This window comes from Ciconia boyciana, chromosome 17 (genome assembly GCF_034638445.1).
Source record: "Ciconia boyciana chromosome 17, ASM3463844v1, whole genome shotgun sequence".
NCBI lineage: Eukaryota > Metazoa > Chordata > Aves > Ciconiiformes > Ciconiidae > Ciconia > Ciconia boyciana.
In genome coordinates, this window is record NC_132950.1 from 2,707,973 (window position 1) to 2,852,151 (window position 144,179).

Below are 144,179 nucleotides of genomic sequence, written 5' to 3' on the forward strand. Positions count from 1 at the left end.
CTCTTGGAAGGAAAATGGGAAGCACAAACACTGGAATTTTTGTTTTTTAATGGAGATGTTGAAAGCCTTTTACATTCTGCATTGGAACAAAACCGAGGCTTTTTGAAATGTTGCATGGGAGTCAAGGGAGAAGGCCACCCACGCTGGCTATGGGAGAGGCGAGCAAGGGTCTGCTCGGCAGCAGCCCTGAGCACCTCTCCTTTGAATCAAGAGAGCACCCAAGGACTAACGTTAGGGACAGAAGGACTGTCCCCTATTGCGAGAAGCTACACAGGGCAAGGGAGAAAACCAACTGCCTGGTGCTTACAGTGCTCAGCTGGAAGTCAGGAGACACGACAGCTCGCACTGAGGTCCCAGGTGAGTGCCCAGATGGGAGCTGGTGGTGTGAGTCTCTGTTTTAGACCAGCAGTTCCACAACAGGCCAGGAATTTCTTGAGAAAAGGCTCACCAAAGCCCAAGAAACAGATCCCATGCAGACTTGAAAAGCGTTGCAGAACTGACTGTGCTATCTTGAGAACTGTTTCCCGTACAATTAGTATTACCTTGATTTGCAAGTGTTTTACACAACACAAGAGCCAAAACCCAAACCCCAGGTCTGCGATTCCTAATTCCCATTTCAACTGTTGTTCCCCCAGCAGAAAAGCAGAAGGTGGACATTTGAACCAGTGCATTCTGGTCAGACCATACCAGCTGGCAAGCTGAGGCTGACCTATGCTTCACTCTACAACAAAAAAGTGAAACATCACATTAAAATGTATATACAGGAGGAAATTCCTCTTGCTCTCCTAGCCTTTCCTTAAGCTATTGAAATGGCTTTAAAAAAAAAAAAAAGGCAAGACGTAATTGTTTCCTGTGCAAACGTTGTGCCAGACTTTATTTTTATGGGCTGTATTTATTGACTTTAGCTATTTTTCCAGTATGCTGCACAGCGTTAGACTTGGCAGGAAGTCCTACAAAGTGAAATAACATCTCTGAAAAAGTGGGAATTCTCATTGTTTGGCATGGTCCAAGAAAACTCCAGCCAAGCAAACTTATGACCTTCTCTCATGTCAGACTCAAACCCAGGCCAGGCCAGCCACTAGATTGGACTCTTCATTCCTCTGAAGTCATCAGAAGATCCAAATTTGGGGGTCTGATCCAACACCCAAGTGAAGCCATTTGCTCCCATCTGCTCTACTCCACACTTCCACTAAGAGCACCTATTTGCCAATGCAATTACAAGCAGAGATGTGTACTTTGTGTAGATACCGATTTGTTTTCAGGGGAGCAAAATAAGGCAGCCAGTCTCACCAGGAGCCATTAGTGAGTTAATTGCAGCTGTTTAAGAGTTAGGTCTTAATGTGCCCGTCAACTCCAGGCACTTGCTACACTTCCCAGGATTTTGTATGCATCTGAGACAGATGTCTCCAAGGCAATCAGAAAAGTCCCACAGTATACACTGAAGAAGACAGAAGACAACTGAAGAGATTTATGTTGGATGGAATGACAAGCTCAAGAGTTTAACTGCACATGGCATTTCTGGAAGCTTGCCAGCACCGAGTTTAGTGTGTTTTGTGTACTTCACTCATAACTGTTTATTGTGACAGGTAAACACTTGTTTTGAAAGCTTGCAGGCGTACTATTAAAACAGAAGTGTTCCTGACATAGTCAAGCTGTGCTGTCAAATGTTTATCTTTTGAATGATGAATGCTGGCTTTCCTTTTCGTTCTTCTCAGTCTGCGTGGAACAGATTTGAACAGTCTCTCCCAACTTGTTTGGGCTCATTTCACCTGGGGGACACAGCTGAAAGCTGAGGGGCCAGAGAGCAGCCCCCCGGTTATCAGCCCAAATGCCAATAGACGTAGGTGATGCAGAGAACAAAGGAGGAACAATAGACTAAGCAAGAGCAAGCTCAGTGCAGGTCTGTCTGCAAATGTAAATGCAGATGTTGAGCTTCAGAAACCGTAGTAGACGTAGAGTTCAACAGAGAGGGCTATTTCCAGTGCTTAGAGCATCTCAGAGACATATATTTCACAAGTCAAATTCTGGAGACTTAGGCTAACTAAAAAAGTTAGAAGCAACTGTAACAAATATTTCGCAATATTATTTTTTACTCCTTTTTTAAAGTAAGAAACTAGAAAATCTGGAAACAGTTAAGTCACAGTATTGGATGTATGCACGGCCTGTGAAACTGCAGACAATCATAAAAGTTATGGGCAAAAATGAACAGTCTTATGGGTGAGAATTAAAATTCTCCGCTTGGTGCAAATATGCCTTCTACAGAAGTAGAACAAAAGCCTGTGAAAAAAAGACAGAAATTTCTGTGTATCTTAGTGTAATTGCATATGTTACAAGGCTGTGGAATTCAGCAATGATCCCATGGGCTTTCAAGTGGATTTCAGATACTTCACAGTGTGTCAGTTATAGATTGAGACACAAGACTTTGGGGAAAAAAGTACAATCTTTGATTAGATGAAATAGCATCAGATCTCCATGAAAATGCAAATGCTTAATAACTTCATCGCTAATGCAGTTCTGCCGCTCCTTTGTTCTGTTGCAGTGGTACTTCAACCATGAGTTTGCTGACCTGCACTGGCTGTAGCACTGGGGCCAATTTAACCAGCACCACTGTAATGGCTACCTGCTGGGGGCACATGGACGAGAATGAGAATCGATAATTTCCGACTGATTTGAGGAAATGAGTCTTACACGATGCATAAGCCATGGAACTGCCCACCACAGGAGGCATCGGAAGCGTTCATCTTACACGAGAGTCAAAGAAGGACTGAGTATTCTTCATGATATTGAAAATACTACGGATCACAAGAATAAAAAAAATAAAAACTGCTTTCAAAAAGACATTAAACAGCGAAGTGCAAGTGCTTAGACAGTATCTAATTACAAGGGCAAAAGAAGAAGAGAGCCCCTCATCACCAAATCTGTAAATTCAGTAGGTCCACGTCCCAGTTTACTGTACAGAGGTTGGCCATACAGAAAAGCTTATACACTAAATTAGGCTGTTTCGGCAGAAGGTGGAATTAGGACTTTACTGCCTAGGGAGGCACATATATTATACCTCTGATCCATGCTTAACAGAGAATTTGTGCAAGGTTGTTACTCAGTGGAGGGATCACTCTGAACCCATTACGGAGCACACACATCGCATCCCTCTGGCAGGAACATCTGGTGACCCATAAACCAGCCAAAGCACCGGAGCTGTGGCAGAGCTGCTCGGGCAGGTTTATTTACGGCTCATCAAAACCCCAGCCGGCAGCTCAGGCAGGCACTCCTGTGGCGTGCCACCACCTGCCAAGTAAGGAGGGCTGAGCTCGCTTCGTCCCGCTTGGAGCCTTCTCCGACGGTTTGCGTTGCAGACGCCTCAGTCCGCCTTGTGCAGGAGAGAAGGGGCTGGGAGTCAGGGAGACAGCAGGGAGAAAAACCCAGGGAAGGGATATGGTGGGAGGTGGACTCTGACCAGTTCTTCGGCTCCTCACAGTTTTTGGATGAGCAGAGTGAGTCTGTGCTGCGTCAGTGCTACGTGCCACGTCACCACTACGGGACTGGGTATTTAAGGTCCTAAAGCCAGATTTACTTTTTCATCAAACCATGGCCCTAGTAAGGGGAGCAGTTTAGACAAGGGGTGAACAAGCACCAGTCCAGCATTTACCTCTTTGTTCGATTTGCTCTTTCAGCCTAAAATATTTCCTCTTTCTCTTCTCCCCCTTACAGCTGTTTCTTCAGGTGCAGATGTAGCATGACATCAAAATATAAATCATCACAAGCAGCTGCTAACTTCAGTACATGTCAGGATTTATCACACCAGCGCCGATTCCTTGGGTGCTGAGCATCCTCCCCACTCCGAACCCTGCTGAAGTTTGTACAGAAACAGGCTGGCTACAAAGCGGCTTCTGTCTTTCTTGCCCCCCCGATTTCGTGATCAGCAGAGCAAACTAATTCATAATTTTTCTCCTAAAGAAAAGCGTACTGTGACTTGTGCAAAACAAGAGGTGATCCCTGTGCCGGGAGTCTATGCTAAGTGTTGCTTTTGTCCTATCAAATAAAAAACATATGAAAAAGGCAGTAATAAAAAAGCATTAAGACTCACACAAGGCTTGTTAAATGATTTAAATCTTCATAATGTATAGCATTTTCCTGGTAATTAAGTTCAAACATGGAGTTGGGCTAAACGCTTACTACTGTTAGGTAACACTTTAAATGCTCTTCACACACTCAGATATTTTTTTCTCTACCACAGCCCTGACAATCGAAGTTAGTTACTTTGAAAAGCGCAGGAATTGCTTCCTATTGATGGGGCACAGCACAGCAGTGCAAAGTCCATTTCACGCTCACCTTACACCACTGCACAAGCTCAGTCAGACCCCAACTCTTGTAAAAAGAGATCTGGTTGGAATATGCAGCTTCTTTGTCAAAAAACCAGAAAACTTAGAAAGAGAGGGGGAGAGAGGAGAGGAGTTGCATTTGTATGTGAAGTGGGAGGAAGACAGGGTAGATGCTCTCTGCTCATGCTTCTATTTTATTTTTCTAAAGTCTGCACTGAAACACAATTTCAAGAGAAAGTCCTGACCTGCCCTGGTAACAAGCTGTTTGCCTGTAGGCAAAGATCAATGGTTGTTCCCATTTTTCTTTCCCACTTCTTCCTCCCTCTTCCTGCTGTTTTTGCCCTCCTATTTACCTGCTCTTGGTTTACACATCCCAGCTTTTGTTCTCAGCTCTTTCTTGCTTTCCTGCCCTCTCAGCGTCCAGCTACACCACCCAACACATTCTTTACAAAACAGTTCTTTTTATTAGAAAAGCCTGATGCCTTCTACTCAGAAGTACAATATTCAGATGGGAGGGTTTGATCCCATGCAGGAAAAGACAACCACGCTCATCACACCTACATACATAATCCCATCACTCCCAAGTCCATCTGAACTGCATGTTGTCCAATTTAGACTGCAATCACATTTAATATTTTGTTTTAAACACAGCCAGGTCAAGGCAGTACTCCAAAATAAGCTAGGTAAATAGATGTGATGCACACATAGGCTTTGCAGTTTGGTCGGCCAGCCTACAAAGCCCCAGTAGGTTACCTGACATTGCTAACTCTTGCTTGGCAAGGGAAAAAATATTTAGATATTCAGTAAACGCTTCAGGTGAAGCCTTCAACCACTCAAAGTTACACGAAAAAATTCTCGAAATTTAGGTCTATTTTCAAAATCCTCCCAGGCTGGCTTCATATATCATCCAAGTTGAAACTGTTCTCATGATATATTATACATGGAGACTGCACTACATCATCAGAGTTCTGACACTGCCATGTTCAGAGTATGCTGGGATACAACGTAATGAATTACAACAGTGGACATTGACAAATACACTTTAGGGGAAGTTTAAATTAATTTTTTTAGCTGCTTGCAGTTGGCTTAGAAAGTAATTTTTATTAAATAAACTACTGGGAGAGTGGGCAGATTCCGAGCCCTTGAGAAAGGGAATGGCAGAGCAGAGAGAACACAGGACAGAGAGCAAGGAAGCAATTTCAGCTCCGAGATTAACGTGCTCTGTGATTTTGCAAAAGTCACCTGGGCCAAATCCTGACTGTGCTCACCCACAAGCATGCAGCTCTGCTGAAGCACCCATGCATCTGGAGCAAACACGGATGCCAAGTTCATAGGTGCAATCCCACATCTGTGGATTGGACATCACACCATTCCCACCGACTTCAGTGGGGTAATGTATTGTTGTATACACTTGGTATACAAGGTGTATTGTGTATCAAAGGGATGCAGCAGATGGGCTCTCACCTGGAAAATTCATAATCATCCAATGTTGGTTTTTTTCCATAAAAATAAACTGGTAATAACAATAAGAAAAGGATAAGGTAGAGCTGATAAAGCCAAACAAAAAAACCTTTCACGAGAAGCAAAATCTAGTACCTTCGAGAAAGCCCAGAATACTAAACACCTTTTCCCTCTGAAGGAGTCTTTTGTCATTTCATGGGGAATCAATTAACCACAGTGTCTTATTCAGGTAGACTTTAGATTAGTACCATATCCCTTCACTATAGATAATTAACCTCAGTTTCTGAATTAGCAGCAAAATAAGCCAGTTATTAGTTTTTATAATGACTAGAACTCAATATTTTGGATAGTTAAACACCCAAGAGCTTAAATTAAAATAGACATCTGACAGAAATCCCTAAAGTGTTCTTCAGATCATTAATACTATAAATTCCACAGTAGATTGAACTGACAATGTTCCCTTTTCCTTCTGGAGCACTCCAAAGGGATGAGCTACTCCCTCGAATCAGCATTCAGTTTGATCTTTGAAATAATCTCTCCTTGATACCTAAAGCCTCAAGGCCAACAGCATAGTTAAACTCATATCCTCCTCTAACCAGAAGTGTTAAGTCTAGTGAAGTGAGGAAAAAAAAAAAAGAAAAAGAAAAGCCTACTTTCCTGGTCTGCCTACAGACTGCTCCGTACATTACCAAGACAAACTGATGCTCACATCCTAGAGCAAAACCTTGGCTAGGGTCAGAGCCCAGGGCAGCAGTGCGGAGAGAGTGCCGGGAGAAGGGGAGACTGCGGAGCTGCCGCTGCCTCCTGGGCCCTGGGGAGAGAGTGGGCTGTGCACGGCTCCCGTGTCATCCTCAGTGAGCAGTTGGTCTCTCCCCACCTCAGGTCTCCTGCAGCGGAAGCGTGGGGCACAAGGGCAAGAAGCATGTCCACGAGGTAAGAGGGCTCAGGGATCTTGGGGAGATGCTGCTCCATCCCCCTGCCCCACAGCTCTGTCGTCTCCGTGTGTCTCATCCCTGGGAGATGCTCTTCCTCAGCATCCTCAACCCGTGCTGAACACTGCTCGCCATCAAAAAGCCTTTCTAATACCTAGCCTGCATCACTTTTGCTGTAAAAGGAGCCTGTTACTTGATGTCCTACCTATATTTGCCTTTTCTTCCCACTAACATGACACTGAGACTTGCTGAACTTCTGGTCCAGTCTTTACTTTCCTCTACTCATCAGTTCCCTTTTTACAGAACTGCTGCCTCTTCCTCATCCTCTGTGCACTGATTATTCCAGCCCAAGTTTCGTGCCTTGCACTTGTCTCTAATTTAATTACCTTTTTTTTTTCCCGCAAACCATTTCTGCAATTTGTTGAACTCATTTGAATTCTCATCCTGTTGTCCAATATATTTGCAGTCCCTCCTAGCCTGGTGCCATCTGTAAATTTAATAAGCGTACTATCTATTCCATCATCCAAGTTGTTACTAGAAATGGTGAACAGAACCGATTGCCTCCCTCCCCCCCAAGCCTCAGTCAGTCTGTCTGTCTGTCCCTTTTAAGGGCTTGCAGGGGATATTTCCCCTGCAGAGAGGTGAAAGTACCTCTAACACTGACTTCTGTGGAAACTGTTGCATCTCTCAGTGTGGTCAGTGAGTCTCAAAGGCAGCAACACAAATCCTGAATATGCTGCTCAGTGCAGTGCAGACCTTACCAGAGGTGTGCTTTATTCCATTTTAGCTCCAACCAGCTATGCATAACACCACAAAGGAATGAAAGAAAGAAAGAACAAAAAGCTCTAGGGATTGTCCCGCTGCAAGTAAAATGTGTATTCTAAGAGAAATGAATGTTTACCTTCCCATTTATGTGAATCAATTAGCGATAAACATCCCCAGGGCATAGAAAAGACTAACACAGATAACAAAGGATATGCCCCAAATAATGGAGGATTAGAAAAAAGCATACACAAGTAATAAAATAGCAGCTACAGATGCCACTTGAGAAGACTGCAAAACAGAGAAGAGTAAGTAGCTGAAGAAGGAAAGAAAGCAGAAGTGACGAGAAGATTGCAGTAGCAGTAAAGATAAATGATGAGCATGCTTTTTGAGTATATATGCTAGAGTTAAAAGAGTTCAGTGTAGAGACAGGAAGGTCTCCAGGAGACTAGAAGGGTAATTTATAAACAAAAGAGCCAGACAGGGCTTCTATGCCCCAAAATAAGTCCCTTTTTTTCCCAGTTCTATCAGTTGCTCTAGGAAAAGATATTACCTTTCCCTACAAACCTTACTTCTTGACAGTACCAAAATAGAAAGATATATTTGCCCTGGCACTCTGAAAGGACAATGGGAAATAGATGCCGAGAGCCTAGAGAGAAAGAAACATTTTAAGAATGAAAAAGGACCAGAGTTAGAGCTTCTCAGGAATTACATTTTATCTCATGAAAAATGTCACCAAAAAGGAATAAAAATTGGTTCCCCTTTCTCAATAGCTTCATTTTTGCCAGAATGTTTTTATCAAAAAATGAAATCTTTTCATCAAAAACCTCTAGGCCCCCAAACAAAACATATGTAGCTTTAAAGCAAACTGAAGTTTCCTATTCAGGCCTTTTAGGGCTTTGCAGCATTATCGCAATACAAATCATGAAGAACAAGCATCTCAAGGCAATTTAATTTTTTTTGTAAACCCCCTCACTAGGCTTTTAATATTGATTTTTGCTGGCTTTTAAGCAAAACCGGTAATAAAAAGTGGAGAAAGGACGGCAGGTGATCTGACTCCACGCAGGGTGGATGGCAATGCTGGAGCAGCGTGGGCGCAGGCAGCCATCCATTGCGGGGCTCAGGCTGGGCTGCTACAGGGGACATGGGCGTCTAAGACTTGCCCTGGCAGCCCTTGCGGAGAGGGCAAGAGGACACAGACCCTAGGTGTGGGCAGCAGTCTAAAAGCAGGGATCGGTGCTTTTTGGTGCCAGGTTCACTCCTCCATCAGCATCATCCTCTCTGGGATCTGGTCCTCCTTTGATATCCCCCTTCCTCCCAGCTCTTCTTCTCCTCCTTGTCACTATTGCTCTGGACCAGCAACATCTCATCCTGGGCTGATCCGCCCCGCCTGGCACCTCTCTTACCCAGGTCTTGCTGAAAGGAAAGAGCAAAAGGAGTTAACATGAGTAAGCAGGGAGGCGAGGGAAGAGCTGTTTTCATTTGGGGAAATTTTGTTGCTGTTTTTGGTTCTCAGCATGTCAGCAGAAACTCAAGGCTTGTCAGGAGGCTGCTCCCAATCCAGTAATTACTGGAGGTGCCTCTAACTCGGCCCTGTCTTGATCTTACACTGTGTGATCACTTTATTATTCAGTCTTATTTTATTATTCAGTTTGATTTGGCAGCTGCCTGAGAAACCTAAGGCTACTCAAGCTGTATATTTTAAGTTCTTTAAAATCTGTTGATATAAATTCTTTTAAAGTCTTCAGGCCTGAGTCAACATTGTTAATTCTGAAGCTCCAGCCCATCAACTTGGCAGGACACTTCACACACACATGCACACACGTACATGCACAGCTCAGCAGCAGCTAAAATAGGATCTCACTGCAGAAGCCGTGATTTTTCCTCTGGCTCACAGCCAGCCCGACTCAGGGGCATCGTCTGAGGGCTTCAGCGGAGACAGAAAAAGTTCAGCCACTTGGACAGAACTGGGCACTTAGAGGAGAAAAAAACATTATTCCCATGAGGAAATTAAAAGAAAAACAAAAAAGCCCCATTTACTGCACAACTCCCCTTTGCTCTGGTGGGGATATGGGTGCTAACCTGCTGGTCCTTCCTCCAAGGCATGCAGTGAGTGAAAGTTTTGTGGCCACGGCAAGCATTCTCTCTCCCCCTGCCTCTGTCAGACCAGGGGAAATTTTGGACCCTTCTCTGGGTGGAGGCTGTCCCTCTGCAAGGATCTAAGAAAACCCCTCAGCTCGCTTTACCGGGTCCTTGGATCTCACCTCTTCAAGGGAGAGATTTGCAGGTTGTTTAATGTTCAGGTTTGATTTCCTTCCATACTTTGATTTCAGATTACTCACCCTCCTCTCGGCCTTTTCATGATCAAAACTAAGATCCAGCTTCCCCCCTCTGACTTCAAACAGTTTTAATCTTGCCTCCCTAACATCTATTTTCCTTCTCATTCCCTGAAGAATTTCTCTTCTGGGATCGCCCTTGTTCACATTCTCTTACATGTTCAAAGTCCTTCACATTCTTCTTTCATCCATGCCACGCTCCCCTATCGCAGACTCCTCTGATTCCACTTCTTCAAGGGGAGCGACGTGTATTTTCATCCACAACTTTAACAGGCTAGAAGAGCTGGATCGTCACTGCTGCTCTATGTTCACCCATCAGAGGGCCAAAGAGAGCCCAGGAGACAATTCAGCTGCTCGTGCGGAGGCTTAGCCAGGGCTCTCCTGCTCAGAAACCCTGCAGCGGTGCAAAAGGCCTTGCCATACACAGAATCACTCCTGAAGTGTAGCAGGGGTTGGCATCCAGCTTGCATCTGGCAACCACAGCACAGTAATCTCATCTGCTGCCCAGCGGTAGATGCTAGAGTACTCAGGGTGGCGGTCACTCTTTCATAAAGACAGGAGAGAGACTCAACCACTCAAAATACATTTATTTTATCTGTAGGACTTGGTATTTCCTTTAATATAGTCCTGCAATGTTGTCACCTCATAGTCAGCAGGTTGAGAAGGTACATGTCAGTACTAAATTACTACATACTGTTATGTGTCTTCGTTTAACTGTTGTCATTAACTTCACTTTTCAGTACTGTAATTAGTCCTTTAAGTAGTCCTCACTTTGCTGCCAGCAGTGCTCCCCACCTCTTCAAGGCTTTCCAATGACAAAATTCCACCTGTGATACCTCCTGGTAGGTGTCTTCTTTCATAACTGAAGGACTAGTGGCCCTTGAGCCCCATGTTACCTGAGGTCTGTGCTCTGCTACAGCTCACACCAGATTTGGCTGTAGCTTTCTCATAGCTTTGCCACTGATCTTCTTCAGCCTTGCTGGCTTGCAGCGGCTGCAGGTGGCTCACCGGACTGTCCTGCAGCGGTGGTAGCCCTGCGCTCCGCCCTTGTCCCTGCGCTGAGCAGTGGAGACTGTCCACACCAAGGTTTGCTCAGAGCTCTCACTTCCCTGTGTCTGCACTGTACTGCCCAGACCCTCCTGTTTCTTCCATTATAAAATCACTGTATAGGACAGTGCGTGTTCCCTTTAAAAGGTCATTACACTTTTCTAGCAAACGGTTTCTAACTCCTATCCCAACAGTGATTACATCACCATTTTTGCTCCTGCTGGATGTTCTAGCAATGGCAAGCCATCTAGGTTAGGACCAGCCCTTACACAAACCGCACGATCAAATCCCCATTTCCTCTGATGTTCCCATAAGTTAATGCCCAGGGATGGCAGAAATCAATGACAGCCCAAACCAAACCCAAGAGCTCTCCCATAAGGAGTCATTCGACATTTGTTTACAAGAAACGAATCTGCATCATTTTGTGGTGCAGGGAAGCTGGAAGGGAGCACAGGGAGGCCAGAGAGCCGGGAAGGTTTGTGCCAGCGCTGCAGCTCCGCTCGCAGCCGGGCAGCTCACCTGCAGGAAAGGAAAGCAGCACATCCCAAGCCTCCCCGCTGTCCCCGGGGAGCGTCTTCCTCATAAAACCTGTTTTCAGACTAGTCCCCCTGCCCAGTGGATTCACATTATCTTATACCTTTGAAAATATTTATTAGGTGTGCTTTCAAGATATAGTGCTCACATTCCGTGTTAATATTATGTTTTACATCAGTTTTCATACATCTCCCTTCTCATCCTAGCGCTTGGGTACTTTCCAGTAGTGAATTAAGTACCATGCCTAATATCTGTCATGCATGGCTTGTTCTTCCTCTTTTATGACAAAAAGGACTCCAAATATCTAAGTATGAAATCTCCCTTTCTATCAGGATATTATTCTTTTTTTCCCAGGAGACATCCTCCTGGAAACTTCGCATATTAGCCGATCTGAATCAGAGCTACAGGATTATTCCTCTAGGCCATTTTTCTTCAGTGTAGAGGCATGTATATACACATTTGGAAAAACAAAAGACAACTCAACCTGCTGTTAGAAGAACTAACAACTTCTAGGGCTATGATCCCTCTTGGCAAATCTTTCCCTTTAGGAAGTGCAAGAAAGCTGCCAGCTCAGCATCCTCCATCATTAATAGTGCCAGGCTTTAAAGCAGTGCTTCTGAGCTTGCACCTGAGCCTTGCTTACAAATAAGATGGCTCTCTGTTCAATACGCACCTAATACAAAGTCACCGATTTTCTTTCGTCTTCCTGTTGACTTCATCATATCTTGGGTCAGGCCCCTATCTTGTCAGACAACTTTTGATGTGTTCAGGCACCTAAGACAACTGCAATCAATGAGGGTCAGATGTGCAAGTATTTTGGAACAATCCTGTCTGCATTTTGGGGGCCCAGATACCTTTCAAGATCTGGCCCCAAGTGATTTATCCACTGGAAGTCTGTAGCTCAGCCATGCAATTAATCCAATTCTGCTAAGTTTTGGTCTGGTGCTCTAACCTCCAAGACCATTCTTTCTCCCTGATAATACAGATGGCAGAGAAAAGCCATTTAAAGGACGAGGCATACTGGGTAAGGAAGAGACCAGCCTAGCAAGTGTAATGGAGACTGGGGTAGCATAAACTTTAAATAGCTTTGAAAATCATTAGACCGACAGTGTGTAAATGTATAAAACCAGTCAGTCTGCACATCACTCACAAATTCGCTATCGCTGGTCAATTGGAATCCTGGAGAAGACGGCGTTACAAGCCCTAATGCATTGTATTTAATGCTGCAGTGGGGCTCGGTGTACTAATTACATGTAAGTTTTCCAAGATTTCTGCCGGGAGTATTTCACAGAAAAGATAATTGTTCTTTGGGGGGTTTCAGCGCTGGTTTATTTAATTATGTTGGAGTTTTCATATATATTGTGAAAATGCTAGCAGAAGGAAAACTGTCTTAGCCAGATGTAGAGGATACTGGGGAAAAGTAAAGCAGAAAGAGATTTTGTGAGGAGGCTGAAGATGATCCTGGCTGCTGAAGGGATTCAGGCACTTGGAAGGGACCACATGAAGAACAGATGTAACCTGTAACAGGAGCCTATTACCTGGGGGGGGGAGAATACCAGCTGATAAACCTCTGCCAGCACCAAACAGGTATGGTGTAAGCACCTTCCTCAGCATCAGGCAGAAGAGATGGAAATGCTGCTAAAAATCTGACATTATTTACCCCAAGAAATGTCTTGAAAGCTTTGGGCACGTTCTGGTTTGATGCAGGTGTGCGCTCACCTTCCTCCCTACCTACCACGTGAGCCTGCACCAAAGGCGTGTCTCGTGTGTTTGTATTTCACCCAGTCTTGGGGGGTCTGTTTTCCTCCTTCCTTCTCACTGCAATTACTAACCTGGATTAAGACCATCCAGAGCAGAAAGAGAAAATGGCAAGTCACAACAGTTCACTGCTGAGAAACTAAATGGTACATAAGTCTCCAACCTTGACTCAGGGTTACCTATATTAAAAGTACTGCCACACGGCAGACATCAGAAGCTACTAATTTCAGCAGCAGCAGCAGCGCTCACAGAGGGGAACATCCCAAAATAGCACTGCTTTTGCATTGCTACCATTAAAAAAAAAGGTTTTAAATTAAATCTGCTTGTAGCCTGTCATTCATGCAAAACTAGCCCCAGAAAGGTCTAGTCTGATAAATATTTCGCTTAATATGTCTCAAAGAGTTCTGAAGTTGTGGAAGCATCTTAATTCCACATTCTCAACATGAAACTTTTAGACTTTTAACTTTCTGTTTTGAAATAACTTTTTAAAAATTTTGTCTTCATTTTGCACCAAAAAAGAAGCAGTTTAAAGGACATCAAAGGTAAGAAAAGCATTTTGGCTCACCTGAAGGAAAGGTTTCTGTTGGCCTGATCTGAAAGAGATTTCTTTTCTTCATTCATAAAATTCACAAATCAGACTTTTGGGAGGAATCCTGAAGCAGGCTGGGAAATCCTTTGAAATCACCTAACTTCTCATGAGCTGGGAAAAATATCCTAATCCTCACTACAAGAGGCTGAAGAAACATTTTGACAGGCAGCCTTTAGTCAAGGGTAACAGAAGTGATTGCTGCTGCCTCTTGCTGCTTCAGAAATAATCCACAAGAAACCGGTGGCTGCCAATGAGGAACAGCTGTTCATTAAGAGACCCAGTCAAACTGATAGCATAAAAAGCTGTTTCCTGCCAAATTCAAGGGGAATACACCACAGAAGCACCTTTCATACCATGTAGGCAGCTTCTACGTTTTCAAAAAGCAATATTGTGCCAATTTCACGGAGATCATAAAACCAGTCAATTCTTTTTTGACTCCCACCAGTGTAAACTGAAGTCAGTCGGATTCAGCGTAATTCACTTCTCCTCTCTTACAGCTCACAAGACAGTTCCTTAAACAAATGGTAGCACAGGCTAATAAAACAGAGCAGTAATAATAATGAATAAACTGCTCATTAAAATAATAATACTGCTCTCACTAAAAGAATAATGAAAACCTATTTTACATAACTCTGCTTGTCCTGATTGTTCTGTACAGAGCAATACAGGAGCTTGGACAAGGCACCTGAGGCTCTGGCGAGGCTGCAGCGGCAGCAAGCACCCCGTGCCCAGCTAACCTGCCATTCAAAGAGCACCCCCAGCTCGCACTCCTATATCCTACTGGCTTCACCTGCTTTTCCACTTTTTAATTAGTCCTTTCAGCTAAAGCCACCTGAACTCATTTGTTTTCTAGATACTGAAGTTTTGTCTCTGCTCAGCCTCCCCTTTTCCTATTCATACTCAGTGCTTTGGGTAAATTTTTCCTGAAAACACCATGTCTCAAATGAGTGTGATATTCTGTATTTAAGGGTTAATGAAATATTTAACCCCATTTTCAAAAATAAGTGCTACATTAGCATATGGAAAGTGAAGCAAGCATGAGTATTTGTAATCCTAGGTGTACTGACAATCCATTCAAGGCTGCGTACCTGCAAACTTAAATGAGTTTCAATTGACTTATCTCTCACGGTTTGACTGAGGAAAGATACAGGCTCAGCTGCAGCTGGAGACAGAGAGTCTTTGCCTGAGGAAGGGAGGATTTCAGGACTTTGCTCTGAACACAAAGCATTGTCGAAACACATTTACATTGACCGTAGGCTTTTCAATTCATCCTAAACCCCAAAATTCACAGAATCACAGAATTGTATAGGTTGGAAAAGACCTTTAAGATCATTGAGTCCAACCGTTAACCTAACACTGCCCAGCCCACCACTACACCACGTCCCCAAGCCCACCACTAAGCACCTCATCCAAACGGCTTTTAAATACCTCCAGGGATGGCGACTCAACCACTTCCCTGGGCAGCCTGTCCCAATGCCTGATAACCCTTTCAGTGAAGTAAAATTTCCCAATATCCAGTCTAAACCTCTCCTGACACAACTTGAGGCCATTTCCTCTCGTCCCATCACTTGTGACCTGGGAGAAGAGACCGACCCCCACCTCACTACAGCCTCCTTTCAGGGAGTTGTAGAGAGCGATGAGGTCTCCCCTCAGCCTCCTTTTCTCCAGGCTAAACAACCCCAGTTCCCTCAGCCGCTCCCCATCAGCCTTGTGCTCCAGACCCTTCCCCAGCTCCGTTGCCCTTCTCTGGACACGCTCCAGCCCCCCAATGTCTCTCTTGTAGTGAGGGGCCCAACACTGAACACAGGATTCGAGGTGCGGCCTCACCAGTGCCGAGTACAGGGGCACGAAATTGTACTCCATTTTCCTGACAGCCCTGCTTCCCTATAGCTGCATTAATGAGCATTCAGTTTTCAAGAGGCCCTTTGTAACTCTGGTCCTTTACGTACGTGGCTATCGTGGCACTTCCCAGTGGTATGACAGTAAGTCAGAGCAGCACTTCAGAACATCAGGTTTATATACTAGTACCTAAGTGAGTACATCTCCTTGTACACTACCAAGTATACTCGGTATACATCGAGTATACATCTCTGAGTATACTCGGTATACTCGGGGATACATCTCCTTGTATACTACCGACAAACAGGTTCCCCACTCAGATTTTGAGATTCCTATTTTGGCAAAAGCCTACATCTGCCTATGGGTTCACCACCCACCCACACAGGCTGGTCTCAAGCAGGGTGCAGCAAGTACTAAGAAGCCCAGAAAAGAGTAGAAAATCACCTAGGGCAGAAAGAGAGACCATCATGCCCAAAGGAAACAGCAAAGAGTGTCAAAAAGCAGAATATTTAACCTAAAAAAGCAGAATATTTAGCTTATTGAACTCATCAGGAGTTTTGCTTTTGAATTCAGACAAGATCTCAAACAGCCAGGTCACCAGTCCTGACACCAGAACCATGCAATAAATGATGTTTCAGTTTGCGGGCACATGTGAAAACGGGGATGGGTTTTCATTTGGTAATAAACTGAAATGATGGGGTTTTTTGTGTTGGACAATTTTTTTTAAAATCAATTTTTAAAAAAATCCATGTCATTTTGGATGTAAAATATTCCTTTTTAGTTGAAGTACTCACCCTCTTCTCAGCTTCCAAAAACTGCAGGAAATTTGAAACAAAAGCAGTTTTTAAGATAAGTGAATTATTAGAATAAATATTGAAATGGACTATGGTTTTAATTTATTCCTCCCCCTCACTGCCCCCCAGTACAGAAATTATTTTAGTAAATGTTCAGTTATTTCTTCTTCAGAAATGTTCTGGCTCTGATTAACACAAATTCACCAGAAGATAACAGATGTCCCAGAACTGGAGAAATCTTGACTTCCACAAACACACAGCCCTTTCCTAACACCTCGCTGTGCACAGGATGAATCCTGGCCCAGGTCTAGTGTTTACTAGCAGTGGTACGAGAAGGAGCATCAACTCATTAAACCAGAAACCTAAACTGCTTCCTACGTGGGTCAGTTTTACTGAAGCCCAGTGCACAGTTTTATCAATATCTGCTTATTTTTACCAGCCTCTGCTTAGCAGGAAGGGATGCACCGACTTCAGCTCGCCCAGCCCAGCCGTTCCCAGCACCTTGCCTGCAGGCCAGGAGCTACAGTAGGCAGAGATCCTTGGACACCATGCACAAGGTAAGAAATGCAATTTCCCAAGAGGAAGGTGGGCAGACTCTGTGTGCGGGACCTCGGCAGTGTCTGAGCAGTATTTCCTCATAGTTCAGGTCTGCAGGGGAGTCCAGAAGAGGAGGACTTTCTGCAGCGCCAGAAAAGATCGGGCTTGATTTTGCTTTCTTATCCAAGCTGACAACACACAGAGAAAACCACAGGAGACTCTCAGGTACTCATTTCTGCTTGTTTGTACCTTGGTTTGCTTGTGTCCTATTTGTAAAGAGCCCTGGCAGTATATCTCTGCATACACAATCTACTGAATATTTCCGAGACAAGTATAAAACATATTTTAACTGCTGTACCATAATTCTCTTCTTTTAATTAGAAAGTGTGCTAAATACTCGTGTCCTTGGGGATTCTCACTGAACTAGTCAAGTTTCTGATCATGGAAGTTTCGCGTTAATGAGACTTTTAGTTTGACTTACAAAAGCTCTTACATTTACACAGCAAGGCTTTTAACTTCAAAGTCCTTGAGAATTGTTGCTGTGCATCTGCCTTGTCTGGGGCCTTAATTCACAATTCTGGTCTCTGTTTATTATATAGGGAATGTTTTGTTTAGTGTTTATAGATATATATTTACAGCATTTAGGGATATTAGAGCTTATACCGAGCTCCATTACTATAAACACTGATCAAAGGGAGAGTTAAGTGAAGCTGAAGCACTAGAGGAAAATATCTCTGCAGTCACAATGGGAAAGGGCAACTGGGAGAAGAGGGGAAGCTGCCTGCCTGGTTACACCACTTCCAAACCTCCAGCTCTTCTCTCTGCCTTCCCATCCTGCCCACCTGCAAACACCGGCCCCAAACGCACATTGACAGAGCAGGGAAAAACACCCCAGTTCCTGCAAAGATTAGCAAGTGTCCATTTGCTTGGCACTGGCTGTATTCAGGTGCATCCAGTGTTTTTCAAGCTCCAGAAAGCCTGTAAACGCCAGGCAAGAGGAGTGCTGAAGTTTCTGTTTTCATTATGTTTCCTCGTTTCATTTTTTTCCTGTGGGAGACAGAAAAGGAAATTGTTTTGGTGACCGTTTCAGTCAGTGTAGATCCATAAATACTTTTCCACTGTGTTTATTTATCTTATGCTGCTATGAATGTTTTTCTAGAGTCACACTAATGCCCTTATAAGTCATATGTCACATCCATCTCCTCATCAATTTTCCTTTTAAACCCTGTCACTTAGGAAAAATCAGAGAAGTCGGTTGCAGCTTGAACATTATCCGGTTTTGTACAGTTCACTTTTCAGTTTTATAAGGGATTTGGAGTGCAGATGCTCAGTTACTGTAGTCCAAGGTTTTGATACCGAAGTACTGCAGCTCCACAGCACCTGCACACCTTTGCACACCTACTGTCTCCCTTCCTCTGCTGTTTTCTAGATGTCCACTACCCCCCTGATGTACTGAGGCCCCAGTTCAAACAGCTCCCCTGGCACACACACGCTAATTAATACTGGATACAAAGCTCCAAGCATGGACATGACCTATATTGAACAGCTCCAGACAAAACCCAGGAATTTTGGTAATTTAGGACCCTAAACTGAACTTGGACTCACTCTTTTAAAAAGCTGGCCTTAGATGTGGGTTATGAGCACTTGAAAATCCATCCTCAAGGCCCTTTAGAAGGACATCAAGCTCAAGGAGTAGCCACAGGGGCCAGCTGGGAAGCAGCACTTCCCCAGGTGTTTGCCGTGCACCCTGGAGCTCCCCAAAATGAGGATAAACAGGTACAAACCCAAAGCTGAGAGGAGATGAACAAAGGCTCATGGATACACTGAGCAAACTTGGCGCCAAGGAAAGCTGGGGTGATTTACGGAAGCACAACCCATCCTCCACCTTCACTGACTGACACTCACAGCAAAGATCTGCTTGCTCCTGGCGAAGCAGCCGCTGGGGCTTCGGCAGCTCTTCCCAATCTTTCCCTAGCTATGAACTGCAGAAAACAACATCTTCATCCTGGAAGCAAGAACCCTCCAGCGAGGAGGAATAAGCAATGTTTGGTGCATTCATAATATAGATATTATTTGGCAAACTAGTTAAACAAATTGTTTCCTTTCAGGATCCTAGTGATGTGTGTGGTTGGCAAGTCTTCCTCCCTGCTGCTCGGCCACCTGCTCTCCCTACTGCTAAGCTCGCTCCATCTCCAGCCCCAGCTGCCTGCTGCTCTGGCTGCAGCCCTGCAAGAGGCTGCCTTCGCTTCAGCCAGCAACACTGTGACCGCTGTATATCCATGGGGCAAGGGTGTATTTCATGTACATCATGGGCATCTTTCAACTAAGGCATTACAGACTGGGCAATGTTCACTGTCTCCCTCCGGGAACCTTGGTCATAATGGGCGGGCTGGTGTAGGCATCACCCCAGACTGGCCAGTGCTGGTGAGATTCAGCAGAGATGGATCAGCCACAGCACTGCTCCACCAACGTCCTGCCCGGCTTACGGTTAGGGGCAGCCGCAGCTCACACTGAGCTGGAAGCGGGGCGGCTCAGACAGACCATCTGATACGGGAGCCCTCCCTGCCTGCCGGTGCCAAGGGCAGGGCGAACATCTCCCGCCAGTAAAAACATCCCGTTCAAACCATTTCCCACCCTCTGTTGTATCTGTTGGATTATTATTCATCCTTGTGATGACAATATTACCTGAAGACCTTTGCAAACAGTCCCTACCCCGAGGATCTGCTGTGTAAGCACAGCAAGACTGAAACACACAGGACGGAAAAGCATGGACACTGATCCTCTGCCTACAGGAGAGAAGTCCCACTGCCTTGTAGTTGGAGGCTAAATTAAATCTCTTACATGATAAAACTTTCTCACCAAGTGCATCTTTGTCCCCCTCCTGTGGCTGGATCTGATCACACACATGTTGGTATGGCGGCCAGGGTTGGATGGACCCTCGACAATGAAAAAAGCAAATGTTTTTCATTGAAACTAATGATATTTGAAGGATGCTCCTGCCCTGTCTTGCCTATCCTCTTCTCCAGAGAGCACGGACCTGAAAAACTGGAATGGGTGATCTCTGCTGTGGAAAGAAATGTTGCTCTTCCCCAAGTACTAACCTCAGTCTCTGACTCTCTCAGCCCTTTGTTCCTCCTCAGGGATAACCAAGAAGAGTCCAGCCCACCCCGGCTGTGCTGCTTCTGCACTGGACTTGCAACAAATGCATTCATTTTGCCACCTGCATATGCCATTTTAAAATAACCCTTCTGCCGCCTCTGGAGAGGTGATCACCCTTGAAAATTAAGTTAGAGATGCTGCCTGTAGAAATGTTACAGCCATGTTAGGAAATTCTTTTAAAGTGTCTCTGGAATTTGGGGACATAAATAAATAAATGGATAGTCACGACGTAACTGCTTGGGGTTCCCACCATTCCCTGGATGCAGCCGTCCATCGTGTGAACTCTTCTGTAATGGGATGGCAGCAGAGACATCCCAGGAGGATTTATCCTGACCCCGCCACTGCCCTGCCTGACCCACCTTTGCCCTGTGAAAAGATTCTGGCAGCCAGTGCTTGAAAAACAGCCTTTTATGTTCTTACTTTCCCCCTCTTTTATTAATTTGCAGTCACAACCATTGCTATTTGATCCATGCAGCCAAAAACATCCAGTGTCATTATTCAGACTGTTTGCAGCTGAACAGACCAGAAGGCCAAGCGTACACACACACACACACACAAGCTCTGCAGACCTCTAGGCAAGGCACAACACTTGAAGTTTAACAACCAAGTGCCTTAGGATGTTTTGTACCTTTTGCAAATGCTTTTTTTGCAGTTTCTGTGTCATTCTTGCTGAACCTTACTTCCTGAAGGTTTTTATTATGCGAGATTTTGTCACAAGAAGTCTGCGTAAGGATAGGGAATTAAACCCGTGTCTCCCAAATCCAGATCAGTACCACAACCTTTGGCTTATCTTCTCACCTCACTTGTCTAGCAAAGGGTACTGTACAAAGGTACACAAGAATACATTATACCCCAAGGTCAAGAGCGCTGGATGAAAAGGATGAACATATACAAGCCCATGTCCTAGAAATCTGCTCTGTAGCCTCCATGGGTTTGCAAATAGCACTACTTAGCAGCAGAAATTAAATCCACAGCCTTTCAGCAAAGCAGGAACAGCACGTTGCTACTGCTGCTATTCTATGAACCTCAGAGGGTAACACATCCAACATCACCGCCCGCGCTAGGAGGGATGTGTTAGCTCTCTGAATATCCCTGATTAACACAGCTTTATCCCAGCGTTTTGTATCATCTACATATGCACTGCAACAAGGCTTGTATAGGCTAATAATATCCTGTACCGATACAGCAGCGGTTTCAGTAATAGCTAATTCAAGTGGGGCTGCTGCCAGGCAGCGCTGCCGAAGTGCATGGAGACCACCAGGAACCCCTGCGGTTTGTGCTACAGCCAGGCCAGGAAGGAGATCCTGCGCTGCACCTCGCAGCCCCTCTGGGGACGCATCAGGACCTCGCAGAGCCCAGCAGGTTTTCGGCAGCCTGGGGAACTGCTTTAACATACCGCAGATTCCCTTGAGCACTTCTGTAACCCCCCGGTGCAGAGGGGCTTTGTGAGGTTGAATCCAGGCCCCCCACCTTGCCTAAAAAATAAAGGGTGTGCTGGATAATCATTCCTCTTTCCCAAAGGCCGAAAAACTAGGTATTACACGGGTTGGTCGGCAGTGTTGTGGGTACCACTTGCTCTTTTTTACCTACACACCTTCCTTGCTTAACCTTTTCCTTCCGGGATGCCAACCTCCTTCTTAAACAAACACATCCTTGCCCTACAAGGCAGGCAATTCCGTGTAACGCAGAGAAAACCCAGGCTCCTTTTTCATGCAGTGGAAATCATCCAGCAGAGGTAAAGCCCTAGGGTGCTCATCTGAATCACCAACTCAGATTTTAAGAATAGTCACCCAGCAGGATAACAGACTCAGCCCTGCAGCTCGCTGCTGGCTTGGCTGCTGCCTCTCCTCCCTCAGCGGAGCCCAGCCCCTGCGGACTCCCCTGCCAGGAAGCCTCCCTCCACCTCTGCTGCAAGGGGTTGTTCCTCATCTCCACACTACGTTTATAAATGGATATCGCCATCGAAACATCCTTCTTTCAGGAGCTTTAGATGTCTCACATTGAGTAGGCACCATGAGCATTAATTAATCACTGTGTGGGGGAGATTTGCTGGGTCCGTGGCAGTGAGTCAGTGCAACGAGTGCTCAGCCTGAAGAGAGAACCTGGAACAGCACAGCCAGGTGATCCATCCCAGGACCCGGGGGCTTGAGGATCTTGCTCTTTTGGGTGGTGGTGGCTTTTGGGTTTTGTGGTTGTTTCTAACATCTTTCCTTTGTGTTTCTCATACAGAAATATCACCTCCCTTTCCTCAGATCAGAAACCGACTGTGCTGCTGAGGGGGTTGTCCCCGCGTGTGACCCTTGTACTTTCGAGACAGATGAGAACAGGGCGTTGTGCATTGCATGGATGTGTACCCATGTGCGTAAGGTCGATGTCCCTGCCATGACTTTGCCAGCTCATGGCTTCCTGCATTGTTGTGGGAGCAGGGCAAGCCCTGGGGAAGACGGGGAATGAAGGGCTGAGTGGAGAGCAGAGGAAGGTCAGGGGGTGAAGAAGGCTTGTGAGATGCCTACAGCCCACGGGCTCCTCCTGAAAAGCTGCAGCACAGACTGAAGGGTTTGTTGAAAGACCTGCCCCACCAGGACTGCTTTCGGTAGCACAAAGAGAAATGGGAAGCAAATAGAAACCTTTGACAAAGCAATGCTGGAAGAATCCTGAGAGAATTGATGAGGTTTTCAAAAGGCCTCAGCATCTGTCTGATTCTCTCCCACCTGCAATCGATGGGTATTTAACCGCTGACTCTGGCAGGAGCAGCGGTACAGAAAGTCTCTGAGCCATACTGGTCCTAACCCACTCTGCACAGCCTCACGTCTTCAGTGGCCTGCAGTGATTTCCCCTCTTGCTGCTAGCAGTGAAGTGCACTTTCTGAAATGCCATCCCTTCCCCACACTGTATCACGCTCCATTATATTGGGAAGCAACCTCCACATCGCTCTCTGTTACTAAATCAAGAAATTCTCCTGCATGCAGAATGAGAGCTCAAACGCCCTCCTTTATACCACTGCTACTCTTCCCACCCTGCCTGCTCTGGAAAGTCACTTCCATGCTGGGCACTGTGTGCTACAGAGGATCTTTTTTTTCTGCAAAATGTTATTAACCATCCTTTTGTGAGCATGCTACCTCCAGAATCCTTCCTTCAGCGTTAGCTGTTGGCTTCTCCCTGCAGCACTCCCTGCGCCTAGTGCTGGCAATTGGTATCAGCAGGAATGAAACAGAACAAAACAAACCAAAAACATATTTGCTTTCCAAGATGGCTGCAGTGGGAGTGTGGCAGAACATACAGCCCAAGGGAGGAGCATTTGGTTCACTTAGCCTCAGTCTGAGGGTTGTGAATGTGAACACAGTTTAACATAAAGGTCACCAGATAGCGGGCACAGTTCCTACCCACCTTCTTTTGCTCTAAAGTCTGCCCTGCAGTGTGAGAGACAAGGGTTTGCACTCCTGGGACATGCTATCAAGCTGCCTCTTGCTGACACTATTGCCCTGAGAAACGGTGATCTCCAAGCACAGGGCTGGGCAGAGATAGCAGAGGGTGTGCCTCCCTGGTTTCCAGGGGAGTCTGGGGATCCTCAGCCTGGAGCATAACTCTGCATGGCTCCTGACACTTGGCATACGGCATGATTTCTGCTGAGCTTTTTCAAAAAGTCTGGTTTGAGGAATACAGGGAAACCAGGTATATTTAGACCTGCAATTGTATCTGTGCTCTGTGTTTGGGAATGGTAGGGGTTGTCTCCCTTCTCTTCTTAAGGTGATCTGACCCATGATGGTCCCAACACTGCAGGGTTGAGGTTTCTCAACTCTTCCTGCTCCAGGGGATGGTCAGGATGTCCCCTCCCACGTCATGAGAAGATTTCCTACTGAATTCAGTGGGCCAAGGATTGGGAGAAGGAGCTCAGCCCACAGAAGACACATTTGAGTTCAACAGAGAGAGCACTTGTGTTTTCTGCCGTTGTGAGCAGTTCAGTCTGGCTTGCCTTGGAGGGCAGCAAGCAGCTGCTATGGATGTCTTTTTAAAAAGACATCAGTATCACTCAGAAAACTTAGGTTTCATTTAGCCTAGTTAAAACTACTCTCTGTTATGTTCTACTGCAATAATTTAAAACAAAGGAGTTCATCAACACTTTAATTCTCCAGGTCTCTACATCACAGTGTCTGGGAATGGGAATAAGCCAGTAGTTTTTTGTTTAAACACCAAAAGAGTGTCAGAAAAGATTAAGCAATTGCTTTGTGAATTTCTACAGAGGAAAGCGCTCACGGATGCAAGTGTCAGCTGGGCTGATGCTGTTTGCCACTATAACAAATGAACAATGGCACCTCTCCGTGCCCTGAACTTGCCGTAGTCAAAACCAAACCGCTACAGCAATGATGGGGTATTCTCATGTGCCTCCACACAGCAGACTGTAAAACAAGCAAGCAGAAAAGAGAGAAGATTTGAGGGTAAAAAGTGCACCAGTGCAGGTATAAGCATTACCCATGTTTTGGCTATTTTTCAACTGCTCCGCAAGAGGATTCTCTGAGGTTGCAATAATCAGGCGGTTAGTAGTAAGGATGGCAATGAGCCAAAAGCCTGGACTGAACAGTCAGTGGACCAGGGAAACTTTCTGCGATGTCCGTACCAGTGAAGTGCCAACACATAGCACACCAGACGCAGAGATGAGTTTCTTGCTGAGTTTCTTACATGAGTTTCTTTGCTGAACAGACAAACATACCTCTTTCCTTCAGCTACCACAAAATTCAGATACTGCCACTCACGTCTGTCTTGAATACCCTGCGCCACTATGACCTTCCCAATTCAAAAAAAGAGACAATGGAACTGGAAAGGACACCAAGAAAGGCTGCAAGGATGATGAAAGGTATGGATCAGCTTTACAAAAGCAGCACTATCAGGGACACAAATGCAAAGATGCAGAAACAACCTCCAGTTCAGGATGTCTCAAATCCCTCCTTCCTGCAAGCTGGGAGGGTGAAGCTGGGAAGGGTTGCTCTGTACACATGCTGTTTGTGCACTCTTCGTTTGAACAACTGGCCACTGCCGCAGACAGGTCCTGCCTGACTTTTAGCCTAAACCAAATGCACCCACTCATATGGCGTTACACCATTTGGGAATAACAAATATTTCTTTCTGTTACTGATACAAGTCACTTTTCTGATCTTCACGCAAAGAGTGGCTGTATTTCAGCCCAGTTCCCAGGATCTAGGGACCAGACGCTTAAAAGCACCTAACTGAAATGAGAGTTAGGCACCCAAACACCTTTGAGTATTTGGGTTGAGTTGTTTCCATGTGCTGCCACTGGGGCAGAGCCGAGGCATTTTTCAAAGCTTGTCATGTTATATTCCACTCAGAGAACAAAACAGGGAATTTCAGATTTTAATTTGTCACTTTACATGTAAATTAAATGTTGTATATTGTCACAAGTGAATTCAGCCAGTATTTATAATAACGGAAATCTGCCGCTTTGATTTCTAAACAAAAATTCCCCATGTCGCTTGTGCTTCCCTGCATGAGCTGTTTCATTTTAGCTTTTCTGTGTTTTCTCTTTGAGACTGCCTAAAAGAGTTTGTGGGGGGAAAGAAGGACTGAGAAAAAACAAGAACAAGAAATAATTGTTAGGATTACTCAGCAGGATGGCTGGATGACATTTTGTCCCTGTTTTTCGTGGGCAGAACTATTGCAGTGCTTAAAATTAAGCGCATGCTTAAGTGTTTTGTTGCTCTGAAGCCAGAATACTCAAAACTGTATCTGATTAGTCCCTCCCGACCTGGTCCAAAGCCCATTAAAATGGTTACAAAACTTTATAATGCCTAAAATGTGCTGAAGTGCCCCAAACGTCAGTTGAGATCGCTCAGTGCAACCAGAGCCCTTCCTCGACAAGGAGACTGATGACATTTAGTCCCTTGGAAACCAGGAGATGAAAAGTTAAGTATTTTGACATTTTCTTTCAAGAGCAAAGGAATTGGAAAAATAAAGCAACCATCGGGAAATGATGCCTTTCAGGAACCTAGAAAGACAATATTCCTCCCTCGCCTTTCCTCTGTGTCTCAGGGTTTCGTTATTATTATGTGGGCTATAAGCCACTTGGAAAGCTCAGCGTACAAAGCTGCATGAATTACAATACACGGAGATTGACTGGGTTGTAACCTGTAATGTATTACTTATTTTTTATTTTAATTGCAAGCAGTCTCTGAAACATTATAGAGCATATAGTGCCAGACACAGCAGAAGTAATTAAAATGAGAGGGCCACATGCAGTCGGCAGTAAAACACCAAATGTAGGCAGCTCAGGAAAAATGTCATTGATTCAGCATCAGAGAGGCCGGGAGGAGAAGAGGCGGGATTGAGATTGTCAACAACAGATCATACTCAAAATGCAGCAGCAAGTGCTATGAGCGTTTAAAGCAAAAGCAGCCGAGGGATGTATTGTCGTAGAGCTGTCTCAAACAGGGACGGTGACGTCAGCTCCTGAAGGTGGTTTCAAAGAAAAAAGCCGAGCCTGAACAAGCTGCTCTTCTCCCACCTCTGTGAGGAAGAATCTGGGTCACAATTTCTCCCGTAGGAAAAATGAACGCCACGTTAAAAATAGTAATAATTAACTAAAGGAGGTAGAAAAAGAATCCATGGCTGTTTGTTTGAGGTGGATGTAAAGCGATACAACTGCAATTCAATTCTAAGCAAGGCCAGAGAGCTCATTTGAGGTGAGCAAGGAGCCGTTGCTTTGTTCAGCTGGCTTGTCCAACGCCTGCTCCGAGACAGCCCCAGTGTGAAAATGACTTCAAAACATTACCATACCCACGTTCCTGCACACCCTAACTGGGTGTCACCCTGACTGGTGTTAAATGGCATTGACCATCTGAATGTAATTGGCTACAGCAAAGGTTAATGATCATTTCTACCTTTAAATAGTTTATGAAGATGCTTGATGCCTTCTAACAAGGCAGCTATTGGAACTTGCTGCTCTTTCCACAGGCTTGCATATCATTGATCTTTCTTCTTGAAATTATTATCCCCAGGCAACCTATAAATCTCACTTACTCTGGCTCAAAAATGCTGGACAATATAATGAACTGTTACGAGGGCAAAGACAGTGGACAGGGTCACCTCTTATGAGCTAGCAGCATATGTGCTTAGGCTGTGTGCTTGGACCTGCAGTTTTACGTACATCTCAGAGAACGAAACAGAAACCTTAAGGCAGATTTTGTAATTAAAGAGCATGCATTAGTTCCAAGTATATCACTATACGACAGCTTTACATGCTGCTAAATATAAATGGGCTTGGTAGCAACCTGGGGTATAACATCACACCCCACCATTTAATTCAAAAACTCTCCTGCTACAAAAGTATCTGCAAGGGCAATTCCTTCCCCATCTCTTCACTTGCAATGAGCGTCCTACAGGTCTTTATCAGAGACCAAGAACGGAGAAATGAAAAGCTGCAAATGTTCAGAGCAGTCAAAACTTTCATCAAAGCCCCAAGTCACAGTGCACAAGGGCTTGAGAATTTTACATTGAAGGGTTTTGATGGTTACAAGAGTCTGCAAGGTCCTGTGTGAAAACAAGCCAAAGATCCTCAGCTATGAACTCTTCCCCCCAGCTTCAGGTTGACTTCAAGTGTGCATGTGTGTGCATGTTTGGGACCAGGGACAGTCATCATTATCTTTGACAGGGAATCCACTGGCAAGCAGTTCCAGGGACTTGGATGTATTTAGCTTCTGCCTCCAACCACTGAATATCTCTTCATGTGGGGTTTTTTCAGCAGACAGAAAAGCTGTTTATCTCCACATATCTTGAGAATAGCTTGTTAGCAAGTCACGTTTTACTGCAGTAAACATTGCTTGTATTCCCTACATCTGGAGGACCTCTTACGAGAACTCCTGACCAGATCTGTTTCACAAATCCTTGAACACCAAACTTGAGCCAGGTTTGCCCTCGGAAGTTTGAACTGCTAGGTCCAAGACCTAAGCTACCTACATGCTTAACCCTTTTCTCTGAGGTTAGAAGGAAATCAAGAGTAATATTTTGCAGGTACCATTGGTCAGTAGAAATGATCCATGTTTTTATCCAGTTTTCTAGTTAGAATTGTCCACAATTACAGAAGGTGATTGAAACAGATAACTGCAGCTCCACTACTATCACCAGATAAAAAACAGACTGCAGCTTCAGCCTTTTTCCCTTAACTCCTTCAAAGAAGAAGAAAACAAGCAGGGAAAAGGCAAAAAATCTGCATAACATCAGTGAAGTCACTAAAGACAGAATCAAGGGAGGTGGAGGCAATGGGAAGATCCATGGATAAAGCTAGTATTTCTGCTGCCCACGCTCGCAGGAGTACAACAAGCAGTTCATTTTACTCTCAGGGCTTCCCAGGTGTTAAGTAGATCATCACCAAGTTCCCCGTGCTGTGCAGCAGCGTGGAGACAGTACTGCTGCAGAGCGTGCTCTGCAACGCTGCAACCAGCAGCAAGCCCTGTGCAGGGCTTCCCTTAACTGCACTGCATCCTTACCCTGGTGCTAAGGAAGGTGAGCTCTTCTTCCTCCTCCTGGCATGATCCAACAGTTAATCAGGAAAGATGTTTGTCCACACCATCATTTTTAATGGGTCCAAAAAGAAAAAAGACGGGCAGTTCTTAAACCCCAGACAGTGAACACAAATATAAATCTCCCTAGGCAAACCAGGGTAAAGTCCTGATGCACTTTACAAGCTGTAAACGCTGCTTTTATTAGCCATTTATGGGCCACTTTTCCCAACGCAGCTTTAATATTAAACAATAAAGCTCACAATACACTTACAAAGAAAAACAGACTCTCTCATTTAGTCCTGAATTGGAAGTGTGGCACCTCCTGATCACATGAAATCAGCAGAAATAAGGTTATTCAGTTTAGGCTGCATATTTTTCATGCTTGATGCCCCACGCAGTGCATACTGTGCAGTGAGACAGAGAAGAAAAAATTTGGAAGCCACTGGAAACCATTGTAATGAGCTTTTGGAAAGTGTTGAGCAGCCCTGTTACCCACATCAGTATGCACACAGACTTCAAGGAAATATGTCATTGTGGTTATGGGTATTTATCATTTATAATCTGATACATCAGATGTCTCGTATAAGATAAGGCCTGACTGTACCAGGGACTGCACGCAAAATGCATGCAGTTTATGTACAAAATAAGAGTAACTTCTTATTTTGAGCCTATTTTGAGTCAGAATAGGAAAGGAAAGTACTGCTAATCCCAACTATAAATAGAAAACAGGCTCAGGGGGTGAAGTGAATAGGCCAAGATTACACGGGAACCAGAAAGAGAATGAACATCAGCATCTCACCCACACAAAATCTGTGCAAAACACGTGCTGTCCCTCAGCGGAGCTGATGTGAAGGTCGCTCTGGGCCTCTAAAGGATTTCAACAGCTGGCCAGTATGGGGAATGGTGGACCTGGTCGTGTGCCGCCCAAATCACAACTGCCCACGCTTTCTGGTGCAAGCAAGAGGATTTGTAATCCCACTGCACCAGCACGTGTGTTGTGGTTTAGCCCCAGTCGGCAATTAAGCACCACCCAGCCACTCGCTCACCTCCCCCCCGGTGGGATGGGGGAGAGAATCAAAGAGCAAAAGTAAGAAAACTCCTGGGTTGAGATGAGAACAGTTTAATAATTGGAACAAAATTTAATAACAATAATAATAAATTGTAATGAGAAGGAAAACAACAAGAGAGCAAGAGAGGAAAAAAAACAGTGATACAACCGCTCACCACCCACCGACCAATGCGATCGCTGTCCCCGGCCAGTTTTCACCCAGTTTCTCTACTGCGCATGACGCCATCCGGTATGGAACAGCCCTTTGGGCAGTGTGGGTCAGCTGTCCCGGCTGTGCTCCCTGCCAGCTCCTTGTGCAGCTCCTCGCTGGCAGAGCATGGGGAGCTGAAAAGTCCTTGACCAGTGTAAACACCACTTAGCAACAGCCAAAACATCAGTGTGTTATCAATATTATTCTCATACTAAAATCCAAAACACAGCACTGTACCAGCTACCAGGAAGAAATTCAACTCTATCCCAGCGGAAACCAGGACAACATGCTGCTTTATCCCTTCACAGGCCCTGATCTGCTCAAGCTTGGCTTCAAGAAGGCCAAAGAAAATCCACCTGTTCCGTTCCTTTTTTTCAGCTGGCAGCCACACGGACATACATGCATTTGGCCAGTCTTCCAACCCAAACCACGCCAGGCTGGTGAGCTTGTAAAAAAAGCCCATCTCAGGGCTTGTAAAAAAATTTTAAACCAGATGGGCCAAGTCTCCCTGCTCTGGTGTTTGCTAGAGATGGCCCTCAAATTGCCCTCAAATTGCTGTCACCCCAGTCCCCCTGAACTGTTGTAGAGGGTTTCTTTGCCTCATTAAACAAGTCTGTTCCTCCTTAAGATGTTTAAGGAACATCTCTGTTTGGAAAACAGACTGCCCAGTGGTTTGTAAACTAATTATTTGAAGTCCTTTAACATAAAATGTTCTAACCAATTATAATAGATGCAAATTTAATGATTGATAGAAAACAGGTCTCAACAGAGCGCTGATCCAAGTCTTCTCAAACATAGCAGAGAGCGTGATGCTATACATGGACCACAGTCTGGGTCTGGTGAGGTCTGTGAGCAGAGCAGTGCCAAAGCTCAGTCAAGATGAGAGTTTTGCCTATTGACTCATTTAATATGATTATGAACTAAATCACATCAACACTAATTATTACGGAAAACTCCAATGATTTTGTAAGGAAACATTTCTGTGAAAAATTCTACTAAAATCCAGATAGCTCTGGAAGGGAGAACACAAGCTAGGCAAAGCCCCAGCTTCCCCGTGGTGACACTCACACGCTCAACAAGTGCTCATGTACCACTCTGCACAAGCTGTAGAATCACAGAATCACAGAATCGTATAGGTTGGAAAAGACCTTTAAGATCATCGAGTCCAACCGTAAACCTAACACTGCCCAGCCCACCACTATACCATGTCCATAAGCACCTCATCCAAACGGCTTTTAAATACCTCCAGGGATGGCGACTCAACCACTTCCCTGGGCAGCCTGTCCCAATGCTTGACAACCCTTTCTGTGAAGTAAAATTTCCCAATATCCAGTCTACACCTCTCCTGACACAACTTGAGGCCATTTCCTCTCGTCCCATCACTTGTGACCTGGGAGAAGAGACCGACCCCCACCTCTCTACAGCCTCCTTTCAGGCAGTTGTAGAGAGCGATGAGGTCTCCCCTCAGCCTCCTTTTCCCCAGGCTAAACAACCCCAGTTCCCTCAGCCGCTCCCCATCAGCCTTGTGCTCCAGACCCTTCCCCAGCTTCGTTGCCCTTCTCTGGACACGCTCCAGCCCCCCAATGTCTCTCTTGTAGTGAGGGGCCCAAAACTGAACACAGGATTCGAGGTGCGGCCTCACCAGTGCCGAGTACAGGGGACAATCACTTCCCTAATCCTGCTGGCCATACTATTTCTGACACAAGCCAGGATGCCATTGGCCTTCTTGGCCACCTGGGCACACTGCTGGCTCATATTCAGGCAGCTGTCAACCAACACCCCCAGGTCCTTCTCTGCCAGGCAGCTTTCCAGCCACTCTTCCCCACGCCTGTAGTGCTGCATGGGGTTGCTGTGGCCCAAGTGCAGGACCCAGCACTGAGCCTTGTTGAACCTCACGCAATTGGCCCCAGCCCATCGATCCAGCCTGTCTAGGTCCCTCTGTAGAGCCTTCCTACCCTCAAGCAGATGAAGTAGCAGTCAAGTCAGACTTAATTATAGTGCATATTCCTGAACCACTCTGCCATAAGAAGTGGCTTTTGCCCAGGATGCCTCTAAAACCCTCTTACTTTCCACTTAGCTGGCCGTGTCCAAGTGGGGTTACCCACCTCACAGGGAAAATTGTATTCAGTGGCTTAGTGCATGTTTACCTCCAACACTCTGTGGATGTGATACCTGATCCAAAGCCAGACAGCTGGCACAAGCCCATCCATCACTTGAACATCCTTCACCGTAAAAGGAGCAGCGGGATCTGCCAATCTGCTGCAAATATGCCCACCGTACTTACAGCAGTCATGTCTCCCCAGCCACCCAAAATAAACATTCCAGAATATTCAATACAACGTATTCATCTTAGTTTTTTCTGCTGGATTATTGGTTATGATCAAGCCCCAGTGTCCGCGTCAGCCACCGACAGCAGCGCAAGCCAATGGTATCCTGCATGGGTACGTCCTGTTTGCACGGTGCCACCGAACAGTCGCTGAGCTGCGGCCACGCAGCCGGGAGGTTTGTGTTGTCTTTAATGACCAGAGAACAGAGACTGCTGTTTTCTCAACGGAGTGAGTGTGGAAAGCAGCTTGTTTTACATGGATTAAACAATTATTGACACTGTCACAGAAAAGGGCTTTTGGAGTGTGTCTGCTACAAGAATAATAGAGTGAATGGATTTTTTTTTCCCTGAGCTCTCAGAATTTTTAGTAAATGCTGGTTATTAAAGGGGCCTAGAAAAACACCGGGAAAAAAAAGGATCACGCAATTAAAATTGTGCCATTCTTAAATGTAGCCACAAATCAGTGACTAGGGAAAGAGGAAACTTGCCATTTAAAGACAAACTGCTCCTATTTAGTTAAGCCTAGGAGCTTGAAGCAGGAATTGTCAACAAGAGAATAAGGAATATTACCCTTGAAAATATATACAAATTTTAGTTACAGTTGGCGTTTTTGAGATTGGTGCTGAGGATTGTCATCAGATGGAAAATTGCTGTCATCTTTCTACCCTTAGGGACACGAATGCTCGGTGGAAATGACTGTAATTGTAAACCAGGCTCTAACCTGCTTTGATATCGGCTTTGCAGTTTGAAAGGAAACCTTAAGCTGTCATATTTAGATAACAAGCCACTGTCGATTGAGCAAGACCTCTCCACGACATGGCAGAGGATGGTAAAACTCTTCCAGCTATTAGCAGACAGGTCAAGTCTGACCATGTGGGGTGAGAGACTCCCTTCAGCTCTGCTCCTCCACTCCCTCGTCCCACCCTGGCAGCAGCAACCTCTGCCCTTGCCCTCCAGAGGCCTTTGCCCTCCAGAGACGATGCTGCCGGGGGCTGGATGTGCCGCAGGCAGAAGGGCAGGGTCCTGCGGTGGGAGAGGAGAGGTGGAGCAGTGCCACAGCCAAGGGACGGGGAAATTATGGGGCAGCAGCCCAGCTCTGCCATTCCTGCCTTTGCAAAGCTGCAGGGTGACATCGCCAGGGTGACATGGCCCCTTCCCATCATATACGTGAAGCTCACACTCTGCAGCTCCAATCATTTGATCACAAGTTTTTAGTGAGGAAAAAGAAGCAGCTGTAATAGTAAACATCAGATCTGCTTTCTAGGGATCGTGCTTTCTGGGGCTCTCCCTTCCAGGGCAAACACTGACTCCTCCAAGGATTCACAGGCCAGTGGCCCACTTTTGCCTTCTGAGGATAAGTGCTCAGTCCAGATGTTCGGAGTTGGGCCCTACCGGGACCCTGAGCCAGCGCTTCCCACTCCTCAGAGCAAAAGCAAACCTCCCACCTAACACAGCCCTCATGGAAAATCAAAGCCTGATTTTTCTGAGTTTGAGCAACTGAAAACAGCAATCAAAGTTTTACTAATGAAGCCAAGGCTGTGCTGCAGCACTCTCCTTCAGAAACAGAGCGGGTAACAGCTCTCTTACACAGGGGTGTGATGGTAAATTCAGATCTCCAACACTCACAAGCTGCTATACGGACAGCAAAGACAGGCATCGTGGAGGAAGAGGCAGCTACATGACAGTGCAATTTGAAAATAGGCCCAAAATGCAGATTTCAGCTTCTGAAATAAGGACTCAGATTCCGGTCCTCTCCTTCCCTGCTTTCCAGCTCCCTGCAAGCTTGGAAGGGGGTAATGCTGGGGAAAAATGGGTCCCAATCCAGTGTTTTACAAAGACAAAGCTGGAATTTCTATGAGCTGACTTACAAAACTATCCATTGAGCCAGAGACTGGAAAATATCAAATTTTTTCTCCAAAGAGGAGATGGGTCTGGAGGAGAAATTTCTTATTTAAAGGTAGAAAGAAGTGAAACAAAGCAGCAGCATCTCCCTTCATTTTAAAACCAACACAAAAGAAGTAAGGGGCTTTGATATTGGTAATAGCGTAAAAGAAGCGTGTGCTGTCAGTGAGTTCATCCTTTTGACCCACAAGACAGCTTGCCTGCTTTTCGGCTCTGTCTCTGGGCAGTGTACCTGAGATCTAACACAAAGTAATTGTCAGTTTGTTGTGACTTTGACTGGAAATCCCAGTGCTGAGAGGGAAATCTGCTGGGCTTTGATGTAGAGATTTTGGTAGCGTCTATGCCTTCCCATCTCAGAACACACTCATTTGATGTATTGTTGAGTAAGATATTTGTTATCTTCTCAGAGAACATGCATGTAACTTTGTAAATCTATTTCCTGACTGCCTTCTCAGACGGATAGTACAAGGGTTGTTTCTGAGGCATCAGTTTATCTGATACAGGGAACAAGGCTGAAGACAAATGTAGAGACCTCCAAAGCGTTGGCATTACATGTCACTCCGAGGTCCTCCTCTGGTTTCTTCCAGGGACTATGCTAGAAAGCAGGCTCCCTTCATGTAAACTATACTGTAATTTCATTTTTATCTATCACATCAAGGGTTTAGGAGACAGTCCCTCCTGGATCAGGAATATGTACTGGCAGCAGCAGGAATGGCATGTTCCTCCAGAACCCATCAGTACAGGCTGACCCATTCCCATATTGGGATGGACTTGTTCCCACAGTCAGCATCCCAGCATGCTCCCGTCTAGCCATTACAGGACGAGGCTGGTTATTTTTCTGCCAACATTAAATTGTGATAGGTTTTTCTCAGCCTTTGCCAGGCTCCCCCCTTTGCTGTGCAAGGAGAGAGCCACACCTGACATTTTCTTCTGTAACCGCAGGACGCTGAGCCTCTCTAAAGCTGCTTTGGGACACTGCCATGAGCCTCTTATGAATATTAAGGCATCCTGGCTGAGCAGCATGCAGCACTGCAGCATGGCCATACCAGCATCGGTGGTAGGCGGCAGGTCCTTTCCACACTGCTACTGCGTTTCTCTACAAGCAAGAGAGACATCAGTAGCTTTTGCAATAACCTTATATTGCTCTGCACCAAATGCCTTGGGGAAAACAAAACTTAGGGTATTTCTGTGTGACAGGGAAGGGTACCAACGTACCTGCCCTGGTCCTGGCGTAACCAGCACACCTTCAGTGCTGGCACCTTCTCTGTTGCTGGGGCCCTAACCTAATCCTTTTACATAGGATTGCTGTGAGGCTGTAATTCCCTGGGTCATCCCTTTATCTCTTTTGAATTATCCTGGCAAGCCTCTAATCTTTTACAGTTTCTTTTTTTATTTTCCAGGATTTGATTTGCTAAGTTTCACCCCCAGAGCTCCCCATTAGCTGGCGTAATGTTTTGCTGGGGTTTTCTTGTTGTTGTTCCTATGAAGTTTTAGAAATGCCTTTCTCTGCTCCGTAGCACTTTTGACACTTGTATCACACAGGTATCTCTACCTTGCCTTACCATCTAAGAATGATATATAAATGAATCTCTGCCTTTTGACAAGCCCAAGTTATTTCACGAATGCTGATTAACAGTTTATCCACACAGGTGTGTTGATAATTACATCCATTACACAAAAGGAAACTGAGGCCCTGGGAAAAGTGTGACACCCCTTCTTGAAAGAGCAACTCACAGCCGTCACTCAGAAGCGATCAAAATGTCCTTCCCAGGAAATTATACAGTCACCAATGTCCACAATTTGAACAAATCCTGCTTGCAACGGACCTGGGCTGCCCTCCCTGGCATGCCAGCACACCCAGAAACGACCAGCCTGGCCTTGCCAGGAGATAAGCACCTCTTACAAATGTACAAAGAGAGCTGAGCATGTTTAACATCTTGCTGGATCAGCCTCATAATGTGTTTAAAACAATGGAAGAGGAAAGCATGTGTTCCTTTCAGCACAATCTGTGCCTTATAATCAAGTCTAAATGTTCACAACCCGCTCGGATCCTAATGAGGAGAATGACTTAAATGGCAGAATGTTCTGCTCTTTCTACAGGTTTACAAAAATGAAATTAAACATAGGCTTTCTATTACAAAACAATAGGCAAATTGAAGACCAATTATGCAAACCCATCAGAGAACCTGGTGAACTGTGGAGAATTTTGCATTTCTGAGGCGGAACGACTTTTTAGATGAAAAAAAACCTCCACTCCAAGAAATTGAGAACATCTGTGCCATCAAAGAAAGAATGCAGTGAATAATTGGACAATCATAGACAGGCAGCCATTTGAATATGAAGCTGTTTGTAATGTCGCAGTGGAAGGGAAATTACAGAATGCCAGCATTGCTTGGCTGTCAAACGCCTGTGCTTTTCCCTTTGTGCCTATTATGGCATGTTGTGTGCTCACTTTACAAGAGTCTGCGGGGTCGACAGCGGGGTCTCTAGGGTTATCTGCTTCCATTATTTTGCACATCAGACACATAATGAAAAAGGAGCAGGCAGAGAGGTCCTTGAGCGTTTACTTCCTCCAGCATCCAAGTTTAAGTACACCTTTAACCTCTCCCTGACAGACAGCCCAACCTGCAGCCATCCCCCAGACGGCTGACATGCAGCGCGGAGCAAATATTCTCTCTCTCTCAGCTGACAAAACTTCTGTGACCCCTTGCCTCGAGCAATGATTATCCTCGATTTCAGCAGGCAAATCCCACACGGACATTCCCGAGGGGGAGACACGCTGAGCCACCCCCCTTGCAGACTCCCAACCCCCCTGCAGAAGTGACCCACAAAAAAACCCCCATTGCACCACCTGATGGCACCTAACCACGGGCTGGACTGCTCTGAAACACAGGCACAGGGGCCCAAGAGATCTGAGCAACACTTGAAGCCATGGTTCATCTCTGTCTGCAGCATCCAAAATTATTTGTTCCCAGGAAGACGAGACTGAGCTGGGCATATATTGTTTCCAGGAACACATACCTCTGCACCAGCTCCGCACTGCTCCTCAGCACAGCCTCTCTTGCAACACAAATTGCGCTGCCACGTGTCGTGGAACTACAGTATTAGGGCAAATGTTTCAGGACATCTTCCAGGACAAAAAGGAGAAAATAAAAGTGATCAACTTAGTTGTGATTTCATGGCTAGTTGCACAGATACTCACATGTTACTTTGCACAGTCAGTCTAATAACCAGCTTTCAGAAGGACAGACAGCGTAATGAATGGGTTGTAAAACACGCTCATAAAAACATTATAGCATGTCTCAGAGCATTTGTTAGCTGTTTGTGATTTACTGGGCCCCCTGTTTTACATTTTCTTATAATTTGCACATTTCCTATGAAAAATAAGCATTCAATGTGCATGCAATTTATTTTAATTTCTCTCCCCCCTCACAAGATGATAAAACTTTTACAGCCATGCAAGAATGGTGATATTGTAGTCACGAGGTTCATTATACAGTAATTAATACATGTTAAGTATCCTGTAAATATTATGTTATAATGGCTTTAAGTAAATACATACTGTACATTAGCAGTACCTATTAAGTCAGCGCCACTTAAAATGAAATATGACTAATTAATATGTTTAAAAAGTCTAATGTCAACTTGGATATTCTTTAAAAATTACGGTACAATGTTGCAAGCATGAGCAGTGAGTCAGTCAGCATTTAATTATGGAACTTTGACACTAATGGTTACTTTCCTGGTTTATTTAAGTGGATTGGACACATGGGCCAGCATCGAAAGAACGAGAGGGGTAGAAGGAAGGTTCCATTGCTACAAGAAGCTAAAAAGCCCGAATAATATATCTCATTATCGCTACTGTGAACGGCTGCAAACTTGCACATGGATTATTACCACAGCATCTCGTTGCAGAAGGCCCAGCCTGTCAGCACCCGATAACCTGCTCCACACAGACAATGCAGCCACAGTAACGCTGCCTTAGGGAGGAACTGTTGGGACTGCACGGTGGTTTTGTCCACTTTAGGCATTATATCACTTTATTAAGGGATGGTGCCTGGCGCAGCCACGCAGTAACAGAAGCGGAGGCTTTGTTCTCTTCTCAGCTAGAGGCTTAGACACTGCCTTTGTCCTGCACAATGTTTTCCTTCCCTTCATGAAAGGCAGCCCCTCACAAGGCTATCAGCCTTTTAACAATTTCAGCCACTCTCCACTGTCCTAAATACACAAAGGAAAAAAAAAGATTCCCCCAATTCCTTCACTTTTTTTTTTCCCTGCCATGAAGCACAAATGCAAGAGAAGGTGAAACATGCTGAATGAGGGGCCCAGGAAAGGTCATCTTTTCTTTCACCTACGCACTCAGCAAGAACAGACAACAGAAGGCAAAATCTTTTCCAGTGCACCTTATATGTATTCATTTTCCATAGAAGCCTTCATCTTAGGATGCGAGTGTCTAATGAATGCCTACCAGATTAGATTTACTCATTTACTGCTGGGTATGTATAGGTGGCTCTCTCCAGTTTTACAGATGCCAAAAGGAAAATGCAGCTCTGTTGACTGCAGCCTCAGTCTTTACCAAGAGGTGGGGTGCAGACATTTCATAAACTCACACTAAGTCTCTTACAGAGCAAGTGATCAGTCCCAGCTCTCCCGAGTCCCTTATCAACATCTGTAGCCCCAAATAGATTATTCCTCTCTAAAGGCAAATTCACTAAAACTTAACTAAGTTAACAGAGTTCCATCACAAATGAAAGTAGTTTAAGAAGCTTGCCTTCCATTAATGGAAATTGTTAAAAAGTCCTTCTTCCAGATATTCAGACATACTGCCAGGACCACGGATGCAAGAGGTCTTGGACTCTTTCCACTTTTCCATGGTCAGTTCCTCCAGGTTTTGCCATCAAAGAAAACCTGAATAAGCTTTCCTTCGAAGATAAATATCTCTCTAAACATGTATGTAGTCTGTTGCTTAACAGTTTTGGTAATGCGTTTTATGGGGTAACTACATCCTTCAAGGTGATGGCTAGAACTGACATCCTCCTTGGGTGGTCAGGGAAGCATGGCCAAGGCAAAACTGTGAATGCTGGGAAGCATTTCAAGATGATGGGGGATAAATGACAGGAGCTCAAGAAAGGCCAAAAACATGTGTGTAAACAGAAAACTTTGGTCTAGAAGCTGTGGTCTGGCTAAGCTATGCTGAACTAGACCAAAGACAAGAAAGTGAGGTTTAAGATATATTTTCCTTCCCTTCTTCCTGAGGCCGGCAGCCACTGTCTGGTCTCTAGCAAATCAGGGCAGCATGAAACTATCCTAACTTATTTCCATCTGATACAGCCCAAAGTGCCATTTGGGCAGCTGGGTATCATCTGGCTGTACTACCTTCTGGGCAAACCCTTTCCCCAGGCAATTACTCATCAAAAGAGATCACTTCAGGTGTGAAGCAGAGCCTCCGGCTTTCTGGCTGCTCTGCTGTGAGAAAGTGGCTGGGACAGCTCTGAAACCTGGGTCCTCTGTATTACAGAAGTCCCTAAAATCTTGCATTTTATTTAATGTTTCAGCACTGGCTTTAGAAATAGGGAGAAGAACAGCATTCAGTGGCACGCTGGCGAATACAAGTGCATAGATAAACAGCACACCAAAGAGGCAGAGCTAGTGGCTGGAGGTGGGAGATTTGCATCCCATGATGGGATCTCCCATAGCTTTCTTCAAAGGTAAATCACTTAACAACCCTGTGCCTCAGTCTCCCTACTGCTAAATCACTATAATGTTTGGCTACCTCCGAAGATGTTGCTGTGCTTATCTAATTAATATTCACAAGGCATCCAGAGATAAAGCAGTTTTATAAGTGTATAGTATGGCTTGTAATCTTTTGATGTTGCTATGCAAAGGAGACATCACAGAGCACGGGAATACCCTGGGAGAGCTCCGAGTCTGCTTGTCACTTCCAAGAGCTCTTTTCTTGCAGTGACCCCTTCCTTTAGCAGCACATTCACCCTGGCCTCTTGTGAGTGGGAGTGATGTGCAGCATCCCTGCTATAAGCTTCTACATGCCATGAAAACCTGCTGTTATGACCAGAGAGAAGTAACCAGCACTATTATTTGTATCATTTGCTGAGGTTTGTAACCTAGAATTAATTTTCAAATTGAGTCCAAACGCTGCCTATTTCACACATATCTGGGTAGCAGACAAGAGCCCTTTTAGCAACAGAAGCAAACAGAGCTACAATCAAGCAGCTCAAGGCACAACCCTCTAATAGTTCAGTAATCAGTAATAATCAACCCTTCTCTTTATGTTCAGGGAGACCTAATAGAACCCAGCTACTCTACAGTGAATACATTTTCATTTATAAGACTAAATGCAAGCATACGTTATCTACTTAATTAAAATCTAAATTCTCTAACCAACCATTTGTTGTTTCTCCTGGGTGCACGTTACATACATTACTAGTGTTTTCCTGAAACCCATTGCTAATGGATTAAAATAACTCGATGAAATGTTTCATTTGCTGCACGTGGTTATGAAAGAGCACAAAATCCTCTGATGCTTGCATGTAGGGAACTCCTCTCCACCGTTATCCCAGGACAGCAGCTCCCACTTGTCTGTGCTAGGACCTTCCTTCCCCCAGGTTCCTCTTGTCTTTGGGGACAGGGACAACATGACTCTCCCAAACACCAGTGCAACTTCCCAGACTGGAAACTCGTCTTGGTCAGCGAAGGTTTCAGGAACACTTCCACAGTACAGACACGATGAGGTCACAAAGTCATAGGAGCTAAAGTGAGAGGGGAAATTATTAGCTATACAAGGGGAGAGATTTGAGATCCTAAATGTACAAGTCTACTGTCACTTTTGACACTGTAAGGGGTCCAAACCATCTGCACAGGTTTGACAGACATGACAGACCCTAGGGAGAGCAGCACCCTCTGAAGTAACAGCTGGGAGCCAGGCAGGACATGCCGGGGCATCTCTAATGGCTCTAGACACCCATCTTCAGGCAACAGAAACACTCTCAAGTGTTCAGTTCCCCCACAATAGGGAGACTTTCAGTATGGGAGTCCTGACTATAAACCTGCCAGACTTAGGGAAGAAAAGACAGTAGAAATTAATTACCTGCCTTTGTTTAAGTACAAAGGAGGATTTCTACTACATGTTGTCCGTGGTTGTTTCCCTTTCTCTGACACAATGCTGTTCCTAAAATTTTTCTGAGCAGGATTGCATGGCCATGCTGAGTTAGTTCAGTTTGTGTGTTCATGGCACTAGCAACCACTGACCAGTGCATTGCCCTGGGGATCCCAGGTACCTGTGTCTGCACTCCCATGGCCAGAAGAGGAATCCCTCAACACTTAAAGACTAAATTTTCCCCCAGAAAGCTCAAACATCTCCTGTAAGGATTTGAATGTCATTGCTTCACTGGTGGTGAAACATTCGTTTCCTTGCTCAGAAAATGGGGCATTTTCAGCATTTCCATGCCTCTTTTTCCCAGGTGAGCAGAGAACCTCCATCCATCCTCTGAGGGGGGACAGCTGCCCCCTTCTCCAATGAAAGGCTGTGCTTTACGTCCAAATTATGAACATCTTCAAAGGGTCACAATCTTTACCACTGGTGCTGAGCCTGGCTCATTCTCTGGCTCTCAGAGGTTACATTTCCTTGTTCCTGCATCTCCTTTGCATAGGTGTTAAATACCATTAGCTATTTTGAGTGTCATGAAGAATCTCTTCCATAGGAAAGCAGGGAAGGGGAGAAGAGGGGTACAGGTGAGGCAGTATCAAATTAAGACTGATGGCTACTGCTCTTGAATGGAAGGAACCTCCTGACAGCCTCACATCATTACTGCAGATCACAATATTTATAGAGATGCCACCAGGAATTCTGCTTTGCTTCCAGCAGACACGAAGTAAAAGGGCACCTCCTTCAAGCCATTCAGTCTACCTTCAAGCCATTCGGTCTATTCAGCATTACAATTAAAAACAATTTCTATCCTCAGTAGGGTTTTGATTCAGGTAACTCATTACCCCCAAGAGCCATTTGTGAGACTAAATTGCGAATGCAAATTAATGCCAGCTTTAACAATAATGCTTCTTTTTTCCTTCTTTCCACCTCTTTTGCCAACTTCCAATTTTGGAAATTTTCTTGCCTTCGATATCAAGTGGGTGTCCAGAGCAGATTTGCCAGGGGACAAAGAGGGTTTTGTGCTCCCTTGCTGCAATACTGGCATGTCAGGCAATCCCAGTGCAGTGCTATAGCTTCAGTCAGAAACACAGAGGGACCTGCCTCTCCCCAGCTGCAGCCCTGTGCCAGGGCTTTTCTCTGTCAGGTGAGAGAGTGGAGTTACTTGCTGTAGTTACAGGCAGGAATTCCCCCGGACGTCTCTGCACACTCCTAGCACAATGGGCAATTGTTCTGGATATTACTGTAATACAAGTAGGAAATTCCATGTATCCTCTTGCAGGGAAACCAAAACTCTCCAGCCACAAAGACTCTGCTCTGACTCCACCTGTACTTGACACGGTTTGCTCTCTAACTAGCCATCTTCATATTTTATCATATCATTATATTATAATTGTTTTGCATGCACTTCTTTGTAACTCCTGGCTGTATATCCAGTCTGATGCTGCCTCAAATCAGGCATAGCTGAAGGACGCCTGCTATTCTTCACAAAGAACAGAGCAGTAAATACAAGAACTGAAAAGCTTTGCTTCTGTTCCTTGCTTAGACAACATGTGACCACAGTAGCAGCATGGAATGACACAAGTTTTTGGATTTTAAAAGGGCAGAAGTGCGTGCACGGTGAAGCCGCATTGATCAAACACAGCTTACCCACATGCTCACATCAAAAGGAGAGTAAGAGTCCTCTGTGGTTCCCATCAAACACAGACAAAAGGCCAAACAGGTAAAACTGACCAAATAATTATTGTTAAAAAATGGAAGTAAGTCAGAAATCCTGACCCCGGGGGATGTCTGAAATGCACAGCCAGTTGCTGCTGCTGGTCCCTGCTGGTGTCATAACAAAAAGGCAAAGTTGTTATTTATCGCCCTTTATTCCTGTAGCATTTGATGTCTTTAATCCAGTCCGCACACAGGAGTGTGATGAAGTGCTCTTACTTCCATTTCACATATGAGGAAAGAGAGACATAGCCTCATATTCTCAAAAGGTACTTGAGCACCTAATGCCCTTGGAAATCGGTTGTAGTGGAGCTCTGAAATACCCAGGAAAAACACATACGCCTGAGGGGCTCGTCCAGACTTCCTAATATTGCAAGCTTCGTACTGACACCTCATCGAGAGCCCCGAGTTGTGACAAATGAATGCCCTCAGCACGCAGAGGCATGCTGCCAGCCTCGCCTGCCAAGAGGAGAGAGCAGCTCTTGAGGGCTGGTCCCAGCCCTCATGGTATCCACGGACACAGCTGGCCCTGTGAGGGAGCCGGCACTCCGGGCAAGGATGCCCTGCCAAAGGAAAGCTGCACCTGAAGCACCCAGGGCACCAGCCTGCTCAGAGTCAGAGCACCAAGGCTGGGGGACATGTTTTAGAGCACCCCTGCTCCATGGTGTAGGTTCAGCGGGGGTCCCAGGGATTATTCCTGGTTTACAGCACGTGGAAGTATTTGGGGGATCCTCTGACTCCTATGTGAGAATCCCAGCTCTGCTCCTGACTTTTCCATGGCCTTCAGAAAATTATTCTTAATCTTTCTGGGTCCCCATCTGGAAAAGTCAGCTACTGGTGCCAGCCTCAGATTTGATGGATTAACTTGTTACTAGTTCCACTGTGTTCGACAAGCACTGAGTGTCTCTTACTAATCAGCAGAAACTTATTAATTCTCATTATAAGTGCTTCTCATGTCCTTTCTGATAAAGCTCACTGGGAGATACAGTAGTTCTCCAGAATAGAGGCACAGTCCCTTGGAAAATCAACAGTAAAAAACAATCAGCCTATTTCTTTGCAAAAATAACTGCATATCATTATGGGATTTTGCCCCACATTAGATTTCCAGAGGAATTTTCCACTCACTCAACTTCTTAATATTAGAGCTTTTTCCCCACAGAGAAACTGCCTTTTTAACCCACATTTTCTGGCTAATTGGACTGGAAATGGGTTTTTCATGGCAGAGAATGAAGCTGGCTCCTCCACAGTTGCCAGCCCACACCCCAGAGGCAGTTCACCTTGTCCCCTGAACATGAAGCTGATGCCAGTCTTCCCAGTGGGTTGCCAGATGCAAACATCGGTGCTCCTCATCGCTCCATTCCCTCCCAGGACAACGTGCCAGAAAGGATCCCAGAAAGCAGAGCTCCTCAGGAAACTCTTTCCTGCAGAGCAGCGCAGCTGCTTGTATTTGGGATGAAGGGAAGCATCTCCCACTTGTGAAGGTTACTCATCACAGCTACAAAGCACCCCCTGTATAAGGCTAAATTAACAAGGTGATCTCATGATTGAAGTCAAACGTCCAAGTCCAAATGAATCCAGACATAGAATTAGAGACACTCCCCTTGTAATGTTATTTGCAGGGTGCAGGTTGGGATGCAGGTGGTGACATTGGCCATACAGGGAGCTCCCACCCCAGAGCAGGGCTGGTCTCTACTGAATAGAGACCTGGATGTATTGTCCTCTAATGAATGCAAGTTTCTGCTCCCTCTCTGTGCCCCCTTTGCCAAGAATGGGAGTGAGTGTGGGGGGGGTTGGTTGTTGGTTTTTTTTTTTTCAAACCTGGCTGACATTGTGACTTTGACTATGAGCTACTTGGAACAGATATCATCTCTTGCTATGCATATTCATGATAACCATCATCCTTGCTGACACATCAGTCACCTTTGGAGCTAAAACAATGAACCACAACAACTTGTGATAACATCAGGCTCCCACCCTCTACCTGCTGAGGCACCAGAACAAGCAATTTCAAAGCCAAGAGGGCACTTTTCCATACTAGAGCTGGAGTTTTCAGTTTGACTCTCAAAAATAAAAAAATAAGCAAGAAAACAACCCCACACATTTCTTTTTGATCTTCCGGTGGAAAAATAAACTGAAAATTGTATTTTTGGTAAAACAAAGTGTTCATTTGGAGGAATACTGTAATTCTTTATCTCCTTGGAAAAAAACCACAAGACCTCAAAAATTATTTATAGAAAAAGCCTATGTTTCACTTCTATTAATTACTTTCCCTTAAATTCCACATGCAAATTCACCTGCCAAATTCAGACATCATTCTGAGTCCATCTATAGGCAAAATTTTCTTTCTTTTGGCATGCAACTATTACTGAAAATGTGTTTTGATTTGGAGTCTAAGTTCTTGGGCAAAGCAGTAAGCCCATGTTCTCTCAGAGAGAGAACAACCAGAACCCCTAATGTCTTGAGAACAAAATTCAACGACAAGTCTCCAGACGATCCTACACATCAGGATGTGCCAGAAATGGCTTCCTGAAAGAAAAGATTACTTGGTTTACCAAAGAACTTGTAAATTCGTATGCTTGGCATGAGGAAGACTCAAGGTATTCTCCTGAATTATAACAAAGGTCTCTTGCTCCTCCCTGCCCAATTCACTTGAATGAAATAAAGGCCAAGAGAACGTGGTCTGAGACACCTTTTGGAACAAGACGTGACTCCCCACGACGTATGGAGGGGGACTGGCCAGATTTGGTCCCTCGAGTAGTTTGGCATGACAGCTGCAGCAGCTTTGGCCTGTGCAGCTGCTGCCTGGGGTAGTTCAGCCCCTTGCAGCCTTCCTTGCTCCCCCCTCTACCTATATACTCTCTCCTATATATTATATATGTAGTTGTCCCCCTTATTCTTCCCCGACCCTTTCTCTGTCACCTCCAAATCTGTACCATTCATGTTCCTAGTATGCCTCCCTCTTACCAAATTCCCTTCTTCAAATGCAAGGACCCAGCAGGTCATGGAAGAGGCTGGAGGGATGGGATCGAATCCCATGATTTTCTTTCCAGCAGGCAGATGCTCCCTCCTCAGAAAAGGAGGGAAAATTACACAAGAAAACTAAGAGAGAACTCCCTTCAGATGTTTTCCTATCAACTGCGCAACCTGCATACACACCCAATACCGTCAGTGAATGTTGAGAGTGCGAAGTGGGATGGCTGGATGGGACAGAAGGAGATCCCAGCATAGGGAGATGCCTGGTCTTGCTCCCTCCAGGCTGTGCAGAGCGCTGCTGTTCTAGGAGCTACCTGGAGGTGGAGTCTCCCCAAAATGCAGGCCATTTCTGAATCACCTTCCTGTGCCTGGGTGGGCTATTTTCAGTTGCAGGCTCACTGCGGCAGCAGTATTTTGCTTGCAACTGAATACATAGAAATGTTAATAGGGTGCCTGAAGAGACATTTTAGTTGTGAGCTGCATGTTGTCTTTCTTAGTTGAAAGCACACCAGCACACCCATAAAAGTAATATAATCTCAGGAGCAGAAGGAGCGCTGCTAGAAGGATTGGTTAGAGCCGGGCTGATTTCTGCTGTGTTTTCTCAGGAAAAATCCCCAGGATGACTGTGCAAGAATTACTGAGCCAGCTGCTGGGCTCAGTCCAGCTCTTACTGAGGGTCTCCTGGGTCCCCTTTGCTCTTGCAGGCGCTTCTCAGATTCTGCTCAGTGCCACCTAAGACCAGGGAGGCTGTGTCCTGCCGTATTACTAGATCCACCATCTTAACCATATGTCCATTCTGTTTAAAGCACAGCTTTGGGAATCCAAAGTCTACATTCAGTTCTGGTCCTGAGAGAATCTTTCTGTATAACCTTGGGCAGGAGATTAAGTATTGGTGAACTCCAATTCCCCTACTGCAAAATGGGGAGCACACTGCTTTATCTGTCCAGGCTGTCAGCTCAGTGACCCAGAGACTGGACACGGTTGGACACATTGGACACACTGGACAGATGTGCATACACGAGTAAAGAACAGTGTGACCCTCTAACTGTCACTGCCATACAACTGAACATTATTCTTTGGGGGCATTAAATGGATGTTATAGTCCATCCAGCCACTGCTTAGCCTAAACATTTTCTGTACTTGCCTGTAGACTCACAATTTCTGTGGTATCTTTTACAGTCTACATAAAAGCAAGCAGAAGGAACATCCTGCCTTGCTAATACATCCAAGCAAACCCATTAAGTTATCCCTAGCTGCAATCTAAAACCAAGGGAACAGGCTGACAGCCCAGTGCTGCTGTTTTCTCTGATGTCTAGACCTTCCATGCCATGCTTTCCCCTGTGAGACCTATTGCAAGAACAAGAGTATTAGTTATGGTCACCTAGCAATATAACTAGGTCTTTGGGGAGTCTGCAGCCTGCCTATCATGTGGAGCTCTAGCCTGGAGGATCTGCTAATCCACCCGTGCTGATCAGTGGAGTGTAAGAGAAGCTTGCACATGGGGAATGGAAGGCAGTTTAGCCCCAGAGGTTGCGTCCTTTGACCCTGGCTGAATCATTTCACTCGCTATTAAAGCAGCTACGTGCACAAAACCTAGATACTGGCCAGGGAAAGCTCAGAACTGTGCTGCAGGATGAATAAGGGAGGATAAAAATGAAAGTATTTGTCCATAGCAAAAGTGCCAGGCTCCATCAGGCAAGATTTAGTTCCATAAGAGTGTTAAATAACACACTTGCTTATGCCATCCATCATCATGCTGCCATAACCAGCAAACTTGATTTCTGTGAGAAACCATGAGGTGCCTCCAATGCCATTTTGAACTGGTAATACCCATTTCAGACTCGACAGATGGGACATGAGCACCCCTCAGAATGAGCTGGGGAAGCCATAGGACCTGCCCCTAGACAGACTCGCAGCTGCAGGAACTCACACTTCGCCACTGAATACAATGAGTTACTCCAGTTTACAGCAGCCAAGAACCTGAATCAGACCTGCATTTTTCTGCTCTCAGCTCATAACGTTTGGATGGGATCTTACAACAGGAACACAAACAGCTCAAGTCACTAAAACCTTGAAACAAACATCCCCTATCCCATGGTGGAGAAAGTATTTATGTTCTTCAGCATTTGGGGTGGCTCAGGAGCATCGGTGGGGAACCAAAGCCCACAAGTTTAGACAAGGTGAATAAATCTACAGCTTGTCAAGCTGGTAAGGAAAAAAGGCGCATTTGTTTTCTGAATGAATAAAGTTCAGTTTAACCTTTGTTCCACTAGGCTGCAATTCTGCAGAGTGTGGTGAATTCTTGCAATGGGAGCGGAGGGTATCCAGCAGGCCCCAAAGCTGTACTTGTGCATGAATTAACAAAAACTCAGTGTTCTGTGCAAACCTCATCTGACTGTAAGCTGAGCTTCCTAATTGAGAAGCCACTTTTTTCCTGAATTAGAGAACCTTTAGAATTCAGCTCTTGAGCCTTCATTCTGAATGACAATTTGCCCCATTTCCATCGTAAATCTAGTCCAGGTGCCATACTGTCTCTGCTCTGTGTTAAACCCGTGGGCTGTAGTGATAAAAGGCTCCCAGAGAGTGGGATGGCCATAGAAGATTCAGGTTTCAACACTACAACACTCAAGGTTTGTCCCAGCTTTCTGCCCACGTGCAGCTCTAAATCTTCCTGGTTCTTCTCTTTGATTAACCATGCACACCCAAGTCATGCAAATTCTCCCACGCCCAGCTTCTCCTTCTTCCATTTACTGTGCACTGGAAGCACAAATATTCATAACCTCAGATTAAGAACCTATTCACTGAGCTCACTTGAAGTTACTTATTTTGTCCTAATTGTGCCTTGCTCAGAGGCAGCATGATGTCATATCCCTGAAAACAGCTCCTGGACTAAGCCACACATCCTACAGAGCAGCAGCAGTGGCAACAATAACCAATAACAAAGACACAGTGATTTCAGTATTCTGCGGGATCTAAATACATTTTAGGTGCTCCTATTGCTAGCAAATGAAATTGTTAGTTTGATCACTCTTCTGGGTTTTGTGGGAAAAAGGCTGGTAAGGGAGACGCACCATCACCTGCAGAGCAACCTACATGGATTTGTTCCTTCTCTTCCTACTCATCCCAGCCCTGCACTAGAAAAGCAGCCTGGGGTGAAACCAGGAGAGCAGGATACTAGGAAGAGATATGCGGAGACGAGGAGTTACTGTCCTCCTCTCCCAAGGATGAAGGAAAGCTTTCTACTCTACCTGAGAGTAAGGGCTAGAGGGGAGGACTGGTCTCAGGCCATGTATGAGATGGGAGTACTGGAGGGAAATGGTTATGAAAGCATAAAGGTTTGTGTGCTTAAAAAGTTGGGAAACTCATTACTTTTGCTGAAGTGCTCTCTGAGTGGCATTACTGTGCATTATGCTCTATAAAGAGTCAGATGCTCTTCTGGTGTGCTTCACACTGGCTATTAAGAGATATATTTCAGGCTGCCAATTCGTTGTATGAAGCTATTTTAGTTTTCTTCAGAGGAAACCAATGCCTTTTCAACAAATAAAGAAAAAAAAAGGAAAAAGAGTTCTTTTCTTTCTGCCATTGTTGCTAGCAATGACAAGGACTTCTAGCTCTCCGACAAGGCTGCTCCAGGCTGGATCCTCAGGCACTGTACACAGGATCAGGTCATTGCCTTCAAAGCCTAACTAGCTTATGCCAGCTTGGGATTTGGCCCTGTATATTCAAGCCCACTCCAGCTCTCTCCACATTTTCACTTGCTATTAACTCTGCTGAGCTGTGGCCTATATCACTGTTTGCTCTGATTTTTCCTGATGTTTCATCTCCCTGACCTTCTTTGGAAGAGATGATAACAGCTTGCCTCCTTGAAAGTCAATAGTTTCCTTCACATCAAAGTAAGAACCAAGGTCAAGATCCAGCTGCTACTAACTGATAGCTTTAAAACAATAGCTTTTGGTGGAGACCAAACTAATCTGCTCTGAGCTCTTCTTTGGGGATAGGTGGGAGGAGCGGGTTGAGAGTGGGTCTTTACACCTTCTAGTCAAAGCAGGCAGACTGCTTTGGTGACAAACTGGGACAAACAGGAGAGTGCTGATAAAAGAGATCGTGGCGCTGATCACAGAGAGCACACAGGCATTCTGCTGTTTCCCACAGGAACCGATCCAATACAAACATTTATTCAGAGACTAAATGCTTCACTTTAGCAAGAAAAAAATCCTTACAAATCTACATGCGACACAACCATTGTCACAATGCTATATTTTGTTACTTTGATAAGGCTGCAAAAGGATGCAGCCTGAGAAAGTCTGGTAAGGCTGGGAGACTATAAGGTGGTCTGTACAGAGTCCTACAAATTGCCAGTTTCCAACACAATCAAGATATAGGTGGGCAATGTGGATTAAATCACATATAAGCATATGACGTGACCCAGTTACACTCTCGGGGATTTAGTCAGTTCATTGTGCTTTAAAGTAAGTATAAAAAAAACCCAGGAGAAATACCTGGACCCGGAGAAGAGCAGCAGGGCCCTGAACAGATCCCAGAAGCCATCACTTCTGCTGAGGGGCAGCCCAGCTTGCTTTCTCAAACCAGTTTATCCAGCAGGCAGCATGGCATGGTGTGACTGGTAAGGGTTCCTCAGAAAGCACTCACATGACCTTCGTAATACATAAGCCTGGGAAGCTGCTAGAATACACACAATATGTTGGGCTGTTGTTAGCACACCGCTGCTCCCCATTAAATCTGTTCCTCCGACACCCTCTCAGAAGCTGCAGCTCGTGTGAGTTGAGGCATCCTCCCCCTTCCCCACCAGTGCCTTTTGATATCTGCTCAGGTGCAGAGCTGGCTCCTGTTCCCTCCAACCTTGGAAATGAGCCTGAAGACTTCAATGGGGTGTCTACGGAGAATAAAGCAAAAGGGATTTTGGCCCTCAGCACAGAGAGGTGACCAGCATGTCTCTCACCAAGTCCCTATCTGAGGGTTTTTTCAGTGGTCCACAGTCTCAACTTGAAACGTTGCCTCCTGAGCTGCTGTTGAAAGCCAGCTGTCTACCGTTTATATTGTTTATTCATTAAAACCAGTTCTTTAGCCTCTCAGGAAATCACGGCAGTCCTGCTTACTGGCAGACAATAACATTTGAGGGCTTGCTGCTGCAATCGCTGACAATATCAATTATTTAGTTTTCTGCCAATTCCTATTAGACTTTTCAGGCTAGAGAATTTACACTGTGTTATTGAATTAAAAAACAGCTAAAAGCTTTAGGGAATCCAAACTAATTAGCCGGCATTTGTAAACCCCTTTGTTCACGGTAATTTGTTTACAAGAGTAGCTCAACCTTTTAATTATGGGCACACTCGTAGGCCACATACTGTACCATTACAGGCAGGATTTTTTGTTTGGTGCAAGAAGCGCAAATATGGGGAAGCTAATTTTGCTTTAATGAGCTGTGATGACCCCGCTTGGCACTGGATGACCTTAAAATATAAGTGTGTCTATAATTATAACTAAGAAAAAAAACCACTCCAGATGCTTTGAGTGGGCCAGAAATCATCAGCATCCAATTGTGTCAGCAATACAACTCCACAGCCCTGACTCTCACTCACTCTTCAGCCTCTTTTAAAGATCTCATCTCAAGATAGCTCTTCACCCTCTTGCCTATTCCCATCTATTTGTTTTCTCCTTCTGCTTTAGACTTGAAAGATGAATGGTTTAGTTATTATAGAACAGGAGACACCCACACTTGCGATGACGATCCTGTCGTGCCATTTTGCACTTACCTCTTTGCAGCAGGTTGTCCTCTCTGTCTGTGCTGTAATGCGTCATCGCAATCCATGACCCTGCTTTGCAAACCACTGCCGCAGCAGGAGTACCATCGACGTTTTACAGGTCCTTTCCCTTTAGCATGAGAGTAAGGTTTTAGTTTTGGAAGAAACACTACGGTTCTGATTGATAGAGGATTTTTAGTCCATTAAGTAGGAAGCCGTAGCGAACTGTTTGCTTTCTCTTTTGATCGCTTTACCAGGCTGAGCTACTGGGCAGAACTGTTCCATGGGAACTGGGCAGAAGTGTTTGGGCTGAGATCCCAGGAGGAGGAGGTTTCCTGCCTGCAGTCTGTGACCATCTCTCCTTATGCAGCAATGCATGGACATGTAAATAAAGGAAGTAGCCAAAGAATGTTTCCCTGCTGCGTCTGGTTTCTTCAGTGAAAAGCTGATGTGCAAGGCTCCTGCCCAGACCTACTCAAAATCAACAGTGAAAATCTTGACATTTGCCTTGAGATTGAATAGAAATTCTGAATATGTTCATTTCTGGGGTAGGGGGTGGCAAAGAAGGGAAGGAAAAGGAAGTGAGATGTCTCTCAATGAGGGAACGTGCAGCAGAGTACAGGGAAACTTGAAATGCGAAGACTGCAATAAAGTTCCTAGTTTATTTTGAATAGTTCCAAGAAACCTGTTCAGATAAAATCTATGTCTGCATTTTTTAAAAAGGTATCATACTTAATTTTAGGGGGAAACAATCCTAAGAAAATGCTTAAAACTGCTCCATCATTGATACATACACACTGTATTTGGCATCCATCAGTCTGATCTAACACCCTGAATACGACCGATACAGCCTTAGCCCATGGGCTCAGCATGAGTGCAAAGCAATCTTCCCACTCAGTCCCAGTGACGGATATGGCCCCCTGGCAACCTTCACCCCTTCATCAGACAATTAACACCAGTTCAGGTGAGTCAAAGAGACACACAGCGTGTAGTGCATGGGCATCCTGTGGACGGCATGGTCTAACCAGAGGACAGACAGACCACTGTTTTCTCCCAGTCTCTGGCACTGGTTTGCTGGGCCCTTGACTGGGTTACTTTTCCCCTCTGTTGTTCTGTTTTCCAACCTGGAAACTGTTCCCAGCTCATCTTTTATCCTATGTCTTTTAGGCACTTTGAGGTCTGCATGGATAGTATATAGCTGGCTAGGTCTCAGCATGTCATCTGGCAACATTACACTTAGCTCTGCTTTAAGGGCAGCTGAACATTATATTTCAGCAGAGCGGCTGATTTAATCTCTTTAGGAATTTTGTTATGAGGCTGAAGTACCATCCATAAAAACAGAGATGGACACAACTGTCCCTCAAACATCCAGGTCTTCCAGACCACATTTAGTTAAAATATCATTAACTGTGCAGCATGTTTGACAAGAATGTATGACAGCACTAGCCATATGGAAAGCATAAATATTAAATACTGTATATTGCAGCCATTTGCAAGAAACTGCATTAATCCCTTGAAGGTTAATGAGAATTATTCATGTGCATCTGAGGGAGAGAAGTACTTCACTTTAGAAATTGAACAGCTTGACACGCCTGATTTTTCACTTACCAATAAATATGAAAATGGAAAATGGATGGCCATCTCAGCATTGTGCCTGAATGAGAGGCCCATTGAACAACTCGGAGGTTTGTTTTTTCAAATCAATATTTTACATCATTAATATTTTCAGTTCCAGGAATCAGTGAAACAATAAATCTTGCCTGATCATAGATGGTTTGCCACTGTGTAGATATTCTTGCTAGAGAGGAAACAGATGTCAAGGAGTCAAGACAAACCTGGTTTATTTAGTTAAGTCCTGAGAGTAAAAAGGAGGAATCAATACCTGTGTAAGGCCTGCTTTGAGACGACATGTAAGAGGGAAAAGAGACGTGAGGCAGAATTATCCTTGATGGGCAAGATCTACAACTGACATCATGGAGACTACTCCATTCACACTATTGAAGCATCTCACCAGAAAACATGGACAGATTTCTGAAAAGAGTTTAAGTGACTAATAAATGTGATTTCTTGGAGTAATCACTATTAAAATTATTTCAAATGTTTTTGAAACAGCTTTGTTATGGCTTGTTTTTAAATGAACCACCTGCATCAGCAGAGCTATTAAAAACTTGGAATGATAACATTTCTCTGTGTCTTTGATGAAAATCATTTGTTGTCAGTGAAATCCTCCTGCTGCTTTGCAAGGAGCAATTTATAGAGATGGCTAAAATTTGTGGATAGTCTTCTTTTAATTAAGATGTGGGGTTTTTTTAAATAGCATCCTTCGTAATGAAAATACTTTCCCTTCCTTTTACTTCCCTTCCTTGTACTTTTTCATAATATAGTCACCACATTTATGCTGCACAGTTTGGCCAGTTCCAGCCATTATTACTGCACCGTTCATGGTATCTAGGAGAAATGAGCTCCATGCTCACACCAGAGCCTGCTGCTCAGTATCTCTCCTAGGCACGAACACCATCCTATGGAAAAGTGGAACATTTAGTTGTCTCAGCAAAGAGAAAAGTAAACTGTGAATAGAAACCACACCTTCAAGAGCCTTCAGGTTAGCTGCCGGAACAGATTTTCAGCTGATGTGAATGACGGGAGCTCCCACAGCTCAAGGAAGCAGTGGAGCTGGACTGATTTACACAAGCAGAAGATTTAGCTCTGCATATGCTCCCTTCAGTGTTAAATGGATGTGCTCCAAGCTTGCTCCGGCTGAGCCTGAATCAGGTAATAAAACAGATTATTGTAAAATACAGGGAACGGCCAAAGGCACCATCTCTGCAGAAGTGCCTGGGGAAGCGATGCTTGTCCATCTGAGGAGTGAGTATGTCCCATTACAGCTACAGTTTGCCTAAAATCAGTCTTTGTCTTCACCACTGGCACCGTGGTGTTGGTTTGGACATGGCAGCTCTCACTGAGGGCTGCAGCAAAGGCAGTGTTGGGGCAGGGAGAATGTATGAAGTGGAGGCAAATAAGGCTGAAGCCTGCTTGAGAGTCTGAGAAAAGGGGCTGATGGTCAGAGTGCACTGGGGACGCCCTAGAAATAGAATCAGGGAAATGAGAGGGAGACCGAGCTGACAGAGCAAGCACATTGCTACGTCTCCGCACAAAGAGAACTGGCAGATAGGTCAGTGCATGGCATCATTCGGGTTTTTCCTTCTCAGATGTCTTGATTTCCAGTCCTGGTGCTTCAGATGTGGCTTGCGTGAAACAAGCCCAGAGTGCCAGCAGACAGACATCCCCCTGCAGCGCAATGCAAGCGCTGGGAAGCTCCTGGGAGAAACACTGTGCTACTGGGAGCATCCTGCCCTATTTTCTACACCAGAGCGGCGTCGTGCTGGTATGCAGTGATGCGTGTGGGCCAGGAGCAATCGCACGTACAGCCAGCTGCTGGTCCCAGGGAAACCTTACTGAATCATGCACGGATCCACACGCAAATTCAATCCTACGGTTATCATTAGCTGGATTTCCGAGGAATTAATGCACTTGATTCCTCTTGCCTTGTGTCCAAGGTCAGGAAAACAGCTGAGTGAGAGTGTTTTATATTAGGAGTGTATTTATAAATAGCTTCTAAAGGGTTAGTTAAAGGATGTTTGGATAAGTAGTTAATCAATTTGTACAGATTATTATGAGACCAGCAGATGCATAGGTTGCTTATGAATGCCTTACATTATCAACTACTGATATGCATATAACCATCTGATATAACACATATTAATCACTTCTGTAACAGCTATTATTAAGCATTTATAAAAACATCACTAATGTGAATCTCCTTACAAAGTCAGTTAATGCATGAGACTGGGACTCACTGACCCCAAACGAGGCTGCTCAGAAGAAATCAGGCAGGAGGTCTCTCCCCTGTCCGAAGGGTGGTTTCTCTTTGAAGAGTGTCTCATTGCCCAGAAATCTGGCAGCCTGTGAACTCCAGCAGAGGAGTTTTACTCTGTTTTCATTGTCAGACACAGCACACAATCACTGTTAGACAGTATGAAGGAAAACACAGCTGGTGATTCTGGACTATGTTATATTTTTATTCTGAGTCATTTACCACCTCCTTTAAATAATCCCAGAAGCCTCCACAGGGATTTACTTTTACAGCATTGGATTGCTCAGGAGTGTGTCTGTCTCTGGCCTTTTCCTCTCACTTTTCAATTTCTGTTCTGACCTACCTCCACTGGAGGAGAAGATGTGCTCAGTCACTCAGAGGAACGTTTTAAGGCTCTGAGGATGATCCACAACTGATACAGAGCAGAGCAGATCCAGTGGCTTCAATGAAGCCACGCGCAGTCACACCAATGGTGGGTCTTCAGCTTGCAAAGTTGCACCGATACCGCTTTCCCAACAAATACAAAGCACAGCTTTGGCTGGGCAGGAGATGTCCCATTTCCAAGCCATGGCATGGCAAAGCTTAGTCCTGTTTTGGGCTTTAGCCACATACAGTTAAAATATAAATCAATATTATCAATTGATACCATGTGTTTGACAGCACTGACTAAAAATTTTAAATGCATGTCTTCTAAATGTTCACTTGCTCAAATTATACTATAGCTGAGTGCTGTTATCCTATGAGCAAAGGAAAATGGCACACTGAATACTGAAGACCATTTTTTTAAAAATGAGACTGTATATACAGTCACTGAAATTTTGTCAGAGTATGTCATTGCATCTGCCAGCTACCAGCACTGCTATGTGCAGTAGGCCCTCTTGTTTTATCTGGCTGCATTCAGCAGCCAGGTTCTCCCTGTACGTGATGGAAAAATATCATCCAGGCAGAGGGCTATTAGGTGATAAAGTTAGAAGGGGGAATATCCCACTTTTTTCCTTTGTGCAACTGTGGACAGTTTGGGATATCAATGCTCTTAACAACCAGACTTAAAGGACATCAGCACACAGGTGCTACTGTTCTGTGAAGGTATTTCATGTGAGACACACCAGATCTTACTGCATCCTGCTTTACCCTATGTTTTGGTGCTTCATGAAGCCAGAAGAAAATACTTGCTTTGCCTAAAGTTCCTCTGGAAACCCACAGATAGGGGGAAAACCAACAAGAAATGAAAGTAAACCCAATCCATCCCCTTCCTCTGCTTTGCTGCACAATATTCGCTTGACAAGTTTACAAGGTGAACCTACCATGACCCACAAGATCAGAGCCAACTCTGGGAGTAGGTGAATTTTCCACAGCTGTTTAATATCTACGGTGAGAATAACCCTCCCAGGAAAAGACATTCCTTGCCTCAGATCTGTTTTGTCCTCTTTGGCAGACAGGGAGCAAACAGAAAGTCATCGTATCGTTCATGCCCTCACTGGCTTTTGGATGGGCTGCCCAGCTGTGACTAACTGCAAGGCTCTGCTAAAATGCGGATGCATCCTTTACAGACTGAGGATTTTGTTGTCTCATAGTTGTTTAGCCTCAAAATTAACCATTAGAGATACCAATCAGTTGCAAGTTTTTAAGCAGGTTCAACCTGTAAGTCACGAGAGAAATATCCCTTTTAGTTAATCTGAAGGCTGGACCTTCCCTGGGAAGCTAGCAGTATCTCCCCTCAGTTTTTGTGTCTATTACCCCAAATGCCATCCTGTAATTTTCCAGCTGATTAAAGCTTTCATTTCACTTTGGGGAGAGCAGAACTCCAAGAACCTGTGCAGTTAAAATTCAAGAAAGCGCAGCTCTTCTCTTCTCCGGGAGACATTTTGCGTGCTGCCCACAATCAGAGCAATTGGTCCCTTTACATAAGTAAAGCAATTCTTTATGGCAAATTAGCTTCTTCTTAATGAAGACTTGTTATTTTCACTAAGTCAGCACTTTTGGTGGGGAGATTTAATAAACTTTATTCTTCTTCCCCTCATTGTGATAAGCAAATTTAATTTTACTCTTATTATTAATAATATTAAGCATCTCTTGAACATGTATAGTAGGCAATCTGAATCAGTTTGTTCAGTACAAAAATTCTCTTTTCTGAAATAATACTTGGGTAAATGGAAAACATTCAGTATCTCGTAAATGGGTGTTAAGAAGGAGCGAAGATAGACAGAGCAGGTGACACTGACCCTCTGGAGGGGGCCAGCAGCAGGCCCACTCATTTCTAAGAATATCGTGACATTCCTCTTGCCTCCAAAAAGGCAACCACTGAATAAAAAAGGCTGCTGTCCTGAATTCACAAAAGTTATTTGCAAGCACTTCTGTCCTGCCTCTGTCTAAGCTAGGGAGAGGTCACCACAAAGCCCAAATGCCCACCCTCCCGCAACCTGGATCCAGGCTTTTGTTGCAACATGCTCTTTTCCCAACAGACCACTGCAATATTAAACTTCACAAAATGATGCATTTGCTGATAAGCCACAATGTTTTGTGCTGTTGCACACTGCAAAGCATTCAATAAGGCACGGGACTAAGCAATACAGGTGCAGAACATCATATACCCATGCAGAAGCACTGTATTTCCACCTTTGCTCTGCCCAGATACCCACAAATGATACCTGCCACCTACCCACAGTCTCCAGCACATTTTTTTTTTCCTGGCAAGTGCTTTCTGGGCTATCGCACCTATGTATCATCAGTCACTGCATTCCCCAGGGTGGCAGCCAAAATGAGGCTTAAAGTATGTTAATGAAGGGAATATTCACCTTATGCAAAAGGTGAATCAGGGAGACAGATAAATTCAAAAGCTTTCTGTGCCATTACTATAGGAAAGTGCTATGGAGTTTAATCAGGTCTATAGAGAACTTAAAGAGATACAGAAACTACTCTAAAATAGGCTATCTCCTATAGAGAACAAGACCTTTTCTGTGGATGCCTTCCACCCTGGCCCTCCTGCCTGGCTATCTAAAAATTCTGCATGACTCTTACAAAGGAGCAATTTTATATCCATTTCTACAATGCATTAGTATAATGGCTTGATTGGCAGAAATTCTCCTTTTACAGAACAACAATATTTACAGAGCTTAAAAAAATAATTTTCTCCCTCCCTTGCTGACCTAACTATATCCTGGAGTTTCAGAAATAATCAAAGGCTTTTCAGTCACTTTGCACATATGAATGATGGAGACTCTGAATGTATCATTTCTTCCCTCTTCAGAGAGACTTTTCAACATAACACCCTTCATTTCTTTTGGACATACTCTTTTCTCTAAATGTTACTGACACAGAGACGTTGTTCTCCTTACCTCACTGTTACTATTCATGCCTTACTGGCTCATTTGGTCCAAACATGATAAATCAATTTCCATCCAATTAGGCTATGCCTGAAGAATTAATTTGCTACACTTTAGACTGTAGTATTTTGTATGTTCCTAAACGCAATTAGAAAACTTTAATTTAATCTTACATGCCCAATATGATCGGCTGGTACATAAGACAATCCAGTTGCGGCTTGTACAGCATGCAATTGTAGTTGTAATTGATTAAAATTGTTTTTGCAAGTGTGTCTTGATGTCATGCATAACTTGATTTGCTTTGGGTCTTACTCCTGCAAGCACATACGCACATCAGAAACTTTGTGTGAGCAGTTCCTCAAACCCTGCAGGATTTATGAGTAGAGATAGGCAGGTCCAGGGCTTGCTGGCCCAAAACATTAATTTTCTCCTGAAATAGTTTCTGTGATCAGAGATGTATAGGCTAGATGGCAAAGATGCTAGATGGATTTTCAAAACAATGAAGGTGCTTAGGCTGACATCCACAGAGGCAACAGCAGGGAGGATTCATCCTCCTTGCTGTCAAAATCCAACCAAAGTGCTGGGCTTAAGAGCCCAATTGTCTTAGGACAGCTCTGTTCACAGCGGAGGGTTTCAGTTTGGAATTTTCTCTGTTTAAGGTAACAGGAGTTTAGGGTGACTAGTCTTCAAAGCACAACCTGGGTGTTTTATGAAGTCTAAGGGGATCCCATCAGTCCATGCCCTTGACCCCACAGTGGTGCACAGGGAATATGATCTTGAAAGTGCTGCAAGTGATGGATACAGGAGAGGTTAATGCTTGCAGCTAGAGCATGTCACCGTCAGGAGTGAACAGCCTGCCCCAGGTGGGCTCTGGCAGAGGAGGAGACCCCAGCTGCAGCTCTGGCTCCAGGCAGGGCTGCTCCTGCTGGCTCTGGGGACACATCCAGACCCTCGCTGCAACCCTTGGCAGGGCCAGATATGGCCCTCAGCTCTCCCATCACCTCAGCCTTGCTAATTTCGGTGCCTAAAATTAAGTCATGGAAATCCCACTCCATCCCCCATCAATACATCTTGAGAAAACAGGCTCTAATTTCACCAGAGAACTGGCCACTTAAATGTGTCCAGAAATCCTGGACTGGGCACTTCCAGCTTCTGTCCTAAATGCTTAACCAAATCTGGCCCCAGGTACCCAGACGCTGTTGTAATTGGACCTAACTTAAGATCTAGCAGTTTCTTAAAAGATCTGGGAGGGTATTTCACTCCTGGAAAATACTTTGCAAAAAAGCTATTTCTTTGAAACATTTCAACAACAGCAAAACAGCTGCTTAGCTCAGCCAAAAATGACTGGAGCAAAAAACCACTGTTTCTTATTTTCAGAAGTAGGCTACAATTTGAAGGTTGACTGTAACTGGACACGACAGAATCCTAATGCCTTCAATTTTCTTACCCACTTCTGAGAAGTGTTTATATTTGAAATCATGGTGAGTTAACATGAGTTAAAGGCACGTGCTCTCACCTCTCGATATATAAGTAACGGATTGTTCCTTGGATAATACCAGGGCTTGTCAGAAATATATAACATAGACACTGTGATTTTTCACAGCATGTAGCTCTCACTATGTCAGTAGGTAAGAGAATCTCAGAGAGGTGGGAAAAAAGCAGAAGATACAACATGGAACTATTTTGTGCCATGCAAGAGAGGGTGCCTATAAGTTTGCTCCTGATTTATTTTCTCTGTTTCATTAAGAACAGAAGCTAGAAGGGAATTTCCGTTGCATATGTATGATATACTTTAAAAGACAGGAGGCTCAAAAGGTATTAGACAGCACAATGAGACATAAAATGACATAATGAATGCCTGTGCTGCGGAAGACAGGTTGGTACAGTCTGGGAAAGAGGGCAAAAACATCAACCAACCCTCAAAATGACCAAGAATCAGGGCCCTCTGCTAACTTAGCTGCTGATTTGGAAAATATACATGCCATGTTTCTATCAACTATTACACTGCATATTGAAAAAGGAAAAAGCAGATGTTAAAATGGCAATGATTTTCTGTCCAAAGCTTCCTATGTTCCTTCTTCAAATGAAAGTACCAGCAAGCATTTTAACCCTCATTCATTCTCTGCTGGACTGTCTCAATGGGCAGACTGGGAGGGTGAATAGCCAAAAAAGGAAGGTTCTTTCAAAGACATTAGTATTGACATTAAATTGGCAACACTTGCACCTAGTCCCTGGTGAGGACCGTGCTGACACCTTTAGATGTTTCTGACGACACTGAAGAACAACCTACAGCCATTAATATGGAGGTGCCAGCAGTTCTTTTCTCAGCACAGTGTATAATTGCTGCCCCACAATATCCAGAAACACTATACAAACCTCTTTTTTCTCCCCACTCCCAGCATAGTGCTTATCTCTGTAGAAAGCTCTCCCATCCTACAGTCTGTCGCGACTTAACACTCCAGCCACTTCTAGCAAACTAGTGCCCCAGGCAACGTGACTGACCTTCAGCTGGCCAGAGCTGGAGTGGACTGGACTTGTGATAATTAACTTCAGCATCATTGCTTTCAGCATCATGTGCCTGTGGGTCCAGTCTCCTGTGACTGCAGGAAGCAATCCTGTCTGACAAACCCTTCCAGAAACAGAGAAGTTTTGTTATAAAACTGGATAAGTTCACTTCCCACACTCCTGCTATACAGAGGCTGCTCCAGAACTTCCTTCCTGTGATAGCTTGAGGTTTCCAGTTTATTGATGGCCATTCTATACCTATTTGTTCTCTTCAACAGCTCTTCTCCATCGCAGCATAAACTCCCTTCCTCCCTGTGGGTTTAGAAAGAGCAACCATATCTCTGCTCAGCCATGCTACCAAACCTTTCTGTTTGACAGAAGCTGTTCATCTTCTTGATCACCCTTAACAGCCCATCTCTGAAGCTGTTCCAGCACGGGTTCATCCCTCTGCAGCTGCCTAACCAAAAAGTACTACTGAAAGCCAGCGTATCTACTACAGGTAGACACATGTCACATTTCTTTCTTTCTCTCCATATCATTAACCTTATTTCCTTCAAAATATGCTCGAAATTATTTTGCTTCCATTTTAGTTTCAAACTGACAAGATGGTGCAATTCATTGCAGTGAACCGTTGCAGGCTGCCCACAACCCACAGAGCAGAAGTCTAGTCACTGCTGCCCCAGTCATGCTCACAAGACCAAAGCCAGAGCACCCCTGGATATGTCTATCCACATAGCAACTGGATGCCCTGGGAGCAGAAGAAGTCAGTCCTGAATAGGTGTTTTATAATGGCTCTTTATTCAGTCACACAGTCCCTACGGCTCCTGCTCAACAAAACTTGTGCACCAGACTTCCTACCTCTGGGAAATCACACCACTTAAAAGAGACATTTCAGTTTCTTTTTAAACAGACATCATGGGGTAAAAAAAGACAATAGATTAGGCCAGTTCTCCCACATATAGGGTAATCGAACAGTGGGTACACTGGGAAAAATAAAGGGAAAAACCAAGCATAGTATTGTAGCAATTTTAAAGATCCAGCCCAGCAAAGCGTGTAAGCATATGCTTAATGTTAAGCCCTGCACATGAGTAATTACACTAAAGCATCTTGTTTGAATTTCCATAGGTGAGCCAACCCAGCAATGCTAGAGTAGCAGTCAGGCCAGTTTCCTGGTGCTAAAACATAGCGCATTATTGACATGTTTTGCAGGACTGGGACCACCTCTTTTCTGTTCCTTTTAAATATAGCTGGTGTTAATATATCAGGTGCTTCAAACTGTACCTCTAAAATATTAATTTTCCTGAATATTACATTTCTAGTCATATTATTTAAATGTATCAGGAAAGCTTCAACTAAATCTTTTAATCCCATTTGATCTACAAACAGACTTGCAACATGACAGGTTGGATTAATGCATTTGGCATTTGTGAAATTATAAACCTCACAAGCCCAACAGACAGCAACTGCTGCTGCTCTTTCCCTTCCGCTTTTGTAACATCAGGCTAAACTAAAATAAACCCTTTCCCTACTTCTACATTTGATTGAAAGATAGACATGCAGGAAAGGGTGAAGTATCCTAAGTGATGGGCTCAGTGGGATATTGAATTTATGTCTACGCTTTGATGCTTCTGGGTTTCTTTTTCTGCTCCTGAGTAGAATTAATTCTGTTCCCCACAGGAGTCGATTTGGTATTCTACATAAAACCCCCCATTTTATTGTTTTAAATCCAACTTTCAGGGAAAGGCAAGAGGTCAAGGGGAGACAGAAGGAATGAAAGGTGGAGAGGGGACCTTTTACAACCCAAATGCCGTTAAGACCCTTTTTAATATACTAAGCTCCATTTTGTCTGTCTTGGTTTCAAAAAAAGATGAGAGCTCTTTTAAAGGGGCCCCTGAATCCTCATTTCCAATTCCACATTCTCCCTGACAACCCTTTACCTTGTGTTCTTGACAGTTACACAACTGACAGCATTACTTTTCCCCTTGTGCTCCACAGCAAGAGCCAGAAATGAGACAGCCAGCTCCCCACAGAGCCTGAAGCCAACAGGGAAAAACCCCCTTGGCTCCAACCCCACGCTCCTGGGCTGGCCACGGTGAAGTGGGTGAGCTCTCCTGAAGGGCCCCAAACCAACAAAACGCTGCCCAGGCTCCCAGAGATGCTCATCAGCATTCAGAGCAGCCGCCTCCATGGCGTGGAGGACACTTCAAAGACCGTAAAAGCAAAAGTATATAGGGAAGAAAGCAATGAAAGGGAACAAAATAGGCGGTCGCAGGTAGGGAGGAAGAAAAGGGCAATGCTATAACCCGGAGGGCTTTGTCTGAAAGTTTGCTTCCTGACAGCCTGTGCCCAGCTCACAACATGACATTGCTCCAGATTTTTCAGTTGTCTGAATGCTAACTCAATGGTCAGCTATGTAAGATAAATATCCAGGTTTCCAGACACAGCAAAACCATTCCTCAGCCATTACACAAAACCTAAGCAGACCACTGACACATGGATACTCCAGAGGTGTATGCATGTGGTGTGAAGGGATGTTTCACACATCTGTCCATTTTCTTACCAACATCATTCCGACAGACGTGCCCCTGGACAACCTGAAGAACCCAGAGCTCGTGGCAGAAAGCTGCTGAACCCCTTGACAGTGTCCTTACCCAACTCCACGTCAATGGATCCACGGCAGAGATGTTCCCCACCCTTCAAAAGCCAGGGCAGCGGGATCCAAAGAGCAATGCCATGCCCAGGACCTCAAATCTGGGCCAAGCTCTCATCTGAGAAGACCAGCTGTCAGTTCAGAAGTATAGAAGTGAAGTTTGAAAACTAAGGACCTGAATATAACCAATATTTATCTTTGGCTGAGTTCACAGATAGCTTGACACAAAACCTATGACCTGTACCAAATTCAAACTGTGCCTTTCCTTTGAAATCTACTGTTTGGTTGAAATTTCATCAGCAAAGCCCTCCTTTGGAGGAGGATAAATCCTCCTTCAGAAGCAGGGCAGAAACCCTGTGGAGAGGCAGCAGGTCTACACGGGACCCAGCATCACGCAGGCATTGACTAATTGACCCTTCCTGCCCCATTGGGGATGCACCTATGGCCGTGGCAGTCAGGGATGCTCATTTTGGGCTCAAATTTGTTTAATCCTGGGGCCTTAGATAGCTTTAATGCAGTCCTACTTATAGCCTGCAATGTGCAAATGACTCTTTGCTATTCTGGCACTAATAGTGTCAAATGGCATTAATTAAAACAAATCGCTTATAAAACAGGCTGGATTCATCAACAATAAGTGAGGAGATATTTTTCTTTTTTTTTTTTTTTTTAGAATTTTAATGAATAAACAGCAATTCCTATTCATTATTTATCTACTTCTGAATTTTAATGAATAGTTCCCAGCGCTCATTAACAAATCTCTGTATTTATGGAAAACTGGCACTTCATAAATATCAAATTGTGCTATTTTATGTGCTGGTTTTATATAAATATAGAAATTCTGTAATTATCACTCGAACTGATCATTAAAATTCAAAAGCAGATAAATAAGCCCAAACTTTCTGCCTTATTATTCAGATAAAACATCTTTCTTTTATTTTCTAAATGGTTCCCTGTCCCCTCACGTGTCACCCCCTTTCCTTGGGGTGGCATGTAGCCACTGCTCGTGTTGCAGGTAGCGCCCTTCTGCTGCGTTATCTGGGGTTTCTGCTCTGTGCCAGCAGCAAGGGACTCTCTCGTCGGCATGCACTGGCTTTCTCCCAGCCTCGTCTCTCTAGGTCACGAGATTCCCAGTTGGCATTCTCATTCTACACTGATCCATCCTTTTTTCCCCTGACATTGTTATTGACTTTTGTATTATCACAGCATAAACCATTAGCCATTTTATGCAAATCCGTGTGTTGAATAAAATCCATGTTAAGTCCATAAAATCAAATTCCAACTTGCCATGCAATGTAAGCGTATAGAGCTGCCTTTGTTAGTAATAGCTGGGAGGAAAACCCATCTGATCCAATCCAAACCAAAGTAAACCAATGCAATCTGTTCTTCATCTGATCACACTCTTTGGAGCACAGAACAAGCCGTATCCTGATCTCAGTTGCATAAGCGGAAAGCTGAAGCAACACTACTGCTGTCCAGGAAGCTGTCCCGGGTTTATATCACTTCATTTCAGATTAGCGCTTGTTCCAGCATCAATTATCCACATGAAGAAAAAAAGGAGTACTAACATTAAAGTAACACTTGAATGACACTCTGGTAACCTGCAGTTTAGCTGGCTTCACTATAAGCCATTTGAAACCAAATCCATAGGGTAAGCCAAACACTTTCTAGATGTGTGGTGGTACTCCCATCCCACAGGACAAGGTGCTAAGGTGAAGAAGAAGGGAAGAGATGTGTCCAGGGTCACAGAGGGGTTCTGGCTCAGAGGCAGTACCATAGTGCCTACTTAAGGGGAAAAGCACACAGGTTTACAAGGCAGACAAAACCGCGACTCTTACAAAGCAAAATGTATTTGAGCCTAAAAACTCAGGAGATTCTGCAGGCAGATACAGTATCAGGGCATTGCAGCAGTTGTGTTGTGTTAAAGGTTATTCCCTTAAATATCAGACCAATGAAGGCCATTGCATTTAAGGACAGGAAAATTTGTATGTTCCCTGATTTCATCAAGCCACGAAACCAAATGCTGCCCAGGCTTCACCTCCCTCTTTAGAGAAATCTGTGTGCAATATTTTTCCCCGGTTTTTTTAAAGTTATGCAACATACTTGCCACAGTGGCTGGAGATACTTGTGAGAAGTGTTAAAAAAGTTAAACAAGATGTGATTAGCAAATGTAACAGCCATGTCTCCTAACATTTACTTTTAATTCTTTGGTTTTTCTTTTGTTCAAAAATCCTAATCTCCCTAGAGTTTTGCACATCAGTGCACCTGTAATGAAACAGGCTTTGGATCTCAAAGACTATGGCTCCATCTGAGCATCAGATCATTTATCAGGTTTGCCATAGGAAAATTCCTTTCCAGTTTCCTGACTAGGCTGAAGTGGTTCATAGTAGCTTAGTCCAAAACTTCCCTTGTGCGCTTACTGGTATTTATTTGTTCCTCAGGGCTAAATCAGACCAACACTGTTCCAAATTGTAGAGACAACTGAGTCAACACTCCTTACATCACCTCTGAGAAGAAACAATACTTTTCTCCTTTTTTAATCCATTTTAACTGTAGAAGAGTGGAGTTTAGAGAAAGCGTTGAGTTTGATGTGTTTTAAGTCTCGCTTTCCCATAGCTCTTGACATTAAGGAGGACAAGTGGTACACTAGCACTCCACCTCATTTCTTCCTCGTGCTTTCCTTTGCTTTACATAAGCTTTGCCTTTTCTCTTACACTGAAACTATAACCATCCTGGAGCAGGAGGAGTGTGTTTAGTCTGTGTTGGTATGGCACCTCTCATGATGAGGCTTCACTTCATCACTGTAGGCCCAGAAATAAAGATAAGACAAAAAGTAAGATGGATCAGCTATGGCACTTCCCCATAGCCATTAAAGGCAGGCTGCAGAACCGGCTGGCCAGTCCCTGAGAGAAATCACTGAAATCCCTGCACGCGAACCTCTCCTCCCAGAATGATGCCTTTCCGGACAAGGAATGCTGCAATCAGTTGTTACCAAAAGAAAAAAACCCAACTCTCTCTCACACGCTTATTTTCCCCTTATCTCTTTACTGCTTTTTAACTCCAGCTCCGCTTTTTCGGTCTGACCCTTTCTCTATTGTGCCGAGCTTCTCCACAGTGCTGGCAGCTGCTATTCAGAGAGTCTGCAAGGCAGCCGAAGGCTGAAGGTTTCATTATAGCAAAGCCCTCCTAATGTTGTGCATTGTGCATGGTTCAGCAGTGCAGTCATTAATCCTCTCCCACTGCTCTCTGCCACCCCGGGGGAGGTTCTCCTCCAGGAGGCATATCCCCTTGGCCTGTCATGTTGAGAGCCAGAAGCTCCTGAGATATTTTTGAATTTATTGTCACAGTTGCAGCAACAGAAACATTTGACTTTTCTGTCTAAATCAATACAGGGTTTCTTCCTCTTTTTTTTTCTTTTTTAAAGGATGTATGCCTACACAACTGCTTCACTGCCAAGCTCTTCAAAAGCGCAAGCAGAGGAAGAGATGTTGGATCATTCTGGTTGTAATTTCAGTATGTCTTTCAATTGCCCATCTACAAGCCGGTCAGTCTTGTACTTTTCAACCACATTTCCCCTCCATTCCAGGTTTGATGTTAACCTACTTTGCCATGCCATCACTCACTAATACTCCCCTCAGCATCCAGATAATAAAGTGAGAGGAAAAATCCAAATCTGACTTGCACCAAGCAATTATTTTCACGTCCATCTGTATTCACTGTGTTAGTGCCAGGGTTTTGTTAATGCACAATAGAGGATAACGAGATCACTTTTTAATTCTCCATCTTCTTCCATCTGAAGCTCTGAAAGCACTGGGGAAACATAAGAGCTGTCATGTTTTACCAGGGTAGTGCTTCAAACAGCAGTGTGCCTCATCGTGATTACAGCCATGTGTTTACAGGAAGGTGCAAAAAATAAGTGGATAAATAAATAAACAAATGAAAATCCTTATGTTAAACATTTGACATAGGTTCAATAACACCTCGGGCAATTTGTCTCCCTTTACAAATACTGATCCTTTAAACTAAGTCCTCAGGTAACTCCCAGACAAAACCAGAAGCAAAGGTGGGGAGATGAAGGAGGTTAGTTGTGTACGAAACAGAGGGCTTATTTCACAAATCGCCTGAGCTGTACATATGAAAACACAGCACTGAAGAACATGACACCACAGAAAATCTCTGCTTCAGGACTGTCCCTGGGTGAAGGAAGCGTAGGTCTAAACCCTGCCGTCACCTAGTGTGTGAGCTACACGGCACAATGTCCTCATCAGGGCAAGCTCACCCTTGTATTTACCGCTGAACTGGGGCTCTGGAAAGCTAGCTGTGCAAAAGTGCTAATTCAACTGCAAAGCCAGCCCTGGCCTCCCCTTTCCGCACCGAGCGCTGTGCCAAGGCACAGACCGGCTACCATGCCGTGAGTGGACAGGGATTGATAGGCCTGAGGGCCAGAAGAGACTGTGCTGATCATCTAGTCTGACTCCACACACACCATATGCTGTAAACATTTCACAGATGTATTATATACCACACAGGACTTCTGGAGACTTGAACCTAACAGCTCGCTGTATCCTGGGAGTCTGCTGCCTACGAGAGGGCGTATGAATGTTTATTACATGTTGGAGCAAAATAACGAAAACCTCAATATTAAACAATGATATCTGAAGTATACCACACACAGAGAATGTACTGTGCTAGTAGTTTTCTTATTTTTCTGCCTTTTAGGGTTGCTATATTCCACAGCTAGCTGTTGTTTGCTCTCCCCGGTGATACACAACGCAATGTCCTCACCATCTGCTGCATGGAAATCTCTCCCCACTCCCCTTTCCAGGAGAAGACGTACATGAGATTTTGCATGCCTCTGTGTGTGTGATTTGTCCTGTGCCTGCACCTGCGGCAGCCATTTCAAGGAAGCACATTTTGCTGCTGACAGAGGAAGCAGTGGAGTGCTGAGGTTTCATGATGAGACCCAGACTTAGGGGGGAAATGGGTTCAAGTTTCAAACTCCGCAAGTTTTTGTGGCAAAGACTGACTAGGACTCCAGTGCGACAAATACAAACAGGCTGAAGGACATACTGGCTACATTCAAATCAAAGGACTTAGGAGTGCCCATGACCTCCTCCGTGTCAAGTCACAAATGAGGATTTTCTAAACGGTCTCAGAGTATGGTCTGGCCAATACTAGAAGCCCTTGACATAGAAGCAGAAGTTTTCCAAGCTATACTTTGTTTAAAACATGATAGATTTCAGCTAATAAAACCACAGTGCATTCAGAGAATTCCAAAATATGCATAACATCAGCCAGAAATAACTACATGAACTTTCAGATCAGATGTTTTATCATATCCTTGAAATAATACTCTTGATCTACAAAAAAAATTACTAAAGAAATCTCTGAGTAAATATAAGTGAAGCAACTCTCTTGCCCTCAGTAGAACTGGGACATCTGTTTACATAAGAATTAAACTTGGTGCACACATTTTTACTGTTCTCAAAGTCCTGTTTTGATAGAACAACTTTTGCATTCCTGAACCTTTAGGAAATTCCCCAGAGTACAAATTCCAGGGGTAGGCAGAGAGACACTACTTCAGAAGGTTTCCTAAGTAACAAAAGAGTCAACAATACCATGCCTCATCAAAAAGAAATTCCGAAAAGCAAAATTTTAGACCAAAACACAGGGTTGCTTTTTTTAAAGCAGAAGGTATTTTTAAACTGCCATGTTACTATAAATGCAATATAGCCTGGGTTTTTAATAAAAGTTAAAGTTAATTTTTCACTGGTGAACTGATTATGATGTCTCCTGACATTTTTTTTATACATAAATATTAACTATGGGTTCATCGTATGCCATTGAATCCACTTGTAACTGTAGTCTCTATAAAGGTGAACTTATGGTGCATGATAGTTTCTGGTGTGTGTCTGCAAGCTCCACTCTTGGGACAATTTTGTTTGTTCTGGCCTCACAAATGCCTCTGTGAGTTTTAACTGACTGGACCATTGCTGGATAACACTACATTATACAGATATTTAAAGTTTTGGGAAAAATTTTGTTAGAGTGCATGAGTAGCTGGTGGCTAACAGCAAGGAAAGAAAAATTAGGAAATTTACTAGAGCACACAAGTGTGATATGCACATAGAAATCTTTTAAATAGAATAAGTAGCCTCCTCCAGACATATTTAATGACAAGAGAGTAAACTCAGCTCCCAAATTATGGCCCAAGTTCACAGCTAAAGCTGTTGTTTCTTAGCTTGGCAGTTGGTACCCTTTCAACCACATCTAAATACAGCAAAACATAACCTCCCAAATGCTGGAAACTGGCTGGGGGATGAGGAGACCCACCCTCAGCTGTGTCCACAACCACGGCTGGACTGAAGTCAACAGAGCTCTGTGGCTTTTACCAGCCTTGCTGTGTGGCCGTGTGAACCAACCTTTTCCTGGGGCCAGCAAATGACTTGGCTGCAGAAGCTGTGGGCAGCTGGAAGAAACAGCCTTGGCTTCTCTACAGCACTTACTTCTAACACAACCCCTTGGTCATAATTTGAAAGTAATATAGAGCGTGGACAGGCAGCCAGCCCAAACACAGGATGGCAAGAGGTGCCCCTTGACTAGCTGGAATATTTCAAGAGAGACATTAAGAAGTGACCATAGGAGCCAGAAACCCAAACCTCATTAACTGTGTCCACACTCTACTTGACCTGAATGGCTCTGGGGTCCTGGCACTTGACTCCTGTACCAGCCCCCGCCGGCAGCCCGTGCTCAGCTTGACTTTTTACTGCCTGTAAATCCCTTTTGCCCCACAGCAAAGACAGAGTCCTCCGGGAAAGTCATTTTTTCTGTCTGACATGATTGCCATGAGGGAGATCAAACAGCTGGAGACTGAGCAAGTGATGGGCCATGCCAGTGAAACCTGTTTTCAGGATACTGTAACCCGTGGATGCACCTTGGAATGAGGTTTTCCCTCAGGAATGTAAACTTGCAACCTTCCAGCCTAACAGGATACATATAGGAGGCCAATAAATAATGAGAGAAACAGGTATAAACTGGAGGCAGAGGTGATCCACCACCACCAGTATATGGTTGTGCCTCGGCAATAGAACATTCACACATCCAAAGGCACATGAACTGTAACGCAAAGCAAAGCAATATGGTTGCAGGATGAAGCTAATCTCAGGGAGAGTGTGAGCATCTCCCAGTGGCAGGACAGCCCCCACAATGTTTTGCACATCTATTTGGAAACAGAAACCTTTATGGAAAGAGCTCAGCTGTAGCTCGAGCCTTGTAACAGCCATCCCAGGCAGGTGCAGATCTTCACTGAATTTCTGAAGTTTCCACTAGGCTGGAAGTGGATTTAGCTCGATAAGCGCACAAACCTGCGCAGGCTGACTGAGATGGCAGGAGGTGGAATCAGGAGCTATCAGCTGCTGCTGAGTCACTTAGGCAGACAACCCTCCTCTCAAGTTTTATGTGTAGCTTCGTTGAGCTTACGGCTGCTTTCTCACCTTTCTTCTCAGGAGCAACTGAGTAGCTCAAGAATATTGTTAATCCTGTCCAAAGGAAAATACATCCTGCTTAATGTATGATTTTGCAGACCCAGGATGTTTCACCGTTTCTGTAAATTTGGCAATTTTGCTGTCTGGTCACATTTTTCGCCCTATCAACCTGGGCAGTGTGATTTGTTGCCCTGGAAGAAAATCACTATTATGTTAGCAGTACATAGCAGCAACAGTTCTAACATCTGACACAGCAGTAGTAAGTTCCTGACCTGACATTTAGAAGAGACTCTTTCTGACTCCAGTGTGCTTTGGAGTAAGCCCTAAAGACCTTGCCCATGCTTTACACCAGTAGTGTTGCTTGTGATCAGCACTTGACTCTTCATCTGCTGTGGCTCCTGGGGTCTTTTTATTCTTTCCGAACATTCAGCTTACAGCCAAATGTCAGCTCCTCAAAAATAAGTGGTTGGCTTGTGGTTAAGGAATGTGAAGAAGGCTCGGTTAATTCCCAGCTTGACCACAGACAACCCAAGTGAGATTGGCCAGATTGCTCAGGGTCTGGTTTATTCCAGAAGCACTAAGCTCCCCGGAACTGAGTTGCTACCTAGTGGAGTTTTTATGTGCTTGGCATACTTGTAAATCAGGCCCTTAACGTCTCTGCTAACATCAACAGCTGTAGGGTAGGGACAATCCTACCGCCCTTCTTTCACTTTTTGTAAGCTGGAAGCTCATTAACAGGCACTCTTCTCTGAAGCGCTTGTACAGCATCGAGCACACGGAGCTCCAGTGGGTTCAACTGAGAAGCAAAAAGTAAGAGTCAAGGAGCAGAGACCCTCCCTATGAGAGGGTCAGCACAAAGGGGTTCTCCCACAAGCCGGGAAGCTGATGAGAACATGCCACAGGAGAAAAAAGATTATAATTCTCTCAAATGCACTTGGAAGATTACACAGGCTGACTCATGGGCACATTTAATGGGTTTCTGGCGGAGTGATTGTACCTCCTCATTTGAACTGCTCAAAATGAAGGCAGAATTTTAGTCACACAGAAATTACATCAAAAGGAAAAGCCAGATGTTTTGTGAATCCCACCACTAATGAGCTACAAGTGCTGTTTTTTCCATTGTACAAGAAAATTATGAATTTTTAAACATATACAAAACAAATTGTTTGTGATTACATTAGACCTTCAAAAGAAAGTGGGAACATAAATTCAGAGATGAATAGCATAATATTGGATGCTTGCCTCACTGCTTGACTTCAATAACTTATCTCAATAAATCCCCCAGCAGAAAGCATCTTATGTGCTTCAAGCCTGGAGAAGATGAGACATGAATGCTGGAGGAATTACAAGACAGAGGGGCTTTCTTGCAACAGTGAACAAGCTGAAAATTACAAGGTAATGGAAACTCAGCAGGAGGCCCCCGTACCCTGCCATTAGCTAACTCCTACAATGATTGCTGCAGAAATCACTTAGGTTATGTAAGCACTGTACACTGTTTCTGCACTTTGCATCTCTCTCCACCTAAGCACACAGACAATTTAATTAGGCAAGAGGAGATACCTGAGCAACAGGGACTTTGGCTTGCAGATGAAACAGAGCTGCCTCCCCAACCAAACAGCAGCCCTTTGTCCCAACATGACTGTCTGCCTGCCTGTCTCTTCTTTGTTGCACTTCGACACCGGCTGTACAGACTGGTTTATTAAAGTGTTTACTGTTTTTAAGCCAATATAGCCCTGACCTCCCCAAACTGCACTACTACCGTGACTGTGGAGCTCAGGAAAATGAAGAACTAACAGCAGGAGAGTATTAGGCTTGAGTTGCTTAAAGGGCAATTAGTGCCTGTCCCTCATGCTTCTTACCATGGTCTCATCCCATAGAAACACTTGTTATTCCAGTCTTGGATAGTAAGTCAGCTTCATATAAACGTCCCTGTGCTGTGGCTCTTATTCTACCAACCAGGAGGTTAATGAGGGTAAGACACTTTTCCAGTATTAAAAGGGAAGAAGAAAGCCAACCCAGCAGGTGCCACATGGGAGAGCAGAGTGGGAAGTGCACTTACAAGAAGGCACAAGAAAGCAGGCAAGAAGTAAACACTTCCTCCAAGCAGATACGACACAGAAACAAAGGAAATCCTCTGCTGAGAAGTTGGGAACATAAAGGAGATACAGGGGAGATCATGTTAAGCTTTTCCCAGGAGCTGGGGAAGGAGACAGAAGTAGTAATGGCTAATGGAACGTCACTTCTTATTTAGAAAATGACACTGGTGCTGTGAGTGGACTTACAATGCCGGCATGCGGAGGCACAGTGCCAGGGTTGTGGAGCCTTGATCGCAGGCTCTGCACACTGCAAAAAGGCCCTCCAAGACAAGGGGCCACCAGCAGAACATCACTGTTCCCCAAATGTTACCCTCTAAGAACTGCTCTCTCCTACCTTCCTTTATGCTATCACATCACAAAGCCATCAGCAATCTGTCCTCAGCCCTGAGGGTTAAGGGTTGGCTTTTCTGAGACCAAACAAGTGAATGAGATGCCCATGCCAGCCTGAGTTTCCTACTTTTTATCCCTTGCTATAAAGTTTAACACCGCAAGACCTTGGCCTCTGTGCCGCTGGCCAGGTCTGGCCCTACCTCAACTGAGTTTTAGAGATGGAGAAAACAGCTTCTCCTCCAGGGACCACAGCGGCCACAGAGAGAGGTTTCACTCATCATAGCAGAGAGGAAACACAAGTCACAGGAGATCAAACCTACAGCCTGATTTTTGATCTTAGGTGCTTAAAAGATAGGCATCTAAATCCATATTTAGGTACTTACATGTCTCAGTGAAGTATTTTGGGGCATGACAGCAGAAAGCTTGACTGAGGAAATTCAAGCTAGATATGACTTGACACTTCTGATAGCTGCGATCTCGTACACCCACATGCGAGTCAGGCCCAACCTTGCCTGACGTCCATCACAGCATCCTCTGGAGAGAGGTCAGAATCAAGCCCAGACTGGGGCTGGTTTAAAGCATGCCTTAATGGAAACTCTTGCACCGCATGTGTAATTCTTTGGCTGTCTCAGCTCTCAAAGGGAGGGTCGGGAGTTATTTCCTCAGAGGTAGTGCCCTGCACGGAAGCCCCTTCCACGCTATCAGCATGCACTATAACCATCAGCAACTCCTTTGACATACACTGCTTGCCTTTAAATGGAACCCTCCTCCAGCATTTTCCAATCAATACTATGCCAGGATTTCTGAGATACCTTGGTATTTTCCAGCAACTACGACAGAAAATGTGAGATATATTGCAAATGCCACTGAAGCCACTAGATGACATTTATTCCTGTGCCGGGCTTCAAATTCAGTGGGACAGATTGTGTTCTGAGTTGGAGGAGGGATAGATTTCACCCTCTGTGTCTCAGAGATGCTTTCGTGGTGGTGACTGTTACATCCCTGGTATGAAATATGCAATTATAAAACCTTGTCTCTCACTCTATTCTAAAATAATTGTTTCTCTAAAATGAGTAAGATACTGGGTATTAACTGTTAATTATTCTTGTCTTTCTTCTGTATCCAGAGGACAAGAAGTTTAGAAACATTGGTACTCTATGTGTGAAAGTGAACCTCAGATCCCAGAACGTGCTTTAGTTTTTATGGGTTTCATTTCAGTAGTTGAATTTTTAGCTCAAATCAATAAAATGCATGGGTGCATTTACACACTCATCCAGCTTTCCTGGACATGTTAGAAGATTACTAAGCTTGCCTGATTCTAATTAAAAACAGACCAGTGGGCAATCAATTTAACTTGTACCAACTTGTAATTACAATGTTTGCTCTACAGCTCTACAAATAAAGGTGGCAAGGGAGGAGGGGCTTCTGTGGGATTTTTGTGGTGCTGCCCTGAAGAACCTCAGAGCAAATCACTTGTGATAAGTTTTAGTGTGAGAACTGCATTGTTTTAAAATCGTCTCAATACTACTTTATACAACAATAACATGGAAGATGTGGGAAAGTAAAAACTGTAATATTCTCTATGAATCGCCACTTATTCCACTCCTCCCACTGTCTGACCTGGTTACTTACATGATGAGCTGCCTTCTCTGTTTTTCAGTCTGGCTGCTCATTTACCTGTGCTAGGTGTTTCTAGGGGCAGATCTCTCATTACTGCTGCTGCTTGACCATTTGAAAGTGGAGTTTCCTCCTCTTCTGCCTTTCCTTTTTCTCCATCACTATTTGGGCTGTAATGAGGACAAGAAATACGATCAGGTTATTCAGTTCCGTAACCACCCTTCCCTTCTGAACTGATTTTTTATTAAAAGGGTTCCTGAAGAGTTGTCCTGCTGCTGTTCGACTAGTACCTTGACTTGCACAGTCGGTGCCTGACTTAACCCAACAGACAGACTGTTTTCTTCCCCATCTTGTACAGCCAAGGAGTACTTGCAGCCTCAGCATAACATTATGGCAAGACAATGTTTCCTGTGCAATGGAGACAAGCTAAAGTGCTTCCTTTTCCCTATCACCATATGTTAAATTCCATACCCCAACCCCAGCAGTAGAAATCCATTGACAATTTCTCCTAATTCAAACTCTGTCAATTAAATGACAGCAAATAAATAACAACTTTAATGGCACTCCATAACTAAAATGACTCTGCAACATTTTTTGCTTTATTGCTCACTTGTGTCATATCAAGTATCACACAATTCTGAAAAATATCCCCAGAAGAAGGAAAAAAATAAATAATGGAGGAAGGAAGCAAAACTAGTGAAAGAGGAGACCTGAATCGGCTTTCTGTTGTTGGGTTTACACGGTTCATCTCTTCTCTAAGACTGGGCACAGTTCAATGCAGCTGATGAGGTGAATAGTAGATGCTTAGAGTGAAGCTGGTCTTTCACAGCAATTCACATTTCCATCTTTTATTTGTAATGCCAAGACACTCAGCTATTGCCAGACATTGACCCAATGCCAACACTGGGTTTTCAGAGAAAAAAAAATACACAGTTCAAACCTGTGATTTAATAATCTGAAGTACTGCATTGCTTCTGCTCCCTTGGAGATATCTGATGCACAGGAAAACCAAGTTACTTACTATGGAGACTAACTTGTTTCACTGAGGATTTTTATTTGTTCTGAATGATCTTCAAGCACTGGAGAGCGTTAAATGCGCATCACCAACCAGGAAATGCTTATAATGAGAGTTATTGGTCATACATTCTCTCACCAGCGGATGTCTGCAGGATGGATGCGGGACCAAGCAAGAAACAGAATCACTGAATAATTTTGGTTGGAAGGGACCTTTGGAGGTCTTTAGGCCAACCTCCTGCTCAAAGCTGTCCCAACTAGATCAGATTGCCAAAGACCTTGTCTGTTTTAAATATCTCCACTGGTACAGATCCCATAACCTCTCTGGTCCTCTGCTCATGTCTGATCACTCTCATAATGAAATTGTTTTCTTTATATCGGGAAAGGTATATCCAAAAGGGTTATATATCTGGAAATGTTTCCTTATTCCTTTTCCCTTATATCACTGAACACTGTATTTGTCTCATCTTCTCCTAACAGAGGTAAAGCTAGAATCAAGCTGTGCGGAAGCCTTTGACAGCATCAGCATTTTGCAATATTCTGTAATAAGCAGGTCCTGTGCTCATATCCAGATAGACCTGGATCTAAGGTCTAACTCTGAAGTTACTAAAGTTAATGAGAGTTTTCGCATTAGCAATACCTAACATCCCTTGATGTCAGTGACAATTTGTGAATGCTCAATAACATTTTAAAATTATTAAATAAGGACTCAAGTGAAATCTCTGCTAGCTGGGATTTTGATGGGCTATTGTACATGCTGCAGTAACTTGCACTGTCAACCAAATTCATGTTTTCACAAAAGTAACAGGGTGAAGAAGGATCAGTGAATTTACTAGAACGCCTGAAGCATGTCAGCACAAGACACATGACAGTAAAAGAACGGCTTTGAGCTCAGTGGTCTGAAAGCAGCTCTGGCTGGTACTTTGCTTATCATTAAGTAGGAAGTCGTTCGGGTTCTCTCCCAATATTTGCTGCCGTAGACCTCAAATATAATTCTTTCTGAACAGGAAAGCACTCCACAGATGAATCAGTTCCATTCGCCACAAAGGCAAACTGGTCTGCTTCATAATTGATTTTCCACAGACAATTGATTTAAACTTTTCAAACCCCTCATGATGGTAGGATTAGATCTGAGTCTTTACAGTGCCCTACAGTTTGCAGGGCAAGCTCTGAGCTACATTTCTCTTCCACAGAGTTCTGCTTAATTGGACGAAGGGGACAGAGTTCAAGGGCAAGCCAACAGAAGGTGTTTTATTTAAACATAGCCCTAAAGTACCTGTAATGAGAAAGTGTCTCTCTCACTCCCATGTATAAATGACGGAAGCGATGTTTCAATTCCATTTACCTCTCTTGGCTAGGTGGTTAACACAGAAACCTGATGTATTTTATCCTATAGCATTAGTTCAGGGAAATGTGTTTATTATGAGCCCCATTATAATATTCTTAGTACAGTCCTTTCCAATGATGACTAGAGGTTTATTTAGGAACTAATTCAGCACCAACTACAGTTAAAAAGAAGCTTTCACATGTCAGTGGAAACTGCATTGGATCTTTACTGGCTGTTACAGCTAAAAATAATCGGTAATAGAGCTGAGGGAAAGCGATTAAACATTTTTACATGCAGCTTATTGGCATAAACAGTATTACTTCTCCCAGTGCATTATTGTTTCCAATAAGTTTTCTTATTAGGATAGGTGGGAAACACCAAACCTCCACAGCTGCTGAGTGAATATGTTTCCTTCTGACAAAAGTTTAGTTTGGCATTCCAGAACTAGGAGTTCCCAACAGCCATTAGAAATGTTTTCACCCCCATTAGGATGGTCAATCAGCAGCAGTAACGAGCGCTCTGCCTGTAGGGTCGCCTAGCATAGCCATCCTTATTTCGTGAGGGGATAAAAAGACTAAAGTTTACCTCAATTTACAGAATATTCTATTTTTCACAGTCCAGTTGAGCACTCATCAATTCTGCTGTCCTCCGGAGGAGAGGAGGTACCATCCCCACAGGCCTGGGTGCTTCCACTGGTGGTATTTACTGGCTGGACCAGAAAGGAGTAACAGTTCACAGCAAAGATGTTTTAGAACATGTTTTAGATCAGTTAGTAATGTCTGAGGTTCTTGGGCTAAGAAAAAAAAAAAAGATTGGGGATTTGGTGCCTGGCAAAGCTGAAAATCATGTATAGTAAACATAGACTGTATTTATAAGCTATTTATGTTCTGAACACGATGTACAATTTAAAATGACCAGTATTGGATGGAATTTTCTGCATATAATGAAAATTCCTTAAAAATTCTATTGTAAACTAGCTGAGAAACATTGCTATGACAGAAACCAAGGCAGTCAGATCTCTCAGGTAGATCTGCCCAGACCTACTCTACCAGGACACATGGAAGGGCTTTAACAACCCCATTGAGATTTTCTTTAAATAGGAAACAGAACTAACAGCTTTTCTTTCCACAATACTCGGGACTGTGTGGACAAGATAAAGGTTCCCACTGTGTTCCTGTGGGACGGATCCCTTTCCTAAGGCTTGCTCTCGGTGTGGTGCTCAGCAGGTTGCTGGCATGCAGACAACGTCGTGCAGGCAGTCTAGATATCTAGGAAGCCTTTTTGCGTGCCACTGCCAAGGCCTGGCATTGTTCCTGACCCCACGGTCACCAGCTCCCTCCTGCACTCTGGGCTCTCCCCAGGTCCTGGCCCAAAGGTCTCTCGCAAACACCCCCAGCACACTCTGGGAAGGAGCAGTCTCCCGTCCTTCCCAAGGCTTGGACGTGACCCAGTAGCTCCCTTTTTGAAGGCAGATTATTATGGTCAAGGACATATAAACACCACCTACCACAATCACACATTCCTCTTTTTGTACTATCCCCTCTCCTTTCTCTGAATAACTCAACCCCATTTCTCCCTAGGAGTTTGACCCAGAAATGGGGCTTGACATTCAGAGAGGAAAAAAGCAGCAGGGATTTCCACATAGTCTGTCTTGCTTTTCCATCTGCAAATGGAGCCAGAGCTTGGTTTGTGAATGCCATCCCAGGGGTACTGCAGTATCTGTCTCCAGATAAAGCTGTGATAAATTCACCAATGGTTTTACTTGACCTGTCAGCCCAATGCCAAGAATTCCACTGGCCCTGCCTGATGCGAAGGGTGTCCTGTGCAGGGCCACAGGAGGGGTCCCCGCTTTACAGGCCAGTGGAAGCCCCCAGCACCTCTGCCGGGTTTTCCACAACCATTTTTCATCTGAGCACCCTGCAGTGCTCTGCAAAGGGGGTGATCATCTGTGGCCTCACCACAGATGGGGAAAGCATCGTGGAAGGTTTGCCTGTGCTCACCCCAAGGGAAGCTGGGGGCATGGGCAGGGCGGGACGGTGGCTCCCCCGCCCCTGACATGGGGCCACCACGCGTGGCCTTGCATTTCCAGGCCCACCAGGGAACATCTGCCGTTGCACAGGCGGCATCACCAGCGCTGGGTGGACAGTTGCTCAGACGGTTTCACAAGTCCAGCGGTGACCCCAAGACATTAATTCCCACCTGCTGCAGTCACATTCCTCCTTCCTAAAACAGAAACTGCGGTAGCCAAACAGTCGGACAACAGTGTCTGAGCTTGAGACAATCAGCTCAGGACAAAGGCAAAGATAACAGCTATTGTCTTCCCTATTGTCATAACCGTGCTGGGAAGAAACAGGCTCCCACTGCCTCTCCTCACCACATAAAATTGGGCTGTTTGTTTTTCTTCACAGTGACACTATTAAGTTATTCTGAATTAATAGACAGAAAGGTATGCAGGACACCCAGCTGACAAGGTGTTTTTCACATTAGAACGGCAAGGTTTTTAATAGAGTGTAAATGTCTTTAATCACCCAGGCTAAACAGCACTAAGCACAAGTTCAAGGTGACTCCAACGGCTCCTATTGAAAATCTGCATTTTCATCTCCCTTAGATTAATTCATATTTTAATTGCTCATATCACTGATTGAAGTGCTAGCAAAGGGAGCACTTTCATTCCTTTGATCTCCTACTTTCACTACACACAGGCAATGTTGGACGTTAGGCAAACCTACAAAATTGCTGTGCTTCAGGGGAGAGCACATGGCACAAGTGTGGGATGGCTGAAATCACACAGCGTGAGCGGCAGCAAGGCCTGGGCACAGGCTGCCTCATGTTTCTCCTGCTATCCCATATGTTTAATTGCTTGCACTACTACCAAAACAAGAGAGACTTCATCAATTTTATCAAAATTTGAACCAGGAAGATACTCGGAGAATCCTTTTTTTGCAGTGAGCTTGCAAATTTCCACCCCAGGGTCAGAGCCTTGCACAGCGTCTGTAACGCAACCTGCCCCCCGCCCCTTGCAATGGGTGGCCGTGGCCCTGAGTCTCCCATTCTTCACATGGAGCTAAACCAACTAACAAAATACCTCTTCATATATAAAGACCAGTCAGTAAGCCACTGCTTCACAAAGGGGACAAACAAGAATGGCTGTGATAAATGTAGATAACATCGTAAGTAGGTTGGAGAAGGGACGATGAGACCTTTTGTTCTTGCCACAGCACACCAGTGAGGAGCTTTCAAAGAACAAAGGAGAAAAATTCAAAGCCAGCAAAAAGAAATACTTTTACACGGTGATTAGCCTACAGCACTCATTGCCATGGGATGTTCCTGAAGAAAAAGCAAAAAATATTTGAAAAGGCATTGTAAATACATATGCCTATCATGGCTGTCTAAAGTTGATGGCTATCAAAATGGGGGAAGGGATCTTAATATTTTCTTTCACTGTGGGCTCCTGTTCCCCGTCTGTCTGTTGGGGGTTTCAACACTTACAGTCTAAGGTATCCGCTTCTGACACCTGTCAGAGAGAAGACCCTGAGCTAGAGCTGCTGCTGGCGCACCCAGCCTGGACGGTCCTCCATTGCTGACGAGCGCTGACGTCAGCAGCAGCTCACGCTGCTTAGCACAAGCACCAGCTGAACCATCAACATATTAAAAAAAAAAAAAAAACACAAACCAAAACCAAAATTGCACTCTTCACTCAGAAAAGCTAAGTACAACTTTTTTCCTCCTTTTTTTTTGGTTGCCCAGGAGTGTAGCGTCCCTGAGGGGCTTCCACTGAGGACAGGAGCACACCCTTTCGCAAGTGAAGCCTTATCACTTCTGAAAAAAATATATCCATGGTTCAAACCCCAATGTTTCTGTGTTAACAGAGGAGGTTTTGCACAAAGCACTGCGTGCACCAGCTATTTCTGCACGTTTCAAAGCCCCAGTGAAGTTGTGCATACCAGCAAGAGCACTCTCTCAGGCTCTAGCCATGGGGACTGCAGTGGGGCCACAGTCTGCCCCTGCGCTGGGGGCAATTCTTTTGGAGAGGAGGGAGGAGCTGCTGATGCCCCTGGGAATTACCTGTGCCAGCAGCTCCCATCCTCCTTTCAGCTGGGACGAAGGTCTTTCCCACCAGCCTGTCGCCTTCCTCCCTGCCAGACCAGTTTGCCCAACTTTAGATTTGCACTTCCTCCTTTAATTTGATTAGTGACAGCTGCTATTATCTGAGGAAATCTAAATTGCCTCTTCCTGTGCTAATGAATCACTGTACTATGTGTGTGGGGATTAGAGAACAAGATGGATTTATTAATATGCTTCTAATTAAAGGGACAGTTCCACTGTTGCAGTGGCTTTCGGTGAAGGGGTTGTAGCAGGTTTTGAAGGTGGAGAGGAGAGCCACGGGTTGTCACTTCTAATTACAAGCCACACTTGTACCTATATATCTTCTCAGACTGCAAGTAGTGAGTGGAGATACTAATTTACGTGCACGGAGCAGGGCAGCCGTATCAATGGGGATGTCACATTAAACTCTCTTGTCTGCAGGAACCAGTTCAGGTCCAGCACGGTGCTGCTGCGGCTGCACCGCCTGTTCCAGCAGCCAGAATGACTTTAAACCACCAATTGCCTGGAGGTGGGAGGATGTACCAGGGAATGGGTCATCCTAAATTGACTTCTCCCCTACACGCCTTCTTAAGCATCCTTTATTATCTGTCAGATAATAAATAACAGCTAAATGTCTGATTAGATTTGGGGTCTGACTGAGGCTAACCACTCATCTAAGATTTTTAAGTTACAGTTGCTCAGGCCTCTAACATGAGAGAATTTAATGATTTTGTTTTCAAGGTAACTGGGCACTTAAAAAAAAAAAATCACCATCCAGTTTGTAAAATGCTAGTGAAGGATTTTGTAAACTAAGCCTAATTACAGCAACAACAGACCTGTTTGCAAGAAGATGTGATGTGAATACTGATGCCCCAAAGAGTTACTCTCATTTAGTCTGCTTGGAAGAGTGCAAATTAAAAAAACATGCTTGTATATATTCTTCTTATCTCATACCTAATGCCAGGAACTCAGAGAGATGTCTCCCAGCCTCCCTTTACAAAATATGATGGAGCAACATGTCTCCTGCTGTACAGCAGAGAAATGGGGCTGGTCAGGAATGGCACTGCACTCTCTCCACAACCACCGCCCAAGCCAGCATCCTGAAGCCCCACTGATAAAAAGCATGGGGAAAAAGAAAGTCCAAGTGTACTCATGTCTCACTCTCCAAACCAGGTCACGTTTTTGGGGAGGAGAATGTCTAATCTGGTGTGGCCATTCTTACACAATTAATTTTATGTGGGGAATCTTAACTTCCCCATGGGATGAGCCAATAAGGAACTCTATTAGAGGGAGTTGAGGAAGATCTTTCTTCTTGGACCTACCTTTTATTCCAGGAAGATGAGGTGCTCAGCTGTTCTAAGATGTTCACTGCAGCCTTAACTGTTCAGAAGAGCAATATTCATGCTTAAGGCAATACTGTTTGTGTGGTGAGGCTTAGGTGTGTGAATTTATATACTAGTAACCTTGACCCACTGAAATCACCAGAAGTCTCTTCATGGACTTCATCACTGGCTTTGGATCCTCAGCAGATGACTCCCTGATCCTCAGCAGATGTAAATCCCTGCATCTCCACTGAAGTCACCAGAACTATGCCAGGTTAGGTCAGCTGATGCTCATGCCCTTTCTCTCCACAGTAATGCAACATGCATTAATTACCTGCAAAAGCATTCTGCTGACAACAGTCTTCTCTTCTCAAATGAACTATTGTCACTGCGTTCCCAGGTTCTGCATCTTCTCTAATAACATCGTGCTCTAGGTGGATTATCCATCACCATAAAAATCATTCATTCTTTCAGATACAGTTAATTTTAATGAGGCTGGCATGGACTAACAAGCCATTGATTCACAATTATGGATAAACAACTCTTGATTTCTTTCAATCTCTACACTTGAGTGTGCTAAATAGATTTAGCCAACACTGCATGCTGGACACACGCCTACCTTATTACTGGGAGATATCCAAACATTCCCTACAAGGTTATCACTGCACTTTGCCGCAGAGGAAGAGAAACTAAGAGGATATTGGTATGAACAGACCTGCAGGATAACTTGATTTCCTGTAGTCATTTCAAATAAATGAACAAGATTCAGGTTTCAGTTATCACTTTGTAGAGCTGACTCATAGCTCCAGGAAAAGCCTAAAGAAGCAGAAACGCTTTTCATTGTAGATTCTCTCTTTCATTGGAGGTTAAAAGATTAGGGGTACCCAGACTGCTGTTACAATGGAGGAAGAGACATTCCCCAGCTTGACCCCAGCTCATTTTGCTGTTGGGGAGCTCACTGCTGTGCTCAGTAGTAGCTCACATTGATGGCAGCAGAACCCATCCCAACCCCAAAACTGCTATTCAAAACATAAAAAGAAAAAAAATCTTCAAACACTTCTGAGCTACCTGGCCCAAACCACTGTGCTCCATGCTCCTTTCATTTAGATGCCTGAATTTAGCCTGTATGAATCACCCTATGATAAATCTCTACCCAGACTTGATATATCAATTATGCATTTTTCAGCATGGGAAAAGGGCAAGTCCCAGAATTAGAAGCTAACCCGGGACTCAAAGCATGAGTGGTCCAGTCAGTCTTGTATTACAGGGCCAGAAGGATCTTCAAGACAACATATAATCTATCCCCTTACTTATATGCCTATATCCCGGTGTTATGTTTCAGACACACTCACTTGCCCCGGCTGCAGGGCCTCCCAAGGCTGTCTGTTCCAGTCCTCACCATATATTTCATGAAAAGCTTTTCATAGGAGGCAATCTGAATCTCCTCAGCTGCAGTATAAAGCCTAAACGTCCTTGTTCTATCTACCACAGATAACAAGGACAAATTACTCTCTTCCCCTTTTAAAGTGTTTTAAAGATGCCTCTTCTCCCCTTAGCCCTGCTCTGTCTTAAGTATGTGCTCTTCCACAGGCAACGATGGGACAACAGCACTGTGCCTCCCTTCCTCAGAGGGACAAACACATTTAGAAGATTATGAGTTTCAGATACTACTGTAGGCAGTATGAGTTTTTTCAAGGTAGTTTGAAGTGATGGATAGCATTGTCAACTTTAAATTTCGCTCAGGCATTGGAAAACAAGAGCACTTCCCTCACAACAAATTCAAGTGGTCTTCTGTATCGCCCCAAAGTCATCACAGAAAGCCACTCTGCAGTGTGCCGCTAAGTGACTACTGCAATGTTCCACCATCTTCAGCTAAAGTCAGGAGGCCAGACCATGAAATGAAGTAATAGGAAACTTCTGTGAGAATATCCCACTTGATTGGACATATTCTACTGGTTCTTAGCTGCCCCATTGAGAGGATGGAGCAGCAGGCATGCCTTACGCATGAGGCTCAACTGGATGCAGAGTGGCCGCCAACATGAGGGGGCTCCCGCTGCGTGGACAGCACAGCGCACGTGCTGAATCAGGCCGAAGTAACAGAGGAGCTACAGCTCCTGCCTTCTATCAAGACGTGCATAATTCTGACATGCAATACAAACAACAATTTCTCCTTTGCCTAATTAAGAGATGTTAATTTAAGTGTGGTTTTCAGTGTTTGCTTAAAGAAGCACAATTATTTCTGCTTTCACAGCATAAAATAAAAATCTCAAATAAGCTCCAAAGACAGGGCCTTGGGTTTGGGGTCACTAAACAAACAAACTGGCTTTGACTTCCTGGGATTCACAGATCATAAAAACCTACTGCTCATTATGTTCTTAGAGGACAAATTCTCGAGTCTCAGGAGAACATCTACTAAACAGTACTTTAGCTCCTGCTCCCATCTCCAACAGTACATAGATGTCTGCACAGATCAGACCAAAGAGATTTTAGACATTTAAGCAATTTAGATGTCCATGTTTTCAGAAGGTGCAGAGCAAGAAAATGGATGCTCAGCTTTTTTTAAGCATTTGTGAGGCACTTAAATTAGAGCAACGTGGCTCCCCGTATAACCTATGCAAGTAAGCAGTACTTGCTAAGGTCTGGCCTGTCCTCCTCCTTCCCCGGACTATAGAGGGATCTCCATGGTAGCCACATTCCTAACTTAACTGCTCCAGTTCTGAGTAGGATAAACCTGGTTGTAATTGTAGTCGAGTCTTGAAACAACCTGGGCGACACATCTCTTTTCCCCAAATCCATTCAGTTCCGAGGGAACAGGAATTACTACGAGGACTATTTCTTCCATTCAGCTTAAGAATATGTCTAGAAAAGGTGAGTAGCTGTCACACGATACATCAGTTGGCAAAACAAGGCTTAGAGAGACACTTGGGAAGCATTTGAAAGGACACAAGCCCAGAGGATGAGTCTCTAGCCGCTGTTCCTTCTTCCTTACTCCTTCATGCTGCAAGGCGTGCAGGGAAGAGGAGAAAATGAGGATCCTTCTACATTCAATAAGGAGTGGAGTCACACGGTAAATACAGAGTGGATCAACAGAGCTGTCACAAGAGCTATGGATACATATAACTCCCATCACATCTACAGCGGCGCTGTGCCCGGGGCAGTTTGGAGGTGCCCTAAGAACAGCCCATGGGTACCAGTGGGGTGCTGAGCCCAAGGCTCCCTCCTGCAGTTTGCACAGGAGGGACCTGCCAGGGCAACATCCTACAGTGTTAAATAAGCTCCTTAATCAGCATAGAATTCTATTCTATTCTAAAATGGAGGAAAACAGGATGATAAATAGACTACTTTACATTCAGGGCTCCAATAAAACAACACTGTAGGATATATCACTACCAGAGGGTAAGGAAAGGGAAAAAGAAGCTAAACCTTTGTATTATTAAATGCAAAATGTAAAAACATTTAAAGTGACACCATCATAAAGCGAGCTTTTAAATTATTCACAGTCAATGCAATACAATCCACAGCTAATTACAGTCTATACATGCAAATGAAACTAATGATAATCATAATTACTTTGCACTTATATACTGTAGCAATTTTCATCTGAAGACCTCAAAGTCTTTATAAACATTAATTAATCCTCCCATCACCCTGGTGTGCTCGGTAACTGTTACCATAATTCTCCTTTTAGAGACAGGTAAACTGGGGTTCAAAGAGGTTAAGTGATTTGCTCATTGTCACATTTTGGTGCTGCAGGTGGGATCAGAATGGATGGCGATGTCTCATCAGAGGGCAGCCATTACACACTACTGCCTGGTTACAGGTGTTGGGGCTAAGGGAGCAGAGGGGTGCGGTATATTGAGATGGGGCAGGCAAAGGGCAGATTCCTGAGCCAAGGAACAAGAATTTGACAAAAACACTTCACTTATACTACAATGACAGCACTATATTTATAGCACACCACACTGTGGTAGCTCCACTGCTGACATCCATACATTGACCCTAAAAGCGCTGACACTGATTTTCAGGTTTGACTTTTGCCTTCCGTAGAACTGTTTTAATTTGTTCTTTTGTTTTATTTCTTCAAAGAAAATAATATCGTAAAACTTCGTCTAGGAGACAGGTTTGCAGAGAAAACAGCAAATACCAGAATCACTGCCGTTATCAGCTTTGGCTTTATTAGATAAAGACCTTTTATTTAGACTTTAAAAATGCATAGTGAGAGGATATGGTGCATTGCTGGGAAACAGGGCTGAATTTACAAAAGTTTTTGGCACATGGGCACAGATTAAGCCAACCAAGTCAGTCCTGTGCCTTCTGGTTTCTGTACATAGGCTCCAGGCTCTCAAGAAACCTTCACCACCAGGTAATGCTAAGCACAGAAATTAAGGCAATTTGGGCTGGATGCATCTGGCAAGCAGACACCTATGGGCTTCACAAGTTAGGCATCTATCTCCCACTGACATCCCATTAAATTTTGAGACTCTAGAGGAAGAAACATTTATACTGTGCTTCTGCAGCACCTGCCGTAGGGCAGCAGTGAGGCAACCTGATAGGTGCTACCACAATAAAAGTAATTGGTCTAATACAACGCAGACTCCCCAGGACTGGTTGCTGGTTCTTTCTTGGGCTAATGATCTGAGTCGCAGGATGCAAAAGATGAATGGACTTGAGAAATCCCCTCGGCAGAATATCTGACAGTTCAAAAGACAACAGAACGTAACTTCAAACTCCTCTCACCTGTAATTACTTTTCTGGATTTGCATCCTGTGGCTCAGAAAATGCACTCAGATTTTGTCCTTACCCACATTTCTAAAGGCTGTTGTGTGTTAATCATTGTCTGATACCATAAAATGCAACAGCCATCAATATCAAGCCTGCCAACTTAACAGACTCTTGTAATGGGTACATTTCTATAGACCTACACAATAAGACTAATTGCATGGGCTTGCTGTAAAAGCCAGAGGTCGTTTGATTACTAGCTGTTTTGTACCATGAAAGTGCACATTAATTATTTAAAAGATGGACTTATAATTATTGTAAGCTCTAAGTAATTACCTATAATTTTGGCAAGTGTTAGAAAAACTGATAGTCTAGCAAATTCAGGTTTTAGTCATTAGTAAGCTCATAATTACATTTAAATTGCAAAATGAGAATTATGCAATTTATCTCCCCAATAATGCATAAACATCACAGTGATTGTAGGTTTTAATGGACTATATTATTACTATAAAAAGCAGAGCAGCAATGGGCAGTGAGGGGCAATTTGAGTTCATTGCTGTTATTTTACATTATAATTGCTTACCAGTGACTGCACTGTGATGGTTCTTCTCCTTGATTAACATGGGATAAGTCCATTCCACCCATCAAACTGTACTGGAAAATAACAAAACTTACTGAAGAGTCACTAAAAAGAAGTGATTAATCTTATATCAATACAGGGCTAATTACTGTAGGTAAACAATCTAGAAATCACATATTTACTCTTACTCTACCCCTTAAGAAAAGCAGAATTCCCAAGTCATGCTGTTTTGGGTAGGCCTCCTTTTTCAGTCAGACTTTTCAGGATCTGTTCCCATACGCTCCTCACCCATGCCTGAGGCTACTCAGTGCTATTGCACCACCTATAAAGAAGAAGAATTAATACAAAATGCCACCAAGTAATACATACACAAGAGGATCTTTCAAATGCTGCTATTCCAAAGCAGTCTGTGCCCATCTAATATCCCAGCATGTCAATGGCAAAATCCATTTCAACATGAGAAAAGCAGGATAACAACTGGATACAGCTTACCAAACAACAGAACTGGTCTGGAACAGTAAATTGTTCAGCATCATTCCAGAAAGAGGAACTTTCTAATAATAATAAATGCAAACCATCAAATCTGATCAAGTAACTATGGATGTGTATGCTCTGATGCTTACAGATCCCCATCTGCCCCCTCTTCAGCAGCAGGTGCTGCAGGTGTTCACAAAAGAGTTAATCCCTGGTTAGCAAGATCCCCAAAGTCTTCTTAACAGTGGCAGTAGAGAGTAAGTAGGAGAAAAGGAGTGAGATCTGTCTGCTGCTTGGACACTTTAAACTGGAGCACAGGACAGCAGTTTCTAAAGCATACAGTGACATCCTAATAGCACTCCCACTGAACTCAAAGGAAATTTTATCATATATAGTCACAAGGGCAGTAAATTTGTTGCAATTTAATAATGCTATTGTTCCTGTGGTTTCAGGTGATGGGTGAAGTGATTTCTATGTGTGGACTAAGCACTTCATCTATCAGACAAAAGTGTCACTCACACAAGATCTAGGAGCAATACTGGAAAACAGATTAGGATAGAAATGTAGGATATTTCATCCAGGTGAAGATGAATGCAATTAATCCACGTTAGAAACTAGGTGAGGCAGACGGGTTTATATCTGAAACAGCATTTTCAGCCAACAGCACTTCTCTCTACAGCCAAACAGTGATATTGGAGTTCAATACTTCCTGAAAAGAAAAGGCAACACCAACCGCTGTGAATCACTCATGCAATTTCCTTATGGATTTCCACCTTCCCTGTTACATGGACTTTTCAGAAAATTGACCAGAGAGATTGGTAGAGGCGAAGACCATGCATTTACCTTGAAACTGGGACCTGCCCATGCAGTTAATCTTTTCATGATTTTAGTATGACTCTTGTCTACAACAGTCCCTCTTGTCCACGGAAAACTTGTCCCCTCATGATGTAAGGAGGAATGAAATGCTGGGACTGTACTTCCAGGCTTGTCTGCAGTGAGACACTTCCACGCTGTGTGTACCTTAGAAGCTGGAGTCCTGCCAGTATAACTGGCGTGGTTTGACACCGGGGAAATTTAAGAGCTGCTTTGTATTGTTATTTTACAAGCCCTTATACAGTGTTTGTTTTAAATGATGTGCTGTGTGATTTAGTGGTGTTTGCTGAAATGATGAAAGCCAGTGCTTGATGTGCTATACTGCGTGACTGTTGTCTTCTCCTGGAGATGAGATATTACTTTTCACTGGAGTTTCCCAAAAGACAGCAGCAGCTTTAGCCTTTGGGGCACCGGATCTGCTCAGAAATTCCAAAAATAAAATCCAAGGGAAATGAACATGCCTTTAGCCCAGCTCTGCACGCCATTTAGCAGAGCAGCTCTTCTGGGTGACGGATGGTAGGCAGGCAGGCAGCTGCCCTGTGCAGTGGTTGACGCAGGCAGGGACCCACAGCAGCGGTGGCAGAGCCCACACCTGGGTGACCAGGGCAGTAACGCCAGCAGCATTGTAAGAGCCATTCCAAGAGCACACCGGGAGATTGCCCCTACACCGCTAATGTCAGCAAGGGTTTTGTTACTTGCTTCCAGGAGCGCAGGGTCAGGCTTTTATTAGCTATACATTTGAAGGCCACGGTCAGATAATTTCTGGTGTCAATACTCAGGCTGACCCCTACTCCCCTTTCTGTCAGCTGTGGCATGAAGGTTCTTCTGCCTGGGCAGCTTTGTTGAATCAGGCAGATGTGGCTGGTGTATATTTCTCTAACAGTGAGAACCAAAGTCTCTCCCCCAGAGGGCAGACAGGAAAAGAAAGAATTACTTTTTGTCAAATGATAGGCTCTAGCTTCCTTAAGAGCAATACAGGATCATCCCCTGGAACTCAAAAGCTGATGAACTTCCTGCCCTGTGCAACTTCCAGGTTGCTACAGGGTGAAAGAGTTGGAAATAACAGGACCCTGGGGACTTTCGTGCTGCTCAAGACATCTAATCCAAAACCTTCTCTCTGCCAATGCCCAGTATCAGGTGCTTCAGTGGAGATGCACTAAGTCTAACAGGAGGTAAACAATGGATAATGTTACCCTGCATCATCTACTCAAGGCTTCAGCCTAATCCCCATTTAGCAGTTTCACCTATACACTTGAGCATGAGAATTTACACTCCTTCCAAGCCTCTTTATTAAGTAGCTTAATTCTGCACCGAAACATTCAGTGCCTCTTTGCACCTCCCTAAATTCCAGCCCTTTGGAGGAATTGCCAATTTATATCACAGACACACCAGGCTTTGAAAAAAACTTCGGTTCTCTAGCAAGCGCTCTTTGCCCTCTGGTTCAAAGCTGTGTCTGGTCACAGGTCAGTGAGTAACCAGAAGGCATCTTAAGAGAAACAACTTTTCAGCCAGTACAGATTTCCTCTTGGATGATGATAGCGACAGCTACGTGGGAACACAGGATCACTGGGCTGGCAGAGACTGGATGGATCACTGAGTCCTGTGCCCTGACAGCAGAGGCCACTACATCACGTAATCTCCTTCATACATGCTTCAAGCTGCATCTCTAAACAGACAGTATTTTTGCTCCTGTTATTTTGACACGAATGCTGCTCTTTTGCAGAATCTTGTTGCTTTAATGGTTAAATGCTGTCTTATTTCTAGCCTGTTAATGCACAGTTAATGTATACGTTTTGCTGTTAGCCAGTGCGTTCCTCTCCCTCTCTCTCTCTGCTCTTTACTCCCCTATGATATTTTTAGACAGCAATCAGATCATCTCTTGGGCTGTGATTTGCTAGACTAAACAAGCCAAATTCTTCAAGTCCTCTCTCTTACAGTAGGTTCCACCTTCCCTTGATCATTTGGTTCAAGTTCACCTTTCCTGGATATGACTCACTGGAGTAGTACTGTTTCAGACACAGACAGCTTGCACAGATACTTCCTTTCCCTTTGAAGACAACCTTCATCTGACAAACCCCAACATCACATTGCTATTTCCATAGCTGCAGCACATTGATGTTTCCCATGATCAGTTAGCACAAAAGGAAATTTGCCTCATTTGTTTCTAACTGATGTCTGTTAATCTAACAGGAAAAATTCTTGCTATTAGTCCAAGAACATAACCTCTCACTTCGTATTTTTAAGTTGTAGCAATTAACATTGCAAGCTATTTAAGACTGTATTGGTGTAATAAAGCTGCTTTTTCCAACAAACAATTGGGAGAAAAAAAAAATTGTTTTGTTACAACTGCTATGAGCCTACTTGCTCAAATTCTTCCTACAGGTTTGGCTTACACAGCCACCAGGACTCTGCCAACCTCTTCACTGTTGGTCTTGAATGAACATAAGAGCTGCTCTCCAAAGACTAGCAGTAGGAGAGAAAGAGATGTGGAGCCCTGGCTTGGCTCATCTCAAGTGTGCTCCTCATTACATAGCCCTCAGGACTCCAGGGAGCATGTAAAATACAGTAGTAGAGCTACCCAGCCCATTTTGCATGTGGCTTATGAAAGGAAAGGTCAAACCTTTGTCCTGCCAGCACTCTAGAGTGCAACTGTCCATCAGGTAGGTCTGGAAGGTATTGCTGCCCCTGAAGTCACCATCCTTAATTTGCTGAGCAATGAGCTCCGCCAGTCCAATCTCCTTAGGGTTCCTCAGCAGTCTGTGCCACCCGACGACCTTCCAGAGGAGATGTGTACTGTACAGAAAGCCTGGAGCAAGAGCATTCACAAGAGAGGTATCACAGGTACCAAAAGCTTGATAGGCCTAATGCTGGTCTTGGTAGCTCTCAGTCCTACAAACCCCAACATACAATTACTTTGAACATACTTCTGGTCTTACTAATGTCCATGAAACATTTTGTAAGTAGCATTTATACCCTGTGAATTAGCACAAAGGCCCTTTCTTTGGTTGTACAGGCACAGCAGCAGTAACCACTGGCAGCACTCTATATATTAGGATGTACTAACAACAGATGGGTTTTTAGGGACAGAGTCCCTGTCTGAACAGGGCAGTAACGCCCACTGGGAGCATGTGAGGTGTCTGCCTGTGCAAAAGCCACCAGTGGCACTGCTGCCAGAGAGGCTAGGCTACCAGGGGACTGGAGGGAACAGCTCTGAAATCCCCATGACCAGGCTTTACAGATCCCTCTCCAGCCTGTCTGGGTCTGAGAAAAGGCAGCTGAGCCTCATTAGTGAATCAGCCAAGCAGGACAGGTAGCCTCAGGTTACACTAATGAGCCAATTAAGAGGACTTATAAAGGAAGCTTGGCTGGGTAACAAGGGAGGAGAAAGCCTGGCAGCACTGGTTGGGGAGGCAGAGCTGTGCAGTTGAAGATGGGCTGCTGCATAATTACCAAAGCTTCTTCCATTGTGCCATGGGGGAAAGGGTAGCCTTAAAAGATTAAAGATGGCTGATTTGGGGCTGTGATGTTGTTAATTTGTCTCATCAGAGCCTGAAGTAAACCAAATAGCAGTAAATAATGATATTCTTGCTCTCCCTGTAGGCCCTACCTGACAGGATATCTTAGGGCATTTTGGAGGCCCTGATTGACCTAACACCCCTGCACCCAGTGTCCCAGGATCCTACCAACACCCTTGAGGCCTTCTGAGGTAGCTGGATGGGAAGGCTGCTCAGCATTTTGCTGAGTGGTTTATTGTGGTGGTAGACTTGCCCCTATCTATCAGGCAGGGAACAGATGTTAATTACAAGGTTGTTGCTGTGTTGCACAGTCAGCTCAGGCAGATTCTCACTTGTGTGCCGCAAGAGTCCTCTCCTCCTCTGCAACTCTGCACATCCGATGTACGTGACTGGCCTGCCCTGTGGCTTGCAAGTCATTGTCCGGAGTGGTGGAGAAGCCAGAATTCACCACAGTCAGGTGGTGAGATAATAAATACAATACTTCAAAGCGCCTGTTATTTTCCTGCAGGGAAACACTCTTCAGTCACCTCAAATTCCAGGATGTTTGCTTTGCATTGCATAAAAAGGTGAAGTTTCAGCTATTTTAATTGTGTCAGAGATACACAGCTCATAGGAAGACCTGTGGTGTCCTGACAGCCCAGTGGCTCATGGAGAACAATTCCATCATACAGCAGTTCAGAGTCACCAGAGACCAAATCCAAATACACCCAGTGTTTTACAGAAAACAAATTCCAACCTAAATCTGGCCAAGTTCTCCTCTGAGGGTGGGAATTAAAATTGTGACTTCAAGCAACCTTCTCAATTTAATCCAGTCACAAATCTGTCTAGTAGAACACAGACAACGGGGGGGGGGGGGGGGGGGGGGGCAGAGGGATGTTGGGCTTTTTGGTTTGGGCTTGAAGCAACTTAATGATTATACAAACTGAAGTCTTTTTCAACCCATTTGCAATTCATACCTGAAGCTATTTTTGATGTCTTCAAGGATCCATTACAAGCCAGAAAGTCCACATCAATCCCCTGAGATTTAATCCACTTTGGTTGCTGAATTTCCTACAAATTCCCTCCAAATCTGTGCAGTGGATCTTTGGCCAAGAGTTAGGGCAAGTTTTATGCATCTAGTCCAACGTCCTGTTTCATCCATGGGCCAACATCCAGCGCTCCTGAGTAATGCCTTCTGCACAAGCACTACTGGAGTCTGGTAAGCAAAAACGGCCATAAAACTGCATGATCATTTTACAGCCCTATGAGACGAACACAGAGAGCTCTGTTCTGAGTTAAAGTCCCCAGCGCACTGCTAGCATTACACAAATAATAATAATAGCTGCTTGCACCAAGGTGCCTCAACTGGAAAGAATCCCAGCTTAATCTAATGGAACAAAGCTGCCTACAGGAAGAACAAACACAAATAGGTCCTGCGACACCTGACTGAGCATCAAAATGCATATTCCATCCAGATGGCTATCTTCTGAGACTGCAACCTGGAATGGCAAATGGCAAAACCCGTGTTTGTGTTCAGCTCATCTGAATGATTGCATGACAGAATGAAATCAGATCTACAGGGCTGGATACAGCTTAGGACCTAGCCATAATACTCTTTTTGAAAGAATTTTTTTCAAAGAAATTGAGCAGTTTCACTTTTCAAGTGCAAAACAAGAAAACCATAAGCTCTCACTTCATAGTTTTTTCAATAAAGAAGTCTTTTCTTATTTAAACAGATGGATACCACTCCTACCTTGGAAAGAACATGCACTGCCCTTTGTAGTTGAATCAAAGTAAAGCTGAATGGATGAAATAAGACCTGCCAAGCCCAAAGTATTACAGGGCAAAGAAAACAAGCGGTAGTTCTGAGAGCCCTGGGTTTGGGTCTAGAAGAGGAGAAAGAGGGGAAGACTTGTTCTTATGAAACATTTCAAGGACTATTAATTTGAAGGCTCCTTAGTACAGCAAACACGTTACCTCTAGTATATCCATCAGGATGTGGTCTGGCTGTTCAGCATCAAAATCTGCCAAAAGACTCACTGAATATATGCAGTTGCCGGGGGTCAATGAGTTTATTGTTTAATAAATGTTGGTATTTGACCAAATGACATGAAAGAATTTCAAAATTTTACTAGTCTAAGGATTTTAGAGAGCGAGAGTATGGCGAGGTATTACAAAGGATCTGTGGAATATTCATTAATATTCTATACTGTCCTTCGCTCAACTCCTACAAAAAAACATTGTATTAATATGTCATCCTGCAGATCTGGTGAGATTGTTAGAGCCGCCTACAGAATTTGACATCCAAATTGCACCAAAGTTATTGAAATTAGGTGTTCAGATGTCCTAAGTAATTTTTTTAATAAATAGTGCTTAAAATAATACCAGAAATAAAAACACCAGAAGATGGCCTTGTGGCAACAGCACTGAGATTCAGGCAATCTAGATGCAACTGCTCTCTCCCGTACAAATTTCCTGAGTAAACAGCAAGTACACTGCAGTATAACTGTGTCCCCAGTATAAAATAGGGATATTTTTTCTCCATCTATTCCTAGTTAAAAATAAAAGAAATGTAATGAGGACTTGGACAGTGTCTTCTGATGTCAGTATGTAACATTTAACTCCATACCCTAAGGATAGCGTTAGGATTTCCATGTATTAATCAGAGAATTATAATCCGAGACATCACAGGCTGCTTGGCATTATCTTTTGTTAGACGAGTGCAGTAGCTGATTAACTGAAAGGCACTACTTCTAAATCCTGCCTCACTTATATCCCAAGATCATCACAGTGATAAGAACATTACTGCTGCTAAGAACTACCTTTGCATGAAACCCTCTTGATGGAATTACAAGCGGAATAAGAAACTTTCAACTGTGCAGATATTGAAATAAACAGAAACAGATTTTAATTCAAGATCTTCTATACTTGACAGGGAAAAAAACCGCTGAAGACTTTTGAGACCTGCAATACTATTTCTTTGGTCTAATGTAGATATAAAGGTTTTCCCTTTCACAGAGAGCTTTCAGTGATTAAATCTCAGGGAGATCAAAAGAGACTTTGAATTTAACCAAATAATTTTTTCCCCACATGGAAATGTTTTATGAATCTTTTTAAACATGAATCTCTGAGAAGGAAAAGATGGTCAACTGCACAGGCTTTAAGTAAACCACTAACATACAGAATCTAATGAAACATTAAGTGAAAATGTCCCTATCTTTGGCTACTTAATTCCTCGTATCTTGCTCTTTGGAAGCAAAATGTAAAGGTAACAGGTATAAATCAACAGTTTTGAGAAGCTGACACTGAGGCAGCATTTCATGGAGATTGGTTCATCACTAGCTTCTGTTCAGTCATGAAGATCTAATCTTAACATCTTCCGACCCTTTTCCATAGTTCATTACTTTCTAATCACTTATGGCCCTTATCGAAGAATGCTCTGAGCTTCTCGGACTGGAACAAATCCATAAATCAAAGACAATAGCTTTTTTGCTTTCTTTAGCAGCCTGTCTTTTCTGTATAATCTCATCCATCTGTTGAATTTGAAATTCACTTTGTGTATGTGTCTATATACTGCTAAAAAAATAAAGAAACAAGGGAAAATATTTTTAGTACAGAATAAATTGTCCATTGACTCTCTGAGCTAGTGTGAGGCACTAACCCTGGCACCAATCCAGGGAACCATGGATACCTACTGCAATCTGTTATCTTGCTTGTCTTCAGCGGAGTTTCTCAGTATTCCTTTATTGATATATAGTTTCTTACCCATGGGTAGACAACAGGAAAGAGGAAGGCTAACAAAATAATGAACTGACTATTTCGATGGTTGCCTGTAGTTTTCATTGAAAATTTTGCAATGCAAATTAAGAACACATGCTTATTAACCATCAATCTTTGTGTCAACTTCTGATATTTATTTTCTGGATTCCAAAGAGGGCTTTTTCCTCCTAATACTCTGCAGTAACATCATCCCTATTGGGCCACATTAGTGACTTACAGATAGATTTCTGCTCTTTAAAGAAGATTACATGAGTGACATTTGTTCTAGTAATTTATCACCTAGATCAGTAGAGAGCAATGCATTCAGACCCTTTAAAATGGACCATCTCCCAGGGTTTAATGGCTTTAAGAAGGACTGAAACAACACCCAGGGAAGAGGATGAGAGGGGCTAAGACAAGCTAAGATGATGATAAGGGCTGCTTCTTCATTTCAGCTAGACAAATAGAGACTGTATTCTTCCACTTTCAAAAACAAACTTGCAAGACTTGTCAATAAAAACAGCAGGAGCTACAGCAGTGCAAAATGATGAGAAGATCTAATGTGCACTCTGCTAACCTGCAGTTTGGAGGTGGTGAAGGGGTGGTTAGGTCTTTCTTTACATATCACTGCAAGAAAAAAGTTTGGTTTCGATGGAAATAAGGCAGAACCTGTCTAGTGAAGTAGCTCGGGAGCCATTTTATAATTTCCCATGTGCAGGACTGACTGCAAGGGAAGACAGTGGACAGGGCAGGGAAGAGGAATATGCAGATTGGGACAGAGATGGGAAAATGTTAAAAAAAAAACCACACCACAAAAAAACCCCACACTTGCAAAGGAGTGAGGTATAAAATGGGCTGTGAAAAGCTTGTCCTGTTCTACTTTTTTTTGAACATCCTTTCCAAGCCTGGGCTGGTGAATGGATAAGACAGACAAGCTTCCCAAAGCACACAGCAGCACAGGCCCAATGCAGCAGAAAATTCCACAGCATCTGCACACACCTCCTACTTTCTAACTAATAATAACAGCTCTTGTGAAATGGGTGAAATTGCTCTCTCTAATACAGGCCTATAAACACTTCCAAACTGGCATTTTGCTTCACCCCAGCCTGGTTTTGAGCTGGGTATATTACCCTGGATACGTACATGCCTGAAAAGAAACTCAGGCTCCAGTCCTGATTCAGAAGGAGCTGATTTGATATATCTAAGACAAAACATCCATCTGGGGTTGAATTTACAGACTAAAAGCACTGGAAAGCAATAGGAATCCACAAAAATAAAGATAATACAGTTCTGGAATATAGATAAATATAAGACATATCCTGTAAATGAATTTAAATTTCTGAGGCAACACAAAATGTGCTATACCTCACCTTTGTGTTCCCTTTACCCAGACAACTTATTGGGATTTATTTGGAGCTGTCTAACAGTTTGATGACATTCCGACATCATTTATCTCCCTATGCACAGCCAAAGTCAGCAGTGTTATTTAAGAGCTGAACAACCAAGGGATAAAAGCCGAGTTGCTTCTTAAGATCAGTCTCATTTGAAAGTATTTAGATGATTAGTAGATGAGTTTACTCTCCCTTTTAAGTTCTTCTTTGTTGTAAGTAAAACTGACAATGAAATTAAGCCTACTTGTAGTAATAGCAAAATAATACCTACAAATGCGGTTCCGTACTCTTGGCACATTTCAGTTGCTGCACCATCATGTGAGTCTAAATACTTGTCTGGTGCAAGTTAGTTTGGCTGGACAGCTGCTCTGTGCCGCTCCTGAAGAAGCCGCATTTCTCCATTGGGCAAGATAATATACAGCTCAAGTACTTTATAGTTTTGAGACCTCTCTGGACAAACAATGCTATAAAAGATGTGCCATGTCTTGTCCTCAGTAATTCATCTCACTGTCAACTGGTTGCCATAAAATAAGACCCCAGAGCAAGTGAGGAGTAAGGTAAAACAAGCCTGCTTAATAGGGGGGTGATGCTAAAAGTACAGCTTGTCATCTCCAGTTCTGGGTTATTTGTAAAAGTTCTGTCCTCTCTAAGGACCTGGAGGTAGAACAGATACATCCTGAAATAAATCAAACTCCTATATTTTCCATCATATCTTCTGACTATCTATATGACTCAGTCATATTTTCCATCTTATCTTTTGTTATATTTTTCCATGGAAAGTCAATAAATAAGCTTTTCTTTCTTTGCTTGTCAGCTACACTTCTGGAACAGTTAAAAAAAAACCCACAACCCTCTTCAAGAAGACTATTTCATAGAATATAACATCATACGTAGACTATCTCAGGCACAAAAGCAAAAGACTGTCATGTCCAACTTCTAAAGACTGTATGAAGGATAACTTCCTTTACATGCTTTGTCTGACTCTTTTCCTGCTTGAAAGATGGTTTTCAGGTTCACTTGGGAAAAAACATTTTCCCTGGCTAGAGGTAAAAAGCACAGACTATCCTGAACTGCCACCGTTGCCCAAAGCTCACCATCAGAGTGCCAACCTAAGCACATGCTGAAGGGACACGACATTAGTGCACAGTCTGAATCAAATGAGAGACTCCCATGTCTGGGACGAGAATTTAGATGAGTTAACAAAAGTACTAAGAAGGAAGAGATCACTTTTTAGACTGTTCCTGAATGGCTTTCCCAAGCTGCATCTCCACAGAGGGACCAAGCAATAACCCAGGGGGACAGCAGTCACATCCATCTATTTTCTGCCAACCCCAATGCCCAAAGCACTTCCTATTGTTTGAAGATGCCGCATGTTTGGTGTGCCGGTCTGTGCAAGAGAGAAAGAAAAGGAAGGTTATTAAAAAAGCAGTTTGGCTAAATAAGGGAGCTCATTACGTGTGCTATTTTTGTTCCTCAAACGTCTGCCTTCCTCTCTTTCCCTTGAGGTTTCTAGAGAAATCTGACAATCAGGGCTGAGGTTTACCGTCAGCTTCCATTAGGCAAATCAACCGGGCTGAGGATGGGGGAAGGACAAGGGGAAAATTGCCCTAAAAGTAAGCTGATTCAGCACCGATAATGTATTTGTGCACATACCCACTACCAAAAATTACTCAACAGAGGTGCTGTCCCATAAACGAGTCCTTTCAGGGCCTCCTGCGGTCCCCCTGTACCACAACATGAAACACTGTTTTCTGTCAGATCTGCAGAGACGAGCACAGCTAACAGCAACTGCTTTCAATGCTCTGACAAAGCAAATGACCTTCAGCATGTTCACCTGTCCTGGAACTCATTTCCGTATTATAACTGATGTGTAAAAGTGATCTTCATTACTTGAACTAAAGACACACGAGCCTGCAAAACAGAAGACTTTCTGAAGAATAAGAACAGACTGTCTGGACATGGAGCATTGGATTTGACATTTCAAAATCTCAGTGTTTAAAAAAAAAAAAAGAAAAAGGAATTTTCTTAATCTCTTTTAATGTCTCTTTATTTTTCTTAATCTCTTAAATTTTTCACTTTTCCTTTAGAAAATACTGATTTCCCATCAGTGATTTTATATGCATTTCATCAGTTTATAGATGAAAGAGTGTAAACTGTTCTCCACAGAACAGAGGTCCAGTTTTAAGCAGAAAAGGTTTCTGCCTCTTTTTTTTTTAACCACCATGCTCACAAAACAGGCCACTATTTCAAGGAGAGACCAGTCTCCAATGCATTGCCATTAGTCCTGGTTGCACCATATACTTCTTCCAGGATCAGTCACTACACACAGATATAGAATAGGAAAGAAAAATTAGAGTCATCCGCTATAGAAAATACAGATCTTTCCCTGGTTAGAAATAGTGGGGTTTTATGGCAGAACACAGCTATTTGCAAAACTGCGGCCATCAGGGCAGGAAGGCAGCTTGTACATTATGGTTTCTACAGTAATATCACTAAGAAAAAATATTCTCTTCTCCAGCTGCGAGATGTCTATGAACTATAATCATGCATGTCTCCTTCGTCATCAAGCAGTTGTGAGGCATCATCAAATCAAACTCACTGTAAACAGGGGATTAAATTAAATTATATATCTCCTCACAATCACAGAGTCATTTAAATAAGCCCCTGACCCACAGAAAACATCACCAGTGTAGCCACAAACATAAAATGAGCACCTGTGGCTTGAGGACTTTTATTGAGGACTTATAAATGCCAGTTAACTTGGCAGTACTGTACCTCCTTGTGGGTATTACTGTTTCAGAGAATCATTGCATCCTTTACAGAAATGGAGAGACCTGCCCAAAGTTTTGAACAAACTGGTGGAAATAGGATCTGAATTGGCTGCCATCCACCCGTCCCCGTCTGGCCACAAAGGCAGGCACCCCTTCCTCTCCTCCATGCACTGCAGGAGACGCCAGCAGCAAACCTCTCTATAGGAAAATCCTGCTTGTTTCTGAAGGCTTCAGCCAGGGTTTAAGTTTCCAGACTCAGGAGCATTTCTCCCCTCCGGTGTACTGAGAGTGACTGCTATCCATTTCCCTACCAGACTCCAAAGCAATACCAGCCCCAGAGAGCTACCAGTGAGATGGTGGCACAAAGGAGAGAGGGGCAGGGTGGGGACATACGTCCTCTGCAGGGTGGTAACAGAGCCCCAGACAATTTTTCAGGCTCCAGGGCAGGCTTCCAGACAAGCTCCAGGGCAAGAATGGCACAAGGGAAGAAAATCCTTACAGAAACTCCAGTTTCTCCTCAGCCAGACACCCTTGCACTCCAGAGCCTCAGGACTTGTCTCCTTTCCTGTCCTCGTGTCCTCCTCAGCACCTCTTATCTCCAGGTCCCCAAGTTACCAATGCCGCCGCCTCCTCCTCCCCTCTAAAGCCACAGCTTGTGCAGTGGTAACAGCTGGCTGAAAAGCCCAAGCCAAGCTACTTAAGAGTCCACCGCTAAAATTTAACAGATGCTGTTTCTGATTCCGAAAGACCACTTGAGACTAAGCAGGAGGGACTTCGTAATAGTCTGAAGCTGGATCTATACCGAGAAAAGCCAAAGTTTGGAGGATAAAGACTGTGTTTTGCCTCTCAATATGTTTTTCTTTCCTGCAAAGTGCACCATATGCACAAGACAAGTTTTGTACTTATGTTTAATCAACTAAAGCAAAAAATGAACAAAACTTTGCTAGGATGGTTTGTGATGATCCTCTTCCACTCAAGGATTTCTAAATTAATATTTTAAAGCTTAGAATAAAAGTGTTCCAATATATCTAAGTGCTTTGAGCTCCAAAGTCCCAAACCTAAGCATTTCAGTGGAAAAGAAGTAATTTTTAAAATTAGGTTCTTCCCATTAAGGAGTCCAAAATTTCAGTCTCCTGGGCCTGGATTCTTTTTCTTTTTCAGGAAAAGCACTGCTTAATTTCATGGGTTTGGGAACTGCTGCACAAAACATTAAAGAAATAAAAACTGCAGCATTTGTTTTTCTTTAGCATAGCAATGGAAAAACAACCTTGCCTAAATCTTCATCTATTTCTGACAGGGTTCCCATATCCTGCAAGTTACTCCCAAGGAACAGTCACATCTACCCAAGTGAGCAGGCTGGGGAGGGAGGAGAGTCTGAGCTGAGGCAGGGCCCAGCCTGGGCTGCCCCAGCTGGGGCTCAGCATGGCCCCAGGGGGCAGAGCTGCCCCAGCAGAGATGCGAGGGGCCCTGACAGCCCCAGAAATACCAGGAAAGGCCTTTCTGAGATGGTCCCACACCACGGAGGAAAAAAATAATTTCTCCCACATGAGAGGACACTCCTGCTGCACACTCTTGCTAGGAGTCCATTTCAGAGTTGAAGCTTACAGGATAAACCATTCAACCTACAAGGAATTGTCAAAAAATGCAGCTAAACAGCAAACACATGTAAGTCCCAGGCATTTCCCTGAGCCCCACTTGTTCTTTTTTTAGCCTCAGGAGAAAAGCACATTCTTCTGCATAATTTATTTCTTCAACAAAATTATGCAGAAACTGCAACTAAATTGCTTTTCCTGATTAAAACCAGAGTATTTTATATTCTCCCCCCCCCATTTCTGGATTATTTGCTTTTTATCCTAGAGCCTCTTCTCCCTAGATGTAACTTTAAGCAAAGCCCCATCTGCTCCTACCTTCCATAGCACACCCCCAGACACAGACAGGGAGATCTCCCTCCCACTGCCCCAGCCCCACCTCTATAAATAGGGGTCATGGCAGCCCACGGGCTGGTTCTGTTGTGGGTCTTTCTGGTTTGGGGGTGGGCTCACTTAGCTGAAGGAAGTTTGGTGATGAAAGGGGGGAGGTATTTTATCTCAGTGAAATAGCTTTCTAAAAGGGCTTATGCTTTTGGAATGGTGTTGGGAGGTCTACGGGGAGGTTTTTACGGGGCTGAAAAAAACGGTTCTGTATCAGGAGCTGAGCAGCACAGGTGTGTGTGTTAGCACAGGCACTTGCACAACAGCAGAGCCAGGAGGCCCAAAATCAGTGCAAGAACAACCTGCATTTGGATCAGGTTACCTGCTGTTGTTCAGGTTTTCTGCCTATGAGTGTGAGAGACTAATTTTAGCAAACCTGGAAAAGGGATTGGGGATCAGTTGTTTGTGGGAGAGCAGTTTCACCTCCCTGTGAACTCATTTCCTTGTGCAGTAGTGATGTAGTGCTTGTATTTGCATTTATCTCTGGATGAACATACTGGCTCAGCTCTTCAAAACCCTTCCTTTGGAGACCCGTTCCAGTCCAGAGGCTGGTTATAAACCTTTGTGTGCCCACTGCCATGCTCTTAGCAGAAATAAAAAATGGATGGATTTTCACTTTCATTTAACATCTTTGCCCAGTATGAGGAATCTGATGTGATGAGTCAGTGCTGAGCCATGCTTTATGGTGCCTGCCTGCATCTAAGAAATTAGAGCTATGGCAGTTAAATACAGGCACACTCAGTATTATTCGACAGGCTTTATTTTCAGAATGACGGGGCTGTAGTTTTCTGGTTGTCTGTGCTTCTTCCACTGTGGGGTGTTTAGCAGCACCAGTGGAAATGAAAATGCAATTGGTGCAGCTCTGTGGGGATCTCTGAGTTTTCGTTATAGCAGTATGGCCGTCTCCCTCCTCATTCTTGTCTTTATTAATCACGAATGTAGCAAATGGAAACAGGCTCTAGGTCACTCTCCCAGATGAAGCAGGCCAGAAGACATGGGATGGGAGGGAGGCGGGGGCTGTTGCTTAGCCATTAAATCCTCCTTATCAGCTGATGTAGGTTGTTTGGGGCTTTTTTTTATCAGTGGAAAAAGATATCACTACTGGCCTCCTTTGCATCTCTCTCCAAGCCCGTCCTTTCCCATAAACCAGGGAAAGCAGCCTGTGTAGCTGCAGTGTCTGTATTGTTCACTGGTTTAATTCAGACTTAAGGAGTGTCCCTCATTTTGGGGTTATGGAGTTATAATACACAACAAAATGTCTAAAAAGCACTCTAAGAGTGCTGTGAGTCCCTTTTCTATAAGCCAACCCGGTGCTGGTAAATGGAAAACTAGACAGTGAGTTCAGGCAAGTAGCAAACCTTAAACAATCTTTGTTTAAATAAGAAATACACGCCACAACCATTCAACACTCAGTCAAAGTTCTCTCAACAAGTCTGGGAGAAAAGACAGGCTTTGAAGCATGTATTGAACACTTGTCCGAGGCCTTGTTCTGGTAAAGGGAAAAAGTCCTACTGCCAGGAACCTGCCCTCGGAAAACACACGTCCAGGAGTCACTTATTCATATACCAACTCAAATGCCACTGCAGGAACAGAACTGACCTCCCATGTGTCTCTGTGCTAATACCCCTCTACACTGACTTGAGCTCATGGGTGCTCCTGGAGGCTTGTTCCTCTGCTTTGCCCTGACTGAGCGTGACTGAGGCCCTGGATACATGTGCCAGGGGCCAGAATCCATGTGGAATAGCTGGGTCTAACCATTGGAACTCTGTCTATTGCCCTCTGCATACAGCAAGTCACAACTTCACAGACTTCTATATATTCAGGTTGTGCTAATTTTATCAGTGCTGGCTGAACTATGCACTTGGTATCATCCTGTTTATCATTCACGTCTCTACTAATAGGATACATCAGCTATTATAAACCCATCACTGCAGAGGCTATTGACACATCTAATGGGTCAGAAACATACCTCTCTTTCTGAGTAACAGATCGTTAGTGCACTGATGCTGTCTTTCTTGCTTGAATCCATTAATCATTGATCTTCAGCTTAAAACTTCAAATGAACTATTTTCTCTAATTTGGCCTATTTTTTGCTCACTATTAACTTTGCTCTGTGACAGCATTATGTGGTCTTCTAGGGTTGTCAGAAGATCCTGGTAGGAAGGGAATTCCTTTAACAGGAGACAAGGAGAAAAGTGTATTAATGGGGCAATTTTTGACTGATACTTTGAAGGAATTATAAATGGAGTGAGAATTCCCAAATTTCTCCAAATTAGTGACCTTTTTTGTTAGTTCCTAAGTTAATACATATGATGGCTCCCCAACAGTAACTAAAACAGTAACTACAGATAAACAGTATTTAGTGCTTTTATTTGCAAATTAGTCTGTACTATTAGGCCAGCTTTATTTCTGATGATAGCTCTGCAAGGCGTTCTCTGAAAACAGGGAACCAGAATCATCTAAGGAGCTTCTGCACTGTTCCCTTGGGAAATAGTGTTTTTGTTCCCCACTTTAGACTTGGCATTGCATTATTGCAGGTAATAGCCTTTCGAGAGCAGTGATTAAATGCACAGGTTGAACAAGGCTGTACATATTGTGCTTTACATTCCAGCTGATTACATTAAATATTCCAGATTCACAGGGTCCTCTCAGTATATATATGCAATGCTCCGCTGAGCAGACTCATCATCAATATTTAAACGTTCTTTCATATCAAGCTGCTAACAGCCCTATTTGATACATAGCAATGGAAATGATGTATCAGATTGCAATAGGTTTTACCCTTTCACCAACATCTTCTGTAACTACAATCCCATCATCTTTCCCTTCCTGAGCCCACGTCACTAAGGAACCTGGTGTTACAGTCCACACACCTACTCTAATCCCAGAGACCTGCCGTCCCGCTAACAGAAGGCAAATGGCCCTTTGGTGTGATGTCAAGAAACTACACATCCATTTGGCCCCTTACCTTAGGGCTTCTCTGCTTCGATCACAACACGCTCCAAAGCTCCTCCTGGGCTAAGTGCTTCCTGGAGGCCTTCTCCTTCCTGCTGGAGGAGATGTGAAGCTTTGGGTCTCATGTCTTCTAAGCTGTACACTGGCTGATGGGGAATAGGCATCCTGGATCCACTTCTCCAAGCATTGTTTTCCAGAATCTTTTAAAAGGAGGGGCTGCGCAGCCTGTGCCGAATGGTACGTTCACCGGAGCCCATGTGCATCCTTTCCTGTGCCCTGAGCCAAGCTCCAGTCCTGCAGCTTGAATGGAGACAGGGAAGGGAAGGATGCCTCTCCACAGATACTAATAACTGAACTTACAGCAATAATAAAACATGATATGCTCCGTTAGATCTTTCATTTGAAATAAAATCCTGTGACACAGAGATATCATTATCATTTTTATCTCGTCAGAAGCAAATATCACATTTGTGGGTAAATATAATAGATCAAAATGGATGCTTCTTAGCAAAGAAATCTGTATAAATACAAACAGTGGAGATTAAAGGGCTAACAACAATGGTCTTTGGTGCTGAGGCTCCAGCAGCACCCTGTGTGCATCCCCAGCAATACATTTATATGGAAGATTTTAAAACTAAATCTATGATATTACTTCTTCTCCCCTGTCAATAATCTGGTAGCCCTAGGCACACATGCCAATGGAAAAGCAGGCTGGAGTTCAAAGATGTGGCACACGAGAAAGTAGCAGGGATAATTTTCACCTGATATCACATCATCAGAAACTGCTACACAAAATTATTGTGAATTATGGGGGCCTGCTGTGCATTTGATTTCCCACAGCTGCTACCACAGCAGTCACTTTCCTGAAAATTAAGTGCATGTTTCATCTGCTCACAGGAAGGGAAGAGGGGAAAAAGGTAAAGAAAGAAAAATTTATGATGGAAAACCCACTGAAAGCTCCTGTGCCATACTGTGAAGCCACAGCCTGTTTCATGGCTGTACTCTGGGACAAGCAGTAGGGACACGTGGTGCAGTGGCACTGGGCAAGATGGGCTGTGTTAATCAGAAGCAGAGCCAGAGCAGACCTACCAGAGCTGTGTCCAGCAACTGCAATATGTTCATTCAATTTACATTCCCTGCAACTCACTTCTGTCTCTTATCTCCAGCAAGGGACGCTACACAAAGCAGATTATTCCAGTTTCTCTCCTCCAAAGCAGGCAGCAGCATTAAAAGCCCTTGCAATTGCCAGGAGCTGCGCACTAGCGTAATTAGTCTCCCAGCCTGTCGGAAATGAGGGGCCACGGGGGAGTGAGAGGAGGGTGTTTCCTATGTTCCTACATGTGAAACGGCAACACAAAGCTCCTTCCTAAGCACTTACTGTGCGATCACTGCGCCCAATTTGAATGCCCTCGCTTGTCGGGTTGGTACTGCTTCCCCGTTGTGAAGCTGACAGGGCACAGCGCTAGACTGACAGCCCCGAGCCTAGCAGAAAGGGAACGGCACAAATGTATTTCCCTCCTCCACCCATTATCATTCTGCTTCAACAAATGTTGACCGGAAAAGCCATGTGGTTATTTCATTTTCTGGCAGATTTTACTAGCGTGGAAACAAAGATACTTCAATTGCACTTTTGTGTCCCAAGATCACCAAGTGCTTCTCTGAGTGCTAATTAAATCTCACAACCTCCTCAAACAGTAGGTCAGTCCAATCCAACATTGCTGTAGCTTTGTTTCCTATAGAAATGAAGCAGAGGTGCCCATGCTGGCTGTCTGGGTGTGCATCTGCATGCTCTCCCCCTAACATGTGCTGGAACCACTGGCCTATTTAAAGAAGATTTGACAGAGAGGTAGAAACCCCAGATAAAATGTATCTCCCAAATTTTTTGTGGCCCTGAACAACATCACTTCAGGGTGCAGAAGGGAAAGACTGTTGTGCGAGGTCATCAGGCAATGCAGGCAGAAAATGTCTCAGCCACTGAAAAGCTTCAGCCAAAGCTTGTACTTTCTTGGACAGTGAACTGAGAGAGAGATACCTGGAGGAAACTGGACTTGGGACATTCTGGCTCACAAAATAAATCATTTATGGACCAGAGGAACATGGATTATGCTAGTGAAGGGCCTTCCACCAGCTGATGCAAACCAAGCCCAGATCCAAGACCCCAGCCCAGAAGCCCTGACATATCCTTGGGCAGAGTGATGTCTGGAACCTCATCCCCTGTGATGCTCACAGGTATGATCACTACTTTGACTCTTGCACTGCTTCCAGCACCATAGGATTGACCATATGTAAAATCAGGAGCAATAAAAAGGTCTTCACTGGGCTTCTTTTTGTGTCTGGACATTTTCTTTTAAGAAGCTGATTTTGACCCTAGGCCTTGAATTTTTAGGCTTTTCTTTTGAAAAGGAGATTGGTATGGGTCCTTAGAGTAAAAAGTGATAACAGCGTTTCTCTCAAGTAGGACTTTTTACAAGATAGAATGAATACGGATCCTGAGAAAAAGTAAAGAAAAGCCACTGTGATTCCTGGGGCAATTTCATCCACGCAGATGGCCCTCTTCAGATCTGCCCAGGAATTCCTCTGGGTTTTTGGGGTTTTCATACAGGAAGCCTGAGAGGACAGGGTTCATCTGAGATAAGATAGGAGACTTACAGCTGCCACCCGCACTTGCTCTTGCTTTGCAAAGAGCCAGGTCCTCCTTCACTATGAAGCTGAGGCAAAGAAGAAATTACTGGAACTCATTCTAATGATATATTTACTTTGGTGTCAAGCTGGTATTTAAGACAGATATGAAGTTATTCTCTGTGAGTCATCTGAACAGGGATTTGGATTCTTATATAATACGGAAAAGGATTGAAATTTGGGGTTAATTAGGAGTATTAAGTACAGTTAAAGAAAAATGGAAAAACAGAAAAGTGCAAACATGTGGTAGTACCTCTTCAATATAGTATGCAGTCAAGTGTGACATTTTTTGCCTGTCTGAAAGAAAAGAACTAGTTTGAGAGGGAGCAGTAGGCATTTCTGCGATCTGGATTGTGACTAGGGGGGAGAGATGGAGTGGGATGAGAAAAGGAAAGGAGAGGGGGTTTGCTTTAATTCAAAGCATCTTGAGCTGTTAAAATTTTGGCCCTGCCTAGATAATAATAACAGAAGAAACACCCCTTGGCAATAAGTATCTCTTTTCTTTAGAAATTTTCATTCCAAAAAGCCATTCTCTGTCACTAATATGTCTGACCCCTAATAAAATAAAAATAAATACACCTCAACATGTTTTGCCACTTGCTTTGTTCACTGTAACCTGCCGGTTAACTTCCTGTCCCTAGAAGTGGCTGTCATTGCTCATTTGTGCACACAGAGAGATCTTTGGGCAAGACATGGCCTTCCGTCAGCTGGAACCGTTCAGTGGGAACAGCCATATTAGTCCCAGCATTATTCGAAATGCAGCAGAAGCAAACACAGAAATAACACTGAGTAGAAAAGCACAGAATCATTAAGGGAGGAGAAGGGGGGCTGCATTTCTCTGGCTTCTAAGACGGTATTGCCAACAATAGAGGAAAAGGGATTATCTTTTTCTTCCAAGGTTGGGAGTCCTGCTTCAGGTTTCATATAATAAGAATGGTACCGCGCAGACAGCAATAATAACCTGCTCTGAAAGCTGCACGCTGCACAATGGCAAATTGCTCATGGGCAGTGATGGCAAAATTTAATCCCTGCTCTGCTTAGAATGCAACCCGCATAGCCACTCAAGACAACATAATAGCACTTTTGTAGCTCTCTGCTACAAACATCACTTTGAAAAGGATACAGCTGTGGAGGGGGGTCTCCACATGCGTCATTTTTGGCTGGCTACCAAGCTAGCAGAGCCTCAGACACACTGTGCTCGCTCATACAGCTCTGCCAGCTACTGCATAGTCACGCTTGGGGAAGGAAGAGGAAATGGATGGAGCTGTGTGAGCAGTAAATTCAAGATAAAATTAAGTTGCTTGGCCAGGTGAACAGGTTAGGAATTCATTTGCTGAAGAACTGGGATGAGAGAAAACTGGGAGACAGCTCCAGTCTGGAATTTCATTTACAATCTGTAAGGCACTGTATGGACTTACCTAAGTCTCTAAAGCCGCAGATGTATCAAACATCAGCTATTCCTTCACCAAATGCTGACCCTATGATATGGCCCTACATAGAGGATCCCAGACAGGACTAGAGACAGCACCAGCTATTTCTCTCCCCATCTTCCCTCCACCATTTTCCTGAGCTACAGTCACACTGCTTCCAGCTGCCAAAAAAAAATCAACTAAGCAACCAAAGGAGGCCAAAGCACACCCAGTTTCCCCTCACCACTGTGCTGGTTCTACACAGCCACAGAAATGCACACGTGTCCTGCTCAGCAGTCAGAGCTGTGAGGGCAATAATCTCTAAAGAGGACCAGCTTGGAGAACAACGGCCTTTCCACAGTAGCACTTGTCCAAGGCATTGAGAGTTGAGACCATGGGCTGTGCTTTGCTTGACACGCTGTTGCAAGATGTCACAGATCCCTTGGGAGCTCCCTGGTCCCCCTCCACTGGTGGTCCTGCCCTCCGAGCCCTGCTAGCAAAACAGCTGATGACAGCATTGCCTTGCTGACGTCCCGGCAGAGCCAGCCGGGGAGCCTGAAAGCCAGCAGGGACGGGCTGCCTTTGCCCGCAGCAGCCTGGAAGCACTCGCACAAGTGCTGCTGGCACAGACATGTGTGTAGGAGGAACGGGACTGATGTTCTCCAACTGGGGAGGCGGGATGAGCAGCTGAGAGCAGTGAAGTATCCAGCTGATCCAACCAGATTCAGAAGAGGATATCTGAGTCACTTCCACTCCAGGAGCACAGTTGTTGCTGGAAGGTTGCAGTAGGCAAGGGAGGAAGAGCCTGTGTTTTTACGGTCAGCTGTGGACCAGAAGGAGCAAGAATCCCCTCCAGAACTGACCAAGGCAGCTTGCGCTTGGAATCTCTACCAACCTGCTGTTGACTGCTTCTGAAAGCACCGAGAAGTATCAGCCAGAATTAGTTAACATAACAAATCCAAGAAAACTATAAGCTTCTTATGGATCACTCAAAGAGAGATAATGTGGCAGCATTTGTCATATGATACCACTTGGGCCTCTGCATCCAAATAACTGTAGAAGGGATTTCCTTAGGATGGTCTGTTTCTCACAGCAAACCTTTGGGGTCTACTCTTCCTCCTGGCACAAATAAAGACACAGGATTTTGAGAGAATTGCCTAGTAATTCTGTCGTGAACTGAACTGCCTTCTCCTTCCTCCCCACCTCACCCTATTACTGATGGTAACAAGGGAGTTATTACCAATCAAGGCAAGCTACATTGAGATCTGTGCCACTGAAATCCATTTCAGATCAGAGGATAAACTGTGATTATATTTACACTTCCTTGACACAATTCAGGCAGCAAAATAACAGCCTTCTAGAGACATTTTTCTTCTTCATATTTAGATTTGTCAGTATTGCAGAGCTCTGTGAGAAGGGAAGGAATTATTATAGCAGCTGGGATTCAGTGATATGTTTTAGTTGCCTTACAAATGAAGATGTTTGGTTCATTGTGTTGTCTTCCCATCTTTTTCATCTCCAAGTTCCTTGAATACTGTCCAGAACATCCTCCAGATTGATGAGATTGCATTTCAATCAATACAGCTCTATGCAAATCTATTTTTGCTTTTGACACATCCCATAAATTATTTCTACTTATAACCTTAATTGGTCTGTATTCATCACAGGAGATGGAATTTCTAACTCATGCAGCTGTTTATAAATTAAATTTGCAATTAATGAAGAAAGTATGAGATTAAGCACTTCATACTTCCCCAATCTGAATTCGAAAATGATATAATCATGTTTTATACTGTCAGACTGTGCTTGGACATCTTTATGTTAAAGGTGTAAGCTCCAAAAAAGATCCCAGAAATGCAGAAACTGGCTTGACCAATGTAGTCTTAGTCAACCTAAGGCTGGGCTTGACCTGCTGATGGGAACAAACACTATTCCTCATAACCAAAGTCTCATTGCCAGTAGAGAACCAGATGTTATCTTCTCCTTCCAATGCTAGGAATGATTTTGAGCCCACTCATCCTACCCAGAACACCCAGAACACAAGCCTCCCTTCTCATTTTACAATACTGCCTGCCACGGAGTGTCCTAGGCACAGTCAGAAAAATCCCCAAAGCTTTGCTCTAGAGTAAAAACAACCTACTCACAGATTTTTACATCTTCTTCCTCTTTTTAGGAATTGTATTACAACTTCTAATGTATTTCCTGGGTCTCTACAAAGTATGTCAGGAAAGGGTCAACTCTTGTCACCTCTTCAGATTCACAGAGACAGTTTCCAAATCAGTAGCCATCGTGAGAATGATTCAGTATTCTCCTCACAGCCACACGCTACATAGCAGGAGAGCTATGAAAAGGTGAGTTAACCAAAAGCATCAATAGCAATTTTTAAGGAACAACCACGCAGAATTACTATTCAAACTTGGTAACATACCGTAATCCACAGAGTTCGTTTGCAGGATATCACACTGAAACTGGGAAAGAATGGAAGCTCTTTCCTTTCCTTTAGAACTAGAATTCAAAACCTCTTCATTGGACAATTTTCTAATACCTGCAATTTTTATTTTCTCTTATTCGGTGCCTCATTCTTCCCCACCTTCTCAGACTGCCTTAGGCAAAGCTGTGCTCCTCTCCATTTCAGTTTTTCTCTGTTTTACCTTCAGCACTTAAATGGTGAATTCAAAACTACAGAGTGCAATTAGGAACATATCCTTGCCCTGTCATTTAGTACAGGCACAGAAAACTCAGGAGAAAACATAAATATATAAAAAAATCAGTAGTCGAATTCCACTGTAGTCACTGCTCATGGACGCAGGTGACCAAGGCCTTCCCTAAAGACTTTCATACAAGTAAGAATCAGGATCTTGAATCTGTGGTACATTACCTGCTAATGGAAGTTTATAACATCAGTTATTAGAAATGCTGTAAATTCCTCTATGTATCCATCCAGTATCCATCCAATTCCTCTATGTATCCATCCAAATGAGATATAGTGCTCCAAGCTTCCTCAAGTAACTCAGCTAATACAATTCAAGCGTGTCTATGTGTGTTACCTTGCATTTAAAGAGGGCTCCATGGCTAATAATAGACTGGAAACTAGTTGGACATGGGTCTTGGGAATCACACCAACAGCTCTAGAAACCTGTCCTTATACAATACCAAAACCTGCTCAACTGAGTAACTGCTCTTTGCTTTTGGAAAGGAAATAGGGTTCTGGTGCAGGAAGAAGAAAGGTTTAATAAAGAGCAGTGATTGCTGAAGGGAATACTGAGGACAAGAAGCTAGGAGTCAGTAAACAAGCAGATGGTTAAAGAGGAAGGTTAAGTGGAGGTTAAATAAAACATCAGAAAGGAGGTGAACTGGAGGCTGAATCCTGGAGGAAACAGAAGCGTTAAGCAGTACAGCGTGTGTACGCACATGCATGTCTTGAGGGAAGCCTCTCCACTGCAGTCTTTCTCCTTTTCTTCCTTTTATATCCACAGAAAGGCCCCGCACATTTCTTAGTGCTGCACACGTCCATGGCATCCATGGGAAAGTACTGCAGGCTTTGTAAATGCACAAGAGAGAAAATGCCAGGGCAGGCTTATGGGAGAGGTGAAAAGTAGCTGAAAAAAATGTAGAAGCTCCTTGTCTTGAAAAGGTAACCTAAAAAGGTGGCTATGTGATTACGAGCACTTTCTTGCTGGATTGGCTCAAGCCAAGGAATCCTGCTGACGGCCTATGGAGGGGAGAGGAAGCTTCTTCAGCTTATCCACTCCAATCGACCCTCCCTCTTCAGGGCAGCTGACCAGCAACACCAATGAGCCAGCACACAAAGAAGTGCTATATTGACCATTCGGATAAAGCTAATACTCGTTGTCTCACCCCGCTTTGCGTACAGACCATGCCAGGCACCGCAGAGCGCCGTGCTGAGCGAGGACCAACGAGTGGGCTGGCCAGGGCTGCCCACCGCCTCCCCTCGCCATCTCCTTCCCATCAGGGAATCTTCAGTTATCGCCTCCATTTCAATCTTAGCTATTGGCCCGTTTTCTAACTTTCTCAAACCATCTATGAGAGGAATTACTTTCTCCCCAAGGTCAGTCTTGGAGGTGAGTGTGTTTTGGGAGAGCAGTAACTTTGATAATGAAATACTTTGCAAGCCGGAGCATGCTCACTCCATGCTTTACCACCATATGGTTAAATTTTCCCCTCCATCAGATTTAATAAATAGTGTTTACAAATTCTTAGGCATGCCTCCCTAGTAAAATCCACTAAACCCACAACAAATATACTTATCATGGCATTAATTTGGTTAGAGATTTTCTCAGAGTATTGACAGCCATATCTAATTTCTAAGGATTTATTTTTATTTCAAAATATATTAGATATATTTTTTCTTTACCCACTACAATTACTTTATAATCGTGTTTCCTCTGAAGGCATGGGGCAGCTGCTTTACAACCATACACTGTTAGACTACATCCCCTCAAAAATATCCTTCACTAATTAATATTTTATATTTATTCACAAGGAAGAACTTAAACTTTCCAATACAGATCTGCAAAGCCCTAAGTTCATTCTTCCTCCAACTGAACACTGACATTTCATGGTTCAAACACCACTCCCTGATGGGAGATTATCTGGTACCATGGTCTAGATATTAGTATCTGCAGTCTGTGAAGTAGGCTTTAACAATCTTAAATATAAATTTTAATATAAATTCTCTCACTCATACTTGTTCCTTCTTAAAAATGAAACCAAGCAGACACCTAAAATGCAGAGACTTCAATTTATATTCAGTACCAGTTCTTGATGAATTTCCTTTCTCAGTCAATCAATTGGCCTCTGTTAACAACAAAATATCCGGACTAGTAGTAAACTAAGTGTCCTGCTAACAGATTCAGATGCCTACATTTCTCTTGAACTATGGATGTTATCTACCATATATATGCGAGACTCTCTTCCACCCCAGTAGTTTTAGCATATCAGTATAGACACGTCATAGGAAATGAATGCTAACATGGCAAGGATCTAATCCACTGCATGTACCAGCATCTCTCCATGTTCCCTACTTAGAGCCATGGATTCATCCTCACCTCTTTTTCTATGGAGAAATACTGCAGTAAAAGACTGTCATCAGTGAGCAGCTGCTTAGTTCCATGATACAAATGCCCACATGTCAGCATCAAACAAAAGACTCCCACCGCATTTATACTGTTAGAGAGCTTTGAGAGCCCAGGGAAGTACAAAGTGTTTATGATGACGAGTGAACACAGGAACGGAGTTTCCTTCTGTTTGTATTTCTCTTGATGGGACTTATTTCCTCGGTTATGACAAACTCCATTCTGAAGATGTGGGAATTGCTACAATTGACTTAAAACGTGTGCAGCACTAAGCAGGAGAAAAATAACTACCTCAGAAAGCAAGCACCCTCTGACATCTAGTCTTACCAGAGGTGCTCTCAGGTTGCATCGTGCTTCCTGCATCAGACTTTGTTCTCATCCCACAAATCCATAAATAAACTTTGGAGGAGAGAGAGAGAGAGAATCTAATTCCCTAATTGCAATGGCAGACTCTATCAGATAAAACAAAACAGCACTTGAATTCATCCTCGCACACCCTTCACCCTCCTCTAACAACATGACAGCAAACTGAGACCAATACATCTTCCACTAATAAATCCAACCACCTCTGTGGTAGGAATTTTCCTGAAAAGGAGGACAGGTTTTACCTGAGAAAATGACTAGTTCCCGGTCATCTGCTCAGCCCATTAGCAGCCAGACTGTGCTGCATTAGTTAGCTGACCTGGGTGCATGCCTGGAATATTATCAAAAATTGATGTCTGTCCAAAGATGATGTCAAGTATTTCTAAGTATGGGGAAGAGTCTCGGCAGAAGAGTGTGAACAAAGAGTTGCTAATTTTTCATATGCTCCTCATGATGAAAACTTCTTTTCTTCACTTCTGGTATTCAGTCATTAAGTTTCCAAGGTCAAATATTCAGGGCCAAAATTGCAGTTCACACGAAAGATCATTGCTGTATTGGTTTAGACCACTTCAAGATGATGGCCTTAGGCTTGATTTTTCCGAAGTCATCCTGTCTTTCCAGCTGCTTCGGACAAGGGTTTCCCATAGAACCAGTGCTTCCCAGTGACTGGAAATGCTTTTGATGTGGTTAAAAAGCTTGTCACTCCAAACATATTATTAACCAAACCACAGTGCAAACTGCAACCTCAAAACAACTGGCACAACCTTTTCTTCTGTGTTCGCACAACGCCTAGCACTGTGGAGGCCTGGTCTGTGTCACAGCCCATGGGATATTCCTGAAATAATAATTAATAACAACAGTTCTACAAAACAACAAGAAGAAATGTACAAACAGTGGCACTTTGATTCTGGTGACAACATTCCTCTGAACATACCCAAACCACAGCACAGCTGCCCCACAAGCTCTGCTCTATAACCCGCACTGTTTCGGTCTGCAAGGGGCCACTGATGGAAGGAATTCAATATCATTCTATATTTGGCTAATGCAATAATCAGTAAATATGATGCTAATGTGCTCAGTGTTATGTTTGGAAAAGGAGAAGTCAGTGAAACATCCTGGATATAAACATGTGCTATCTTCCCAACCATGGAAATGTATTTTTCCCTTCCCTTATATTCTCTCTGTGGCTTATCTATTCGCATCTGCTAAATACAACACACCCTTGATTCGGTCCACAGCTCCAAAGTTTTTATGTGGCTTCTGCTCCACTCCAGGAATTTTGCAAATAAATTGCTGTACTGGATTTGTTTTAAAGAAAGCATTTGTTTGTTTTCAAATCATATACTTGGCTAAATGAAAAGGATCTAGCTCTGTATTTTCTCCCAGGCTGTTTGGGTTCCAGTAATTGTTTGCTGCTGTATGTTTGAAGGAGATTAAGGGGACAAGGGATGGGGAGAACTGCTTCCAGTTCTACATGACCCGTGCCTATGGACAACACTGACCCTCCCCTCAGACGGGGGAGAGGGAGAGTCTCTCCTCTAACAACACCTCCTGTGTGCGTGCCGACATCTCACCCTGGTTCAGCCAAAGGAGAAGTACATGCACTCCCAGAGCAGCTAATTCGTCCTGCTTTTAGACATCCACTTTAGAAAAGGAATTGTGCCTTAAAAGTGTCCATTTTTCTCTGTGGACTACAAAGGGAATTTGAACAGTTAGTTCACATGAAGATGACAATGTTGTAGTAATTTCGGACTGCTTAATTATTTTCCCAATATTTACTTTATTATTTCAGTTTGTAGAAATAACAGGGATCTGATTTGTACCTGGTATATAGATATCCATCCAGCCCAGAATCTCAAAAACTGGTACTGACTGGAGAGCTGATCAGAAAGGCACCCAGACATTTCAAGTCTTTTAAAAGGTGTCTATACCACAGATGCCCATTAATATCTTAAGCAAGTTTCTTCTTTATACCTCAGTTTACCCAATATAAAATGGGGATAATACTGAAACTGATGTCTGATTTAAAGATCTTGCACTTTGCAAGATCCAGGGGCTATTAGTAGTAGTAACGTGATGGGCACAAGTAGCAGAATGAGATTTGATATCAATGATTTCAAATGACTGATCAGAAGTTGTTGTTCAGACAGTAGATAAAAAAGAATGAGAGCTTCTAAAATATGAAAGAAAGCTCAGACCTCAGGACCTTTGAGGACAAAGATATTGCCTTCTATAGGGAAGAAAGTCACGCGAAGAATAACCTTGTAAATAGCACTATCGTAATCAAAAAGATGTTTGTGAAAAGACACAGAACAAAACGGCTGGAGTCAATGGATACGGGCCACATTTGGTGACAGGGGTATTTGCTTCTGTAACCCCGAGTCATGTCAGGGTCAGGAAATAAAGTTCACAGTCTGAGCACACTCTGGTTGTATCACACCTTGATCACACACAGGGGAAACCGCTCCAGAAAGGAAGCACAGTTTTGTTTTATGCTATGATAACAGTAACCAGCACAGCTCATAATTTCCCCTGTGCTTCAGCAATGGAACTGGCTCCCTCCAGGTGAACAGCAGGGCAACAATTATTTTTAGTGGCTAAAAAATTAATCTGATGCTCTCTTCTTGATGTCTTCCCATCTACCTCAGAGTTAGTCTCCATCAGGGGTAAAACTTCTACTTCCCTGGAATATCTTTAGCATAAGGCAGTTTCATTCTGACAGAAAGACACTCACCAGCAAGGTCCTTAAAATAGTATTTACTTTTATCATTAGGCTGACAAAATCAAGGTGACAGATAGACCAAGCTTGGTAGAAAATGGTGCTGCTACTTCATATGCACAACATAACACTGCTACAATAGCAATAACATGTGTACATTATGGATTATCAATCCTGGAACAGCAGAACTGGCATCTCTCTTAATCAGCTGCTAAATTATTCTTAGCTAGTCCCTAAATTAAACATTTAAACAGACAACCCTATAGAGAATGCTTTAGAAGTAGTTTTATGAGATCTTAAGGCCTGATGTGCAGCACTCCAGAGAACCAAGGGTTTCTGCTTGGCTTTGGCTAAGACTGGGCAGCTCAGCACTTCTGGAGGCTGAGCCCGGGCAGCTCCCTGAAAGGGTGCAGCTCCCCTGAGCCCCCCTGAACGAGGCAGATACTCCGCACTGCCAGAGGAGAGAGCGGGAGGAGAGGGAAGGGAAGCAACTGCTGATCTGCTGGATGCCACCGGGAAAACCTGACCCTTTTTGGCCATATGTGTTTAAGGCAGGGCTGGGAACTAATAAGGATGCTGGTCTGAAGATGTTCACTTAGCCACTTAACTTCATGACCTTGTGCAAATTGCCTGACTAAGCACCATCTATAGCTATAAAAGTGGATGCAAAACACAGCCTGGATGATATATTTGAAAGCATTATGCATGATGGGTGTCTGAAAGCTGCTCCTAAGCCATTTCAATACAGAAGGAAGCCATACTGTATAAAAACCTGCTAGTAGCAGCCAGAGTAATTCTCTGCACCTAGAAGTTTCCAAAGGCACCTGCAATGCACTGTTCTCTGAAAGAATAAACACACAACCAAATAAGAAGAAAAATGCATGTATACTGAGGTACATAAATCTCCTCTGGAGGATGTAGTATAGTGACCTTTTACTGAACCACGTGTGGATTAGCTCTGCTATATTACTCAGATGTCTTGAATGAATCCCCTTCTGGAAGATCACTGCATATAAAACAAATAAAAGTGGAGATATTTAGCTGTTGGAATATTGCTTCACCTTTCCCAAAATTATTCTGTGCACATCTACATGTACCAGACTGTATTAAAAAGATATGAATTGATCTCACCTTATCCCTTTTTTGTTGCTGTCAAGGTATTTTTAATCACTTGTCTAGTATTATTAGTCTTTGTAGTCTTTCTCTTCTAAGCCCCATTCAAAGTCAAGGCTTCCTTGTGCTCCATGCCTGTGAGTGGGCCAGTTCCCTCCTCAGCCACCCCTCAGGTTAGCCTCGCTCTGTGCATGGCACATCCACAGATCAGTCACTGCCTTCTGTGGTCAGCAGGTCCTGGTCTTATTCAGGCTTGTGGGTCCTCCTCTGAAGTCACTGATTTGGCTTTCAGGCTACACTTGCCTCTCTGCTCCCACCTCTGCTGTTGTCCTACACCTAGGTTGGCCCTTTTCTCTTCCTTTGCTATCAGGCAGGACTTACAAAGTGCATCCCAGGGGGGTATACACCGCCCTGAAGAGTTGTGTCCGGTTGGTCACTGCAGTAAATGCTTGAGAGAAAGGGATATTTCAGCCCCGTTTTAGCAACTGGGAAACTGGGGCACAAGACATAGATTTGCACCAGGTCAAACAGGAAGATGGAAGGTGAACCCAGATCTGAATCCTACCTGAGAAACCACAGCCACAGAAATATCCTTCTGTCTTACTGCATCTCTTTTAATCTGAATGCCATTATCTTTACCTTTTTTTTTCTTTCCTTGTAGATAACAGCTGTAATTATTTTATATTATTAAATACACTTTGAAAAAAAATTAAATAACAAATTATTAATATATTGCCTGCATCCACCCCTCCAGTGCACAGGAATTCCTAGTTTCACAGTGATCACAAAAGTGCTGCATCTAGTGTCACAGTCAATACCAAGTATTGCTGGTAAACACTTTAAAAGGAAAATGTGACTTCATAAAATCTTTATACTATTGATACAGAAAAAGTTTTCCTTTAAAAAAAAAAGGACTGACTCAATCCCCCAGTGCTCATGCACCTGTGGAGTGGAAAGTTTTCTGGATTGCTCTTGAGTGCTAGGAATTTTTTTACCCACTTATATTTTGGCGCCTTTCATCTCAACTTCTTTCTGAAGTTGATCATCCCTGTGGTGCCTAAATGAGAGATGACAGTGAACCCATGGGGAAAATAAGGCTGATGAAATGCAAAGTAGCATTATTTATGCTGAGTCTGTGTGCAAAGTGCATTTCAAACTTCCTTGATTTTTCAGTAATAACCAATGTTGGGGGGGATGGGGCAAGCCAATATTTGCATTTGATATTTCTGAATATCTCATATTTTTCTTTCTCCCTTGGCTCAGTGAGGCACAATTATTATTTTTTTTCCTGTTTGACTTGAAGATCTGAGTGATAACTAAAGCTCTGCAGGAAACGTAACTAGCATCTTTGGGGTCCGCAGATGGGAGAGGAAAATAGGCTGGAGAAGGTGGGTTTGGGCAACCCCTCCTTTCAGCCTACAGGAGATGAATGTCAGCTGCTCAGACTTTGAGGATATTGCTGTGGTTGCTGTGGGAGCCTCACATTGATGCTGTCAGTGTCATATTCCTGTTCCCCATTGAAATTAATTACTTGACTTTGAAGTATTATCATGGTTGCTCCTCTTTAAACAAATATCCTCTCTTCCTGAACAAAAGACATCAGCTGTAAGGTGCTGCTCCAGGGTTGGCCACCTCCAGGCAGGGCTGGGGAACAGCCAGCAAACCCCTCTGCCATACGCCAAGTCCAGCATGCATTTGGCCAGGATTTTGACAGTAAAGAGCCAAATACTGATTCGTCCAGAGCACCTACCAACCCTAGGGCTTCACTGGCCTGAATCAGCACTATGTAAAAAATTATCCAAAGGAGGTAGGATCAATAAGATCCAGAGATAAGTCACTCAATATTTCACCTTGGAAGTACCACTGGAGGACCCATCTGACCTATAATGCAAACCCAAACAGATCAAACCCTCTCTGATATAAATCTGTGACATCAGTGAAATGCACTGAGTCAGGCAGGAAAGCACAAGAAAACCCTGTCCTGTTGATAATCTGACATTCTGCCTTTGCTCCTCATATTGCATAAATCAGGAGGGGCAGACTTCCTCCCACTGTTTGCATGAAGGGATTCTTGCTAATTTTTCACATCTAGCATTACGAACACAGCAGTAAGAGAGAGGGTGAGACAGCCATCAGGCACATACAATAACAGATTTGCAGCTCTCAGGCTCAAGGCTTCCCCACAGCGGTGGCTCCGTGCTTATGAACACTTGAAGTGCATCCCTAATGATCTCACCCAGCTGTAGCAGACAGTCAGGGGTTTGCTGCTGGTTATCAGGCACGATAGTGGACTAGCTGCCCTGCTGTGCCACTGAGAACTGCCAGAAAGTTGTGAATGGAGCCTCTGTTTGGGATCTTCATTGTCTTCACCATGAATATTATGCCTTTGTAATAAGCAGAAAGAAATCCAAGGAACAGGTCTACAGCTCCTTTGGTCACGGGAGCAGAGAAATGCATCCAGTGTGTCCCCAGCACCCCCATGGCCCTCTGTCTGCTCCCACTCAGGCTCCCCTATCCTCGGTTTAAGACCCTGCAGATAACAGGGTCCCCAAACAGGCAGAACTGGCAAAATGAAACAGGCAGTTCCAAATTTAGAAGGTAGCTCTGTCCCCCTGGAGCATTTTTTTCTTGTTCCTAGTGGCACAGCAAAGGCATTTCTTTTTTCTCCCCAAGCTAGGCTAAGCAGCTCATCCTCACTGAGATCTATTTCCATATTTATTCTGTTTGTGTCACAGCCAGGCGCTATAAGGATGTCTATATGAGCATGGTAGCTCCAGGCTCCCTGTTGTCTAGATATCCCCAGAGCCAGGCAAGCTGTATCAGCTGGCAGGGAAACCGGAGCCCAGCAGTGGGAACAGGCCTGAATTCAAGCCCAATACTACGGGAATTATTGACATAACACCCCAGGCTGTGTAGTGCAGACAACTACACTCAGATACAGCCAAGAAAAGTAGTATAGCCATAGCCTAATTGTCATATTTGCATGAAGCTGAAAAAGTACACTACATTAATACTCTGGTGCACTTTGCTGGTCTAAATCCCATCCAAAATAAGGGCCCCATTTTGCTTCAAACCATGCAGGCAATTATCTGCTTGCAACGCAAACTAAACAGATTCTGCTTTAACTTTCCAAATTAACAACTCGTTGATCATCAACCAGGCATGAGAAATATCAGCTCAAACTATAAACGCTTGTGAAATTTATGGTCACAGAATGGTACAAAGAAAACCATACCACAGCCTTCCCTTGAGGGTTCATGTAACGCCTGCTGCCTCCAGCTGACTCCGGTAGTGCAGCACAGATCTCTGCTCCTCAACTGAAAAGGCAACCCCGTTTGCTGGCGGGTGGTGCAGGCTGTTTTCTCCCACTGGAACAGGCACCGGAGGGGAACACCACACTTCCTCAGTTTGTTGCACTGACTTCCAAATACATAGCTGTAAAAACAAACTATGGCCCTAAAGTTTTGTGTGAATGAATGTAAATCATTACTTCAAGCATGCAAACAGCAAACCTGCTTATAAGATTTATTATTGTCAAGCTGGGCAATTACAGCATGGAGTCAAGTTTGTGTTTTAATAAATGAAGTACCAAAGCTCTAGCCAAAAAAAAAGGAAAAAAGAATTAAGTCAAACTTAATCTGATCCAGATGGGCTGCACCAGGTTTTACCCAGCATGGCACTGGTTTGATAAGAGAGCCAGGTCTTCCGCCCAAAACCGGGAACGGCTGCCCCCCTGCCTCAGGAAATGACACACTTTAGAATCCAACTGCAAGAAGATGCAACGGATTTTTAAATGACACAAATTAAAAATTAATTAGCTCTTTGGGGTTTTTGTTGTGTGATTGGTTTTGTGCTCAGGCGATTAACTGCCAGCAGGGTGGCGACCAGCAGAAATAAGCTCTGCTGCAGCCTCATGAAATGGCAGGGGTGGGCAACAATACGGAAACAGCTGGTGGCGAGAGGCTCCAGCACGGCTTAGAGAAAGGTGAGAATATCCTCCCTGACTTGCTTCATTTGTAAAAGAAAAGCAGTGAATCCTTCGGCCGAAGTAACTGAACTGTTTGACAGAGAGACACTATGTTCTGTACTCTTTTTCCCTTCCAAACAAGTGCAAGAGAAATATAGTAAGCACTTTCATCCATCAGACACTGCCCACTGAGGAACACAGCTTAGTTTACTTTATTTCACTGCTTCTCCTCCATGGACTTACATGGCCATGGCCTGGCAATAAGGTGCTGCTAAATGCTGTTTGGATCCTTCGGCTGCTCGCACAGGTCTGGTATCTGCCTGTGACTGTGCTCTCCATTAGCCTTCCCCAGGGATCGGGCAGACTGCTGCTATCCTGCTGCTCATGCACCAAACAGCTTGAGTCCAGGTCAGAGCTCCAGCCTCTGCATTATTCAGTTCCTGCATTTGTTTTGTCTTTTGTGGTAAAAGGATGGCGTGGACTGAACCTGCCAGAAACACAGGTATGGTCCAGCTCTGTCCCAGATTAAGTCACTCTCTCACACCTCAGTGTCTAATGAAGCAGCTCTTACTTTCTCCTCTTCCTTCTGCCCTTCTTACTGAGGATGTTTCTCTTAGGGGCAACGAGTCGCTTTTCTCATTTTCACACCCTGATCTCACTACCATAACACTGCTAAAAAGACCAACACGGGAGCTGGGACTCCCACGCATTGACAAGGCAAGTCAGCTGCATTGCACTTCGTGGGCCAGAGGACGAGGACAGATGGTATCCAAAACCTGGCAATTCTTCGCCTGTTATCACCGATGAAAATCTATTTTCTAAGAATCTAACAAACAGGTAAATGATGTCCCTGACTTGGCAACTTCTGTCTGAGTTCTAGCATTGCCTTCATTTTTTTTCTGAAGTGCTCCATATCTTGCCATCGTTTTCTTGCCTTGCTACTAGTCTCAGTGTTCAGGGTCACAAGCAAATGAGACACATCTGCTTTCTATTTAAACCAGCGAGGAAATATTTATGCTGCAGGAGAACCTGTGGTTTTGCTTGCAGAGTCAGAGGAGGCCATTCAACGTACAGCAGGAGGCTCCCGGGCACCTGCAGATAGCTAGCTGGGCTAGATCAACTTCTTTGTATTTAAGTGGCTGGCAGCAAGCCATTAATTGTGTTTGAGTTTTTGCCTTCAGTAGGCGGTTTCACTCCACTGGAGCCCAGCATCATGGCGGGGGAGAGGGAAGGAAAACAGAAAGGCATCACCAGTGTATACCCAGTGTTTTGACATGCTAGTTAAGTTCTAAATTATGTTTTTAATTACTTGGCATGATTTATTGAGACAGTGTCTCAAGGTCATAAAGCACCACAAAGTGACACAACTTGCCTGCCAGCTTGAATCTCTGACACTGAAGTGCTCCCTTCTCTTCTGCTCTGTCATGCTCCTCGTGCCTCCTCCCACACTATCCAGCATCTCTGTGGTTGGATGGGATAGGACTTAACACTTTAGGTACCTTTGGAGGCTACTTTGGTAGCTCTGAGTCAAGACTGGAAAGGGAAAGGTTTGGGGATAGTAAAGCTAGACTGAAGGACTGGGTTCCAAGGCATGTGTAAAACAGGTCTGCAAAAGGAGTAGTTAAATAAAACCAGTCCCATTGTTGACCCTGTGATAAAGAAATGAGAAACCTAGAAAGCAATCAGGTAGGAGTAAAAAGGGGAGAAAAATTATGCTGCTGTAATGCCTCTCATGCAGCCAGTTCATACAGCATGACACGGCCTGTCTGACTGGATTAGAGAACAGACCTGCAATCCACTGAACTTGTGCTGCACCAGCCTAAAATAAGCAAGAGGATGGTCAAGGCCCTGCCCAGTGCTGTTTGGCCCTGAAGAGCTGTAAAGGAAGACTCACTGATCTTAAGTGTACAGCAGGAACTGCCTTGCTTTGCACCCAGTGCATAATGATGTGTTACTGCACTGCCAATTAAAGCTGCTAACACTCTTCCTGCCTTTGGGAAGGAATTTGTGCCCTTCCTATGGCAAAACAGCGCAATGTGGCAAGGAAGAGACTGTGGAATCCAACCCTGATGCATTTTAAGGCTTCTATAAATAATTAAGGGAGCTCATTAATTAATAAAAAGAAAGTGAAATTGAAAAAGCAGGAGGAGAGGGGCAATGAATACCCACTGGGGGATAATAAGTATGTCCTACACTGCAGCTTACACAGACTGAAGTCTTTTAGGGAGAGTTAAAGTGGCTTTGTGGTTTGAGCTAGAGAAACAAATCTTAGCTGGAAGAAATATCTTCTGGGAATAACAAAGCTACTTCCTAAATCCAAGTTACACTTGGGAAGATTTTTCAAGATTTACACACTCAAGTGAGAACAACATGGGATATATACAGATGTATCTGTGTATTTCTCAAATACACAAGAAAAAAAAGGATCTAGCTGGTGCCTGAGGTTGGCTTGCACCAACAAGTCTTTGGGGAAGAGATAAAATACAGCAATGCAGAGAAAAACATCTTTCATTAATTAGATCATTATTAGTCTCCTCTGGCTGAAATGTGGGCAGCTTTGAAACCCTAGCTGCTATCAAAGAAAAGATTTACAGAAGTTCCACAAAGACAGAAAGAAACAATAAAGTCTGGTAATATCCCAGTGGGCTAAGAATTGGTAGAGTACACTGACTGCAAGTTACTAATTACAGCAGCTTTGAAATCAGAAGCTTAAATCTGTGCTAAACAGCAACACGGTGCTTTGGGCCACAGTTTCAAGCGCAGAGAAGAAACGTGCCAAACACATGCACCCGGGCACAGACAAGTCATTCCAAAAGGAAACCAGGAAATTGCAGGTGCAGCTGAATGCTTGTGAGCGCACAATTACCCAGTGGGTGTTTGCAACTGCATATTTCATACGCGCAATTACCTCTTTGCACCCCTGCCTGCATATTTTTGTATGCAATTTAAATGCCTATCTTTAAGAATATGACCTTGGTATCTGAAAATACAAAACTTGCCCAAAGTGCTGATCTGAATGTTTAGTAGGCATCCGGGTTTTAAACAGGTGAAAGGGCTGTTTTAGCTCATATTACTGACACACTGCCTGACATGAAATTGGTACTTTGCTGCTGATGACTTCTCATCTCCTGAATATTTCCCTTGGAAGTTTTGGCATGCAGCTGGTGAGCCGTGCAGCACAAGTGAAGGGAGAGGAGATGTATGTCTACCCTACAGGAAGGAAATGCAGAGAAAAGGTATTAAATGAGGTTGAAGCCTGCGATCTTGCCAAATCAAGAAATGGAAGGTAATACAGGTGGCTGTGCTAAAGGGCTATCTTTTGCTGTCAAGCAGCCTGACATTTGCTCTGGTTTCAAATACTTATAATCTGTTGTGAAATATCCTTTGGATTTTACTGTCAGCCACTCTGTAGAGATGCGGGGTCTGTGGCTGGGCGGGCAGGAGGAGGATGTATGAGTACATTCATCCTCCTGCTGCCCACCCCACAGACCCTGCCCAGTGTGGCGGCTGGCCAGCAGGGCCCGGTACACAGCTTCCATGGGAAAGAAGCACCCTTATTTTTTCAAACTCTGCTAGAAAAGCCTCCACCACGAAACAAACATGATGTACATTTGATGCAAAATGTATTTAAGTAGAGGGAAAAGCAGTCAATAATAAGACAATATTCTAAATAAAACTTCTACTTCCTACTTTAGAGCCTGCATGGCTCTACACCATGATAGATGTTTAATAACACCCAGCAGGCTATATACAAGTAGTAAAGAAGTCTTCCCCAGTGCAGGGCCAGCATGACCCTTATTTCTAAATTCTCCTCCCCCAGTGCAAAAGACTCAAAGCTAGGGTAACTTTCAAATCTGCTACACCATCAGGTTTTAGTGCTCTAACTCCACGGTACTGGCATCCCATGCTCCCAGAAAATGATACTAATCCTAAAATATGTGTCTGATGTAACGTCTGTAACTAAAATGTTAGGGGAAGGGGTTGGGGCTTATTTGTGCTACCTCACTTGTACTGCTAGCAGTCTGCTGTGCCTTCCAAGAAAGAGCAGAAGAAGGGAACAGAACTTGAAGAAATCATGCTAAAGAATGGATATTAATTGCAGAAAAGTTACATAGTTATTCATTACTACTCCATAGTAGTTTTAAAAGACTGCATAAACGTAAGAATTGGTGGATGAAATTAAAAAAAAAAAAAAAAAAGATATTGCCACCTGGTAGGGGGAAAAATCTCTGTCCAAGGCTGCAATGATTTATTAATATAAGTAATCAATAGCAATAGGTCCGTATCAGTTTTACATCTAATTTAAACTTTCAGGTCTCAATGTACTCATTAAATAATATAATAGATTTACATATTTTAATTATATTTTATGGATTCTGAACATAATGTAATTAAAAGGTTTTTTCAGCAGAGATGATTAATGAACAGGGCAGCCAGACGTTCTGTAGAGCCATTGTGTGCAAAGGACTTCAATGCGGTATGAGCTCAACCCCTGATCTGAGCAGCAGTAGATTCACCTACACATATCAGCATGTGCATTGAACAACCACATGCTCGGAAACGAGGCAACCAGAGGCCAGCGTGAAGGTGCAAACCCTTTTGGCTTTCAGCTCCTCCCTTAGCAATCAGTTACACCAGGAACATATCAAGACATGGGCTTAGAAAAGCATAGCCCAGAGAGCATATGGTTGCTGAGCAGGACTGTGTGAAATACAGAAAAGATATTTCAGGTCTTGTGCCAAGGACCTACCAAGGTGGTATTCCTTAGACCAAGCACCGCTCCTGCACATGTTCGGCTGTGTTATGTGTTTTACAAGTGGGACACTGAGCCCTGGAAGAGGGGGAATGAACTTGATCCAGAACAGGTAAGGACGAGGGATGGGCCTCCTATGTCCACCCTTCTTATCCAGCCGTTAGGCTGAAAGAATGATTTGACAAAAGGCTGGTGTGCCCAAAACTGCTTTTCCAACCATATCAGACCAGCTAATAAAAGATACTAAACCTTTCTGCAAACCTTGCACATCTCTCATATCCTTAAATAGTCACAACTATAACACCATCACTATTACTTCTACATTCAAGTATTACCTATCAGTAAAATGCAGCTCCCTTGAACCAAGGTCAAAACCTACTGAACTACACCCCAAGAGCTTCAGCAACCAAAGTGACTGCTGAAGACAGGAAGTAAAGAAGATTTGAAATAAAAACTGAAATGAAAACACAGAGGAAAGGAGGTCAGCATTGCCAGCTCTCTTGACTCCACTAAAGGTCTTTGATACTTCATGTTTCCTCTACAGCTTCAGCTATTTGGTCTTGTGAGCAAAGAAATAAAGTTTCTAGTCCTCATGACTGTGGAGGAAAAGCTGAAAATGCAACCTCAGGGCAATCAAACGAGAAAACCTAGAAGGCAAAGAGAAAGACCCCAAAATTCACACTTAACGCAGCCCAAGGAGGCTGTAGTCTTAGTTGAAGCCTCCCAGTACTACTAAGGTATAAATACTACTACAGCACATAACAACAAAAGAGCAAGCAGTCACTTGTCTTGTGATTTGTTGGCCCCCAGCATTTGAAAGCCTCTGTATGTTGATTTAGTAGTCAATCCTCAATCACTCTCCAGCTTTCTTTTCTCCTTGTATAAAACCATTCTCTACCATCTATACCAATAATACGTCAATAGAGCTCTATAATAGCCATAAAATCCATGATGTGGGATGTTTTGCAGTTTTGACATCCCTTCACTGGTTTAGGGAAATAATTCATTGTTCTATTTTCCTTTCTATTTCATTTAAAACAACTGTGCCCTCTGTGCCCTTCGCTGCTGTGAACTGCACCATCTTCCTGCCTTGCTTACACTCTTGCCTTCATGGCAGCACACACAGGAGCTGGCTCAAGCATGCCCAACTGCAAGATCTGGGGAGGGCAAAGATGGCTGAAAGATTTGGGGAGGGCAAAATTTGGGTCACAGGTAGAGTTTGACTTTTACATTGTGGGGGAGAGAGGCCAGGTAGCCAAAGCATTTATCAGCCTGTCAGCAGTGCTTAGGAGACCTGGTGAGGAGAGGGCAACACTCCCTCAGCTCTCTTGCCATTCTGATCTCCAGTTACATATTCAGGGGTTATTCGAAACACAGTTTTTTGCAAGACAGATCCCATAAATTCCCCTGTTCAGGATTAAATCTGGATTTCCTGATTTGCCATCATTTTCAGTGGCTTCCACATTTTTTTTTCCATTGTGTTTTTTCCTTACTGTGAACTTTTGAGACTTCTGACATGCAGGTAGGGAGCAATTTTGGTTTGGCCTGGCACAGAGGCAGACAGCAGCAGTAAAAACACCCCTGATATTTCTGTTTTCATCTGAGCCTGCTTCAGTGTCTGGAATTTGATTCAGTTTTCTGGTGCAGGCAGGTCCAGGGAGACTCTCAATATGTGTTATATCTTAACAACCCACAGACCTTTCCAAGCTGAGGCTGAGTTTAAACAAATCTGAGCTGGGCTTCAGACAACCCAACTGGGACAACTGGGCAAACTATAAACTGTGAATAGCATCTGTTGACTGCTTTGGACTGTTTCATAGCAAATGTTCACATATAGTGAGATTTTTCCTACTATTATTCAAGTTGAATTAGAGCTTATTCTGCAGAAAACATCACTGTAATAAGCTCTACAACATGAAGTTGGCAAATTTTGTAAATGTTTCCTTTGATTTTCACGTATTCTCAGTTCAGCATACAGTATGCTGGCCTTTTAGTCACGGAATGCTGTTTTGGGAGTAGCAACTAGTGATTCAATTCATCTCTGTTATCTTCCTACCCTCATAAACTCTTTCTCTATCACATAACAAGTTTATTTTCATGTTTAAATAATTCCTTGTTATTGGTCCTAATACCACTTGCCCTGAATATGCACACAGATGACATTTCAGTTTCACTGATTTTCCTGAAAAAAATGCATTTTAAATGAAGTGTAAAATATAACTAAATCACAACAAGGTTAGGAATTCCCCCCAAAAAATCAGCCTGTGATGGCTGAAACAGATATCCACTATGAGATGTTCTGAAAGGGGGCACTTCCTAAGAGAACAGCACAAAATCTGTACAGATTTACATGGTGCTTGTGTTCCAGCTCTCTGCTTGAGCAACCTCACTTTTACACAATTTCCACTACAAGATAAAACATTAATGCCTTCTAACACTCACATTAGTTAATCAAGGTCAGTCCTAGGGGTTACAACTGTATCCACTAGCAGATCAGTCGTGTTTAAACATCCTACTAGTTGAGACTGTTTCAGCCTTGACCTCTAGACAAGGTCTTTCCTCTTCTTGCTCAGCTCTACCTTCAAGTTATAAAGCAAGTTTCATGATCTTCTCTGAAGAACCTGAATGCATCACTTTACCATTATTGTCCATGCTGTTACCATCAGAAACTTGTCCCCAGGGTCTCATCTCTCAGACGGCATCCCTGTTCCCTTCAGCCTTGGCTCCAATTCCAGCTCTCACTGATGTTTCTGCATTTGCTCAGTAAACACACCATGCTCTGTATAATGTAAAACACAAGCATCTCATGCACTGATAAAATTACTTCTGTGCTTACACAGCTACTTAATTTCATTTTGCCATTGATTTGTCATTTTAAAGTTAAATAATAAACATGGATTGTAGCCAGGATACTGAGTGCTGCTTTCTCCCCCTCTAGTTTTTGACTTATGTGTTTGTTTATTTACTGATATATTTAAGTACTCCCTACTGCATTTCACACATAATCTGGCAAATCCTGAGGATTTACTTTCACAATTGATTAGAAAAGTCAATGTTTTACAGATAGGATTAAAATGGAAAATATCTAGAAGCCTTGACGGAATCTACTTATGACAACTACTATCTCCAATAGGCTCTCCAGCCCTTAAAAATCCATGTTGTGTGTTGTCAAACATTGTGAAGATATAACCATTTCCTGCTACAGGTATTATGTCAATTAAAGAAATATACTTGCTCATTTGTCCATTGTGGGAGCGCCTTCTAGGCTTTTCATTTAATCAGCACATGGGAAAAGATCATTGTTTTCCATTTGCTGGTAGTTTTCTTCTCTTGAAAATTAAATCAGACAGGCTAGTAGGCAATGCTGAGGCAAGCAGTGCGTTTTCAATATTGTCACTTCAGTAATCTAAATTTAAAAATTCTAAAAATGTCAACATGTGACATTTTGTTTTTTCCTTTTTTTTTTTAGCTCCAAACCATGTATTACTTCTTCAGTTTTCTTTGTTTTTAAATCACTGTTTAGAATTTTTTTAATGCTTTATGACAGGGCAAACTGCTTTTTAGCTTTTTGATTCTCTGTCAAACGATGAACCTGGCTTCCTTTTGATCCACTCTCACAACCAAAAATAAATCAGTTATTCACACACAGCTCGCTCCACAGTGGAATAATTTTCCAGATCATGAAATTTCAGTGCAGAGTGATAAAAAGATTAGGCTGGTGTCAGAGAGCAGATTACAGGGCAGCCTGGAGAAAAGAATTAGATCTACTCCTAATCCCATTCTCCTGGGGCTCGGGTCCTCTTGCTGGCCTTCACTGGTGCTGCTAGACGGTAAAATTAAGTTCTGTTGCACAGTGCCATCAGTGGTCTGAAGTCGTAAGAGGGGCTTTGTTTTGCTGTTCTTATTGCCAAAATGTGGGGGGAAAGGAAGGGGATTGTGTGCTGGGGCTGAGAATTTCCTAAAGAGAGCAAGGCATCGCTATGTTATTAGCTGACCACTGGAATTTGTAGAACAGTCAATATTGACTGACCTTGCCTGTTACAGAAAGGTCAAGTGAGCAGACAGGATAAGGTGATGGGGAAGCACTGTTTGTGTGTCTTGGTGCTAAAAACTCATATAAAGCCAGAGACAGACAATGCACAGAGACCCACACAAGTCTAAGGCACTGGAAAACACCCCAGTTAAGTGAAAATTACCATCCCCATTAAGTCGCAGCCATCATTGCTTAATTGCTACCCAGGGAGGTATCCTGATTAAGAGCAGATGAAGTTTAGTACATCTTATGCAGTGGGTTATTGCTCAGATATGAAGGAAAGGGAAGAAAAGGAAAACGAGAAATACAAGACTAAGGCACTTTGGTCCAAAGCTGGAGGTGTTCATTTTTGCTAGATAAAACCAGAGCAGGGCTGGGGATCCACTGAATTGGGGTGTCTTTCTTTCCTTGTGCATAATGTCAGGGTCTTGCAGGGACTGGGGCTGACACGTCCCTGTTTTGCCATTTGTTTGCTCCCAAGTGGGGAAAGAGCAGGAGGTGAGTCCGCCTGCTCCAGCCAGACACTTAACCCAGCCCGGGCTGGGCTGCCAGCCCATGCAGTCATGCTCCGGCTCTGCTTCCTCTGCAGAGCTCAGAGCAGCTCAAAAGCACCTTTTATTCAGCTAGGATCAGGCCCACGGTTCTCACTCTAAATCCTCTGGCCTCAGTGAAGAGTATGGCTTTGTCAAGATAATGTGACCACTTTTTTTTTTTCTAACCCAGCAATTCCTCTTTCTTTGGAAGAGCTTTGACCTTTAAATGAAGGTGCATGCCAAGAAAAATCCAGAGCTTGTTATCAAGACAATCTGTGGCACAGGCTGTGTGGTAATGTCCTCCCAAGGTGATGACTCAGATCTATCAGTGTCTAGATACTAAGGCCTTTTTTATCCTTGCAAACTCAGGGCTTTCCAAATCTTTAAGCCTGATCAGAGATAGAGCACTACAAGAGCTTACTTAAATCTCAGCAAGCAGAAAAGAGGGCGAGGGGGAGAGAGCTCACATAAAATAAAGAACACCACTTTTTAAAGATAAAACATAACTCTAGGTACAATAAAAGCCTTCAGAGAACAGAAGAGATCTTTGTCAGGAATGTATCTCATTTAGTCCCATTGTTTCACTTCGTGCTTTTCAGAAAGCCAGCCATTTATCTTGCCTTTTTTTCCCCAGGTTTTTTTTTCCTCCTTTCCTGATGCCAGTTTCCATTTCATTAGGAAATGAATCACTGATGAGGTGCTAGTCCTGTCTCCCTGCAAGCAGACCTCAAAAACAGGGTAGTCAGGAAAAAGAAAATATACAGTCTTATGACCTAAAACCTGAATGTTTTTACAAGTAGAGTTTTATTTATGTTGTGCTGTGTTATGGATAGCTGTTGTTTAGTGTTTATGGCATGCAGCTAATAATTCCAAGTCAGAGTACCTGTGGGTAGATACCTTCAAAATGTTTTGAGGCTCCAAAGGAAGACATTTTCAAAGGGAAAAGCAAAGGGCAGAAGAATTTCTAAATTTCCACACAATTTCCCTGTGGGTGCTGTGAGCCGAGCCTTCCTGGTTCACGGCACATTGCTGGAACGCTGTACCCATGTCCCTGAAAGCCTCAGAGGGATCTCTCGTTTTCACAGTCGGTGTACTGTGCACACGTTTGTTCGTGGAGTTATATGCCCAGACAAGGAGACAATCACATTTCTGTAGCCTGAGTACCCCTGTGATGAGGCATAATGCTGTCGTGGTTTTTGCACAGAGAAGCAAACTCCCAGAAAAGCCATGTCAGCTTGAGTTTGACCTTTCATTCAACAATGATGCAGATCAGGGTATTTTCGATGCAACATGGCTGCATACTGAGCACACCCAAGTTGTCAGATATGGTACAGTCTATACCCAAACATCCTTAATCTGATGATCCCCAAAAAGCAAAGTCCTGACCCACATAGCAGTTCATTTTGCCTACTTCAGGAATTCTACAGTGAGACAGGAAGGGAGGGGACATTGCTTTCCTATCCTCTGCACGAACTCATCCAACACTCAGACTGAATTGGTATGACACACAAACCAAACTGTTGCCAGAAATGCCCATCTTGGAGCTTGAAAAATGTGTTTGTTTTTCCCAGCAACATCAGTCTAATAAAATACATTTCTCCCTACCAACCTAATCTCTTTTATTTCCTCTGACAATACTCCTACATGACTATCATGATGCTGCATGAGTCTTCACAGCTTCCACATTTCTGTTAAATTTCAGTTGGATAACCATAAAAGAAAACAAATGCATTTAGCATTTGCAGAATCTTGTCCCTCAGCTTTATAAGGTTAAGATATATAATACACACATTTATTTTATACATCTCCTAAGTGACTAATCTAATGTGTCCCCCGTTTAGAGAGCAAGTAGCATTTTGCAAAAATGTATTGGATTGACCCACTCGAAAGATGTGGTTATCCAACCGGTGTCCAAACAGGACAAACCACTTTTGCTCACACAATCAAAAAGCTTGGAGAATTGTTGTACTGGGAGGTTGATCAAACTCCTCCACAGCAACAATTCCCACAAGTGCTTCTTATTTTGAAGATCCAGATTTACTAACCAGCAGCCTGATTTTCAGAAGAGCCAAAAATCCAGCAGCCTTCTGAGTCTCCCTTCCCCTTTTTTTCCAAAAGCAATGCATGTGCTGCATGACTTCTATTCATTCCTGCATGCATGGAATATGATGTCCAACTCCACCTGTTCCTACAAACTGCTTGTAATCTTAACAGAGAACACATAAATAGATCACGAACAGCACAGAGAACCTGATAACTTGATGGGCACAGACTGAGCATCTCAGGTGCTTGCAGTCAAAGACATGAATTCAGGGATGACACCACCAGCAGTCAGGAGCTTGCTTAAGAACATGGGGTCTGGAAGAATGAGCAAAGGACAACCACCATCAAACCCAGAGCAGGGTAGCCTAGCAATGGTGAACTTAGTCGTAAGCCTTTGGACAAATTGCTTCATTTCTCCCAGTGCCTCCTGTCAGATTTGGCTCATCACCCCTAGGAGAAAGCCTTCTTCACATGAGGTACGTAAAAAGCCTAAGGTCATGGTGCAATTCTGATTATCAGGCCACAAAATCCTGATTATCAGGCCTATCAGGCCACAAAAGAAAACCCACCAAGTCACCCTTAAAACTAAACACTATCCCACCTTCTACTTCCCCTGGAAAGTGCTTTGGCTTTGCAAATTGTGTTGCTTTCTTGCTTGTTCTACAGTGAATCAGTTTGTATCTCAAACCTACTTGTAACTAATTAAACCTATTATACTGATTTTAATGTTGCATTGTTTCCTTGCACTTCCTGTCTCTCTCCATCTTCCTGCTGGTCCTTGTTTTCTGTTCTTATTAAAGCATTTCCAGGTCAGAGACTGTCCTTTGTATTCTTTGTTGTGTCGGGGTTTTTTTCCCCTCTGTATTTTCTGTATTTCTGCATTTGTATAACTCATAGTGCAGAGAGTTTTCAGTAATGACTTTTAATGTTTTTCCTCGTGGCCAGTTTTGTTTCCTCTGTTTCTGTTTTCTCTCCTTTATGCTGGAGCAAAGGAGGAAATCTCAGATGAGCTGTGCATCAGCCCATTGATTAAGTGGAGTACCTTTCCATGCAGTAATTACCATTGCCTAAGCTATACCCAAGCACAGCAAATCATTTTTATTTCTGTATGCTCTGCAACTCGGAGAAAGAAGCCCTAGTCATAGATAGACAGCATATGAATTGCCAGAAAAATCCCAGGTTGTGTACAGATCATTTATAACATAGCCAGCCCAGTGTTTGCAGAGGTTTTTGCCCACTAAACATCTCATAAATCATTGACTTCCTTTAAAAAGATAACAATAATTTCAAAGAGGTAAGTGGGATTGGTCTGGATCATTATGTTCTCCCTCTAGGGCAGGGAGTTGAAAGTTTTAATTTTCTTTCATCAGTCTAAGTCATCACCCAAGGCTGGAGTGGGATGTTTGACTTCCACTACTGGAAACCTTAGATAAGACGAGAGCTGAACATCCTCCACAGAGGTCTCGAGTGATGCTACTGCACTTGTTCAGAAATTTGTATCATAAGACAACTGCCTGTGAGCAGAGTATTATAACCCTGTGCCAAGCCCACTGTGGGATCAAGGCCTAAAGCCACCAGCAGCAGAGCCCATTGTCTTTCTTCTTGTCATGGGTTTACAAGTAAAGAGAAGGGGGCAGAGAGATGTCATGTCTGTCATCAGGACTTCCCAAACAGGTCTGTGTGTACAGGCATTATAGAGCACAGCCACAGTGAGTTCAGCATGTTTTTGGTAGCATTGAATTCACTGCACATGTTCTGTAGAGTTGATTTGTGCAGGGAACATACCTGGGGTTTCCATACGTCTGGCAAACTAAGCTATTCCTCCAAGCTAGCTCACTGACATTCAGGAGCCTGAATAATTGTTCTAAATCCTTCAAATCTAGGCAGAAAAAGAAAATATGGCCCCATAAACTCAGATGTACAGTACTCAGGGAGGGAGGGTTACTCCTCCGTAACAGCACCTGAAAGCTACACTTACTCTCCCACCCTGTGACATGTTTGTGCTGGTGTATAGTTGTCTCCCCCATAGTCCAGGACTGTATCCCTCTCTGCACCTGAGTCCCACTTTCTGTTTGCTGTTTCCATTGGCTCTGGGGCAGCAGTGGGCTTTTTTGTCACATTTGTGTAACAGAGGACCCTGGAATCCTTGTTTACAGTTTATGGCTGATGCTCTGATGTGCCACCAATTCCAGCTACAACAACCAAAACAGAAACAAGTGCAGCCCTGAGCTAAGCATTTTTTTAAATTAATCTAGTGTTTTTGTGGTTTTTCTTTTTGCAAAACCTGTACGTGCATTTAATATTTTCCCAAAATGTGCTAATTATTTAAAATAATTTGCTGAATAATTTATATGACTAATTTTTAGCATGTGTATTGTTTCTTTGTTATTTTTTATTGGAATTGGCTTGTTTTTAGCCAGCTGTAATAATTCTTTGTATTCCTACACAAGAACAGAGGATCTTTCTGATAGGAGCTGTGCAGAAAATGAGATACCGAACGTCCCCTATAGTCCATAACCATGTAAAAAACTACAACAAAAGATTGAGACAAGCAGAAGGCAGTAAACAGGGAAGCTCATAAGGGACTAGTGGGAAAGAAAAGTATTACAGAGCCACCAATGACCACCGCTTGATCATGGCTTACCTGGAGTTCCTGAGTGTTTTAGAGGAATCCTGGCAGGAGGAAGTTCAGCACAGTCACACGTGTGGGATGCTCCGAGCCTGAAGCATGTCAGCTTTGAGCTTCCTCGCAGTTTGCTTCACATCTTCAACCTGGAAGAGAAGATGCCATATTAATATATCAAAGGACAAAGCAACTCAGAGCAGACAATGTTAGAAACCTATTTACTAACAATTTGACATTCTGGCAACAGCTTGTTGATGGCACATTGTATCTGCTATGCGAAGAACTGCTTCTGCAGGCAAGAAGAAAATCAGGGCACCAAGTTCATTGCTCTCTTAATCCATCTACTGACACTGCCAACAAAGCCAGTCCAGCTTTTAGTACCAGATTTAGTGAGGTTTTCCAAACAACATATTTCTTATGGGCCACAGAAGGCAACTGGCGTGAAAGACTGCAGATGAGTGCAAGCAACAAGCAAATCGGTCAGGTCCAAATCACCTTTCCCAGCCTCAAAACAAGATCCACTTTTCCTGGATCCTTGCAGGTACTGGACTCACTGGCAACATGCCTGAGAACGCAAACACAGATGTGACAAAAGGAGACTTCTGTGCTGCAGAATCACGACCACGCACCAGCTAGAGCAGGGGTGCAGGGCTTGGAAGAGGAACTGAACTGTGATGGACTAATCTTCCCTAGCTACTGCCTAATTAAAATTTTCAGCACCCTATTCAGGATACAGAATTGAGTTATAGCTCAATAGGATTATCACAGAGTATTTAAATAAAATGTATTTCAATAAAAGGAAATTCAATCTAAAGAAGAGATTTGAAAAGGTATGGATGTATTTCTCAGAACCGTTGTTTCTACCCTTACAAACTGATGATGTGCTCTCTAAAATCTAATACCAACCTATAATGTTTTAAGAGGAGCATATTATATTTAGCTGCTTACCTAGATTTCCTTGTAAATTAAACTGAAGCCCTCAGCGATACTTATCTTCCTTTTGTTCTTTCCTCTCTAATTATACTGTGGCACTAATTATCTTATGGGCAGAAACAGTCTATAGATTGCTGCTGCTTCAAAAACTCAACCACTGCTCCTGCTATTCGTTCATATCTTATGAATATTTTCATTCAGTCAAAAAAAAAAAAACCCAACCAAAAAAGCAAGACTCTGCCCCCAGTGTTCTCCTTTTCTACAAGTTCTCTATCTCCCTGGTTCTCACCTGCTTGCTATCACTACTGATTCCCAAAATCTGATTCATGTTTATCCTTGATTGACAGCACTTCTCTAGACTATAAATGGTACCTGTGCTCTAAAAAGCATGACTGTTTCCTGAGTAACACGACTAAAATTGTTAGGATCTTTTCCTGTAGCCTTTATGTGGATGAGTAGTCTACCTCTAGTGTAATCCCATCTGGAGCAATTTAACAGCAGCTGTCAATAGCATAACCATGATTTTTTTCATCTGAGAAAATGATTGTAAAATTAGATCATCACAGAGCACATTTCAGCAAAAACACCGGCTTTTTTTTTTTAAGTATAAGCTCAATAAATGGTGTTTCTAATGTTAAATCATGCAATATTAACTTATTGCTAATGGCACAAACGTATGCTCACTTCACAAAATCTACCACATTAAGACCCTCTAAAGAGAGACAAAAAGGAATCTTTTAACTCATCAACTCACCATGGAGTCAACTTAAAGCATTGATTAATAGGACCCTTGCTATCCTAGCTGAACTCGTAAGTAGCTTAATAAGACATAAAATATTCTGCTCAGGGTTTTTACTTTAATACTCTTTTATTGATTTTTTTACAAGAAAATACAATAACATTGTGCATATAAAGCAGTCTGCACAAGGCCTTAATTTTGCACAGGCACATCAAAACTAACATTCATTCATTTTGCATGTGTCACCGATCTGCATGACCTTTAAACTGTTATTCAGCAAGAAAATTAAATATCTAGCAAAAAGCTTTGAAAGAACGATTCATTACAGAGTATCTAGTATGTGCTACACATTGCATTAAGTCACACACATACACACGTCTAATGGGAAACTGTTGACATCTTTTAATGCCAGCGGTGAGCAAGACAGTCTTTTTTGCGGTGAGGGGGTTATCTTGCCGTACCGGCATAGGATGTAGTTGGACATTTATGAGCCTCATGAGAAAACAAAGAAGTCAAACAACTTCACCAAGGTCATCCACCCCTCTTAACCACCTATATAGCATTCACAGCTGTAGCGTCTCCCTACTTCGTACGGATTTCACTCCTTGTTTCTCCACCTCCTGTGTTACACAGAAGAGCCATCACAGCTGTCACCCTCCTCAGGCCTCCTCACTCGTACCCCACTTGAGACCCACTACATCATCTTCCCACCACCAGCCCTCTCTTCACCCTAAGGCAGTCTGACACCCCTACTTTCAACCTGTGCTCTAACCACAAGGCTTTCTTTTTGCCCTGCTGAGACCAGCCTCCTTGGAGGTCATTCTCCCAAACAGGCACAACAAAATAGCTGTGTGTTTTCCCCAGCTTGACTCAAAGTGTTTAAGTACTTCTGCTTGCTTGATTTCTGCTGGCAAGGACAAACTGCTCCATTCACCTCAAAGCCATCAACCGTTTCCGACTACCCTCACAGCAAGCAGCTAGGAGTGTTTCTGCCTCCATTTGTCATGGTGCCCACGCTACGTGGCTCTGAAGTCATTATACAGGGCAAGAGAGGCAGCTGCCTAGCGCACAGGAGTGCTTAATGGGCAACCAGGTTATTTTTGTTCTCTATTTTATCTCCCTTTGTTTTTAAATGTCTTGCCTAGAGCAAGAGGCCTAGAGTCACCACCATTGGGAACCACCATCATCACAAAGGGATCTTCTCCATGAGTCAGAGCATAAGGCAGGTTTCAGACATGCTTATAACATCCTGAACAAAACTGTCTTCCCCCTGTCCAACAGTGACCCCTTTGTGACATTGCTCAATAACAAGCATAGACTTTGGGGGGAGGGGGATTGTAATCATTAAATTGTAAATCCCTTTAAATGCAAAGATCAAAGGGAAAGTTTCAATCCAATGACACATAATTAAAAATGCAGACGTGAACAGCTTTGATTCATGAATGCTTATGCACTTTTAAATTGTTGCCAGGGAGATCAGGGCATGAGAAAATTAAAAACCATTACGCTTCAAAAGGATAAATGATTTTCACAGCTTTCTAACATTATTTCCTGTTGCGCAGATTTTTGTGTGTTTTAACATTTCCCCCGCCCTGCCTGGGCAGATTAGTTCTGAAAAATGTTTTCCAGAAAATGTTCAGGACTCAAGGAGATTAAAAGGAGATTAGTGAACTTGTTGGATGGAGAGTTCCCATTGGTACTTAATGGTAAATGCTCGGGGCAGTTAAAGAGGAACCCCCCCACACACATGTTACCCTTTTACCTGCATTTTAATTTAAAGAGCTGTGACCTTTTAATTCATTATTCTTTTTCTAATTGAGCCAGTACAATACAATGTGGTATAGGCCATAAGCCAAATCTCCCTGAAGTTAAAGGAAATATTCCCACGACTGTAGTGGTTTCAGTCTCTTTGTTTAACATTTCTCACTTGTATAAGTCAAAGCACTTAACTGAAAGGAAAAGGGTGCTTCCTATTTCACGAATAAAAAAATTGAGACATACAAAGTGGACATGATTCTCAACCATTGTATCACAGCTGTTAGACTAAATCTAGGGCTGTCAACTACAGCAAGTGCTCCCACTTCTGATGCATGCCATCTCAGGTCTGCCCTGCTTCAACACGTAACTTTAACACTCCCAACTGGCAACTAAGACACCTAAGTGCTTTAAAATCATCCCAATCTTACCAAACAGTGTTGCTTCATATTTGCAAGTGTTTAGAAGTTAATTTCTTGGACAGAAATGTATTGCTGAAATTCACCTGTGAGTTGATGGTTTGCAATGAACTCATGGGCAGCATTTTCATTAGTAGTCTGAAAGTACATGTGAAAACAACAGGAAAATCTTCAGTGCTGAACTCGCATTGCTTCTTAACCACTGACCACAGGAAGGGTGAGAATGACCAGATAAAATCTTGAAATCCATACTGTACATGGCTAGATATTAGCTGGCCACCCTCTCCTCCCTGTACAGCTGATGGAATACAGGACAATCCATCTCATCTGCAAGCACCTACATATGTAACTTCAGACATCTTCGTATCATGTAGATGTTTTTGGTTTACATGTCTAAAGTTACATAGGATGAATCCCACTATTCAGAAAGTGCACCTTTGGGATGAAGGAGTAGATACAGCCCCAGAGGCACAGCAGCAAAAAATGCACCAGAAATCCCATTCTGTTTGCGTGCCTTGGAAATTCAGGTCTCTACTTTTTTAATAAAGCAAGGTGCAGCTGAAATAACATCCACATCAGGCTGACTTGCTCCTCACTCTACTGTGGCATTTTGCAGCTGCCAGTCAAGCCAACCTTCACAAAATTTTCCCTGAGGGGAAAAAGCCAGAGACAAGTAGCAGCAGAGTAACAGAGCACTGAACAGTTCAGCAGGCATTTGATGGTGAAAGCAAAAACCTTTTCTATTTACTTTTGAACATAAGAATCAGACATTGTTTCTGTTTGAGGCTGGGCTACTTCTGAGAAGTGTCTCCACAGCGGCAGCCAGCTGAGATTCAGCATAAGGGACCATCCCAAAAATGCACTGATGCTTGCCTCTGTTATCCACTGCACTCAGTGAGATAGCTCCAGGAATAAGATGCCCCACATTAAGGTATCTAATATATGACCCCTTTTTGTTATTTATTATTTCTAATATCTGAGTAGCAAATAAGACATGATGAATTTATCTTTCTTTCAGTTGGTGGTGGTTCAAGAACATGTTGATATTATTCTTTGTTTACAGTTATTGGATCAATAATGTTGCTACATAATTCTTATTCTGCAGATTTCAGTCCAAAGGAGATTTTCAAGTCTCAGTTTCTTTGTGGCACAGACCATAACACTTAATCCATTTACTGCAAGGCTTAGATCAGTAAATTGCATTTGACTAATGCAAAAGTATCTGGTGTTGACTTGAGGACTTCAAGAAGTAGAGAAGCAGTTTATTCTATTTTTTTAACTGCCTTATTTTTTATGTGAATCTGGGCCTTTCTCCACTAATGCTAATGTCTCCATCAGTATTTTCTATGTGCAAAAACAAAACCCTCTTCATGTTCAAGCATCTGGATCCTCTCGTAAATCTGGCTGTTGAACACAATCTTCTTCCACATACATCCCTGCAGAATGACTGTCCTGTCTTATGGGAGCAAGAGAACAACTCCTCTGCAGGTTTAAATGAGCTCTGATTCATTACTGTCATCAATTTACATTAACTGTTTAGCCCTAAACCTGGCAGTATTGTAAGAGCAGACTGACAACTACCAGATAGTGGAGACTGCTTGAGCTGAGAGATGCCCCCCCCCATTCATGTGAATACTTGGACTTCTCCGAAGTCCCCTAGGGAAGGAGCTGATCATACTCCATACCAGGAGGGTTGCCTGGCCCAGTTCAGGGCTCCTCTGAAGTTCCTGGACCCATATGCACTCAGTCTTTGGTTTAAAGGAATTCACTTAGCCTAAGATGAGGCACCCAATTTCATCACTCTTTCCTCAAGCTTTTTGGCAAGTATCTGTATTGTTCTGCTCAGCACTTCTTGCCTTCAAAGGCAACATGCTCCTTGTAAAATAAGGGACAAGGGCATATTTACTGCACCCCAGAGGTGCCTAAGGCAGTCCAAGAATCTCCTCTGTGGATTTGTATTGTGTTTCCGCAGCAGCACACCAAGCATAAGGTTTGTTCTCCTTGTAGTCAACCATCATGGCACAAAGGGATTTGCTACAATGATGTCCAATCTCATGTCTAGTTGGGACACTGCATAAATATCAAGACTTCCTCCCACTCTATTTTCTGCTGCAAAACCTGTGATTTTTCCCTATGTATATTTGTCAGCTGATCTATTACGAGATCAGGTCTGGGATTTTCTGCTATTCACTGCATTTCTTTATCCCACTTGTCAAAACAGAATCAGTCTTTCAGCACCATGATGACCCCTTAATATACTGTAGATCAGGTTATGACTGACCTATAGACACAAAGAGGAGATGGAGTAAGAAGCTCTCTCCTGCATCAGTAGGGCAGTGCCCTGAACTGTGCAGATGCCATTTGACTCTCCTTCCTCTCAGACATGATGGACATGAGGAAGAACGTGAACAGCAAAGAATGACCTTGTCCCTCAGTACACATCTGGACTATACTGCTGAAGCTAGGAAAAGTGTGAAGGGAGGGAGAGGAGTCACAGCAATCCCAATTCTCTCCAGCATGGTAGTCTTGCACTTCCAATTTCTGTTGATATCAGCTCTGAGCAGTAATGAACCAAAAGCATGTGTGCTGTTTGCATATTGGCTTGCAAAAACAGGGAAGACAGGTTCTGATAGATGCAAAGGCAGTTTCCTACGTCATGAATCTCTGCTCAGCCACCATGCCAAATATTGAACTATTCTGTTTCATCCTCA